At 37.7% G+C, this 115,556-nt stretch overlaps 1 protein-coding gene across 1 annotated transcript; it reads left to right on the top strand.

Annotated features, from left to right (window-relative positions):
* The first annotated feature begins 40,127 nt into the window (after positions 1 to 40,127).
* On the top strand, positions 40,128 to 115,118 carry SEPTIN14 (septin 14). The gene is made up of 10 exons (XM_069485860.1): positions 40,128 to 40,209; positions 40,892 to 40,947; positions 54,909 to 55,029; positions 56,106 to 56,301; positions 66,477 to 66,663; positions 78,427 to 78,588; positions 90,627 to 90,723; positions 96,639 to 96,807; positions 97,730 to 97,862; positions 114,939 to 115,118. The coding sequence occupies exons 2-10, from the start codon at positions 40,894 to 40,896 to the stop codon at positions 115,116 to 115,118; spliced, it is 1,299 nt and encodes a 432-aa protein (XP_069341961.1). The 5' UTR covers positions 40,128 to 40,209; positions 40,892 to 40,893.
* Positions 115,119 to 115,556: the final 438 nt, after the last annotated feature.

Genomic DNA, 115,556 nt, shown 5'->3' with positions numbered 1-115,556 from the left:
TGACAAATTCCCTTAGCATTTGCTTGTCTGGAAAAGTCTTTATTTCTCCATCATCTATGAAATTTAGTTTTCCAGGATGCAAACTTCTTGGCTGATAGGTGTTCTGTTTATGAAGACTTAAAATGGGGTCCCAATCTCTTCTGGCTTGTAATACCTCTGCTGGGAAGTCTGCTGTTAGTCTGATTAGTGTTCCTTTGCAGGTTAGTTGTTGGTTTCATCTTGCAGCTTGCAGAATTTTCTCCTTTAATTTGACTTTGGCTAGGTTGGTGACTGTCTTGGAGATGTCCCAATTGCTATGAATGTTCCTGGTGTCCGAGAACCATTTTGCATCTGGATACCTGAATGTCTGGTGATTTCAGAGAAGTTTTCCTCAAGAATTCCCTAGAATAGGTTTTCCACGCTTTTTGCTTTTATTCTTCTTCCTCAGGGATACCTATAATTCTTATATTGGCCTACTTTGCACGGTTCCATACTTCTATGAGTGATTGTTCATTCTTCTTTCTTTATTTTTTATGCATCTTTGACTGATGGGTTAGTTCAAAAGCCTTTTCTTCAGGCTCTGAAACTCTTTCTTCTGCTTGGTGTAGCCTGTTGTTGATGCTTTCTGCTGTATTTTGAAATTCCCTAAATAATTCTTTCATTTCTTTAAGCTCTGTTCTATCTTATGTTGTCTATCTCTTTAGCAAGTTTTTCATTTTTTTAATTCATGTCCTGAAACATTTTTGGCTTTGTTTTTTTGGTTTTCAACTTTCTCTTCAACCGCATTCATCTTATTTACTATCCATATTCTGAATTCCATCTCTGACATTTTTACAATTCTTTAGGTTGGGATCCATTGCTGGAGACTTATGATCATTTGCAGGTAATGAAACAACTTGTTTTTCATGTTGCCAGAGTTGTTATTCTGGTTATTTCTCATTTGAAATCTCTGCTTTCAGCTCAAGACAAATAAGCTTGCAGTGCACCCATTCTCCTTTGCTGGAAGCTCTACTACTTCATACAAAGGAGATTTCCCTGGATGGCAAACGTGTGTCTTACTCTGGAGGACTGACCTGGCATGAGAAGGGTGGATGCATTCTCAGTGTTTAATACTGATGCTGTCTTTTGCCTCCTGCTTCATTCTTCCTCTATGGTTGTCACTGGTGGTTCCCACCTTATAGAGCGAATGCCCCACCTAATTCTGCCAGCATCAGTGACTGTCAGACCAAGCCAGCTTGAGTGCAGCCCCACCCATGCCTGTGACCGTCTGCCTGCACTGGATTGGGAGTTTCCCTGATCAGATCCATGAGCAACAGTGCTGGCTGGAGCACAGCCCTGCCCATACCTATGGGCAGCAGTGATTGATATCTCTGCTTTCTTGAGAGCTGCCCCACCAAGATCCATGGGTGGTGGCATTTCTTGGCCTACATGGCTTTAGCATAGTCACACTTGCACCCTCTGGCAGCAGTTATTGATGGCCTATCCTGGACTGAGGGCTGCCCCACTTAGATCTGTGGATGGTAGCATTTGTTGTCCAGGTGCCAGCTTGAGTGTACCTCTGCCCATGCCCACAGGTGGCAATGACTGTCAGCTTATGCTGGTTTTAGAGCTGTTTGGATTATATTCAGGGGCAGCAGTTTGTCAGCTTTTACAGCTTGAGCATAGACCTGCCCATGCCTGTGGGCAGCAGTTATTAATGACCCTGGCCAGCTTGAGGGCTGTCCCACTCAGATGCACAGACAGCAGCATTTGTTGGTTGGGTGCCAGCTTGAGCTCAGCTCCACCTATGCTTGTAGGCCACAGTGATTGTCAGCTCACATAGGCTTGAGAGCTACCAGTATTAGATCCATGGGTGGTGGCATTTGTCAACCTTTGTGGCTTGAGTGTAGCCCTGCCCACACCCAGGTGGCAGTGATTGTCAGCCTATGCTGGCTCAAGAGCTGCCCCATTTGAATCCTTGGGCAGCTGTTTGTCCACTGGGTGCCAGCTTGAGTGCAGCCCCATCCATGTTGACAGGTGCCAATGACTGTCAGCCTGACCAGGTTCCCTGATGGTGGTGGGGGCACACGGCTCCTGCCTACAGGATGGCACTCACAAGAGTGCCCAGCCTCCCCACTACCTACCCCCCAGACTGACAGGGGTGATGGGGAGGCAGCAGCAATGGATCTTACCCCTGGGTAGAGGCAGTGCTCTGGGTCTAGGATTTAAAAATGGCACCAGCCACAGTACCCAGGGTTCATGAGTCAGTGGGTCACCATTGTGCCCTCTATGTTGCTGTACAGTCTCCAGATAGCTTCCTATGTCAGTTCTTCACACTTCTGCAGTGAAGGGTTCTCCTGACCCCTGCAGCTCAGATAGCAATGACCATGGAGGGAATGTGGAGCCCCAGATCCCCTCCTTTGTGCCTTCCCCACATGTGTGCTCATCTTCTCCGTGTGCCTCCAAACTGTAGAGCAGGTCACCTCTCTTCCTTCTCCTTCACTTTGGGTGCCTACTGTCACCTCCCTTTCGATTCACAATGCCCTCCCTTAGGCAATCTATCTGAAGAGGGATATCCACTCTCCACCTTCAATCCTCTCCATGAGGGTGGCATGTGCAGGCTGCTCCTGCCATCTTGGCCCTCTATCTATTTTTTTAAAAAATTTTAACTTTTTATTTTGAACCACTTCAAAAGACAAGTTTATAGCAAAGCTGCAATAGTACAGATTTCCTGTATTCACCCTGCTTGTCCCAATGTTAACATTTTACATAACCATGGCACAATGATCAAAACCAGGAAATTAACATTGGTATAATACTATTAACTGAAATTATTCATATTTCACTCTTTTCTACACTAATGTTCTTTTCTGATCTAGGATCCACACTGCATTTAGTTGTTATTTTTCCTTAGTTTTCTCCAATCTGTAACAGTTCCTTAGGCTTTCTTTCATGAACTTGACACCTTTTTTTTTTAAGATTTAAAAGCATTTTTTAATATAACATATATTTAACAGAGCAAAAGTTGAGGAGTGCAGGTCATACAACTGAGCACCAGGCCTGAGACCACCTCCCTGTTCAGGCCCAGGCTGTGAAGTTCATTCTTATCAATGCCATTTTGACTATGTAGTAAAATGAAAATTTGTCATTACAATAGTTATAGTGACAGAGAAATGCATTCTATGTATCAAATAGCAAGGTAATGAAGTAAATTATAACACAATGTGACAACCCACAAGCAAGTAATCAATAGAATAGCATTACTTTCTCTGGTTCCACTTGTATACTTACCAATGATTTAAAGAGCTTATTAAACATCTAATTTTATTATACTTTATCCTAGAATGATCTCAAACACACAATGAAATTCATTTCAGCAAAAAAAATTAAAACACTATTAGTTTTTTTATTTCTTCTCGTATACTGACATTCTTAACTATCTTCTCAGTTGCAGCTTCTCAGAAAAGCTGCATGTCATGTGTTAGTAAGTGATACAAATGCCTTGGTCTGTAGAGATAATAGGAAGCTGTATAATAGCTGCAGTGAGATCATAACACATGATCTATTTAATAAAGGTTAAACCTTTTTTTGTCACTTAGCTCAGGAATAGCCAAATGAAAAAGGTGCATAGGGCAAGGTATGGGGAGGGTGAGTGCAGAATTTCCATGCCCTCTCTGGGCACACCACTCTTCTAGCACCTCTATGTGTTCACCAACCTGGAAGGTTTCTGAACTCCTTTGCTCCGGGTTTTTATGGAGATTCCATTATGTAGTCATGATTGCTCAAACTACTGGCCACTGACGATTTTTTAAAAAAATTTCTTTTGTAGTTGACAAATAACAAATAATAATATATTCATGGAGTACAATGTGATGTATTGATATATGTTTAAATTGTGGAATGATTAAATCAAATTAATTAAGATATCTGTCACCTCACATATTTATCGTTTTTTGTGGTGAAAACACTTAAAATCTACTCTTAGCAGTCTTGAAATATACAGTGCATTATTTATTATAGTCACCATTCTGTACAATAGATCACTAAAACTTATTCATCCTGTCTCACTAAAATTTTTTACCCTTTGCTCAGGATCTAGTATCTCTCCAACCCCGTACACCCCCAGTCTCTGGTTACCACCATCCTACTCTCTACTTCTATAAGTTCAACTTTTTTAGATTCCACATTTAAATGCAATCATGCAGTATTTGTCTTTTTGTACCTGGCTTATTTCACATAACACAGTGTCCTCCAGGTTCATCCATGTTGTCACAAGTAACAGAATTTCCTTCTTTTTAAAGGCTAAATAGTATTCCATTGTGTATACATACACCACATTTTCTTTATCCATTCATCTGATAATGGACACCTAGGTTGCTTCCATATCTTGGCTATTGTGAATAATGCTGCGATAAACAACGGAGCAAGAGTATCTCTTTGGCATACTGATTTCAATTCTTTTGAATATATGCTCACAAATGGGATTGCTGGAACTTCTGGTAGTTCTATTTTCAATTTTTTGAGGACCTCCATACAGTTTTCCACAATGGCTATATTAATTTACATTCCCACCAAGAATGCAAAAGGGTTCCCTTTTCTCCACACCATCACCAGCACTTGTTCTCTTTTGTCCTTTTTGATAATAGCCATTCCAACAGGTGTGAGTGATAGCTCATTGTGGTTTTAACTTGAATTTCCCTGATGATTAGAGATGAGCATTTTTTCATTTATCCTTTGGCCATTCATATGTCTTCTTTTGAGAAATATCTATTTAGGTCCTTTGCCCATTTTAAAATTGAGTTCTTTGTTTTCTTGCTATTGAGGTTTTTCAGTTCCATATGTTTTTTGGATATTAATCCCTCATTAGATGTATAGTTTGGAAATATTTTCTCCCAATCTTCAGTTTGTCTCTTCACTCTACTGATTGTTTCCTTTGCTATGCAAAAGCTTTTTAGGTTGATGCAACCCCATTTGTCTATTTTTGCTTTTGTGGTCATATCCAAGAAAGCTTCTCCTAGACCAATGTCTTGGAGTATTTTTCCTGTTTCCTTCTACTAGTTTCACAGTGTCAAGTATTCTGTTTATGTCTTTAATCCATTTGGAGTTGATCAGCCACTGGAGATTAACTCAATCTCCAGCTCCTCTTTCCTCCTCAGAAGTGGGGAGGCGGATTATGGGGTGGGGTGGAGTTTAAAGTTCCAATCCTCTAATAATATGGTAGGTTCTCCTAGATCCCAGCCTCTAGCCTGAAGCTATCTAGGGACTTCCAGCCACCAATCATCTCATTAACATAAACTCAGGTCTGGTTGAAAGTAGCTTGTTATGTATAACAAAAGGCACTCCTATCATCCCTATCACTCAGGAAATTATAAGGATTTTAGGAGCTCTGTGCCAGGAACTGGGCACAAAGACCAAATACATATTTCTTATTAGATCATAATATCACAAGCGCAGATATGATCTTATGTCTTTCTTACTGTATATTAACAAGTTTATGATGTCAATATGTCTGATGAAAGATAATGTTAACCTTTATCACTTGCTTAAGGTGGTGTCTACCAGGTTTCTCTACTGTAAAATTACTATCTTTCCCTTTATAGTTACTAAACATCTTGGGGAAATACTTTAAGACTATTTAAATATCCTGATTTTTCTCAAACCCATTAATTTCAGCATCACTGGTGTACCTTGTTTGCAACAATTATTAATGTGGTGTTTGCCTAATGGTGACTTTCTGTTTCCCTCTTCCTTACTAATTTGATTAATTAGATTTTTTTTTCTGTAAGGAAAAGCCATTCCTTATTTCCTATTCATTTATTTATTAGATTATTTACTTATATCCACATAGACTTGTGGATATGTATTTTATTCTATGAGTTAAAAATCTAATACTTTCATTATTTATTTTATTGCATAAATTCTTTTGGCTTTGGCCATTAGGAGACTCCTGTGTTACTCCAACTAGCCTCTATCCTTTTTTAAGCACTTTTTCATTTCCTTGCACCACAAGATGTTTCAGGCTCTTGTATTTTCCCTGCCTGGCCCTGGAATCAACTGTTTCTCCAAGCAACCCTGGTTCCTTTCATAGGAGAATAGTGTTTAGAAACAAAGATCTGGGTGATAAGTGTGCTCATTGCTAGTGGAGTATCATTGCTTCTATGCCCTCTAAGCAGACAGAGCTAGGAAATATATATGTATACATATTAACCATGCCTATACATACATCTACTGTATCTATCTGTTTATATATATATTAAATACCGGGAGTTCATATTGATATTTCTGATTCCAGTCTAATACCACAGGGTTCATTTTAGTTGTCCCTCTTTCCTTATTGGTAACCTCCTTCTTCAACAGTGAAAAATTGGTGGCCCTCATTATCTACAATATATTTACTTATTTCTTCAATTGCGGTATACACATAAAGCAGTTTCAGAACTGTAAACTCACACTCCTGTAAGAAACACATTTACTAACTTGATTACAGCATTTAAGTAGAATTATTTTTGTTTTTAGCTTTACAGTGCCTAGTCAAGTTACTGTTTTCTACAGTTATTTAGGTTAGTTCTTTTCTTCCCCACCTTCTTCAATGTGGTTTTGTCATCCATTTGTAATATAGTTAGGTTCATTTGTTAGTGTTTATATTCACTCTTTTCTATTTTTATTGTGTTTATTCTCAGGTGGCTTCTCCCATTGCTGTGATTTCACTGATAATCTTTTCTGAGCTACATAAACACATACAAACCTAACCACCCTACTGGACATCCCCAGGTAGATGTCCCTCACATTTCTCAAGTCTCACATTAATCCTTTGTCTTATACTTGTTGCAAATATTCAATTCTCTCACTTATTTTTAGCCCTTTGTTCTTTTCAAATACAGAAATTCTAAATTTTGCTATTGTGAAGAAAAATAAAAAATCTCAGGACCACTCCCCCCCACCCCCAACTCCTTATGCAAAACAGAAGGTCAAGCCTAGAGGCTGAGTAGTGTAATACCCCATTCCAAATGAATAGCTGTTACTAACATTTTGAATCAGCCAGATCCTCACAGAAAAGTAAAAGGCCTCAGGCATCCACAAGGACTGCCCCCACAGATGGATCATTCCTAAAGAAACTCCTAGCTGGCCTCCCATAAGCAAGGACATGCAAATTGTAACTTTGGGTCCACAGGCTAAGTCTAGCTCCCAAAACTAAAGTCTGTTAGATTCCACACTAATAAGTTGAGTACAAGTTTATATTCCAAGGTGCAGAACAAAGATAAAACAGGATCAATCATTCCTCCACCTACCCAAGGACATTGACATAATTGATTCTTCCTTCACTCCCTTCTTCTCTTCAAACATTAATCTTATTTTATGTAAAATGTAGATTTCCTGAGCCTCACAAGAATATAACCATTTTGCCTTGCTGCCCACCCCCCTCCTCCTTTTTCCTTTCTGTGTACTCCGTCCCCTTTCAATACTGAAGTTCCCAAATCCACCTTTGGAAAAAGTCACAGATGGGTCTGTGGTTTGTGTTTTTCCCAGGCACAGCCTCAAATTTTGCCTTAATAAACCTCCATTGATTGAGATCTTTGCCTCAGCCACTGATTTGGGGTTGTCAACATAATCAAACTAATCAATTTATCCCAGAGGGTTTTGTGTCCTATTTGAGTAGGCTGGTATGGCTGGAGGATAATAAAGTTCAAGGATGTAGGCCGGGCGCGGTGGCTCACGCCTGTAATCCTAGCACTCTGGGAGGCCGAGGTGGGCGGATCGTTTGAGCTCAGGAGTTCGAGACCAGCCTGAGCAAGAGCGAGACCCCACCTCTACTAAAAATAGAAAGAAATTATATGGACAGCTAAAAATATATATAGAAAAAAAAAAAATTAGCCGGGCATAGTGGCGCATGCCTGTAGTCCCAGCTACTCGGGAGGCTGAGACAGGAGGATCGCTTGAGCTCAGGAGTTTGAGGTTGCTGTGAGCTAGGCTGACGCCACGGCACTCACTCTAGCCTGGGCAACAGAGTGAGACTCTGTCTCAAAAAAAAAAAAAAAAAAAAAAAAAAAAAAAAAAAAAAAAAAAAAAAAAGTTCAAGGATGTAAGGCAAAGGAAGATGCAATGTCAAGATCATAAAGTGCTTTGAAGGTACCACTAAATAACTAGGACATTATCCTGATGGCAAGAGGGAACTATGTACAAATATTCAGCAACAGAGTGACTTTCAACCAACATTAGTCATTTAATAACTATTCAGCACCTACAAAGTGCTACCATCAAATCTTCCTTTTAAAAAATTTTCATTTTTGTACTTTTCTGTATCTTTTATTTCTCACAAGTTAGACTAAGTAAAAACAAATAAATCATTATGTCAAGGGACATACTTAAGGGGGATTTGCATAAAAATTTAAATAAAAACAATGATATCAGTGCAGAAACTGTCAGCTCAGGGAAGGAAAACCGTCTAGATTACAGTGTACACACAGCTGCAAATTATAAGAAAAGTGTCACTGCAATTCAGTGGGAAAGTGATTCAATAGCTAATGGTAAGGCAACTGGGGAAGAAAGCAAATCCTTACTTAACACTTTAACACAAATATAATGTCCAATAAAACACAGATAAAATGTAAAAAATAAAACATTTTAAAATCTTTAAAAGTATTAGAAGAAAATAAAGGCGAATGTCTGCATAACCTTGAGATGAGGAAAAACTTTTCAAAAACTGACACCTACGGACGTCCATACAAAAATAAATCGCAGATTTTTTTTTTAACCCTCGGAGTCATTAGAAGATATTAGAGGAAAATGTGTTTTTAATATTGGAACGGGGAAGGCTTCCAAAATGCAAAAGGGACACAAGGTAGAGTGACAAGAAGGTCCCGAAGAATGCTTCAGGTGGGCCACTGGGGCCCCCGCCCATCCCCCCGCCCGGCGCCTCTCCCTCCCGCGCGCACTCACCAGCCTCACAGACAAAGGGCGCAGCGCGAGGCTCCGCCCCTTGACGCCGCCACCGCCCCGCCGCCGCCACCGCTAGTCCGGACCCAGGCGGGAGAGGGTGCTGAGGGCCCTCATGCCTGAGCCAATGACGCCGGGTGCCTGGGCTCCTGGGGGTGGACCAGCCGCCGGCGAGGCCGGCTCTGACGACAGCCTTCCCGCAATGGCGACCGTGCCGCGCTGGCTTCGGATCCCCGATACGCATGCGCCAGCGACGCCTTGGGCCGACAGCGTCCCGCATTGTCGGGTCTGGTAACTCCCACCGGCTCCCCGGGTCTGCTTTTCACAAGACCCGGGCTGCTCGGGGAGGTGCGGGCCTCGTCCCTCAGCCCCCACAGAATGTCCCGATCCTAGAGGGCCGGTCCCATAGTCCCGCCAATCAGAAATGTTGGTCTGCCCAGATCCCGCGCGGGTAACGCTGCTCCGTCTCCAAGACGACGACTCAAGCCGTCGCTCTCCTCACCCGTGGAACCGACCCTCCTACTTTCCTTCCCCCCATTATATATTCATGAAACTCAAAATATAGTGATAATGATTTAATTATGTATACGTATGTCGTGTGTGTGTGTGTGTGTGTGTGTACTACTGAGAAAAACGGGATTCTTTTTATGGGGATAACATTTTCTTAATTGGAGTTCAGAAGTAGTGTTCTTTATCACCAAAATCGTTTGCAAAGGTTCATCTGTTTATGCTAGTTATAATGAGATTTCACACATTTCATCTTTTAAAACTTTTTTCAGGTAGATAAATACTACCAAATGCTGCTATCATCCACAAGCATATGATTTAACTTGAACATATTCATTACTTGGAAGGTATTTATAGAGTTCTGTTATATTCTTCTCTTGCTATTTGCATTTTAGCATGTCATTATATAGCAGATTAATCACTTGCAGTTGAAGGTTAGGCGGGAACTTCTCAACTGCAGAGTTATAAAGATTTTGAAATATAGAGATCTCTTTGCACTTGCATAGAGGTCTACAAATGCTACCAGAACGATAGTTTGAACATGGAAAATATAGCCACTGCTAATTTTGGGTGAGGCCAGGGAATCTCACTTCCTGTTTTAACTTTTAACAGCACTGAAAATATATAAAACATATAAAGCAGCTTGACATAACTTGTGATTCAAACAATGTTAGTTGTGGAAGTTTTACTGCAGTATAAGTTGTGGATCATAAGAGCAGTTTTGTCTTGTAATTTTAGTTTGAATTCATTAAGAAACGTTATCAAGTCTGCAGCAAAAGCTAATTTCCCAAACCATTCAATGTTTGATAAGTGATTGAGGGTGGTTCTGTTACCAAAAAAACCGTGTTCTTTCCCTACTTTATATCAGCTGCAAAGAAAGCAGAGATGACCATTAGGAGCCCCCTGTGTGTCCATCCTTGACCACCTCTCCTTTCCTTCCCCCAGAGAAATAACCTATATCTTGAATGTCAATGCATGTTTGATAAAATGTAGTTTGATTCCTAAACTACACAGTTTATTTTTGCCTGCTTTTGAACTTGATATAAGTATAATTTGCATCTTTCTTTGACATTGTGTTTTTGAAATTCATCTATATTGATGAGTATGGGAGTGGCTCATTCATTTTTACTGTGCATGGTGATTTGGTGATTATATTGTATCAATATATAACATGGTATTTATTCATTATATTCTTTAAATGTTTTTTTTTTGTTTGTTTTTTGGTTTTTTTTGTTTTTTTTTTTTTTGAGACAGAGTCTTGCTTTGTTGCCCGGGCTAGAGTGAGTGCCGTGGCGTCAGCCTAGCTCACAGCAACCTCAAACTCCTGGGCTTAAGCAATCCTACTGCCTCAGCCTCCCGAGTAGCTGGGACTACAGGCATGTGCCACCATGCCCGGCTAATTTTTTCTATATATATTTTTAGCTGTCCATATAATTTCTTTCTATTTTTAGTAGAGATGGGGTCTCGCTCTTGCTCAGGCTAGTCTCGAACTCCTGAGCTCAAACGATCCGCCCACCTCGGCCTCCCAGAGTGCTAGGATTACAGGCGTGAGCCACCGCGCCCGGCCTAAATGTTTTTAAAATTTTACTAGACTTAGAGGGTACAAATTAAATTCTGAACATGTATATATTGTGTAGTGGTGGATTCTTGCCTTTTTGTGTACCCAACACCTGAGTTCATCCCTCACCCCTTCCCAACCTCCCCTTGTGAGTCTCCAATGTCCATTATACCACTCTGTATGCCCCTGTGTAGCCATCCTTTAGCTCCCACTTATAAGTGAGAGCATAAGGCATTCATTTTTTTGTTCCTGAGTTACTTCACTTAAGATGATGGCCTCTCATTCCATCCAAGTTGCTGCAAAAGACATTTCATGCTTTCTTATTGCTGAATAGTACTGCATGGTGTGTGTGTGTATATATATATATATCACATTTTCTTAATCTACTCATCAGTTGATGGGTACTTAGGTTGATTCCATATCTTTGTGATTGTGAATTGTGCTGCGATAAACACATTCATACAGGCATCTTTTTGCTATAATGATTTCTTTTCCTTTAGGTAGATACCAAGTAATGGGATTGCAGGATCAAATGGTAGATCTACTTTTAGTTCTTTGAGAAGTCTCCATACTGTTTTCCATAGAGGTTGTACTAATTTACATTTCCACCAACCGTGTATAAGTGTTCCCTTTTCACTGCATCTGTTCCAACATCTAGTTTTTTGACTTTATAATAATGGCCATTCTAATTGGAGTAAGATGGTATCTCATTGTGGTTTTAATTTGTGTTTTCCTGATAATTAGTGACATTGAGCATTTTTCATATGTTTTTTGGCCATTTGTATATCTTTTTTTTTAAATGCCTATTCATATTATTTGCCCAATTTTAAATTGGGTTGTTTGTTCTTTTTCTTGCTAAGTTTCTTGTAGATTTTGGATAATAGTCCTTTGTTGAACACATATTTTGAGAATATTTTATCCCATTCTGTAGGTTGTCTATTGACTCTTTTGGTTATTTCTTTTGCTGTGCAGAAGCTTTTTAGTTTAATTGAGTACCATTTGTCTATTTTTGTTTTATTCCCATTTGTCTATTTTTGTTTTTGTTGCATTTGCTTTTGAGGTTTTAGTCATAAATTCTTTGGCTAGGCTAATGTGCAGAAGAGTTTTCCTAGGTTTTCTTCTAGAATTTTTATTGTTTCAGGTCTTACATTCAAGTCTTTAATCCACCCTGAGTAAATTTTTGTATATGGAGAGACATAGGGATCCAGTTTCATTCTTCTACATATGGCTCTCCAATTTTCCCAGCCCCATTTATTGAAAAGAATGTCACTTCCTCAGTGTATGTTCTTGTCGATTTTGTCAAAGATCAGTTTTCTGTAAATATGAGTTTATTTCTGGGTTCACTCTTCTGTTCCATTGATCTGTGTGCCTATTTTTATATCAGTACCATGCTGTTTTGGTTACTGTAGCCTTGCAGTATAATTTGAAGCCAGGGAATATTATGCCTCCAGCTTTGTTCTTTTTCTTAGGATTGCTTTGGCTATTAGGGCTCTTTTTTGGTACATATGAATTTTAGAATTGTTTTTTTCTAATTCTGTGGAAAAATGACATTGATATTTTGACAGAAATTGTTGAATCTGTAGATTGCTTTGGGCAGTATGGTCATTTTAACAATATTGATTCTTCAAATCTTTAAGCATGGGATATTTTCCCTTTTGTTTGTGTCATCTATGATTTCTTTTATCAGTAATTTATAGTTCTCCTGGTACAGAACTTTCACCCCCTTGGTTAAATATAGTCCTAGGATTTTTCTTGCAGCTGTTATAAATGGGATTAAGTTCTTGATTTCCTTCTCAGGTTGGCCATTGTTGGTATATAGAAGTGCTATTGATTTTTGTACAATGATTTTATAACCTGAGACTTTGCTGAATTCATTTATCAAATCTAGGAGTCTTTTGGAGGAGTCCTTAAGGTTTTCTAGGTATTATATTATATAATTAGCAAACAGAGATAAGGTGACTTCCTCTTTCCCAATTGGGATGACCTATATTTCATTCTCTTGTCTGATTGTTCTGGCTAGGACTTCCAGTACTATGCTGAATACAAGTGGTCAAAGTAGACATCATGATCTTGTTCCAGTTTTCCCCATTCAGTATGATGTTGGCTGTGAGTTTGTCATATATGGCTTTTATTACTTTGTTCTATGTTCCTTCTATGCCAAGTTTTTTGAGGTTTTTTAAATTTTCATGAAGAGTGCTGGATTTTATCAAATGCTTTTTTCCTTATCTATTGAAATGATTATATGGTTTTTAAAAATTCTGTGATTGTGGTGAAATATAGTCATTGATTGTGTATGTTGAGCCATCCTTGCATTCCTGGGATGAAACCCACTTGATTGTGGTTAATTATCCTTTTGATGTGCTGCTGGATTTGATTTGCAAGTATTTTATTGAGGATTTTTATGTCTATGTTCATAAGACATATTGGTCTGAAGTTTCCTTTTTTTGTTGAATTCTGTCCTGGCTTTGGTATCTGGGTGATACTTGCTTCATAGCATGAGTTAGGGAGGATTCTATTCTTTTCTATCTTTTGGAACAGTTTTGGTAGAATTGTCACCTGTTCTTTGTACATCTGGTAGAATTTGGCTGTCAATCCATCTGGTCTGGGGTATTTTTTTGTTGTTGGAATATTTTTTATTACTGATTCAATCTTTCTACTTATTATTGGTCTACTCAGGAATTGTATTTCTTCCTGATTCAATCTTGGAAGGTTGTATGTTTTCAGGAATTCATCCATTTCTTGTAGGTTTTCTAGTTTGTGAGGGCATGGTCAGTTATAATAGTCTCTGATGATCCTTTGTATTTCTTCCTTATCCATTCTATTAATAATGTCTCCTTTTTCATTTCTGGTAATGTTTAGTTGGACCTTCTCTCTTCTTGGTTAGTCTAGCTAGTGGTTTATCAATTTTGTTTATCTTTTCAAAGAATCAACTTTTGTTATATTAATACTATGTATTTTTGTCTCTATCTCATTTAGTTCTGTGATATTTGTTATTGCTTTTCTTCTACTAACTCTGGGTTTGTTTTTTTCTTGTTTTTCTAGTTCCTTGAGGTACAATATTAGGTTGTTAATTTGTTGTGTATCTATCTATCTATCTATCTATATTTTTGGATGTAGGCCTTTAATGCTATTAACTTCCCACGTAGTACTGCTTTTTCTGTATTCCACAGGTTTTGGTATGTTGTGTTTTCATTTTCAATCATTTCAAAAAAATTTTTTATTTCCGTCTTTTGCTCTTCATTGACCCAGTGATTGTTTAGGAGTATGTTGTTTAATTTCCATGAATTAAATATTTGCGTAGTTTCAAAAGTTCCTTTTTATGTTTATTTCTAGCTTTATTCCACTGTGGTCTGAGGAGATACTTGATATTATTTTTATTTATAAAAATTTGTTAAGACTTGTTTTGTGACTGAAATTTGGTCTATAGGAAAATATTTCATGTGCTGATGAAAACATTGTATATTCTGTAGTCATTAGGTAGGATGTTCTGCAAATATCTGTTAAGTCCATTTGGTCTAACATCCAATTGAAGTCCAGTATTTCTTTGCTGGTTTTCTGTCTTGATGACCTGTCTACTGCTGTGAGTGTGGTGTTGAAGTCCCCCATGATTACTGTGTTGCTGTCTATCTCTTTCTTTAGGTGTAGTAATATTTATTTTGTGAATGTGGGTGCTCAGATATTGGGTTCATCTATGTTTAGGGTCATATACTCTCTTGCTGAATTGATCCCTTTTTCAGTGTATATAATGATGTTCTTTGTATTTTTTTACTCTTTTTGATTTAAAATCTGTGTTATCTAATATAAGTATAGCTACTCCTGCTCATTATGTTTTCCATTTGCATGGAATATCTTTTCCTCCCTCTTTACTTTTATTCTATATGTGTCTTTATGGGTAAGGTGAGTTTATTATAAGCAGCATATAGTTGGATTGTGTTTTGTTTTGTTTTGTTTTGTTTTTTTAATCCATTCTACCAATCTATATCTTTTTAAGTGAATCATTTAATCCATTTGTTTTCAAGGTTAATATTGATATGTGAGGCTGTGTTCTTGTCATATTGTTAGTTGATGTCTGCATGCTTTATAATTTCTTTGATTTCTTCTTTTCTCTGTCTTTATTTCTTTTTGGTTTGATGTACTTCTGTCATGTTGCCATTTATTTCCTTTCCCTTCCTCCCTTGTGTGATTATTTAGTGAGGTGTGTGAGTTTTACATTTTCTTGTGTTTCCGTGATGGTGAATATTGGCATTTTGTTCCCATGTTTAAGATACTTCTCAGCATTTCCTGTAGGGCTGGTCTAGTGGTGCTGAATTCTTTCGGTGCTTGCTTATCTGGGAAAGACATTTTTCTCCGTCACTTATGAAGCTTATTCTGGCAGGATATAAAATCCTTGGCTGAGAGTAGGGGTGAAGAACACAGATGGCTACACACAAGTGGATCGCTCTCCTCCAAGAACAGCATCGTGAATCTTCAGAGAAGCAGCATGGGACAAGTAGCGCTGGGGAAAAAAAAAAGAGGTGAATGGGAGAAACCATCACAAAGTCTGGAGAGTGCGAGATATACAATAGGGAATAGAGCGTGTGATGGCCGCGCCTGCCTGCCCAGCCAGGGCAGTGTGACCTAACCCACAGGAGGACGCCTGGTTCCTCCACCAATCTCCACATCCACTCAGGCAGAGAAGTGCCTGAAGTCAGTGCAAAGCTGTGGGGAAGAGACAATAGCGGGAAACATTTTGAATTCCCCAGTGCTCTGTGTTAGGACCGCACTGGGTGGGGGAGGGACTGGTCTGAGTGGACACTTCCTGGGACCATGTGAGGGAGTTTGGAGACAGGCGTCTCACCTCTGGCAGTCAACGGGACCAGAATAAAGGAGGTGAACACTGAAAGGGAGGCTCTGTCCCTGGAAACCTCCGAAGATTTGGCCAGCTCAGGGCAGGACAGAGAGAGCAGGACCCTCTACTGGACTGACATGAGACAGCAGGTCAGGGACACAATGGGGGCAGACGGAAGCTTGTTGAGTCAGCCTGCCAAACCAGCATCTCCCGACCCCCCGAGCAGTTGGCCCCAGTGCTGGCTCTCCGTGGGTGGACAGCCACCATTTTGGGGGTCCACAGCCCAGAGACGCTGTGGTGTGGTGCGGTTTCAGGCACCACCCCTTCCTCAGCCTGGCGACTTTTGTGCTGGCATGGCAGGCTCCGCCCTTGGAGGCGGGGAGAAGCAAGAAAAGCCACGTTCTCTGTGCCACTGGTGTAAATCTGCAGGACTTTGGAACTAAAAAGTAGTCCACAAACTGTTAATTCGGCTAGTTGGGCCAGCCTTGGTGGGCAAAGATTGAGTGCGTCCCCCCAATACTGGTGCTGGGGGGGGCGGGGCGGGCACCAGCTGTGGGATCCCCAGACACCGGGATGCGCAGCAGTCTTGGGCAACACCCCTCCCCCAGTCCAGAGACTTTCACGCAAGCACAGCGGGCTCCACCCTTGTAGGAGGGAAGAAATGAGAAAAGTCGCTTTTTCTGTGCAACTAGTGTGAATCAGTGGTACTTTGGTACTGAAAAGTGGTCCACAAACTGTCAATTTTACTAGTCAGGTTGGTGTTGATGGGCAAAACTTGAGCCTCTTCCCCCAACACTAGTGCTCTGGCAGGGGAGGCCACCAGCTGTGGGATCCCCAGATGCTGGGATGCGCAGTGACCACGGGCAATACCCCTCCCCCAGCCCGGCAGGCTCTAGGAGGCAGGGAGAAATGAGAAAAGGGCACAGCGGGATCACCCCTTGGAGGTGGGGGGAAATGAGAAAAGCTGCTTTTTCTGTGTGATTGGCATGAATCTGTGGGACTTTGGTACTAAAAAATAGTCCACAAACTGTTGATTTGGCTAGTTGGGCTGGTGTCAGTGGGAAAAGCTTGAGCACCGCCCCCCGCCCCAACACTGGTGTTCTTGTTGAGGGAGGCCACCAGTTGTGGGATCCCCAGACACTTGGGAGTGCAGTGGTCTTGGGCAACATTCGTTCCCCAGCCCGACAACTTCCAGTGCAGGCACAGTGGGCTCCGCCCTTGGAGGTGGGGAGAAGTGAGAAAAGCCACTTTCTCTGTGCCACTGGCGTGAATGTGTGGGGACTTGGTACTAAGCAATAGGGGGCAACCTGTTGATTTGGTCCAGTGGGCCAGCTTTGATCATCTGAAAAGAACATAATTCTAGGGCTCACTTTCTGTGTCCAGGTGGCTGCCAGCTTTGGGGTTTGTGGACTGGGAAGGAAAATCCTGGCCAGAGTCCTCAGCACTTGCACCAATTGACTCCCCTTATCAGAAGCAGCCTCCCAAGTGTGGCAAAAGAGCCCTGAATATCATATTAGCAGCTCCCCTAGCAGCAGATCAAGCAACCATAGAAGTATACACACTCGGGCTTGCAGGCACTCGTTTCCCTTACCCTACCTAAAGGGGGAACAGGGTTCAAGTAACCCTTGGGAGTGACAGAACATTTCTCAAAAGTCAGGGCATTTGTATACCCCATTCAGGGGATAAGAGGCCAACACAGAAGCATCAGATTACCTTGATAATTGGCTCCTCCATGCAAACTACAATCAACAGCAGAGAGGGTAACCCTATAGCTCAACACAGTGCCTTCCATCTCAAACTATTAGGGGGCAGCAGAATCATAAACACAAGTGTGATTCACCATCTGGGAGCTTAAGCTGGGGGACCAAACTCACTAATCTCCATTGGCAAGAGGTGAAAACAACAGGTCAGAGGTAACCCAACTGGCTAAAACACCTCTAAGGCAATACAGGACCAGTGCACCTCCTCCCAGCACTGTCAAGGAACATCCCTTTGGGGACTTGGAGATAGGGCCATAAGCCAGTTCTAGCACCCCTAGTTCTCAACAAAGTAGCCTGATGAGAAAGAATCAGTGAAAGAACGGAAGAGACATGAAAGATGAGAGAGAAAAGTCACCCCCAAAAGAAATCAGTCAATCTTCAACAATGGATACCAACTTACCCAATATGATTAAAATGACAGAGGAAGAATTCCAAATATGGATTATCAGAAAACTCAATGGAATTGAAGAGAAAGTAGAAACCCAACACAAAGAAGCCACAAGAACAATACAGGAGATGAATGAAAAATTCTGTAAAGAAGTTGAAATATTAAGAAAAAAAACCAAACAGAAATTCTGGAAATGAAAGAAGCATTTAAGGAACTACAAAACACAGTGGAAAGCCTTAAGAATAGAATGGATCACACAGAGGAAAGAATCTTAGAGGCTGAAGATAATGCCTATGTGCTAAACAAATCAAATGAAGAAAAAGAACACAGAAGCAAGAGACAAGAACAAAATATACAAGAAATGTGGGATTATGTAACGAAGCCAAATATAAGAATCACAGCCATCCCAGAGAAGAAGAAAATACAAAAGGGCTGGAAAACATATTTCATGGGATACTGGACAAAAATATGCCTGGCCTGGCCAGAAACATAGATATCCAGATACAAGAAGCACACAGAACTCCTGGGAGACTCAATGTGAAAAGGCAATCACCACATCATGTAGTTACTAGGCTGACCAAAGTAAACATGAAAGAAGCAATCCTTCAAGCAGTAAGATGAAAATAGCAGATAACCTACAAAGGAAAACCTATCAGACTAACTGGAGACTTCTGAACTGGAACTGTACAAACTAAAAGGGTCTGGGCACCTAGTCTCAATCTTCTAAAACAGAGTAATGGCCAACCTAGAATTCTATACCCAGGAAAACTAAGCTTCATCTATGAAGGAGAAATAAAGACGTTCCCAGACAACAATCACTGATGGAATTTGCAAAGACTAGACCTCCCCTACAGGAAGTGCTCAGACCTGCATTATACTGAACAGCACAATAGACATTTACCAAAGTAAAATCACTCAAGACTTAAAGTCGAGAACCTGGATTCCACAATGGCTTGAGAGGTAAAACAAAACAATAAGAATTTATCGAACAATATGAACAGAAATCTACCCCAAATATCAATTCTCTCAATAAATGTGAATGGCTTGAATTGTCCTCTGAAGAGACATAGACTGGCAGAGTGGAAAAAAATTCATAAGCCAAGTATCTGCTGTCTACAGAAAACACATTTATCCAAAAAGATACTTTCAGACTCAGGGTCAAAGGATAGAAAACAAACTTCCAGGCAATGGAACCCAAAATAAAGCGGGAGCAGCTATACTTTTTTCAGATAACATAAGCTTTAAAATAGTAAAAGGAAGGAAGGACAAAGGTGCTCACTATATAATGGTGAAAGGAAAAATCCAACAAGAAAACTTAACAATTCTTAGTATTTATGCATCCAACTCAGGAGCACACAGATACATAAATCAAACCCTGTTTGATCTAAATAGCATGATAAACAATAATGCCATAATAGCCAGGGATTTCAACACCCCACAGACTGAACAGGACAGATCTTCCAAGCAGAAAATGAGCAAAGAAATAATGGACTTAAATAGAATTCTAGAACAAAAGGGTCTAACAGACATCTACAGAACATTCCACCTAAATAAAGCCAAATATACATTCTTCTCATCAGCCCATGGAACTTTCTCCAAAATCGATCACATCCTAGGCCACAAATCAGATCTCAACAAATTAAAAAAAAATAGAAATTATACCATGTATCTTCTCAGACCACAATGGTATATAATTAGAGTTCAATTCCAACAGAAACACTCACCACTTCACAAAGTCTTGGAAATTAAACAATCCATTGCTGAATGACTATTGGGTCAAAGAGGAGATACAGAGGGAAATCAAGAGATTCTTCAAACTAATGATAATGGGGACACAAGTTATCAAAATATGTGGGATACAGCAAAAGCATTCCTGAGAGGAAAACTAATAGGATTAAATGCTCACATCCAAAAAACAGAAAGCTCAAAAATCAACAAACTAATAAACCATCTCAAGGAACTAGAAAAGGCAGAGCAAATTAATTCTAAACCCAGCAGAAGAAAAGAAAAGTAAGATCAGAGCAGAACTAAAGAAACTCGATAACAAAAGAACTATAAAGAAGATCAATAAAACCAAAAGCTGTTTTTTTAAAAAGATAAACAAAATAGCCCTCTTGATAGATTGACAAGAACTAAAAAGGACTCTAATAAATTCAATTAGAGATGAAAAAGGAAAGGTCACCATAGACATCACAGAAATCCAAAACATTATCTTTGAATACTATAAAAACCTATATGCCCCAAAACTACATAATGTGGAGGAAATGGACAAATTCTTGGAAATATATAACCTCCCTAAATTCAACCAGGAGAAAATAGAATTCCTGAACAGAAAAATATCAAGCACCAAAATTGGAGTAGCAGTTAAAAACCTTCCAACAAGGAAAAGTCCTGGACCAGATGGGTTCACGCCCAAATTTTACCAAACCTACAAAGAACAACTCATACCTATACTGCAGAAATTATTCCACAACATTGAGAAAGATGGTATCCTCCTGAACTCATTCTATGAAGCCAATATCACCTTGATACCAAAGTCAGGAAAAGACACGACAAAAAAAGAAAACTAGAGAACAATATCCCTCATGAATATAGATGCAAAAATCCTCAACAAAATCTTAGCAAATCAAATCCAACAGCACATCAAAAAAAAATAATTCATCATGATCAGATGTACTTTATCCCAGAGATGAAAGGCTGGTTCAACATACACAAATCTATAAATGCAATTCACCACATAAATAAAAGCAAGAACAAAGACCATATGATTCTCTCAATAGATGCAGAAAAAGCATTTGACAAAATGCAGCACACCTTTATGATAAAAACTCTTAACATAATAGGCATAGATGGGACATACGTTAAAATGATTAAGGCCATATACGATAAACCCACAGCCAGTATCATACTGAATGGAGAAAAACTGAAATCATTCCTGCTTAGAACTGAAACCAGACAAGGTTTCCCCCTATCTCAACTTCTATTCAACATAGTGCTGGAAGTTCTTGCCAGAGCAATTAGATAAGAGAGGGGAATTAAGGGCATCCAAATTGGGACAGAAGAGATCAAACTCTCACTCTTTGCTTATGATATGATATGATATTATATCTAGAAATCCCCAAGGATTCAACCAAAGGACTCCTGGAATTGATAGATGTAAAGTCTCAGGGTACAAAATCAATGCACACAAATCAGTGGCATTGATATACGCCAGTAACAGTCAAGCCCCAAATCAAATAAAAAAACACAGCACCTTTCACAATAGCTTCTAAGAAAATTAAATATCTACAAATATATTTAACAAAAGAGGTGAGAGACATGTATAGGGAGAACTATGAAACACTGAGAAAAGAAATTGTAGAAGATGTAAACAGATGGAAAAATCTATCATGCTCATGGATTGTCAGAATCAATATTGTTAAAATGTCCATAATACCTAAAGTGATCTACAGAACTAATGCAATCCCTATCAAAGTACCATCATCATTCTTTATAGATCTATAAAAAATAATTCTATGCTTTGTATGGAACTAGAGAAGCATATGGAACTAGAAGACAGCCAATGCAATCTTTTTTATTTATTGTTTCAGGATATTATGAGGGTACAAACATTTTGGTGACATTTTATGACTTTGCCTCACCCAAGTGAGGATTAGAGGCATGCCCTTCCCCTCTACAATGCTCACCGCATCCATTAGTTGTGGGTTTGCTCCCCCAATCCCCTAATCCCTGGAGAATATTTACTACTGTGTGAGCACCATAGTGTTGATCAGTTAGTGCCAATTTGATTAGCCAAGGCAATCTCAAGCAAAAAGAACAAACTGGGAGGTATCAGTCTAGCAGATTTCAAGCTTTACTACAAGGCTATAGTAATCAAAACAGCATGGTAGTGACACAAGACCAAAGATATAGACCTTTGGAAGAGGATTGAGAACCCAGATATGAAACTATCCACATATTGTCATCTAATCTTTGACAAAGCAGACAAAAATACACAGTGGGGAAAAGAATCCCTATTCAATAAATGGTGCTGGGAAAACTGGATAACCACATGCAGAAGATTGAAACTGGATCCCCACCTCTCACCTCTCATAAAAATTAATTCACAATGATTAACAGATTTAAACCTAAGGCATGAAACCTTAAGAATTCTAGAAGAAAATGTTGGGAAGACTCTTTTAGACCTTGGCCTAGGCAAAGAATTTATGAAGAAGACCCCAGCGTAATCACAGCAGCAATAAAAATAAATAAATGGGACCTGATCAAATTTAAAAGCTTCTGCACGGCCAAGGAAACTATCATTAGAGAAAATAGACAACCTACAGAATGGGAGAAAATATTTTCTTTCTACACATCTGATAAAGGGCTGATAATAAGAATATATATAGAACTTAAAAAAATCATCAAAAAAAATCAAGCAATGCCATCAATAAATGGGACATGAACAGAAACTCTTCAAAAGAAGACAGAATAATGGCCAGCAAACATAAAAAATGCTCAACATCTGTAATTATTGGGGAAATGCAAATCAAAACCACAATGAAATATCACTTAACCCCAGTGAGAATGGCCTTTATCAAAAAGTCCCAAAACAACAAATGCTGGCATGGATGTGGAAAGATAGGAATACTGTTACACTGCTGGTGGGACTGCAAATTAGTACAAACCCTGTGGAAAATAATTTGGAGATACCTCAAAGAGCTAAAAGTAGAAATACCATTTGATCCAGCAATCCTACTACTAGGCATCTATCCAAAGGAACAAAAGACATTCTATAATAAAGACATCTGCACTCAAATGTTTATGGCAGCACAATTCACTATTGCAAGGATGTGGAGACAACTCAAGTGCCCTTCAGTCCATGAGTGGATTAATAAAATGTAGTATATGTATACTATGGAATACTACTCAATTACAAAAAAACAATGATGATCTAGCACCTCCTATATTATCCTGGGTAGAGCTTGAGCCCCTCCTTCAAAGTGAGGTATCAGAAGAATGGAAAAATAAGCACCACTTGTACTCGCCATCAAATTGGTACTAACTGATCAACACTAAGGTGCTCACATGGTAGTAATATTCACTGGGTGCTGGTCAGGTTGGGGGATGGGGGTGGGTAAACTCACAACGAATGGATGCGATGTGCATGGTATGGGGGAAGGGCATGCCTCTAGCCCTGGCTTGGTTGAGGCAAAGTCATTACCTGTAACCAAAATATTTGTACCTCCATAATATCCTGAAATTAAAAAAAATTATCATGTAGGAGGAAGTTTAATGACTTGCCAAGATTTCATGGCATACTGTTAAAAGAATAAAACAAGTTACTAATTTAAAAAAAAAAATCCTTGACTGGCAGTTTTTTTAATACAGTACTTTGAAAGTCCCATCTCATTCTCTTCTTTCCTATAAAGTTTTTGCTGAGAGGACCACTGTTAGTACAAATGGGGTTTCTTCTATAGGTGACTAGATGCTTTTCTCTTGCTAATTTTAAAATTCTCTTTTTCGCTTTGACTTTAGTCATTCTGACTATTATATGCCATGCTGATGTTCTTTTTGCAATGTATTTTACTGTGGATCTTTGGGCCTTCTGTATCTGAATGTCTAATTCTCTTGCTAGTCCTGAGAAGTTTTCATTGATTATTTCCTTAAATAGGTTTTTGAAAGTTTCTGATCTTTCTTCTCCTTTGGGAATAATGATAAATCATAAGTTTCATTGCTTTATGTAGTCCCACACATTTCAAAGGCTTCATTTATTCTTTTTCATTCTTATTTTCTTAATTATGTCTTACTGGATTATTTTAAATGACCTATCTTTAAGTTCTGAGAGTCTTTCTTTTGCTTGGTTTGGTGTATTCTTGAAGTTTTCAAATGTGTTTTGTATTTCCTTCAATTAATTTTTCAGCTCCAGAATTTTAGTTTTTTAAATTATATCTGTCTCCTTCATAAATTTCTCATTCATATCCTGAATTGATTTTCTGATTTCTTTTTATTAGTTTTCAGGTTTTGCTTCCATCTCATTGAGCTTCTTTAGAATCAGTATTTGGAATTCTTATTCTGCCATTACAAGGAATTCTTTTTGATTGGGATTCATTGCTGAACAATTGTTGTGATCCTTTGGTGGTGTCATGTTTACCAGTTTTTTCATGTTTCCTGTGTCCTTCCATGAATATCTGCACATCTGATGTAGCAATTGCTTGTTCAAATTTTTTGAGATTGCTTTTAAAGGAGAGAATTTTTTTCCTGAAGATGTATATATGTTGTTGGTGGAGTAGGACACTTTGGTTTTTATTTTGGGTGTGTGCAGTAGTGTGATATTTTTATGATCTTAAGCAGTACACAGGGTCAGTGGTATCTGTGAGTTCCTTGGTGGATCAGGGAACAATTATTAGTTGAGGCTGTGGTGAAGTTTTGCTGGTGACCTGAATGGCAGCTGGGCCAGTCTCTGAGTCCCAGTGGTGGAAGCAGTAGGTTGAGTACGCCTCATAGCACCTTACACTGACAATGGTTTTAGTGTGTCCTTGGGGGCCAATTCTTGGGCTTTCAGGTGGCTTGCTCAGAAGCTAGTAGTTGGAACAGAGGGCTGGGCATGTGGATGGTTTCTCAGACCCCTAAGCAGCTAATGTGATGTGGATGTCAGTAGAGGTGGTGGAGCCACCCACTAGGACCCAAGTGTTCTGTGTTGGTATTACTGGTAGCTGCAGTAGATTGGGTAGACTAGTCCCTAGTCCCACAACTGACTGTAACAGGGCCGTGGGTATTGTCCTAAGTGTGCTGGGAAAGTTTGGTCTTCCTGTCCTTCCCAGCCAGGTGGCAGCTGCAGTCATGTCACCTTGAACTTGGCCTGAGAGTAGGGCATGGTTAAACTCTCTAAATTGTGCCAGGCATGGACTTGCAATGAAAAAGGGCAAGGCCTCTTTCAAGCAAGCAATGTGGGAACAAACTGTAGGGAGTGCTGTCTGCTCACATCTCCGTCTCACATGAGCCTGTAGCAGGGCAGTGGAAATTGTCATAGGTGTAGGAGGGAGAGCTTGGTCTCCTTGTCACTCCTGAATTTGGTGGCAGCTGTAGCTTCATCAGTCTGAACTCAGGGCAGGGTGCTATCTAGCTTTAAACTCTCAAACTGGTACCTTGAGCCTGTGATCATAGAGGGTAGGACCCTTTCCTGGCAAATACCATATGAAAGATGCTGGGGGAGTGCCAATCACTCACAACTTAGTCCCATGGCAGCCCACAGCAGGGTGTTAGGAATTGTCCTAGGTGTGTTTAGGAGTGCTTGGGCTTTTCTGTCCCTCCTCAGCTAGGTGGGGCTATGACGGCATCAGCCCAAATTCAGCACAAGGGTGGGGCTCTGCCCAGTTTCAAACTCCCAAAGTGGCATGCTGGGCCTTTGACTAGAGAGGGTGGGGCCCTTCTCAGCCAGGATTCACTGGCAGGTAACTGGGAAGTACAGTTTATTTGAGAATCAGTTCCATAGCAGCCAGCTGGGAGATGGTGGGCACCATCCTAGATGGATGCTGGAAAGCCTGGTTTCTCTGCCCTTTCCCAGCCAGGTGGGGGCTGCAGCCAGAGCAGCCCAAACTCAGCCCAAGGACAGGGGACAGCCTAGTGTCAAACTCTCAAAATGGTGCCTTGGACTTCTGACCAGAAAGGCTGGGGCCCCACTCAGGCAGGCAGCGTGGATGAGAAACTGTGAAAAATATGGTCCACTCATGTCTTAGTCTCAATGCTGCCTACAGCAGGGGGGTGGGCACCTTCCCAGGGGTGTGTGGGAGTGCTTGGGCTCCTCTATCTCTCCTTGGAGCTGTGCAGTGTCTGCAGGTGTGCCTCTGGTTCCCCAGTATCTAGAATCTCAGAATGGTGCCTGGCTCAAGCTGCTCTAGGCTTAGATGCCTGTGGGATTCTGCATGAGTGCCCTTTCTAGAACGATGTCTCTGTGCAATCTCCAAGCAGCTCTCTATCTTAGGACCAATACCTGTATAAGTCAGAGGGTTCTCTTCTAGCCAAGATCATAAAAGCTTCTCTTAGCAAGTGGAGCCTTGGGGGCATCTCTCTTACTGTTCCCTACATCCAAGAGCTTCTCCTAGCTGTTAGCCAGTCTCAGGCTGGGCAAGTTGTCCTGAACCCTCTCCTTACCTACTTTTGGTGCTTCGTGTTAGTACTCTGGTGAATCCTAGCATTCTCTTCTAGATGATCTGTTCAAATAGTGAGAATCTGCTTACAATTCTGGTTCCTTTCTGTGGAGTAGGCACATACTACCTGTGTCTAGCTGGCCATCTTGATTCTGTCCCCTATTGCATTCTTGATAGGCACTCGGGTTGTTTCATATCCACATGAGAGGCACCAACGTGCTTCATACATTCCACATTAACAGCTATAAAAGGCAGTTATAATATTGTGTGTTGGTGGGACTACAAGCTAGTACAACCTCTACTGAAAGTAGTATGGAAATACGTCAAAGAACTAAAAGTAGACCTACCATTTGATCCAGTAATCTCACTATTGGTTAATTCCCCAAAGGAAAAAAAAGTTGATTTTTCAAAAAGATAAACAAAATTGAAGGTAGTTATTAACACACTAAGAAAAAAGAGAGAAGATTCAAATAATAAAATTATAAATAATAAAACAGGAGACATTACAATTGATACCAAAGAAATAAAAGGACTATGAGATAATACTTTGAATATTTATATGCCAATAAATTGGATATCCTAGAAGAAATGAATCAATTCCTAGAAACATACCACCTAGTATGATTGATCATCAAGAAATAGAAAATCTGGAAAGAAAAATAGTAAGTAAGGAGAATTATTTATTGATCAGAAACTCTTCAACAATGAAAAACCCAGGTCAGGAGATGATGAGCTGGTTAGTCTCTTCCCTTGTCAACCCACAAAAACAACATAACATTAACAAACTCTGAGGATCTAATGTACAACATGATGACTGTAGTTAATAATACTGTATTGTATACTTGAAATTTGCCACGAGAGTGTATCTTAAGTGTGCTAACCATCAGAGGATATTCAGTGTTCTGGTTTATTTTCTTCGAAGTAGCATAATAGTTTTAAAGTCTTTGTGTCGTGCTGAAAATTTGGTTTTCAGATTTACCTGACAGATTTTTTAGCCCCACCTTCATTTCTTTCTCTTTGTTCATTTTGTCTTCCTAACATTTGTTTCCAATTACTAAAAACTGTGCTACGCTAAGTGCTAGCAGTTATATACACCTGTGCCTATATTGCACTTCCCTTGAGAGTGTCTTGTTCATCTCCTGTATAGTTAACTGAGGTTTTGCCTAATTATCTCTGGAACTTTTTTTTTTTTTTTTTTTTTTTTGAGACAGAGTCTCACTCTGTTGCCCAGGCTAGAGTGAGTGCCGTGGCGTTAGCCTAGCTCACAGCAACCTCAAACTCCTGAGCTCAAGCGATCCTCCTGTCTCAGCCTCCCGAGTAGCTGGGACTACAGGCATGTGCCACCATGCTCGGCTAATTTTTTCTATATATATTTTTAGCTGTCCATATAATTTCTTTCTATTTTTAGTAGAGATGGGGTCTCGCTCTTGCTCAGGCTGGTCTCGAACTCCTGAGCTCAAACGATCCGCCCACCTCGGCCTCCCAGAGTGCTAGGATTACAGGCGTGAGCCACCGCGCCCGGCCCCTGGAACTTTTTTGTAGTTAACTTCACCAGAGTATGAGTGAATTAGATAAGGGATAGCAAGCATTCGTAATACTGTGATCATTTGTTTTTTTAAAATCTTCTTACTGGAAAGCAGTATTTTTAACTTCGGTTCTCCAATTTAGAAACTAGAAGTAAGTCAGTCCATTTTATTTCTAAAATACAAGGTTCTTGTATTCATTGTCTTTGGAGCAGGCTTATGGGCAACAAAGCTATGGAACCTAGTGGCCAGATTAGCAACCTCTGAATGTCACAGAGGCTCAACAAAGCCCCACACCCGTGCTCCCCTACCCCAGCTGTGATCCGTCTTGCTCCTCCTCCCTATGGAACCTATGGACAGCCCACTGATGTCAGCTATACCCAAGCTCAGACCACTGCGACTTACGGGCAGACCGCCTATGCGACTTCTTATGGACAGCCTCCCACTGGTAAGGCCTGCCTTGCAGAGATTTCTGGGTCATGTTGGCTAGAGCATTCTGTACACCTTAAGAATGCTGATTCTGTACACCTTAAGAAAATATTTTTCTGTCAATTATACCTCAGCAAAGATGGAAAAATAAATGAATAAAGTATGAAAAGAATAACTATTTTTTAGAAAACATTAGAAGCACTTTACCTGCATCACTTCTTCCCCCAGGGCAGCATAGCTCAGCACCAAGAGGAATCCCATTGGCTATGACTTTCCCCTGATGGAGAAAAGTAGGAACCCAGCAGCCTTAACCACCAAGGACCCTAATGGACCTTGCTGCCACCATGGGCCCCTGAAGCCTTTGCTGCCAAGGAACCCCATGATCTTTGCCAATGTGGACCCCAGCTGAGAGAACTGCATGGAGCCCATGCTAATGCACCCTACTCCTAGATCCAGAGCTGATGCTGTGTTCCTTCAGAGCCACTGTTCCCATGTACATGCACACACCCTAGAAACAACATTGGCATACATGCACACACCCTCTCAGACCCAATATAGACATTATTTCTCTCTCAGGAAAGAGAAAAAAGAAAGAAAGCTTATTTTAAAAATGAGAAAACTCAAGATGGCTGACAAGTGCCACAGCTTCTGGGACCATCCTGGCAGAAGAGTTGAGGGTTGGACTGAGGAGAGGGGAGAATGATTACTGCTTGGAAGTGGACCACAGGGACAGATAGCAGAGGAGTCCGGGGACCCCACCAAGAGGAACTGTAAAGCTGAGAGAGGAGGATAGAAAAGAGAAATCAGTGGGATAAACCAAATCCAGGGAGTTATGGAGCCCAGTGAAAGAGTAAGGGGTCTTCCCCCTCCCCACCTTGATGCCTCCGGCTAGCAACAGGACACAGAACTCTCATCCTGCGGGAGAGTGCCACAAAGGACTGGCATCCCTGCGTCTGGATATCTCTCCTCTGCACCTCCTGCACTCCTGGCATCCCAGAAAATACTTTTGGCTGAAGCCAGCTTATAGCCATTGCCACAGCCTCCTCATAGCAACTGCCAAAGCGCTTTGGGCAGAGAGACTTAGCTCCCTGAAATGGGGACACATTTCCAGCTGAACCTGCGTTGGACAGTGTAGCCACAGCGGTAATGGCTTAGAGAGAAGGGCGGGATCTGGTGCCCCCTGACACGAGAGCGGTGCAAGGAGACCACAGCCCCTGCCCCCACCATAGCAGCCACTAGAGTACTGTATGCTGAGTGACCTGCTTTTAGCACCGCACCGGGGCCAATTTCCTACCTGAGCTGGTGGTATTGCCAGTTTGCAATCTTCCTGCCCACAGGTGTTTGGCCTATTCATCTACTGATGGCTTAGACAGTGGGGTGGGAAGACAAAGGGGAGAGGTCTCAGTTCCAGGCTCTGGTGGAAAGAGAGAGCCTTTATGGATCAGGAGGGTGTGGAAAAAGCACAAGACAGTAGGGGGCTGTGAGCTTGCCCTATCCCCAATACCCCCAGGGGAATTGCTATACTGAAGTAGGCTGCCCTACTGAGACTGAATTTGCATACGTCCTCGTTTCCATGGCAATTGAATGCCTCAGGCCATGCTGACTGAATTGGAGCAGCGGCTCCCCCCACCACTCAGCAAGGAGTGCAGCTCAATCCAAGAGTCTCTTGAGCCGCCACTACTCCCCTGGTGGGAGAATCCCCCTGGCAGAGACCTCTGTGGATAGAGGGGCCTACTCACCTCACCTTGAGGTCAAGTGGTGGAAGAAAGGTGCACAGGTGGAGATCCCCCTACCCACCAGCATCACAGAGAGATACACGACAGCGAGTCAGACACACGAACTGTGGGGAAGCTCAAGAGCTGGTCTTGGGTGGAGAGTGAACACACGTGGACCAATTAGAGGGGAAAGTGCTGTGGAGTTCCAGGGAACAAACAGGGAGGGCATACACCTGTCCTGCAGAGAAACTGGGCTTGTGGACAGGCACAGAAAAAGCCTGGCTAGAGGCCTCAGCAATCACCTGATTAGGCCCCTCCCATCAGGAGCAGTCTTCCAGGCTTGGAGAGAAAGCCCTGAACTCAATATCAATGTCTCCTCCTCCTCCCACCTCAGGGGGAGCAGAGTCCAAGCAACCCCTGGGAGCTATAAGGCCCCTCCCAAAGCTTGGGGCATTTGTGTACCCCACCTGGGGGACAACAGCCTACCACAGGCACAATAAATTACCCCAGCATCTACCCCAGCATCTGTCTCCTCCATGCAAACTATAATCAATGACAGCAGGTACAACCCCATAGTTAAACATAGAGCCTTCCATCTCAAGCTATTAGGGAGTGGCAGATTAGTACCCGCAAGTACAATCCATCACCTCAGAGATTAAGCTGGGGGACCAAACACACTATACTCCATTGGATTGGAAAGAGGTGAATACAACAAACAGGTCAGAGGTAACACAAGAGGTTCATCAGACTTGCTAAAACACTCCAAAGGCAATTCAGGACCAGCTATTCTCTTCCTTGTGTGGTCAGAGATTAATCTTTGGGGACTTGGAGACAGTGCCATAAGCCAGGCCTAGCACACCCAGCTCTTGACCAAGAGGCCAGATGAGAAGGAATCAGCAAATTAGCTCTGGAAACATGAAAAAACAGACCAAAAAGACATCCCAAAAAGAAATCATTAGCTCCTCACAAATGGATATCAACCTAAATGAAATGGTTAAAATGACAGATGAAGACTTTTGAATATGGATTGTTAGAAAAGCTCAATGAAATACAGGAGAAAATAGAAATCCAACAGAAAGAAGCCACAGAAACAATGGAGGAAAGGAATGAAAAATTCTCTAAATAAATCAAAGTTTTAAAGAAAAACCAGACACTATTTCTGGACATGAAAAATTCGTTCAAGAATTACAAAACACATTGGAAAGCCTAAAAAGTAGCTTGGATCACACAGAAGAAAGAATCTCAGAGCTTGGAGATAACACCTATGAGCCAAACAAATCAGTCAAAGAGATAGAACACAGAAACAAGATGAATGAACAAAGCACATAAAAAATGTGGGATTATGTAAAGATGCCAAACATAAGAATCATGGGCATTTCTGAGGGTGAAGAAAAAAATACACAAGGGTTGGATAATTTATTTGATGGAATAATGGAAGAAAATTTCCCTGGCCTAGCTAGAAATCTAGATATCCAGGTATGAGAAGCATTCAGGACTCCTGGAAGATTTATTGTGAAAATGCAATCACCACATCTCATAGGTAATTAGGCTGGCCAAAGTCAACACAAAAAAGGCACTCCCAGAAGCAGCAAAGTGAAAACAGCAGGTAACCTACAAAGGAAAGCCTATCAGCCTTAACTGTAGATTTCTCAACTGAAACCTTAGAAGCCAGAAGGAACTGGGGACCCATCCTCAGTCTTCTCATACAGAATAATGGCCAGCCTAGAATTTTGTATCCTGCAAAACTAAGCTTCTCATATGAAGTAGAAATAAAGACTTTCTGAGACCAGCAATCACTGAGGGAATTTGTGAAGACTAGACTTGTCCTTGAGGAAGTACTCAGAGTTGCATTATACACTGATCTGAAAAATACACACCCACGAGTGTAAAATCACCCAAAAGCTAAAGTCCAGAACCCAGATTCCACAATGGCTCAAGAGGTAAAACAAAACAATAAGAGTCTACCTAACAGGATGAACAGAAATTCTCCCCAACCGCCCCCCCCAAAATATCCATTCTTTCAATAAATGTGAATGGCTTGAACTGCCCACTGAAAAGATATAGGCTGGCTGAATGGATAAAAAAATACAAGCCAAGTATCTGCTGTCTCCAGGAAACACAACTAACCCACAAGGACTCATTCAGACTCAAGGTGAAGGGATGGAAAACAATATTCCATGCAAATGGAAACCAAAAGAAGCTGGTGTAGCCATTCTCATATCAGATAACATAGACATTAGATTAATAAAAGTAAAGAAAGACAAAGACAGTCACTATATAATGGTGAAGGGAAAATTCAACAAGAAGACTTAAGAATCCTAAATATTTATGTACCTAATACAGGAGCACCAAGATGCATAAAGCAAATCCTACTTGATCTAAACAAAATGATAAACAGCAATGCTATATTAGCCAGGGACTTGAACATTCTGCTGACAGAACTGGAGAGATCCTCCAAACAGAAAACAAGCAAAGAAATAATGGACTGAAACAGAACTCTAGAACAAATAGGCCTAACAGACATTTACAGAACATTCCATCCCAAAAACACTGAATATGCTTTCTTCTATCCAGCTCATGGAACTTTCTCTAAAACTGATCACATCCTAGGCCACAAAACAGATATGAACAAATTTTTAAAAAATAGAAAGTATACCATGTACCTTCTCAGACCACACTGAAATAAAGTTAGAAATCAGTTACAACAGAAACACTCACTCTACACAAAGTCATAGAAATTAAACCACCTATTTTTGAATGATTGTTGGGTAAAGGAGGAAATACAGATGGAAATCAAAAGATTCTTTGAACTAAATGATAATGGGGACACAAGTTATCAAAATCTGTGAGACACAACAAAAGCAGTCCTGAGAGGAAAACTCATAGCCTTGAATGCCCACATTCAAAAGACAGAAAGATCACAAATCAACATCTAATGAATCATCTGAAGGATCTGGAAAAGGCAGAGCAAACCAATCCTAAACCCAGCAGAAGAAAAGAAATAACCAAGATCACAGCAGAACTAAATGAAATCAAGAATAAAAGAACTATATAGAAGATTAATGAAAACAAAAGTTGGTTCTTTGAAAAGATAAACAAAATTGATAGGCCTTTTGCTAGATTGACCAGAAGCAGAAAAGAAAGGATTTCAATAAGCTCAATTATAGGCCGGGCTCAGTGGCTCACGCCTGTAATCCTAGCACTCTGGGAGGCCGAGGCAGGTGGATTGCTCGAGGTCAGGAGTTTGAGACCAGCCCGAGCAAGAGCGAGACCCCATCTCTACTAAAAATAGAAAGAAATTATCTGGCCAACTAAAAATATATATAGAAAAAAAAAATTAGCCAGGCATGGTGGCACATGCCTGTAGTCCCAGCTACTTGGGAGGCTGAGGCAGTAGGTTAGCTTGAGCCCAGGAGTTTGAGGTTGCTGTGAGCTAGGCTGACTCCACAGCACTCACTCTAGCCCAGGCAACAAAGTGAGACTCTGTTTAAAAAAAAAAAAAAGCTCAATTATAAATGAAAAAGAAGAAGTCACAACTGATATCACAAAAATACAAAACATTATGTTGAATGCTACAAAAATCCCTATGCCCATAAACTTGACAATGTAGAGGAAATGGACAAATTCTTAGAAACAAACAACCTTTCTAGGCTCAGTCAAGAAATAGAAATCCTTAAAAGACCTACATCAAGCACTGCAGTTGAAGCACCAATAAAAAATTTTCCAACAACAAAAAGTCCCAGACCAGATGGGTTCACACCCGAATTTTACTAAACCTACAAAGAGGAACTGGTACCTATACTGCAGAAATTATTTCATAACATTGAGAAAGAAGCAATCCTCCGCATCTCATTTTATGAAGCCAGTATCACCTTGATACCAAAGCCAGAAAAAGACACAACAAAAATAGAAAACTGCAGACCAATATCCCTTATAAATGTAGATACAAAAATTCTCAATAAAATCCTAGCAAACCAAATTCAGCTGCTCATGAAAAAATAAATAAATAAATGACCATGACCAAGTGGCTTCATCCCAAAGATACAAAGATGGTTCCATATATACAAATGTAATTCACTATATAAATGAGAGCAAAAACAAAGACCATATGATCCTCTCAATAGATGCAGAAAAAGCATTTGACAAAATTCAGCACCCTTTTATAATAAGAACTCTTAACAAAATAGGCATAGAGAGGACACAGCTCCAAATTATTAAGCCATGTATGACAAACCCCTAGCCAACATCATACTGAATGGGAAAAAATTGAAAGCATTCTGGCTTAGAACTGGAACCAGACAAGTTTTTCCCACTATCACCACCTCTATTCAACATAGTGCTGGATGTCCTTGCCAGAACAATCAGACAAGAGAAGGAAATCAAGCACATCAAAAAATGGGGGAAAGAAGAGGTCAAACTCTTTGCTGACAATATGATCTTATGTCTAGAAAACCCCAAAGATTCAACCTAGAGACTTCTGGAATTGATAACTGAATTCAGCAAAGTCTCTTGCTAAAAATCAATTCGCACAAATCAGTAGCTTTCATATATATCAATAACAGGCAAGCTGAGAATCAAATCAAAGATACGATACATTTTATAGTAGCATCAAAAAAACCACATAGGAATACATTTAAGTAAGGAAAGAAATTTAGAGAATGTAAAAATATGGAAAAACGTATTGTGCTCATGGATTGGCAGAATCAACATTGTTAAAATGTCTACACTACTCAAGGTGATTTACAATTCAATGCAAGCCATTAAAATACCAATGTTATTTTTTGCAGACCTCAAAAATATAGTGCCACACATCATGTGAAACCAAAAAAGACCTGAAATAGCGGACACAGTCCTATGTAATAAGAATAAATTGGGAGGCATCACTTTACCAGACTTCAAGCTATACTACAAGGCTACAGTAGTCAAAACAGCATGGTACTGGCACAAAAACAGAGACATAGATCTATGGATCAGAACAGAGAACACGGATATGAATCCATTCTCATATAGCCATCTTAACTTTGACAAAGCAGACAAAAACATATAATGGGAAAAAGAATCCCTATTCAATAAATGGTGCTGGGAAAATTGGATAGCCACATGTAGACAGCCGAAACAAGATCCGCACCTCTCACCTCTCATAAAAATTAATTCATAATTAATAACCAACGTAAACCTAAGGCATGAAACTATAAGTCTTCTAGAAGAAAATGTTGGAAGAACTTTTCTAGATATCAGCCTAGGCAAAGAATTTATGAAGAAGACTCAAATGGCAATCTTAGCAATGCCAAAAATAAATAAATGGGATCTGATCAAATTAAAAAACTTCTGCACAGCCAAGAAAACCATCAAAAGAGCAAACAGACAGACTCCAGAATGGGAGAAAATATTCGCATGCTACAAATTCAATAAAGGACTAATATCTAGAATCTATATAGAATTCAGGAAAATCAACAAGAAAAAAATCAAACAACCTCATGAAACAGTGGGCCAAAGACATGAACAGAAACTATTCAAAAGAAGACAGATTAATGGCCAACAAACATATGAAAAAATGCTCAACTTCCCTAATCATCAGGGAAATGCAAATCAAACCACAATGACATATTACTTAACTCCAGTGAGAACAGCTTTTATTAAAAAGTTCCAAAACAACAAATGTTAGTGTGGATGTGGAGAGATAGGAACACTCATACACTGCTTGTGGGACTGCAAACTAATGCAACCTCTTTGCAAAGTAATATGGGAATACCTTAAAGAGCTAAAAGTAGAACTACCATTTGATGCAGCAATCTCATTACTGAGCATCCACCCAAAGGGAAAAAAAGACATTCTATAAAAAAAAATCTGCACTTGAATGTTTATAACAGCACAATTCACAGTTGCAAAAATGTGGAAACAACCCAGTGTCCATCAACTCATGAGTGGATTAACAAAATGTTTCTATATATATATACACACACACACACATACGTACATGTACACACACGTACCATGGAGTAGTAATCGGCCATAAAAAGAATGAATTAATGTCTTTTGCAGCAATTTGGATGAAACTGGAGACCATTATCCTAAATGATATATCTCAAGAATGGAAAAAAAACCACATCACATGTAGTCTCTATTAAATTGGATCTAACTGATGGGCTCACATGTGCACAAAGGGAAGTAAAACTTATTGGAGATCAAACGGGGGAGAGGAAGAGGAAGAGTGTTGACAAAAGTCTACATAATGGGTACAATGAACACTATTTTGGTGATGAGCACACTTATAGCCCTGTCTCAAGCTATCCATGTAACAGAAACATTTGTGCCCCCTTAATATTTTGAAATAAAATTTAAAAAATAGTCTTCTCACATAATTGTGAGTATTATTCTTTGGTACTTCACCAAAAATTGACAAGAATTGTTGCAATGTGGAATCTGAAACCTTATTTATACACTTTTTGTTTTAATACATTGAAATTAGTAAGGCAAAGAGATGTCTGCACTCCCATTTTGTTGTAGCACTATTTGCAATAACCAAGTTATGGAATCAACCTATATGTCCCTCAACGTATAAGGGGATAAAGAAGACATGGTGTATACACAAGGGCCATTGAGAAAGTATCCAGCCATGTAATACATTCTTGTTATAGTAACAATGGCTGGATACTTTCCATACAGCCCTTGTACACAATGGAATACTATTCAGTTTTAAAAATAAAGAAATTCTGTCATTTGTGGTAACATGGATGGAATCAGAGAATGTTGTACCATGTAAAATAATCCAGACACAGAAAGACAAATACCACATATTCTTGCTTATATGTGGAAACTAAAACAATTGAACTCATAGAAGCAGAGAGAAAATTGTTGTTTTCAGGAACTTGGGGTGGGGGAATGAGAATGTGATAGTCTAAGGGTAGAGGCCTCAGTTAGGAAAAATGTTGGATTTGTTTTGAAATCTATTGCATAGTATGGTGAATATATCTAATAATTGTGTACCATACATTTCAAAATCACTGACAGTAAATTTCAAATGTTCTCACCACAAAAAGTTAAATATTTGAGGTTATGAATATGATAGTTATATTAATTCATTTCGTATTGTATTCAAAAATTATAACATCACTTTGTACCCATAAATATATACAGTGATAAATTATCAATGTATAATAAAAAAATTTAGGCCGGGCGCGGTGGCTCACGCCTGTAATCCTAGCACTCTGGGAGGCCGAGGTGGGCGGATCGTTTGAGCTCAGGAGTTCGAGACCAGCCTGAGCAAGAGCGAGACCCCATCTCTACTAAAAATAGAAAGAAATTATATGGACAGTTAAAAATATATATAGAAAAAATTAGCCGGGCATAGTGGTGCATGCCTGTAGTCCCAGCTACTCGGGAGGCTGAGACAGGAGGATCGCTTGAGCCCAGGAGTTTGAGGTTGCTGTGAGCTAGGCTGACGCCACGGCACTCACTCTAGCCCGGGCAACAGAGTGAGACTCTGTCTCAAAAAAAAAAATAAATAAAAAATAAAAAAATAAAAAAATTTAAAAACATGTTGGTCTGTTTTGGATCTTGAACTCATGTATAACTTTGTAATGTCATATATTGGTCATTTGGAAAACATTCTTTTACTGAATTATCTATTAATAATTCAGTTGTTCCTAGCTGGTGGGTATTTTGCTCTCCAGAAAATATTTGGCAATATCTGGAGATGTATTTAGTTGTCACACTAGGGGTTGCTACTGATATGTAGTGGGTGAAGGCCAGAGATGCTGCTAAGCATCCTACAATGCTTTGAACAGCCCTCCAGAACAAAGAATTATACAGACTAAAATGTTAATAGTGTTGAGATTGGTAAACCTTAATATATTTAATGTTGACATATTTCCTTATACAATATAAAAATTCATATTTGTTAATATCACCACCAATGTTATTAGAAAACTTTTTAGGGAAGTTAAATACTTCCTTAGAAAGTTTTTAGGAAGCTGTCAGGGTCATGATGGTGGATACAAGTTCTCTAAAAACTGTAATTTTAGCTTTTAAGCTCAAATTTTCTCATTTATAAAATACATTTTCAGTTATTTTCCTTCATATTACAAACTACACTTTATTCATTTTAAAGAAATTATGCCAGAAGTACCCAAGCCTAATAAGCAGTGTTTGTCAATTGTTCTTGCAATTAAAAATGTTCAATGAACAATGGAGTTACTAGTTCTCATAGCTCAATCACAGAACTTGTTTTCTTGAAGACAACCATCACATTATATACGGTATAAATGCTTTGTGAGTATTCACTTTTTTTTGTGGATGTGTGAAGTGAATAATACAATAACTATTATATAATAATACAATTTGGGGTCACTTCCTTGATGTAGGTAGCAGTAGTTTTACCGCCATTGCTTTTGAACTATCAGTGTCCATATAAACACAGTGGAAAAGGCAAATTTAACCCTAGTATTATTTAGAAAAAAATTGAACTAGTTGGGCCCCCTGAAAGAGTTTCAGGGGCCCAGGTACCATATTTCAAGAACTTCAGCTCTAGACTTATATGAGAGAAATAAACCCCTATTTGTTTAAGACATTGTTAATTAGGATTTTAGATACAAGATAACTCGTGTCTCTAGTTTTCAAATAGTCTTTCAAATAAGCTGACTTGCCAAAAAGTCAGCCATTATACAGAGATTGAGACTCTTGAATTTATAGTAACTTACTTCAAATTATGAGAAAGAATAAGTATAAGAAGTTAAGAAGTAATCCCTTTTCAGTGGTTTAAATGTTTGTTTTTGATGGTAATTAAAGACTGGAAATCACTACGATGTCCACCACAATCCAGTAAACGCAATGGCTCAATTATTTATCTTCTGGCCGAGTTTACCAGGTGTTTATAAAAGAACGATGTCAAGAGGTTTATTTCTCTCAAGAGCTGGCTTGACGAATTGACGGGGGTTTTATTTTCTTATTTTGTCTTTTCTTAATTTTTTTTCTTTTACAAGGACGGGGGTGAGGGGCAACATGGCTTAACCTAGAAAAAGATGGGAAGGAATTTAGAAAGAGTACAAGTCTGTCAATTTCCCTCCAGGAAACTTGATTCTTATGCAATAATCCTGCCCACAGCCAGCCAGTCCGTGAGGGTGCAGGGGGAAGACCCTGTTCCTACCTCCAAAGGGGCTACCCCTGGCTCCCGAAGGAGCGGCAGCCGGGCGAGGCGGAGGAAGTCGCTCAGCCAGGAGCCGCCGGGCCCCGCCGGCGGGGCGGGGAGAAGGCTCCTTCCAACCCTCCCCCGCCCCCGTGATCTCCGCCGGCGTGACAGTCGCTCCTGTGGCCGGAACGTCCCCAGAGCCCCAGGGAGCAGGAAGTCGGGGGGCTGTGCCTCACTCCTGCACCCCCCCGCCTAACGTGCCCTCGCCCTGCAGTCCTCCCCTCGAGTTCATTCTCACTCATTCTCCAAAGAACCAAACTTCCTTCTAGCAACCGTGTCCCTTCCGAGGCCCGCTCCTGTCATCCCGGGGAGTTAGTTGTCCCTTCAAGGCGACGCCCTGTGTCTCCTCCTAGACCCCCGCCCCACTGAAGTGTCCATTCACAACGCTCCGCAACGACCAGACGCTCCGGTCCCTGCGGCGCCCCCCGGGGTCCCCAGGCCTGGGGGCCGGCGAGACAGGCGGCCCCAGCCTTCACCCCCTTCACCTGTTTCTCCGGCTGAGGCCGACAGGCCGGGGCTGCGCTGGCGCCGGGTGCGGGCGGCGGGGCTCCCTCAGGCGGCGGGGCTCCCTCAGGCGGCCGGGCTCCCTCAGGCGGCGGGGCTCCCTCTGGCGGCGGGGCTCCCTCAGGCGCCGGGTGCGGGCGGCGGGGCTCCCTCAGGCGGCGGGGCTCCCTCAGGCGGCCGGGCTCCCTCAGGCGGCGGGGCTCCCTCAGGCGGCGGGGCTCCCTCTGGCCGACTAGAAGAGACAGCGCAGAGCGGGGCTGCTCGGCAAGGATCCGGTTGGGGCTTGTTCCCTCCGCTGAGACGTCGGAACCCCAGGTTCCCCTCCCCGTCTACCATAAAACCTTCATATACGCTAGACCAGAGTAAACCATATCACAGAACTGAACACTGTATTAGACAACCCTATTTAATATTATGGACAATGATATCAATTTATATACTACAGTGGAGTAATAGAATAGAGCAAGTGAAGAGATTATGGCGTGGAGCCATCTTTGATTCTGTTTGCTTACTTTTTGGTTTACCCATATATAATATTTCCTTTTAAAACATGATTAATATTCTTAGTATCTTTGTGTGGGTTCAAAAGTAGGGTAGCATGGCCTTCTCAGCAGTTCTGTTTAGAAATCAGCACAGCATGCTCTGTTGTACCTCTCCTCCCTTGTTCCCAACTGTTACAAACACAGTGAATATTTATTTGGTCTACATTTGCCAACAGTAGAAAGATCATCAGCTTTGGAGTGAGTTCAGACCTGTGTCTTCTGCATAGCTGCAACCCTGGGAAAGTAAGTTACTTAATCTTTCTGATTCTGAAATTTTTCACCTGGTATATGGCAATGAAAATATGTATTTATCAGATCTGCTATGAGGACTAAAGGTGGTGAAGCACATAAGCACTCAGCACAACGCTAGGTGCGTAATAGGTGTTTCATAAATGAGAATTACAATTATTTTAGTTTAGTGTCTAAGGGACTTGTTTAGATTTTAGAAACTCTGCTTTCGCAGTTCTCCTTCAATGGGTACACTTTGATGCCCAAGCCTTGCTCTGGAAAGTTAAGTACTTAAAAGGGTCTTTGTTTTCTTTTAAGCATTTTTAAGACAAAATTTTATACTTCTCTTTCTCATGACCATAGCGTCCTTTAAAAGAGAATGCTCTTTGTACCCTTGACTTCAATAGGGAGTTTAACTTTTTTAAGATGCTTTCTGCATATGTTTAAATGTATTACTGTACATTATAAGCTGAACATTATATATTATTCATTGTGTAGAAGCCTGTCTAGCAAAACAGCCACAATTTAAAACAGGTCAATAGTATGAATTAAAAGCAAAAACTTGAGAAAATATCCATCTTAGACTCTCTTACTGATCTAAATTATACAGTAAGAATATAACCTTTACAAGTAATTAAAAAATGTTTGTTTTTCATCTCTATCTTTTTCAGTTTTCTGTTTTTCATCTCTATCTCTTTCAGGCATGGCAGAAAGACCAAGGTATATGGCCCCACAAATACCTGATGATGAAGAAATAGTTAAGTATATATTTCAAATAGAACTCTGCATTTTAAACTTCAATAAGATTGTATAGCTTCAAAATATTGACTTAGTAAAGTGATACAGGACTAGATAATAAAGGCTAGTTTGTTACATTTAGACATGAATTAACTTTTATATTAATTGCAATTAAATATCAGTGAGGATTTAAATAATTGTTACGTTTCATTAGTCTGCTGACCTTGTTAGTAGTGCAAAAGACTATTTCTATTTGATACCAAAGAAAAATAATTAATTAAAACTCCAGAATCTCCTGAGAGGTGAGAAGAATAGTGCTATTTTGATGGAGCGAGACCCTGTCTCTACTAAAAATAGAAAGAAATTATACTGACAGCTAAAAATACATATAGAAAAAATTAGCCGGGCATGGTGGTGCATGCCTGTATTCCCAGCTACTCGGGAGGATGAGGCAGGAGGATCGCTTGAGCTCAGGAGTTTGAGGTTGCTATGAGCTAGGCTGACGCCACGGCACTCACTCTAGCCCAGGCAACAGAGTGAGACTCTGTCTCAAACAAAAAAAAAAGAAAAGAAATTTTAATTTTTTTGTCTCTTATTATTTTTTAATTTTAATATATTTGTGTGGTACAAATGCAGTTTTCTTACATGGATGTATTTTATGGTAGTGAGGTCTGGGCCTTTAGTGTAACCACCACTTGAATGAGGTACATTTTACCCAATAGGTAACTTTTCATCCTTCAACCCACTCCCAGCCTCCCACATTTGCAGTCTCCAATGTCTATCATTCTACTCTGTATGAACATGCATACCCATGGTTTAGCTCCCACTCATAAGTAAGAACATGTACTATTTTATTTTTCATTCCTGAATTACTTCACTAAGGATAATAACCTCATGTTCCATTCAAGTTGCTACAAAAGAAATATTCACTCTTTTTATGGCTGAATAGTATTCCATTGTGTGTGTGTATACATCACATTTTCTTTATTAACTCCTCAGTTGTAAGCACTTAGGTTCATTCTGTATCTTTATTATTGTAAATTGTGCTGTGGTAAGCATATGAGTGCAGGTATCTTTTTGATATAATATAAAAATTATGTAAAATTTTTATCTTTTTGATATAATTTCTTTTCCTCTGGGTAGATCTACAGTAGTGGTATTAATGGATCAAGTGGTAGATCTACTTTTAGTTCTTTGAGAAATCTGTACCATTTTACATAGAGGTGGTATTAATTTACATTCCTACCAACAGTGTGTAAGTGTTTCCTTTTCACTATATCTTTGCCAACATCTATTGTTTTTTGACCTTCTATTAATGGCCATTCTGACTGAGGTAAGGTGGTATCCTTTTGTGGTTTTAATTTCCATATTACAGATGATTAGTAATGTTGAGCATTTTTCATATGTTTTTTGACCATTTGTATGTCTTCTTTTGAAAAATATGTTTGTGTCTTTTGCCTCCTTTTTAATGTGGTTGTTTGTTTCTTGTTAATTTGTTTGAGTTCCTTATAGATTCTGAATATTAGCCCTTTATCAAATGCATAGTTTACAAATATTTTCTCCCATTCTGTAGGTTGTCTATTTACTCTGTTGATTATTTCTTTTGCTGTGCAGAAGATTTTAAGCTTAATTAAGTACCATTTGTTTATTTTTGCTTTTGTTGCATTTGTTTTTGGGGTCTTAGTCATAAATTCTTTGCCTAGGCAAATGTCCAGAAGATTTTTTGCTAGGTTTTCTTCTAGAATATTTAATGTTTCTGGTCTTACATTCTTTAATCCACCTTGAGTTAATTTTGTGCATGGTGAGAGATAGTAATCTAGTTTCGTTCTTCTCCACCTGGCTATCCAATTTTCCCAGCACTATTTGTTGAATAGGATGTCTTTTCCCCAGTGTATGTTTTTGTCTGCATTTTCAAAGATCAGTTGGTTGTAGGTATATAGCTTTATTTCTAGGTTGTCTATTCTGTTTCATGAATTGGATATGTCTATATCTATACCAGTATGAGGCTATTCTGTTTACTGCAGCCTAGTAGTATAATTTGCAGTCAGGTAATGTGATGCCGCCAGATTTGTTCTTTTTTATTAGGATTACCTTGGTTATTTGGGATCTTTTTTGGTTCATGAATTTTAGGATTGTTTTTTGTAATTCTGTAAAGAATGATGTTGAGATTTTGATAGGAATTGCATTGAATCTTGTAGATTGATTTGAGAAGTATGGTCATATTAACAATATTGATTTTTCTAATTTATAAGTATGAAGTGTTTTTTTCTTTGTTTGTGTTATCTAGGTTTTCTTTCATCAGTGTTTTATAGATTTCTTTGTAGAGTTCTTTCACCACCTTGGTTAAATATATTCCAAATTATTTTATTTTACTGCAGCTATTGTAAATGCAATTGAGTTCTTTATTTGGTTCCTAGCTTGATCATTATTGGTGTGTAGAAATGCTACAGGTTTGTGTACATTGATTTTCCAACCTGAGACTCTACTGATTCATTTATCATATAAAAGACATTTAGAGAAGTCTTTAGGGTTTTCTATGTATAAGATCATATCATCAGCAGACAGAGATAATTTGAGTTTCTCTTTTCCAATTTGAATGCCCTTTATTTCTTTCTCTTACCTGATTGTTCTGGCTAGGATGTCCTGTACTATGTTAAATAGAAGTGGTGACAGGGTGCATCTTGTCTTGTTCCAGCTCTTAGCAGGTATGCCTTCAACTTTTCTCCATTCAGCATGGTGTTGGCTGTGGGTTTGTCTCATATGGCTTTTATTATTTTGGGATATGTTTTCTCTATATTTTGGGGTGTACAGATGCTCATAATAGTGTTGGATGACCCTTTGTATTTCTGTGGTATCAGTTGTAATCTCTATCAGTTGTTATGCCTAATTGATTGAGGGTTTTTTTTTAAATCACAAAGGAGTGCTGGATTTTATTGAATGCTTTTCCCACATCTATTGAGATGATCGTATGGTTTTGTTTTTAATTCTGTTTATGTGCTTAATCACATTTACTGACTTCTGTTGGTTGTAAAATCTTCACGTGCCTGGAACAAGACCCACATAATCATGGTGTATTATCTTTTTGATGTGCGCTTGGATTCAGTTTGCTGCTATTTTGTTAAGATCTATGTTCATCAGGGACATGGGTCTGTAGTTTTCTCCTATTGTGTCCTTTCCTGGCTTTGGTATCAGAGTAATACTGTTTTTATAGAATGAGTTGGGGGGTTTCCCTCCTTCTACCCTTTGGAGCATTTTTGGTAGGATTTGTACCAGCTCTTATTTGCATATCTGGTAGAATTCAGCTGTGAATCCATTTTATCCTGGGGTTTTGTTTGTTGGGAGATTTTTTCTTATTACTGATTCAAACTCACTAGTCATTATTGGTTTGTTCAAGATTTCTATTTATACCTTATTCAAGTTTATGAGGTTACATGTTTCTAGGAATTTACCCATTTCCTCTAAATTTTCTAATTTTTGGTATAGAGATGTTCATAATAGTCTTGGATAATATTTTTTATTTCTGTGGTATCCATTGTAATGTCCCCTTTTTCATTTCTGATTGAACTTATTTGAATCTTTTTTTCCTTGGTTAATGTAGCTAGTGGTCTATTAATTTTGTTTATCTTTTCAAAGAACCAATGTTTCATTTCATTGATCCTTTGTATTTTTTGCTTTAATTTCATTTATTTCTTTTCTTATTTTTGTTATTTATTCTCTTCTGCTATCTTTAGGTTTGTTTTGTTCTTGTTTTTCTAGTTTCTTGAGTTATGACATTAGGTTGTTAGTTTGTGATCTTTCTGTTTTTTCGATGTAGGCATAAAACTTTCCTCTTAGCACTACTTTTTCTGTATACCACATATTTTGGTAACTCATGTCATTATTATCATGCATTTCCAAAAATTTGTATCCAGTTCTCTTGATTTCATCATTGTCCCAAAAATTGTTGAGCAACAGGCTGTTTAATTTCCATGTATTCGTATAGTTTTAAGAGTTTTGCTTTGAGGCCGGGCGCGGTGTAATCCTAGCACTCTGGGAGGCCGAGGCGGGTGGGTTGCTCAAGGTCAGGAGTTCGAGACCAGCCTGAGCAAGAGCGAGACCCCGTCTCTACTAAAAATAGAAAGACATTATATGGACAACTAAAAAAATCTATATAGAAAAAATTAGCCGGGCATAGTGGCGCATGCCTGTAGTCCCAGCTACTCGGGAGGCTGAGGCAGTAGGATCGCTTAAGCCGAGGAGTCTGAGGTTGCTGTGAGCTAAGCTGACGCCACGGCACTCACTCTAGCCTGGGCAACAAAGTGAGACTCTGTCTCAACAAAAAAAAAAAAAAAAGAGTTTTGCTTTGAAATGATTTATGGTTTTATTCTGCTGTGGTCTGAGAAGATAATGTGATTTTAATTTTTCAAAATTTTCTAAGTCTTGTTTTGTAGCCTAGCACAATATCTATCTTGGGAAATGTACCATGTACTGAGGAGAAGCATGCATATTCTGCAGTTTGGGGGTAGAATGTTCTGTGAATGTCTGAAGGTCCATTTATTCTAGAGTCCAGTTTAAGTCCAGTGTTTCTTTGTTGACTTTCTTCCTTGGTGATTTGTCTAGTGTTGTCAGTGAAGTGTTGAAGTCCTCCAATATTATTGTATTGCTGTCTATCTTTTTTATTGGGTTTAGTAGTATTTGTTTAATGAATCTGGGTGCCCTGGTTTTAGGTGCATATATATTTAGGATGGTTTTATGTTCTTGCTGAATTGATCCCTTTACCATTATATAATGGGTTTTTAAATCTTTTTTTTTACTGTGATTTATTTAAAGTCTGTTTTATCTGACATAAGTGTGGCTAGTAGGGCTCACTTTTAATTTCCATTTGTGTGGAATATCTTTTTCCATCCCTTTACCTTGAATCTATGAAAATCTTTATCAGTTAAGTGAGTCTCTTGAAGGCATCAAGCATTTGGATACTATTGCTTTTTATCCATTCCACCATTCTGTATGTTTCAAATGGAGCCTTTAGCCTGTTTATATTCAAAGTAAATATTGATAAGTGAGCTTATATTCTTATCATAATGGTAATTCTTACCTAATTACTTTATATATTCTCATTACAAAATTGTTTTTATAGAACCTGTGAGTTTCATGGTTTTGTGTGTCTTTATGATAGTGAGTATCTACCTTTCATTTCTGGTTTAGAACTCTCTTGAGCATTTCTTGTAGGGCCATTCTAGTGTTGAGAAATTCCCTCAGAGTTTGCTTGTCTAGAAAAGACTTTATTTCTCCTTCATTTACAATGCTTAGTTTAGCAGGGTACAAAATTCATGATTGAAAGTTCTTTCTTTTAAGAATTTTAAAAATAGAACCCCAATCTCTCCTGGATTGTAAGGTTTCCACTGAGAAGTCTGCTTTTAGTCTTCTGAGCTTTGTTTTATAGGTAATTAGATGTTTTTCGTTTGCTGCTTTTAAAAATTTTTCCTTCATGTTGACTTCAGGTAGTCTGATGACTATATGTCTTGGTGAAGGCCTTCTTGGAATGTATCTCTCTGGTGTTCACTGACCCTCTTCCATCTGGATGTCAAAATATCTTGCAAGACCAGAGAAGTTTTCCTGAATTATTCAAACAAATAAGTTTTCTATACATTTTACTTTTTCATCTTCTCCCTAAGGAATACCTATGAGACAAGTTTTGGACACTTTATATAGTCCCATTATGCTTGAAGTTTTCATTCATTTTTTAAAAATTATTCTTTCTGTCTTTTTGGTTTTTCAATTTTTTTATTTCAGAATATTATGGGGATACAAATGTTTTGGTTACATGGATTACTTTTGTACTGCCTGAGTCAAAATTAAAAGCATGCCTATCACCCAGATAGTATACATTATATCCATTACATATGGTTTCACCTATGCCCTCCTTCCCCTGCCACCAACTTAAGTTCTATTGAGTTTTAATTCCCTCTGTACACATGAATGTTGACCAGTACTAACTGGTCAACTAACCGATTGAATAGTGAGTATATGTAGTGTTTGTTTTTCCATGCTTATGCTACTTCACTTAGGAGGATGGTCTCTAGTTCCATCCAGATTGTTGCAAAAGGTATTAATTCATTTTTTATGGCTGAGTAGTACTCCATGGTATACATATACCACATTTTACTAGTCCACTCATGAATTGACGGGCACTTGGGTTGATTCCACATCTTTGTTATTGTGAATTGTACTTCAGTAAACATTCTAGTGCAAGTGTCTTTTTTATAAAATGTCTTTTTTTCCTTTGGGTAAATAGCTAATAATGGGATTGCTGGATCAAATGGTAGGTCTACTTTTAGCTCTTTGAGGTATCTCCATACTACTTTCCATAGAGGTTGTACTAGTTTGCAGTCCCACCAACAGTGTATAAGCATACCTTTCTCTCTGCAGCCTCACATGCATCTGTTGTTTTGGGACGTTTTGATAAAAGCCATTCTCACTGGAGTTAGGTAATGTCTCATTGTGAGTTTGATTTGCATTTCCTTAATGATTAGACATGTTGAACATTTTTACATGTTTTTGTCCATTAGTCTATCTTGTTTTGAAAAGTTTCTGTTCATGTCCTTTCTCCAGTTTTTAATAGGTCTGATTTTCTTCTTGCTGACTTGCTTGAGTTCTTTGTAGATTCTGTTTATCACGCCTTTATCAGATGTATAGCATGCAATATTTTCTCCTATTCTGTAGGTTATGTGTTTGCTCTATGAATTGCATCCTTAGCTGTGCAGAAGCTTTTTAATTTGATCAGGTCCTATTTATTTATTTTTGTTGTTGCTGTGATTGCTTTTTGGGTCTTCCTCGTAAATTCTTTCCCTAGGCCAGTATCTAAGAGTTTTTTCAACATTTTCATCTAAGATTCTTATAGTTTCATTCCTTAGGTTTAAGTCTGTTATCCATTGTGAATTAATTTTTGCAATAGGTGAGAGGTGCAGATCCTGTTTCAGCAGTCTACATGTGGCCATCCAATTTTCCCAGCACCATTAATTGAATAGAGATTCTTTTCCCCAGTGTATGTTTTCATCTGCTTTGTCAAAGATCAGATGGCAATATAAGTATGGTTACATTTGCTCTCTGTTCTGATCCATTGATCTATGTCTCTGTTTTGTGCCAGTAGCATGCTCTTTTGGTTACTATAGATTCTAGTATAGCTTGACATCTGGTAAAGTGATGCCTCCCAATTAATTCTTATTATGTAAGATTGCATTTACTATTTGGGGTCTTTTTCTGATTCCACGTGAAGTATAGAACTATTTTTTCAAGGTCTACAAAAAATAACATTAGTATTTTAATGGGAATTTCATTGAATCTGTAAATTACTTTGGGTCATACAGACATTTTAACAATGTTGATTCTGCTGATCCATGAGCATGATATGTTTTTCCATCTGTTTTCATCCTCTGCAATTTCTTTCCTCAGTGTTTTGTAGTTCTCTCTGAATAGATTGCTCCCCTCTTTCATTAAATATATTCCTAAGTATTTTATTTTCTCTGTTGCTATTGTGAAAGGTATTGCATCATTGATTTGATTCTCAGCTAGACTGTTATTGGCATATATGAAAGCCACTGGTTTGTGTGTATTAATTTTATAGCCTGAGACTTTACTCAATTCATATATCAATTCAAGGAGCCTCTTGGTTGAATCTTTGGAGTTTTCTAAACATAGGATCATATCATCAGCAAAAAGTGATAGTTTGACCTCTTCTTTCCCCATTTGGATATCCTTGATTTCCTTCTTTTATCTGATTACTCCGGCAAGGACTTCCAATACTATGTTAAGTAGAGGTGGTGATAGTAGACAACCTTGTCTGCTTCACCTTCTAACCTGGAATGCTTTCAGTTTTTCCACATTCACTATGATATTGGGTGTGGGTTTGCCATATATGAAAAACCCACAGCCAACACAGTTAATAATTCTGAGGTATGTCCCCTCTATACCTATTTTGTTAAGAGTTCTTATCATAATAGGGTGTTGAACGTTGTCAAATGCTTTTTCTGTGTCTATTGAGAAGATCATATGGTCTTTGTTTTTGCTTCTATTTATGTGGTGAATTACATTTGTAGATTTGCATGTGTTGAATCATCCTTGCATCAATGGGGTAAAGCCCACTTGGTCATGGTGAATCATTTTTTTCATGTGCAGTTGAATACAGTTTGCTAAGAGTTTATTGAGAATTTTTGATCTATATTTATAAAGGATATTGGTCTGTACTTTTCTTTTTTGTTGTGTCCTTCCCAGGCTTTGGTATCAAGGTGATATTGGCTTTATAAAATGAGTTGGGGAGGATTCCTTCCTTCTCAGTGTTATGGAATAGTTTCTGCAGTATAGGTACCAGTTCTTCATTGTGAGTTCATAAATTTGAGTGTGAACGCGTCTGGTCTAGAACTTTTTTGGGGGGGGGGGATGATTTTTTTTATTGTTTCTTCAATTTTGGTGCTTGATATTGGTCTATTCAGGATTTCTATTTTTTCCTAACGTGACCTAGGGAGGTTGTGTGTTTCTAAGAATTTGTCCATTTCCTCCACATTTTCAAGTGTATAGGCATAGAGATTTTTTTAGTATTCAAAGATGACGTTTTGTATTTCCATGGTATCAGTTGTGACTCCTCCTTTTTTACTTCTAATTGACCTTATTAAAGTCCTTTCCTTTGTGTTTCTGGTCAATCTAATAAGAGGCCTATCAATTTTCTTTATCTTTTCAAACAACCAACTTTTTGTTTATTATTCTTCTGTATAGTTCTTTTATTCTTGATTTCATTTAGTTCTGCTCTGATGTTGGTGATTTCTTTTCTTCTGCTGTGTTTAGGATTGGTTTGCGCTTCCTTTTCCAGTTCATTGAGATAATTCATTAGATTGTTGACTTGTGATCTTTCTGTCTTTTGGATGTGGGCATTGAAGGCTATGAGTTTTCCTCTCAGTAATGCTTTTGCTGTATCCCACAGATTTTGATAACCTGTGTCCCATTGCCATTTAATTCAAAGAATCTTTTGATTTCCACCTTTATTTCCTCCTTGACCCAACAATCATTCAGCAATAGGTAGTTTAATTTCCATGACTTTGTGTAGAGTGAATATTTCTATTGTAATTGATTTCTAATTTTATTCCACTGTGGTCTGAGAAGATACATGGTATAATTCTACTTTTCAAAATTTGTTGATATCTGTTTTATGACCTACAATGTGATCAATTTTAGAGAATGTTCCATGAGCTAAAGAGAAGAAAGTATATTCTGTGTTATTTGGGTGTAATGTTCTGTAGATGTCTGTTAGGCCCATTTGTTCTCAAGTTCTGTTTAAGCCAATTGTTTTTTTGCTTATTTTCTGTTTGGAGGATCTGTCCAGTTCTGTCAGTGGGGTATTGAAGTCCCTGGCTATGACAGCATTGCTGTTTATCATTTTGTTTAGATTAAGTAGTATTTGCTTTATATATCTGGGCACTCCTGAGTTAGGTACATAAATATTTAGGATTGCTAAGACTTCTTGTTGAATTGTTTCTTTCACCATTATATAGTGACTGTCTTTGTCTTTCTTTGCTTTTATTGATTTAAAGTCTATGTCATCTGATATCAGAATGGCTACAACAGCTTCTTTTGGTTTCCATTTCCAAGGAATATTGTTTTCCATCCCTTCACCTTGAGTCTGAATGAGTCCTTGTGAGTTAGATGTGTTTCCTGGAGATAGAAGATACTTGACCTATATTTTTTTATCCATTCAGCCAGCCTATGTCTCTTCAGTGGGCAGTTCAAGCCATTCACATTTATTAAGAGAATTGATATTTGTGGGGAATTTCTGTTCATTCTATTGGGTAGACCCTTATTGCTTTGTTTTACCTCTTGAGCTATCATGGTTTCTAGGTTCTGGACTTTATCTTTTGGGTGATTTTACACTGGCCGGTGTCTATTGCAATGATCAGTGTATAATGTAACTCTGAGCACTTCCTGCATGGCAGGTCTAGTCTTTGCAAATTCCCTGAGTGACTGCTGGTCTGGGAACATTTTTATTTCTCCCTCATATAAGAAGCTTAGTTTTGCAGGATACAAAATTCTAGACTGGCCATTATTCTGTTTGAGAAGAGTGAGGATGGGTCCCCAGTCCCTTCTGGCTATAACTGTTCAGTTGAGAAGTCTGCAGTTAGTTTGATAGATTTTCCTTCATAGGTTACCTGCCATTTTCACCTTACTGCTCATAGGAGTGCCTTTTTCATGTTTATTTTGACCAGCCTAATGACTATGTGGCATGGTGTTTTCTCTTCATGATGAATCTCCCAGTAGTCCTGTGTGCTTCTTGTACCTGGACATTTAGATTTCTACCTAGGCCAGGGAAATTTTCCTCAATTATTCCCTCAAATAAATTATCCAACTCTTGTGTATTTTATTTTATTTTTCATCCTCATGGGTGCCTATGATTCTTATATTTGGCTTCTTTATATCATCCCACATTTCTTATAGGCTTTGTTTGTTCCTCTTGTTTTTCTGTTCCTTCTCTTTGGCTGATTTATTTAGCTCATAGGTGTTATCTTCAGGCTCTGAGATTCTTTCTTCTGCATGATCATACTTTTTCTTAAGGCTTTCTACTGTGTTTTGTAATTCCTTGAATGTGTTTTTCATTTCTAGAATTTCTGTTTGGTTTTCCTTTAATACTTCAATTTCTTTAGAGAATTGTTCATTCATTTCCTACATTTTCTTTGGCTTCTTTGTGTTGGATTTCTATTTTTTCTTGTATTTCATTGAGCTTTCTTACAATCCATATTCAAAATTCTTCATCTGTCATTTTAACCATTTCATTTAGATTGGTATCCATTGGTGAGTAGTTATTGATTTCTTCTAGGGGTGTCTTTTTGTTCTGATTTTTCATGCTTCTGGAGTTCTTTTGTTGCTTCCTTCTCATCTGGACTCTTGGTTGAAAGCTAGGGGTGCTAGAGCTAGTTTATGGCCCTGTCTCTGAGTTCCCAAATATCGATTCCTGAAAGGGGAGAAATGCTGGTCCTGAATTGCCTTAGTGGTGTTTTAGAAGGTTTGATGAACCCCTTGGGTTACCTTTGACCTGTTGTCTTCACCTCTTCCCAATGAGTATAGTGAGTTTGTTCCCCCAGTTTAAGCTCCGAGCTGGTGGATTGTACTTGTGGGTGTATTTGCACTGCCCCTTAACAGCTTAAGATGGAAGGCACTATGTTTAGCTATGAGGTGGTTCCCGCTCTCATTGATTGTAGTTTGCGTGGGGTAGCCAGTTGTTAACATCTGTTGTGCCTATGGTAGACTTTTGTTCCCCAACTTGGGTTTATGAATGTCCCAAGCTTTGTAGCTTTGTAGCTCTTCTGGTTTGCTTGTACCCTGCTCCCCCTGAGGTGGGGGAAGGAGCAAGATAGGTCAAAGCTGGGATGCGAGCGGCCTGGGTTTAGGGCTTTGCTGAACTTCTGCGTTGCTCAGAAGTTGCCTATCTGGCCGCTAGGGGGAGCCACTGACATAGAGTTCAGAGCTCTCCAAACAGGGAGAGCAGCCCCTGATGGGAGGGGCCTAATAGTATGATTGCTGAGGCCCCTAGCCAGTCTTTTTCCTTCCCTGTCCACTAGCCTGGTTTCTCTGTGGGGTGGGGCGTGTGCCCTCCCTACTTGTTCCATGGGACCCCACAGCATTTTCTCTTCTAATTAGTCCATGTGCTTTCCCTCTCCACCCAAGACTGGCTGTTGAGCTACCCCACAGTTGGTATGTCTGACCCACTGGTTTGCATGCTGGCAGATGCACCCCTTTCCCACCACTAGACCCCAAGGTGAGGTAGGTAGGCCTCTCTATCTGCAGGGGTCTTCACCAGGGGGATGTTCCCACCAGGGGAACAGTGGCGGCTCAAGAGACTTGGATGAAGCCTCACTTCGTATAGAAGTCAGCGGTGAGAGTGGCAGGGCTCTGGTTCAGCTCGAGTGCCGGAAGCATTTGGTTGTCATGGGAACCAGGGCCTCTGCAAATTCAGTCCCAGTGCCTATGGCAATTCTCCAGCGGGGTGTGGAGGATGGGGCGCACTCACAGCCCCCTGCTCCTCTGTGCTGCTCCACACTCTCCCATTTGTTATGGTCACGAGGGCTTTCTGGCCACCTGAGCCTGGAACTGTGACCTCTCCCCCAACTCTCCACCCTGCCGTCAAGCTTTCAGTAGGTGAATGTGCCAAAGCCTGTGGGCGGAAAGATCACAAACTGTGGCTCTCCCGCTGGCTCAGGCGGAAACGTGCCCCTGGTGCGGAAAAGCAGGTCACTCAGCACCGAGTACCCTTGTGGCTGGTATGGTAGGGGGAGGAGCTGCGGTCTCCCGACACTGCTCTTGCATCAGAGCTGAGGCTGTGGCCATTATGGGGAGGGGCGGGGTGGGGGGCTTCACCTGGGAGCACGCCCCTTTTGCGGGGAGCCAAGTCTCTCAGTGCAAAGTGCTTTTATGGTTTCTGTGGGGAGAGTGGGCTTTGGCTACAGGCTGGCTTGAGCCAAAATTACTTTCTTAGATTCTAGGAGTGAACGAGGTGCGGAGGAGGAGGCAGCCAGATGCAAGGATGCTGGCTCTCTGGTCCGGCGTGGCACTCCCCCATGGGATGAGAGCCCCGTGTCCCAGTGCTGGCCTGAGGCACCCGGGTTGGGGAGGGGAGACTCCTTACCCTCCACTGGGCTCCAGAACCTCCTGAAGTTGGATCATGCTGCCAATTTCTCTCTTCTATCCTCCTCTTTCTTAGCTTTGCAGTTCCTCTTGGTGGGGTCCCCGGACTCCTCTGCTGTCTGCCTCTGTGGTCCACTTCTGAGCAGTAATCATTGTCTGCTCCCCTCAATCCAAACCTCAACTCTTTTGCCAGGATGGTCCGACAAGCTGTGTCTCCAGTTGGCCATCTTGCTTCCTCTTTTTTCACCTTTTACAAATAATCAATTGATTAATTTGTGTATAATATTGACGGATTTCTAGTTTTCTTGGGTGGTGTTATTAGCAGCAGATTTTTAAAAATAATTTGATATAACACAAGTTCTCACAGGGTGTATGACAAATTTGAAGTAAAAGTCATTTGCATTTTTTTACAAATTGCAAATTTATTTTTATTTCTTCATATTTACATATGATTTCCAACTTATAATGGTTCAACTTAAAATTTTTAACTTTATGATGGGGCTGTTTTTCACTTTCAGTAAAGTATTAAATAAATTGTATGAGATATTTAATATATTATTATAAAAGAGGCTTTATGTTAGTTGATTTTGCCCAACAGTAGGCTAATGTAAGTGTTCTCAGCATATTTGATTTAGGTGAAACTAAGCTATAGTGATCAGTGTGTTAGGTGTATTAAATTCATTTATAACTTACAATATTTTCAACTTACCATGGGTTTATTGGGACATAGCCCCATCATATGTCAAGAAGCATCCGCATTAAACATTAACATGTATTGGGTTTTCTTGACCTATCAACACACTAAAACAAAATGAAAGAATGCTAAAATCTTTTCTTTTTTCTTACGGAAGAAGTGATTTATTATTTTAGAGTAATACGCTGGTGTTTCTTTTGGTATTTCCTTAATTCCCTATTTCTTTTTAAATTAAAAAACAGCCTCTTTGAGTGTGTTGAGAGATAGATTCACTTTTTAAATTAAAATTATATCAAAGTCTATGTGTCTGGACATAGATTTCGGTTTTCACAAATTTACTTAATACATTTGCATTTTGTCTGAGATGCAGTGGCTCATGCCTGTAATCCCAGCGCTTTGGGAGGCTGAGGTGGGAGGATCACTTGAAGCCAGGAGTTTGAAATCAGCCTGGGTAGTACAGCTAGACCCCATATCTACAAAAAATTTTTTAAATTATCTTGGTGTGGTGGTACATGCTTGTAGTCCCAGCAAAAGAATCAAATGATAGTCAATACTAATTTATTTGATGTCTTGTTATCACTGTCTTTTCAAACTACTTCATTTCCTGTTCTAATTAGAAACTTTTAAATTTTCTTTTATTTAAGCAAAAAGAAGACAATATTCGTTGCTTAACGACACTTGGCCATTTTGGTTTTGAATGTTTTCCCTATCAGTTGATGAACAGATCTATCCAACAGGGATTTGCTTTTAATATTCTCTGCGTAGGTAAGTGCCAAACACTTTATTTGAATTATTACTTCATTTTTCCCAATGCTCATTTCAACTTAAGTAGTGTAATACTGGTGCTATTAATTCAAGACCATTATTCATGTTTATAATGGTTTCCATCTTCTTAATCATATTATGTAAACATTTTTAAAAATTTAAATACTTCAGTGCTCTTCAAAATCTGACATACCTTAGTGTATACTTTCTTTCTACATTATATTAATGACTGAGGGAATCAGGGCTAGCATGTATACATTCAAGACCATCCCAATCTTTAAACTATTGGAGACCCTTTATTTATTTTTTAAGTAATAATAATAATATTAGTTATTATTATTATTTTGAGACAAGCTCGCTCTCTCTTATCTGGGCTAGAGTGCAGTGGTGTCATCATAGCTCATTGCAACATCTAACTCCTGGGTTTAAGCTATCCTCCTGCTTGAGCCTCCTAAGAAGCTGAGACAACAAGCATGCACCACCACACCAAGACAATTTTAAATTTTTTTTGTAGAGAAAGGGTCTAGCTATGTTATCCAGGCTGGTCTTAAACTCCTGGCCTCAAGCAATCCTCCTACCTCAGCCTCCCAAAGTGCTGGGATTACAGGTTTGAGCTACTACACCCAGCTGAAAGTAATATTATTTTTAATAGGAAAATCATAATTGTATATATTTATGAGATACAATGTGATGTTTTGATATGTGTTTACAATGTGAAATGATTAAATCAAGCTAATTTATCCATCACTTGGCTTCTCTATCATTTTTTATGTTGAGGTATTTGAAATTTACTCTAAGTTATTTTGAAATATACAACATATTATTATTGACTATAGTCACCTTGATGTGCAATTATCTCAAAACTTATTCCTCCTATCTATTAAATATTTAAAACTTTGTACCTTTTGACCAATAAATCTCCATTTCCCTTCTCCCCTCTTCCACAGCCTCTTTTAGTCATTATTGTACTTTCTAATTCTATGAGTTCAACTTTTTTAGATTTTAAAAATCACAGTAGGAGTGTTGCTTCATCTTAGCCATTTTATGCACCTATGATGAATCTTTGTTTATTACAGGGGAAACTGGAATTGGAAAATCAACACTGATTGACACATTGTTTAATACTAACTTGAAAGATAATAAATCCTCACATTTTTACTCAAATGTTGGACTTAAAATTCAGACATATGAACTTCAGGAAAGCAACGTTCAATTGAAATTGACTGTTGTGAAAACAGTGGGGTATGGTGATCAATTAAACAAAGAAACCAGGTCAGTGTTTTATTATTTTAATTAAAGAAAAGATTTCCTTATTTTAAGAAATTTGCCTTCTTTCTCCATAAACTAAATTATATATTCTTCTAAGGTAATTAATACATTTCCTTCCATATTTTAATTCTTTTCTAATAATGTTCTTTTCTTGAAAAATAGATACTTTTGTATATAATTGATTTTCTTACAAGATTTTGAATGAACTAGTATAGCAAAAATTTGTTAATGCAGTTTCTATTAGTTCTAGGTTATTTCCTTTTTTCTTTATTTTATTTTTTATTTGTACAAATTTATTGGATACATGTGTAATTTTGATACACACATAGACTGCATAGTGGTCAAGTCCAGGCTTTGAGGGTATCCATCACCCAAATAATGTATGCTGTAATAATTAAGTAATTTCTCATCATCTACTCCTCTCCCACCCCTTCACCCTTCTGGGTCTCCATTATAAAATTCCATTCTCTATGTCCATGTGTACGTATTTATTTAGCATCAATTTATGAGTGGGAATGTGATATTTGACATTCTGTGCTTGGTTTGTTTCATTTAAGAAAATGAACTCCAGTTCCATTTATGTTACTGCAAAGGACATGATTTTATTCTTTTTTACAGCTGAATGGTATTCCATTGTGTATATATGCCACATTTTCCTTTTTTTTTTTTGGAGACAGAGTCTCGCTCTTTTGCCCTGGTTAGAGTGCCATGGCGTCAGCCTAGCTCACAGCAACCTCAAGCAATCCTTCTGCCTCAGCCTCCCGAGTTGCTGGGACCACAGGCATGCACACCAAGCCTGGCTAATTTTTTCTGTTTATTTTTAGTTGTCCAGATAATTTCTTTCTATTTTTTAGTAGAGACAGGGTATGGCTCTTGCTCAGGCTGGTCTCAAACTCCTGACCTCAAGTGATCCTCCCACCTCGGCCTCCCAGAGTGCTAAGATTACAGGCGTGAGCCACCGCGCCTGGCCTGTACCACATTTTCTTTATCTATTCATCCATTGATGGACATTTAGTTTGATTTCTTGTCTTTGCTGGTGTGAATAGTGCAGTGATAAACATACAAGTGTAAGTGTCTTTTAGATATACTCATTTCTTTTTCTTTGGGTAGACATAGTAATGGGATTCCTAGATCCCATTATTATGGTGATTCTATTTTCAGTTCTTAAAAAAATCTTCATACTACTTTTCATAGAGTTTGTGCTAATTTATATTCCCATCAACAGAGTATAAGCATTCCCTTTTCTCTGCATCCTTGTCAACATCTTATTTTCTGTTCAGTCATTCTGACTGGGGTGAGATGATATTTCCATATGGTTTTAGTTTGCACTTCTCTGATGATTAGTGATGTTGAACACTTTTTCAAATACCTGTTGGCCATTTGAAAAATGTCTAGCATATATATTGCTGACTTTTTAATGGAATTATTTGTGGGTTTTTTTTGTTCAGTTGTTTGAGTTCTTTGTATACTCTGGGTACTAGTCTCTTGTATAAATAGTTTGCAAATATTTTCTCCAATTTTGTAAGTTGTCTGTTCACCCTGTTGATTATTTCTTTGGCTGTGCAGAATGTTTTTAGTTTAATTAAGTCCCATTTGTTTATTTTTGTTTTTGTTGTTTGTGCCTTTGAAGTCTTAGTCATGAATTCTTTGCCTAGACCAATGTCTAGAAGAGTTTTCCCTAGATTTTCTTCTAGTATTTTTATAATTTTGGATCTTACATTTAAGTCTTTAATCCATCTTGCATGGATTTTTGTACATGGTGACAAATAGGATTTTCCAATTTTATTTTTCTGTATATGGCAACTCAATTTTTGTAGCACCATTTATTGAAAAGGATATTCTTTCCTCATTATGTGTTTTTGTTGACTTTGTCAAAGATCAGTTAGCTGTAGATGTGTGGCTTTATTTTTGGGTTTTCTATTTCATTCCATTGATCTCTGTGTCTATTTGTATACCAGTACCATGCTTGTTTTGTTTGCTATATAGTATTGTGTTTGAAGTCAGGTAATGTGATGCCTCCAGTTTTTTACTTTGTACTTAGGATCTCTTTGGCTCTTTTGTGTTCTTTTGGTTCCATATAAATTTTAAGATTTTTTTTTCTAACTCTGCAAAAACTAATGTTGGAATTTTGATAGGGATTTCATTGAATCTGTGGATTGCTTTGGATAGTATTGTCATTTTAATGACATTAATTCTTCCAATGCATGAACATGGGAAGTTTTTCCATTTGTTTGTGTCATCTACAATATCTTTCATAGTGTTTTGTAGAGTTCCTTGAAGAAATCTTTCACTTACTTTGCTAACTATATTCCTAGATATTTTATTTTTTATAGTTATTGTAAATGGGATTATCTTCTTGATTTGGTTCTTGCATAAACTGTGATTGGTGTATACAAAAGCTGCTAATTCTTATGCAGTGATTCTGCCTCCTGAAACTTTACTGAATTCATTTATCAAATCTAATAGTTTGTTGATGGAGTATTTAGGGGTTTTTTTCACTGTAAATTCATATCATCAGTGAACAGGAATAATTTGGCTTCCTGTTTTCCAAATTTGGATGCCCTTAAGTTTTTTTTTCTTGCGTGGTTGCTCTGAGTGGGACTTCCAATAGTATGTTGAATAGGAGTGGTGAAAGTAGGCATCCTTCTCTTGTTCTTGTCCTTAGAGGGAATGCTTTCAATTTTTCCCCATTTGGATTAATGTTTGTTGTGGGTTCATCATATATAACCTTCATTATTTTGAGTTATGTTCCTTCTATGCCAAGTTTGTTGACGGTTTTATCATGAAGTTATGCTGATATATTTTCAAATGTTTTCCTGCATCTATTGAGATGAGCATGTGGCTTTTGTCCTAAATTATGTTTATCTGATATATCACATTTATTCATTTGCATATTTGAATCATCCTTGCATCCTTGGGATAAAAAGCCAATCTCACTGGAGTTAAGTGATATCTCACTGTGGTTTTGATTTGCATTGCCCTGATAATTAGAGTTGTTGAGCACTTTTTCATATGTTTTTTGGCCATTAGACCATCTTCTTTTGAAAAGGTTCTATTCATGTCCTTTGCCCACTTTTTAATGGGGTCATTTGATTTTCTTCTTGCTGATTTGCTTGAGTTCTTTATAGATTCTAGTTATCAGCCTTTTATTGGAGGTATAGCATGCAAATATTTTCTTCCATTCTATAGGTTGTCTGTTTGCTCTAATGATGATTTCCTTGGCTGTGCAGACGTTTTTTTGTTGATTCTGTGATTGCTATTGGGGTCTTCTTCATAAATTATTTGCCTAGGCTGTTGTCTATAAGAATTTTTCCAACATTTTCTTCCAGAATTCTTATACTTTCATGACTTAGGTTTAAGTCTGTTATCCATCATGAGTTGACTTTTCTGAGTGGTGAGAGGTGTGGATCCTGTTTCAGTCTTCTCCATGTGGCTATCCAATGTTCTCAGCATCATTTATTGCATAAGCGTCCTTTTCTCCAGTGTATGTTTTTGTCTGCTTTGTCAAAGATCAGATGGCTATATGAGGATGGTTTTATATCTGGGTTCTTTGTTGTGATCCATTGGTCTATGTCTCTGTTCTTGTGCCAGTACCATTCTATTTTGGTTACTATAGCCTTGCAGTATAGCTTGAAGTCTGGTAAATTGATGCCTCCCAATTTGTTCTTTTTGCTTAAGGTTGCTTTGGCTATATGGGGTCTTCTCTTGTTCCATATGAAGCATAGAATCTTGACTTGGTTAGTCTAGCTAGCAGTTTAGGAATCTTGTTTATCTTTTCAAAGAGCCAGCTTTTCATTTTGTTGACTCTTTGTATTTTTTGGGGGGGGGGGTCTCTATTTCATTTAGTTCTGCTCTGATCTTTGTTATTCGTTTTCTTCTGCTAATTTTGGGTTTGTTTTGTTCTTACTTTTCTAGTTCCTTGAGATTAATCTTAGATTGTTAACTGTAATCATTTTACTTTTTTGATGTAGGCATTTAATGCTATAAAATTCCCTCTTAACATTGATTTTACTGTATCCCAGAGGTTTTGGTATGTTGTGTTTCCATTTACATTCATTTCAAAAATTTTTTAAATTTTCATCTTACTTCATTGACCCAAAGATCTTTCAGGAGCATGTTGTCTAATTTCCATGTATTTTTATAGTTTCTGAATTCCCTCTTACTATTCACTTGCAGTTTTATTCAATTTGTGATCTAAGAAGATACTTGATATGATTTCAATTTAAAAAATGTGTTGAGATTTATTTTGTGGCCTATCATATGGTCTATGTTGGAGAATGTTCCATGTACTGATGAGTATATATTTTGCAGTTGTTTGGTAAAATCTGTATGATTTCATTGCTTTTACATAGCCTTAGTGTGGTGGCTTTTTCCAATGCTGGTTGTAGTACCTACATACCCAGTGGGTTAGTGAGCTCACAAACTCCTGGTCAGCCACAGTGATATGGATGATGGTGGCAGCACTGGTCATGAGAAGTTTTTCTTGTTCCCATACAATGTGCTCTTGTGTTAGCAGTTGTTATAATGAGTTGTGTGGGCTGGCCAGCTGACCATTAGGTGGCACTAAAAAATAAGAGCCAGCTTCAGTGGTAGTGGTAGGATTTATGCCTGACCTTTGTTAACTGGGAGAAGTACTTGGGTATCCCAGGTGGTGGATTGGGCTGTGGAACCCTGAGGAGCATTGATCTCATGCTCCATCTCACGGGGTGCACAAAAGTAAGCAGAGCTGGTCTGGGCAAGCCTGTACTCAGGCCTCATAATGAAGGGTGCAAGTGCCAACTTTGATGGGGGTGGTGGAGAAGTCCTCAGGTCCCTGGTTAAATGCCTGGGTAACAGGCAACTGCTGCTGGGTCAAGTTCTCAGAATGGGGAGGTAGGGGCAGTCCCAATGCCACAGACTTGGCTTGTGGGAGTGGGACCTGGTTTCCATTTATGCCCCGGTTACTGTACGGCTCTCTCCCTCACCCTAACTGTGGCAGTCTATAAAGGTATTCAGTTTGTCACTACAGTTTGCTTCTAGTCTGCAACATATCTGTGGCTGTAGGAAATGCTCCCTCAGTCATTCAATACCAAGCCTTCAGGGCAGCTCTCTTTCTGCTCAGGTTTTGGTGGTTGTAGGAGCCCAGTTTGAACAGTTTTTGAACTTGAAGTCTATTTTATCTAATGTAAGTATAGCCACCCCTGCTCTCTTTTGCTTTTCATTTACATGGAATATTTTTTCTGTCCCTGACTTTCAGCTTATGTGTGTTCTTAAAGCTAAAGTGAGTTTCTTGTAGGCAGCATGTAGTTGGCTCTTGTGTTTGTTTCCATTCAGCCAGTTTATGTCTTTTTGTTGGAGAATATATTTTGTTTACATTCAATGTTATTATTGATAGGTAAGAACCTACTGTTGCCATTTTGTTATTTGTGTTCTGGTTGTTTTCAAAATTTTTTGTTCTTTTGCACCTCCTTATAATCTTTGTGATTTTATGATTTTCTGTAGTTCTATGCTTTGACTTCTCTATCTTTTGTGTATGTGTTGTAATATTTTTTTTCTTTGTGGTTACCACGAGGATTACATTAAATGTTTTATATGGGCATATCTCTGAGATATTGTGGGTTCAGTTTCTGACCACCACAATAAAGTAAATATTATTATAAGCCAAGTCTCACCATTTTTTTTGGTTTCCAATTGTATATAAAGTTATATTTACACTATACTATATCACATTTACAATAGGACTATGTCTAAAAAATGTGTGTCCCTTTATTAAGATACTTTATTGCTAAAAATGCTAATGATAATCTGTGCCTTTAGAGAGTCATAATATTCCTGCTGGTGGAGGGTCTTGCTTCAATGTTGATGGTTGCTGACTGATCTGGGTGATGGTTGCTGAAGGTTGGGGTAGTTGTAGCAATTTCTTAAAGTAAGACAATGATGGAGTTTGCCATGTTGATTGACATTTTCTTTCATAAAATATTTCTCTGTAGCATATGATGTTCTTTGATAGCATTTTACCCACAGTAGAACTTCTTTCAAAATTGGAGTCAATACTCTGAAACCTTGCCACTGCTTTATCAACTAAGTTTATGGTATATTCTAAATCCTTTGTTATAATTTCAACAATGTTCACAGCTTCTTCACCAGAAGTAGATCCTATCTCAAGATACTACTTTCTCATCCATAAGAAGCAACTCCCCATCTATTCAAGTTTGATAATGAGATGGCAGAAATTCAGTCCCATCTTCAGGCTCCAGTTCTTATTCTCATTCTCTTGTTATTTCCACTACATCTGTAGTTAATTCTTCCACAGAAGGCTTGAATCCCTCAAAGTCATCCACAAGGATTGGCTCTCTTGCTTGTACTATATTGACCCCTTTATCAAGTTTAACATCACCAGCAATAAGACATATCCACGATATATGCCTCCCGTTAAGATACACTGAGAAAGGCAAATTGACTCCATGTTATTCATGCCAAATTGCACAAGCTCAGTCTATTCATTAGAAAATATTATAAAAAACCAAATTGAAAACCGTTCTGCAAAATAACCTGTCCTATATCATTATATAATAACCTACTTTGCCTCTTGTGACAATTTTTGAATTAAAGTCTATTTTGTCTGACCTAAGTATTGCTATTCCTCTTTTCCTTTGGCTACCATTTGCAAGAATTTTTTTTCCATCTCCTTACTTCCAGCCTATGTGTGCCCGAAAGGCTAACGTATTTCTTGTAGGCTGCACATAGTTGGATCTTGTGTTTTTATCCATTTAAGCCACTGTATGTCTTTTGATTAGTAAACTTAGTCCATTTACATTTAAAATAATTATTGATAGGTAAGGACTTCCAATTGTAATTTTCTTTATTGTTTTCTGTTTTTAGTTACTTTCTTTCTCTCTTGTTGTCTTCCTAGGGGTTTGATTTTTATAGTGTTATACTTTGATTTTTATCTTTATCTTTTGTGTGTATAGTACAGAGTTTTTTTTCATGTTTTCTGTAAGGCTTACACAAAACATTTTATAATTATAACAGAGTATTTTGTGCTTATAACAACTTAACTTTGCAAATAAAAATGCTACACTTTTACTTCTCCCCCCATTTTATTAGGTTATTAAATATGAAATGTTCAATTGTGAATCAAAAGTTTAGTTTACTATATCTCAAACAAAAAGCAATACAATTAATCAAAGTATGCACCTAAACTATTGACACAGTGTTGCCATCTTAAGGGTAGCTTGTTTATGCCAGCAGCAAAGAAGCCTGGAGAGCAAGTGGTGATGAAATCACAAAAGGTGTTTTCTATAGCTGGTTGAGATTTGAATATTTTTTCTTGCAAGAAGTGGTCCAAAGCCTGGAAGAACTGGTAGTCAGTTGGTGCAAGGTCTGGTGAATGTGCTGGATGACAGAGAGTTTCCAAGTCCAGCCTCTGTAGTTTTAGCAGCATTGTTTTTTGTGACATGTGGTCTTGCACAGGATTAGCCTGTCTCTATTGACCAATCTCAGCTGCTTAATCATAAGCATCCTCATCATTGCATCCAAATGGCTGAAGTAGACATTCACTGTAATTGATTGACCAGGTTTCATGAAGCTGTAGTGGATAATACCAGCGCTGGACCACCAGATAGACACCACTAGCTTCTTTTGATGAATATTTGGTTTTGGACTGTGTTTTGGCACTTTATCTTTATCCAACCATTGTGCCGAATGCCTGTAATTGTCAAAAAGAGTCTATTTTTCATCACACATAACAATATAGTGCAGAAATGTTTTACTTTTATGTTGTGACAGTAAAGAAAGGCAAGCTTTGAGATGATTTTTCTTCTGACACTCGTTTAATTCATGTGGTACCCATCTATCCAGCTTCTTTACCTTGCTAATTTGTTTCAAATGGTCCAATATTATTGGAATAGTAACACTAAACCTTGCTGCTAATTCCTGCTAGGTTGAGATGGATTTGCTTCCACTACAGCTTTCAGCTCATCATGATCCATCTTGGTCTCAAGTCACCTATATGGCTCACTTTCAAAATTAAAATCACCAGAATGGAACTGCTCAAACCATTGATGTACTATGCATTCCTTAGCCACATCTTTCCCAAACACTTCAATGATATTTTGAGCTATCTGCATTGCATTAGTTCCATGATGGAACTCATATTTGAAAATAACATGAATTTTTGACTTATCCATGGTTTCACAAAAATTCCTCTTAAAAAACCTGAAAGGTAATCACAAGCCAAACCATGCATTTGAAAGACTGAGGATAGGATGTACCTTCACAATAGGAAAAAAAACAAGAAATGTTAAAGTGAAATGTCAGAAATATCAACTGTCAAACTTAGTACTTAAGGAAATTGGACATTTCATACTTAATGACCTAATATATTATTGATGTCAATATTTATATTCTTTTAAATATGTAGCCATTAACAAATCATTGTAGCTATAGTTATTTTTAATACTTTCTTTTAATTTTTATAGCATTAAAATCATTTACATATCAGGCCGGGCGCGGTGGCTCACGCCTATAATCCTAGCACTCTGGGAGGCCAAGGCGGGTGGATCGCTCAAGGTCAGGAGTTTGAGACCAGCCTGAGCAAGTGCGAGACCCCATCTCTACTAAAAATAGAAAGAAATTATATGGACAACTAAAAATATATATAGAAAAATTAGCCGGGCATAGTGGCGCATGCCTGTAGTCCCAGCTACTCGGGAGGCTGAGGCAGTAGGATCGCTTAAGCCGAGGAGTCTGAGGTTGCTGTGAGCTAAGCTGACGCCACGGCACTCACTCTAGCCTGGGCAACAAAGTGAGACTCTGTCTCAACTTTTTTTATTTAAAAAAATAAAATAAAAAATAAATCATTTACATATCAATATTACAACATTAGAATTTTCTGATTTCAACTGTGTACTTACCCTTACCAGTAAGTAGTATACTTTCATATGTCTTCATGTTGCTATTTAATGGTCCTTTAATTTCAACTTGAAGAACTCTCTTAGGCATTTCTTGTAAGGCAAGTCTAGTGGTGATGGACCTCCTCAGGTTTTGTTTGTTTGGTAAAGTCTCTATGTCTCCTTCAAGCCTGGTGCTTACTCTGCTCTCACTTCACCATAGGTGAACTTGTGGGTTGATGGACTCTCTTTTTGCGCTGAATTATGCCACTTTGGGGGAGGGATGACACTGGTAAAGTAAAACTGTTTTTAGCTACTTCAGTGCATTTATTCTTGATATTTTTTGCTCAAATGGGGTGCAAAAATCTCTCTACTGGGCTCCTGGAACTGGCCAGTTATTTTGTAGAATGTTTTTAAATTTGGGTTTTCCTAATATTTTCTCATGTTTATACCAAGGCTGTGAACTTTGCAAGAATACTACAGAGTTGATTTACCTTTCTCAATATATCATAACAGTAAAGACATGACGTGGATATGTCTTATTACTAGTGATGTTAAACTTGACTAAGATTAAGGTAATATCCACTATAAAGTTATAATTTTTGCTTTGTAATGAAAAAACATCTTGGTTGGTAATATTTGCTTTGAGACTATGAAAATATTCTCTTTCTCCTTAAACTTTCACCCACTTTTTAAAGCATATATTTTGGATTTTGCTTGTAACAATTATCATTCAGGTGTTTTAATGTCAAATTTGTATCTTTCTTCATCTCTTCTACGTTTACTAATTTGAATTTTTGTCTAAAGCATAGTTTATTTCTCTCCCAATGATATATTCATTCATTCAATTATTTATATACATCATTTGGACTAATGGATATTTATTTCATGAGTTATAATACAATGCTATAGAAATTGATTTTGTTGATCAAAATTTTCCAGCCTTGGTCATTGAGAAGTATTTTAGTTAGCTTTCAATTAGTTTCTAGGCCCTTCCGATACCCTCTTATTTAAAACTTTTAATTTTGAGATGATTTTAGATTCGGAGGAGTGCTAAAACAAGTGTGCAGAGAGTTTTTGTATACCCTTCACATAGTTTTTCTTTATGTTTACGTTTTACATACCCATAGAGTAAAGCATGGGCCTTATTATTGGTTTAGAATTATTTAATATTATCTTTGTATGGACATGTCATGCACATTTTTATCACTATGGCAAACTGGTATGTATATTAACTATTAAGTGGTGAAAAAGAAGACCAGATTTTATTAATAAGTTAAACTAAATGTTTAAATAATCTTTTTTTAGCTACCAACCAATAATTGACTACATAGATGCTCAACTTGAGGCATATCTTCAAGAAGAACTGAAGATTAAACGTTCATTTTTTGAGTACCATGATTCTCGAGTCCATGTGTGCCTTTACTTCATTTCACCTACAGGACATTCTCTGAAGTCCCTTGATCTATTAACAATGAAGAACATTGACAGTAGGGTATGTTTGGTAAATAAATCAACTTTTCAATATTTAATATTAATTTTGAGATAATAACATATTTTGAGGGCATTTGCATACAAGCACAGTTACGTGTAGCTTAATGACAGAAGTTTGTTCTGAGAAATGCACCCTTAGGTGACTTCATCATTGTTGAAACATCATAGAATATACTTACACAAGCCTAGAAGATATAATCCTACTACATACCTAGGCTATATAACCTTTTATGGTGTGGCCTATTGCTCTTAGGCTACAAACCTGTACAGAATGTTACTATACTGAATACTGTAGACAACTGTAACACAATGGTATCTGTGTATCTAAGCATAGAAAATGCATAGTATTATAATCTTATGGTACAACCATTATGTATGTGGTCCATCATTTACTGAAATGTCATTATGTCATGCATGGCTATATTTGTTATTTTATAATATGTGTATATATTGTAATTATTTTTCCTGTTAATATTTAAAGTATTTGCATTATTTTCCTAGAGCTGCCATAGCAAAATACCACAGACTTGGTTGTTTAAACAATAGAAATTTATTTTTTCAGAGTCTTGGAGGCTAGAAGTCCAAGATCAAGGTTTCAGCAGGCTTGCTTTCTTCTGAAGCCTCTATTCTTCTCTAGCAGATGGTTGCCCTCTCTTTGTGTTCTCATGTGGTATTTCCCCTAGTGTGTCTTTATGTGTCCAAATTTTACTTTCTTATAAGGACATCAGTCAAATTAGATTCGACTCCATTGTCACAGACTCACATTAATTTAATCACCCCTTTAAAGTCTCTATCTCAAAGTTACATTATGAGGTACTAGGAATTAGGGCTTCAATATATAAATTTTGGAGGGACACTATTCAGCATTTGATAGATTTCAACCTTGACTTACTTTCCAGAGAAATGTAATAAAAATATATCAGTTTAGAAAATAAAATGCAGGTAAAAATACTAAAATAAAACTTTCTTAATTTTTTCTCTGATTAAATGGTAATTCAGATCATGGTCATTTGCTTATTCAGTAGTTTCCCTTTATCCCCAGGGAATAAGTTCTAAGACCCCAGTGGATACCTGAAACCATGGATAGTACCGAACCCTATATACGCTATGTTTTTTTCTATATGCACATACTTTTGATAAAGTTTGATTTATAAATTAGACACATTAAGAAATTAACAATAACTCATAAAATAAAACAAAAATTATAACAATATACAGTAATAATAGTTATATGCATGTTATCTTTGTCAGTCTCTCAAAATATCTTATCATAGTGCACTCACTCTTCTTGTGATTATGCAAGAAAATACAATGCCTACATGATGAGATGAAGTGAGGTGAGTGATGGGATGATTCACATCCAGGGTGAGAGAGAGTGGGACAGTGTGAAATTTCATCACAGTATTTATAATGGCATATAATTTAAAACTTATAAATTATTTATTTCTGAAAATTTCCATTTTATACTTTTGAACTGCTGTTGATGACAAGTAACTGAAATGGTAGAAAGTGAAACAGCAGATCATGGAAGGCACTTGTTTTTTTGAAATTGATTTTACTATACGTTACTATAAAATAATACCATTAATGTTTGACTAGTACCGCTGATGGTATGAAACAAAGCTTTTGTGATCCTGGCTACAGGCCCTATCAGGGAGGATTCAGAATGCAAGAGCAGGTAGGCAGCTACTTCTTGGTATATAGAAACAGCCAAAGAAGCATGATCCTTTCTAGCAAAAGTTTGGGACACAAATAGACTTTGTTTCAACAGGGTGGTTAAGTCCCATGACTTTAGCAAAATGTTGTTAAAATTTATATAGGACCCTGTTCATTTGATTGATTTTTCTAATCATTCAGTGGTTTCTCATAGTTTAGTTTCATTGTACAGAAAATCATTCTATTCTATGTATATAAAAACCAGAACAGGCAGCTTTGTAGTCTTATCCAGACAGAAGGAATTTTAATGTGTATGTAAAAGTCACAGGATTTGCTGTCAGTAGAAGCAGCTTTTCAGTATTTGCTTTATCACTTGTTAGCATTCTATGACCCTGGGAAAAACTTTTGAGATTTCTGTGACTGAAAGCATGAGCAGTGGGTTCAAGCTGTTAGCTTTCAAAACCTGACCATACCACTTGGTGGCTATCTGGCTTTGGGAAAATCATAAAATCTCAAGTTTTTCTCTGTAGTATTTGTGGAACTCTTCTATAAGTCTAAATTATTATACATAAAAGTTAAAAATTATATCTTTTTTAAAAATAGAGGGCCAAGGTAACTATAAAAGAAACTGTCACATTATCAAATTGTTTTCTATACTCAGCCCTGGTAAAACATGCTGTCTTCAACTTTATTTAGTTGGAAAGAGAAAAAGTTCTAAAGTTGGGTTTCTTTTAACAAAGGAGTCCTAACTTTGTATTGCTCAAACTGAAAAGAAACTTGGTACTTAATCTCATATGTCATTAAGTAGTTGAAAGAAATTATATTTCTAGTAAAATTAAAATCTGCTTCAAGCTTTTCATTAGCAGTACATTCAATGGTCAGGAACAAAGAGTTTTACTTTTAATTTTATGATCACCTGTGATCATCAAGCCATTTTTCAGATATAGAAAACTCCTAGTTTTCACAAGGACCATTACATAAAGAGGTGGGCAAGAGTGTGTATGTGTCTGCTTCCTTCTCCTTCAAGTTGTTCAATTTTCCTTGAAATATAAAAAGTGCCTTTCCCCTCAAATCTGAACACCTAAAGAATTATTGACAAGAAAAGTTTGGAGTTTTTTTTTAAAAAAAAAACAATTTCAAACTATTAAGGGGGTACAGATGATTTTGTTACAAGGCTTAAGTCAGGGCCATAAATGTGCCCATCACCCAAATAGTGCTCGTTGTATCCAATAGGTGGGTTTTTGCTCTTCTGTTCCTGCCCCCTCCCCCTACTTGATTTCCAGTGACTTTTACTTCCTCTGTGCATTTGTGCGCCCATCGGTTAGTTCCAATTTATTGGAGTGTACAGGTGGTGTTAGTTTTCCCATTCTTGACATATTTCACTTAGGATTATGGTATCCAGTTCCTTCCAAATGGCTACAATTCATCCTTTTTATGGTTGAGTTGTACTCCATGATATAGATATACCACATTTTGTTGATTCATTCATGAATCGATGGGCACGTGGGTTGATGCCACATCTTGCAATTGTGAATTGTATTGTAATAAACTTTCGAGTGTTGGTGTCTTTTTGATAAAATGACTTCTTTACCTTTGGTAGATATGCAGTAGTGGGATTGCTGCATCCAATGATAGGTCTACTTTTAGTTCTTTGAGAAATCTCCATACTGTTTTCCTTATAGGCTGCACTAATTTGCAGTCCCACCAGCAGTGTATAAGAACACTGTATAAATATTCTTTCTCTCTGCATCTATGTCAGCATCTATTGTTTGGGGGGCTTTTCAATAAAAGCCATTCTGACAGGAGTAAGGTATTATCTCATTGTGGTTTTAATTTGCATTTCTCTGATGATTAGTTATGTTGAGCATTTTTTTCCTATGTTTGTTGGCCATTTGTCCACCTTGTTTTGAAAAACTTCTGTTCATGTTTTTTTGCTTACTTTTTAATGGGGTTGTTAGTTTATTTCCTACTGATTTGTTTGAGTTCTTTGTAGATTCTGGATATTAGCCCTTTATAGGATGTGTAGATTGCAGACGTTCTCTCCTGTTTTGTAGGTTGTCTGTTTGGTCTGTTGATTATTTTCTTAGCTGTGCAGAAGTTTTTAAATTTAATCAAGGTCTCATGTGTTTATTTTTGTTGTTACTATAATTGTTAATGGAGTCTTTGTCATAAATTCTTTGCCTAGGCTGTTATCTGGAAGTTTTTCTTCCATTTTATTCTAGAATTCTTATGGTTTTATGCCTTTCATTTAAGTCTTTTATCCATCTTGAATTAATATTTGTGAGTGGTGAGAGATAAGGGTCCTGTTTCATTCTTCTGCATGTGGCCATCAAATTTCCCCAGTACCATTTATGGAATAAGAATTCTTTTTCCCAGCATGTAGTGTTGTGTGCTTTGTCAAAGATCAGCTAGCTGCATGTAGATGGTTTTATATATGGGTCCTCTGTTCTGTTCCATTGGTATATGTCTCTATTTTTGTACCAACATCATGGTGGGTTTTTTAATGCAGCCTTGTAGTGTAGTTTGAACTCCGGTAATGTGAAGCCTCCAGCTTTGTTCTTTTTGGTTGGTATTCCTTTGGCTGCTTGGGCTCTTTTCTGGTTCCAAATGAAGCATAGAATTATTTTTTCTAGGTCTGTGAAATATGCCATTGGTATTTTGATGGAAATTACACTGAATCTGTAAATCACTTCAGGTAATATGGACATTTTAACAATGTTGATTCTACCAATCCATGAGCATGATATACAAGTGCTGCCTGGAAAGGATCCAGCCATGTAATATGTTCTCATTATATTAGAAATGGCTGGATACTTTTGGGACATCCCTCCTATTTCTCCATTTATTTGTGTCATCTGCAATTTTTTTCTCAGTGTTTCATAGTTATTCTTGTAGAGATCTTTCATCCTTGGCTATGTATATTCCTAGGTATTTTATTTTCTTTGTAGCTATTGTGAATGATATTGAGTCTTTGATTTTACTCTCAGCTTGACTATTATTGATATATAGAAATACTTCTGGTTTGTGTACATTGATTTTGTAATCTGAGAATATGCTGAATTTATTTATCAATTCCAGGAGTCTCTTGGTGGAGTCTTTGGGGTTTTCTAGATACGAGATTATATCATCAGTGAAAAGTGATAGTTTGACCCCCTCTTTCCTGATTTGAATACCCTTTATTTTTTTCTCTTGCTTGATTGCTCTGGCTAGGACTTCCAGTACTATATTGAATAGATGTGATAATAGTGGGCACCCTTGTCTTTTTCTAGTTCTTAGGGGGAATGTTTTCAACTTTTCCCCATTGAGCATGATGTTGGCTGTGGGTTTGCCATATATGGCTTTTATAATATTGAGATAGGTTCCTTCTATGTCTAGTTTGTTGAGGATTTTTATCATGAAAGGGTGTTGGATTTTGTCAAATGCTTTTTCTGCATCTATGAGATGATCATAGGGTCTTTGTTTTTGCTTTTGTTTATGTGGTGAATCACATCTATTGATTTACATATGTTGCACTATCTATCCTTGCATTCCTGGGATGAAGCCCACTTCTTCATGGTGGATTATTTTTTTGATGTGCTGCTGAATTCAGTTTGTTAGTATTTTTTTTTTTGAGGATTTTTTTGCATCTATATTCATAAGGGATATTGGTTTGTAGTTTTCTTTTTTTGTTGTGTTCATTCCCAGCTTTGGTATCAAGGTGATACTGCCTTTGTAGAATGAGTTGGAGTTGATTCCCTCTTTCTCAGTGTTATGGAATAATTTCTGCAGTATGGATACCAGCTCTTGTTTTTAGATCTGGTAAAATTTGGCTGTGAATTTGTCTGTTCTGGGGATTTTTGTTGCTGTTGTTGAAAGACTTTTTATTACTGCTTCAATCTCATTGCTTAATCATTGATCTGTTCATGAGTTCTATTTCTTCCTGATTGATTCCTGGAAGGTTGTATGTTTCCAGGAATTTGTCTGTTTCCTCTACATTTTGTAGTTTATGTGCATAAACATCCGTAGTATTTATGGATGGTGTTTTGTAGTTCTGCACTATCAGTTGTAATATCTCGTTTTACATTTCTAATTGAGCTTATTTGGATCCTTTCTCTTCTCTTCCTTGTTAATGTAGCAAGAGTTCTGTCAATTTTGTTTATCCTTTCAATGAACTTACTTTTTGCTTCACTTACATTTTATATGAGTTTTTGTTTTCTATTTCTGCTCTGAACTTTGTTATTTCTTTTCTTCTGCTGTCCTTGAGTTTGGATTGCTCTTCCTTTTCATTGAGTTGTAATATTAGACTGTTAATTTGTGACCATTCTGACTTTGGATGTGAGAATTTAAGGCTATAAATTTTCCCCTAAGGTATACTTTTTCTTAGTTTCATAGATTTTGATAGCTTGTGTCTCCTTTGTCATTCAGTTCAAGGAATCTTTTGATTTCCATTTTAATTTCATTTTGACCCAATAATCATTCAGTAGCAGTTTGTTTAATTTCCATGACTTTGTGTAGAATTGAGTGTTATTCTTGGAGTTGATTTCTAGTTTTAACCCATTATTGTCTGAGAAGATATAGAGCATGATTTTGATTTTTTAAAATTTGTTGAGACATTGTTTTGTGGCCTATGATATGCTCAATCTTGGGAAATGTCCCATGTGCTTATGAGAAGAATGTATATTCTGTAGTTTTGGGTTAGAATGTTTTGTAAATATCTGTTAGGTCCATTTGTTCTGGGGTCTCATTTAAGTCGAGTTTTTCTTTATTTATTTTCTGCTTTGATGATCTGTCCAGCTCTGATAGTGGGGTGTTGAAGTCCCTAGCAATTACGATGCTATTATTTAATTCCTTGCTTAGCTCTAGTAGAATTTGTTTTATCTGTCTGGGAGCTCCTATGTTAGGCGTATGTATAGTTAGGATTGTTATGTCTTCTTGTAGAATTGGACCCTTTACCATTACATAATGACCATCTCTGTATTTCTTTACCTTTGTTGGCTTAACATTTGTTTTATCTGATATGAGAATGGCTGCACCTTCTCTCTTTTGATTTCCATTTGTATGAAATATTTTTCCATCCTTTCACTTTGAGCCTTTATGCATCCTTGTGGGTTAGATGTGTGTCCTGAAGACAGCAGACACTTGTGTTCTGTTTTTTTTAATCCATTCAGCCAGTTCATGTCTTTGGAGTGCTGCATTTAACTGTTAATGATTAGAGACAGAATTGAAATCTGGGATGCTGTTCTGATCATCATAAATGTTAGTACCTTAATGCTTTGTTTTCCTTCTTGTGCTATTGTTTTATTGGAATTGTGAGCGTTAGCTATTTTCAGTGATTTTACACTGCTGGGTATCTATTGTGCTTGTTCATGTATAATGCAGTTTGGGTAGTTCCTGCTGGGCAGATCTGACCATGACAAATTCCCTCAGTGTTTGCTTGTCTGGAAAAGACTTAATTTCTCCATCAATTGTGAAACCTAGCTTTGCAGGATATAAAATTCTAGGCTGGAATTTCTATTTAAGAGGATTGAAAATGGGATCCCACTTCCTTCTGGCTTGTAAGTTTTCCACTGAGAAATCTTCTGTTAGCCTGATGAGTTTTCCCTTGTAGGTCAGTTATTACTTACATCTAGCTGCTTGTAGAAGTTTCTCTTTCACTTTAACTTTGGCCACATCGATTAGTATGTCTTGGAGGTGTCCTATTTGTTTTGAATCTTCCCAGTATTCAATGACCATCTTTATCTGGATGTTTGGATCTCTGGCAATACCAGGGAAGTTTTCCTCAATAATTCCGTTGAATAGATTTTTCATTTTTTAACTCCTTCTTCTTCTCTCTCAGGGATATCTATAATTCACATGTTAGTTCACATCACATAATTTCATATCTAAGTGATTGCTCCACCTTTTTTGTTCTCTTCTATGCCTCTTTAAATGACTGGATTAGGTCAAGAGCCTTGTCTTCAATCTCTGAGACTCTTTCTTCTCCTTGATTTAGTTTGTTGCTGAGACTTTCTGCTGTGTTTTGAAATTCCCTAAATGACTCTTTCATTTCTTTAAGTTCTATTATATCCTTTCTTATTTTGCCTAGTTCTTTAGTGACTTTTTCATTCATTTCTTGCAATATTTTTTGGCTTCTTTTTGTTGGTTTTCAGCTTTCTCTTCAATTCCTTTGATCTTATTTGCCACTCAGGTTTTGAATTCCATTTCTTTTATTTTGACAATTTCCTTGAAATTGGAGTTCACTGCTGTAGCTCCATAGCGATCCCTTGTGGGTGTCAATTTGTTTTGGTGTTTTTTTTTTTTTTTTTTTTTTTTGAGACAGAGTCTTGCTCTGTTGCCCGGGCTAGATTGAGTGCCATGGCGTCAGCCTAGCTCACAGCAACCTCAAACTCCTGGGCTCAAGCAATCCTTCTGCCTCAGCCTCCCAAGTAGCTGGGACTACAGGCATGTGCCACCATGCCCGGCTCATTTTTTCTATATATATTTTTAGTTGTCCATATAATTTCTTTCTATTTTTAGTAGAGACGGGGGTCTCGCTCTTGCTCAGGCTGGTCTCGAACTCCTGACCTTGAGCAATCCACCCGCCTCGGCCTCCCAGAGTGCTAGGATTACAGGCGTGAGCCACCACGCCCGGCCGTCAATTTGTTTTGATTTTTCATATTGCCAGGGTTCTTTTGTTGATTTCTTCTCGTCTGAAACATCTTTTCTCAGCTCAGGACTAACAGGTTTGCAGGGCACCTGTTCTTTGCTGGGAACTCTCCTGCTTAATTAGAAGAAGAGGTGGTTGCTAGATGGTGCTTTTTTTCCTGCTCTGGAATGTTGATGTGGCAGGGGAGGGGCATTTGCACTAGAATCCAGTAATGCGGCTTTTCTGGCTTGTTCTGTTCTTTTGTGATTGCCTCTGTTCAAGCCTGTGCTGGATGATTTTGTGCTGGGTGTTGGATTGTTCACCATATAGTTGTAGGATATTTGAGTTAGGAGCTGGATGAATCCCTCTTCACTGAGGCAGGTTTTGTGTGGACTGCTTCGCCCAGGGTTTTCCTATAGAGGTAAGAGTAGCAGCTGAATGATGCTATCTAAGCAGTCATCTTGTGTTCCTGGTCTGTGGGTGTTTGCCCAAACCAGGTCCTAGTGTACTGGTAGCTCAAGGCTGGAGTATCCATGTCAGTGTATTGGACTTCTGAGTAGTTCCACCTGTGATGGTGGTGGAGGCTCTGGGCTGGAGTAGCTGGTCTTGGGGCCCAGGTGCATTGCAGGAATCTTGGAGGTGGTTTCACAGGCCTGGTGGGAGCTCTAGAGGCACAGTGGCAGATCCTTGGTCTCCAGCATGGAAGCCTCAGATCTGAGACTGCAGAGGAGCCAGAAGCAGGACTTCTGAGCAGGGCCTCAGAGTTAGAAGCAAGGCCATGTGGATGGTGGGAATTATCTGACCTGGGTAGTGGGGTCAGGGCCAAGCAGGCAGGATGTAGTTGGGGCATAGGGTAGAGTCAAGGCTGAGCCAATGGTAGTCTGTTCCACAGACTCAGGGACTGCCTGGATGCCAAGTCATGCAGTCAGAGGTCAGTTCTAGCAGCCCAGGGACCATGGAATTCTCCTTGCCCCTACAAGGACCCACCAAAGCAGTCATCCAAAGTCTCCCAGGTTGGAGCCTGCAGCACCCTAGTTTACTCCTGTGCTCAAATCCCAATGCACTGTAGGGGAGCGGTGCTTGGCTTCCAGTCACAGTATGTCACTCAGGGGAGCCTCTGGATAGTCTGCTCCCTCCCCAGCCCAGGGTGAGTATGTGAAGTTCATTGCCACAAAGCTGGATCTGCTTTGACCTGGGACCATGCACTCAAGAGCTTAGGATGGCATTACCTGCTGCCCAATCCCCATCGCACCTCTTGTCTGGTGCAATGACTCCGCAGACTCCAGGAAGAACCCAGTCCATCCACATAGAGGTCTGTGGTGGCAGAGGGAGCCCTGTCACATCTCAACTACCATGCCTGTGGGGTGAGTGCAGTATCCCAGCACTCTATTCTCTTATTCTTCCCCACATATGCTTTGATCTTATCAAATATATCACCCCATTACCTTTTCTCCACACTGAGTGTCCCATGTTGCTTCTCTGTGATTTCAAAATATTCCTGCTGAGAAAGGCAATCCATATATACACAGCTGCCTGCAATTTTCACTTCTTTCCTCGAAACCTGTGTTTGCAGGCTGCTTCTAGTCTGCCATTTTTTCTTTTCTCCATTTCTTTATGTTAATGATTTACTATAACTTCATTTCATCCCATCAAATTTAGGATGTTGTGGAAGGGGAGTTCCCACAGGGACTACCCCAAAATATACTGAGATGGGACCTGTTGGGATTGCAAAAAAAGAAGTACTAAATGCCAGAGTGATCGGTTTAAAGCATTTATTAGAAGAACTTACAGAGTTTAATAGCAATCCTCAGGATGAACAGTGAGTGAAACTTGGTGTTCTACTTAGGTACGTACACCATGAGGGAGGACAGGGTATGGAGTTTTCATGAAGGTTTAAGGAATTTGGCTCAGGGCCAGGGCATTTCTTTCAGTGTTTTTGGCAACAACCTAGATAAATTTATCAGTGCCTGGGAATATTCAAGGCTCCAGTTTTGGCTGAATCCTGATGGGAAAAACCTCCATTTGGCTGGGTCACAGAGATGTCAAGGCACTGTGATTTTTGGTCATGACACAGAAAGAAAGCAGGGGGAGCTGGGGAAGCCTACATACTAGAGGATGTATTTTCTTAGCTTTCTCACCCACACAACCTCAGACATTTACTTTAGTCTTGAATCTACCTTAACAGTTGTCTGCTCTTTACTGGGGAAGGCTTAATTTTTAGATATTAAAATTAGACACAATTTTGGACATATATGCTATAATATTAAAGCCTTGGTTTTGCTCAAGGATTTTTTTAAAAATGTGCTTTGGGGAGGCTAAAGCAAAAGCAACCTAACTAAAATTTATATTTATGCATTCCTACTACATTACAGATCTTGCCATTGTGCAGCTATGATTTAATAAGATATTTTAACAGTAATAAAACATTTTAGAATTCTGCTAATTGTTATTTTCTAAAAAGTTTAATTATTTCAATGCAAATACATGGAAACATTGTAGAACTGGGAAAATGTTTATGGGTAAAAATTCAATATCAAATATGCAAATATTCACCCTCAAATATGGAAATAATTTATTTTTACAAATTACAAATGGATATATTTGTTTGCAAGGTGCTTGTTACACACACACACACAGTCTTTAAAATATCATAAGAGGCCGGGCGCGGTGGCTCACGCCTGTAATCCTAGCACTCTGGGAGGCCGAGGTGGGCGGATCGTTTGAGCTCAGGAGTTCGAGACCAGCCTGAGCAAGAGCGAGACCCCATCTCTACTAAAAATAGAAAGAAATCATATGGACAGGTAAAAATATATATATCGAAAAAATTAGCCGGGCATGGTGGTGCATGCCTGTAGTCCCAACTACTCGGGAGGCTGAGACAGGAGGATCCCTTGAGCTCAGGAGTTTGAGGTTGCTGTGAGGTAGGCTGACGCCACGGCACTCACTCTAGCCTGGGCAACAAAGTGAGACTCTGTCTCAAAAAAAAAAAAAAAAAATATATCATAAGAAAAAACTATATTCTTTTTAGGTGGTCTTTGTAAAACAAAAGCAAATCTATCAGCAAGGGTATATGAAAATAGAACATTAAGTAAAATTGATTTATGGAGGTGATGTAGAAGGTCAAATGACAAAACCACGTCTTTTACAATTTTGATGAAGCGTCCCTCATTCTGACTTTTATCACTCAGTTTAATAAGAAATCACATTGATACCAAATTAAAGTCTATTTTATCCTATTACTTATACTTTACTCTGTATGTGTAGAGATATGAGAGATTTTTAAAAGACAAAGAAGTTTGAGACTTCTAAACTTGAATTCTGATAAAAGATGAATCTCAAAAGTATTGATAATTTTAGAAAACAATTTTGTAAGAAAGGCATGACAGCCAGTGGTTATCTAGTTAAGCACAAATTTATTGTCAGAGATTGTGAGGTTTTAGCTGTAAAAACTATAGGATGAACAACAAATACTCAATGCTAAGATTTTGTTTTCTCTCTTAATAGGTGAACATTATACCACTGATTGCCAAAGCAGATACAATTTCTAAAAATGATTTACAGAAATTTAAGAGTAAGATAATGAATGAATTGATTAGCAATGGCATCCAGATATATCAATTTCCAACAGATGATGAAACTACTGCTCAAGTGAACTCATCAATGAATGTAAGCTTAAGTAAAAATATTAGTAATATATTGGAACTCGTATGTGACAGACTATAAATGAGTTGTGCTTTTTTCTAAATTCCAGTGTGACAAAATATTTTGTTTTCTTGATTTTGAAAAGTGTTGCTTACAATCAATTCTTTTTTAAAACAGCTTTATTTAGATTTAATTGAAATATCATACAATTCACCCATTGAAAGTATACAATTCTATTATTTTTGGTATAGTCACAGATATGTACAACCATCACAACAGTCAATTTTAAAACATTTTTATCACCTTGAAAAAATCCAATACCATTAGCTTTTTTCCCCACCTCTCACCTCACCCTCTGTCCCTCCCTCCCCAGTCCAAGGCAACCACTAATCTACTTTCTTTCTTTAAAATTATCCTCTATTATATTTTTATGTACTTTCTACTGTTGGTCCATAGATTATTATTGCTATATTAGAGACAGAAACAATTTCAGGAGTTTTGCAGAGCTTTGCCCTGAAGGAATATGTGAACGTGTTAGTTCGCATATCAAAAGCTGCCTCGCCTCAGGAGGGCATCTTAAAGGTCAGTGGCGGCTGCTTTCCAGGGTGACGCTGCCGTCTCAAACCGGTAATTTTCACCTGCTTTGAATGACAAAGCAGGTTTGCATGGGGCCATGGGAGGAGACCTGATCAAAGAGTGCCAGCCCGACAGACACCTGCGGCTAAAAGCATTTAGCCCAAGGGGCACCTCTTGCTTGACTCCTGATTACCTGTCTCAATCCACAATAACTAGATAAAGAAATATGGAGTCACTATATCTCTGTTTAACTTTTCTGCTAAAGTCATAGTTTTATCTTAGAACTTAAAAGTTTGTCTCAGAAAGATTTTGTAACCATTTGCTCATGTAGATAGAGTTAATTAAGGGATCCCTAGAAGCCTTTTGGGAGACTTTAACCTAAAATGAACTACCTGTTATTATGTAAATCTGTTACCCCTGGCAACTGATCACTGTACCCATAAATACCGATGTGAAACTTCACTTGTGGCCTCACAATTTACAGGAATATTGTGGGGTCTCCTGAGCCCCCCTCTTTTCATAAATCTATTCTTTATCAAACTATACTATCATCTCTGTGTATTCTTTTATTTCTATATTCTATTATTTTCTATTTTCTATTATTTCCTTATCCTTTGCGACGACTTCTGCCTGACGGACCCGATTTTTTGCTGAGAGAGTAGCTAACTCCCCATATTCTACCTTTATAAATTTCTCTGTTTTAGATATTCCATATGAATGGGATAACATGTGGTCTTTTGTATCTGGCTTCTTTCACTTACCATAATGTTTTAAAGATTTATCTATGTGATAGCATGTTGTTATCAGCTCTTCATTTCTTTTTATGGCCAACACCATTATAGGGATACCACATTTTCTTTATCCATCATTTAGATGATGGGTATTTGGGTTGCTTCCACATTTGGATTACTACAAAGAATGCTGCTATAAACATTTGCATACAATTCTTTGTGTGGACATATGCTTTCATTTCTTTTGGGTATATGCCTAGAAGTGGAATAGTTCAGTCATATAGCAACTATGTTTAATCACTTGAAGAAATCTAGACCTTTTCCAAAGTGGCTTTACCAGTCGTTCTGCTTTCTCCACTTCCTTGCTTTGATTGTTATTATACAAACTTTTTATTCTAGCCATGCTAGTGGGTGTGAAGTGGATCCTATTGTGGTTTTGATTCGCATCAGATCCTTTGCCCATTTTTAGATTGGGTTTTTATCTTTTTATTATGAATTGTAATAGTTCTTTATATATTCTAAATTCAAAGTCCCTATAAGAAATATGATATGCACATTTTATTCCATTTTGTGGGTAATCTTTTCAGTTTCTATTTGGTTTCTTTTAAAGCACAAAAGATTTTAATTTTGATGAGATTCAATTTTTCTACTTTTTTCTTTTTTGGCTCTTTTGCATCATATCTAAGAATTCTTTGCTAAATCTAAGGTTATAAAGGTTTACCTATTTTTCATAAAGTTTAAAAAATGTGGTAAAATACACACAACATTACAGGATTTACCATCTTAACTATTTTTAAGTGTATGTTTCATGGGCATTATATATTTACATTGTGCTATGACCATCACCATCCATCCACACAACTCTTTTTATCTTACAAAACTGAAACTTTGTTCCTATTAAACAATAAATACTGATTCCTCTCTTCCTCTAATCCCTGGCAACAACCATTGTACTTTTTTTGTCTATAAATTTGACTATTCTAAGTACCTCATATAAGTAGAATCAATATTTTTTCTTTTATATCTGGATTATTTAATAGCATAATGTCTTCAGTGTTCATCAGTGTTGTGGCATGTGTTAGAACCTCCATACTGTCTACTATAATGCCTAAACCAATTAACATTTCCACCGACAGTATGCAAGGATTCCCTTTTCTCCACATCCTCACCCATACTTCTTATCTTTTGTCTTTTTGGTAATAATCTTTCTGTTAGGAGTGAGGTGATATTTCTATGTTTAATTTGTCAAGGAACTACCATATTTTTTTCGTAGTGACTGAACTATTTTTCATTCTCACCAACAGTACAAACGATTCCAGTTTCTCCACATCCTTGCCAACACTTGTTATTATGAGGTGTGCATTTTTTGATTGTAGCTTATATTAGTACTAATGGGTGGAAAGTGGTATCTCATTGTAAGTTTGATTTGCATTTCCCTAATGATTAGTGATGTTGAGCGTTTTATTATTGGCCATTTGTATATCTTTAACATTGTTATGTTTCCCCAATACAAGATATTAGGGAAATGTCTGTTTAAATTTTTTGTCCATTTTTGAATTGAGTTATTTATTGTTCAGTTTAAGGAGTTCTTTGTATATTCTTGATATGCATGGAAGTTTTTAATTTTTATGTTGTCCAATGTATCTATTTTTCCTTTGTTGCCTGTGCTTTTGGTGTTATATCCAACATATCATTGCCATGTTCAATATCATCAAGTTTCTCCATGTTTTCTTTTAAGACTTTTACAGTTTTAGCTCTTACATTTATGTCTGTGATCAAATTTGAATTTATTTTTGTGTAAGGTAAGTCTTCTAGGAGTATTACAGTTTTAGCCCTTACATTTAGATCTTTGATCCATTTGATTTAATGTTTATATATGTATAAGTTAAGGGTTCATCTTCTTTTGTATGCGAATATATGGTTGTCTCAGCACCATTTGTTGAAAATACTACTATTTCACTATTGGATTGTTTTGGCACGCTTGTCAAAAAAGGTGACCATAGATAAAAAGGTTTATTTAATTATACACACCCACCCACACACATATATATGATATATATTCTTGTTTCAGTATTACACATCTTGATTACTGTTACTTTGTAGTAAGTTTTCAAAGTGGCAATTGTGATTCCTACTACCTTGTCTTTTTTGTTCAAGATTGATTTGACTATTCTGGTTCCTATAAAAGTTCCATATAAATTTTCTTGTCAGCTTGTCAATTTCTGTAAAGAAGTAAACTGGACTTTTTATAGGGAATGTATTGAATCTCTAGATTAATTTGGGGAGTATTGCCATCTCAACAATGTTAAATCTTCTGATTCTGTTAACATGGAATGTTTTTCAATTATTTAGTTCTTTTTAAATTTCTTTCAACTATATTCTGTAGTTATCAGATTATAAATTTTGCTCTTCTTCTAATTTCTAAATACTTTTACATTAATTTATTTTTAATTGAAAAATAATAATTGTGTATATTTACAGGGTACAATGTGTTTCAATTTATATATACATTATAGAAAGATCCAATCAAACTACTTAACTATCTATCACCTAAGTAACTTATCATTTTTTCTGATGAGGATGTTAAAAATCTAATTTGGAAGTATACATCACATTATTATTAACTGTGGTCACCATGCCATGAAATAGATTACTAAGACTTACTCTTCCAGTCTAACTGAAACTTTGTACCCCCTTTGATGAATATCTCCCCTTTTCTCATACCTTACCCTCCACCCCCAGCCACTGGTAACCACCTTTCTACTCTCTGTTTCTATGAGATAAACTTTTTAAAATTCCACATGTAGGTGAGATCATACAATATTTGTCTCTTTGTGCCTAGGTTATTTCACTTAGCATAATGCCCTCCAATTCCATCCTTGTTGTGAATGACAGAATTTCCTTTTTTAAAAGGATATAGAGTAGTCCATTGTGTATATATACCACATTTTCTTTATTTATCCATTGATGAACACTTAAGTGCTTCCATATCTTGGCTACTGTGAATAATACTGAAAAAAAAATAGGAGTGTAGATATGCCCTCAACATACTGATTTCAATTATTTTCGCTATATACTTGGAAGTGGGATTGCTGGATCATATAGTAATTTTACTTTTAGTTTTTTTGAGGAACTTCCAGACCATTTTCCAAAAAGACTGTACCAATTCACATTTTTACCAACGGTGCAGAAAAGTCCCTTTTGTTCACCTCCTCATGAACACTTGTTATCAATTGTCTTTATTTATTTATTTCAGAGTTGGGGTCTCACTCAGTCACCCAGGCTGGAGAGAAGTGACGTGATCATAGTTCACTGCAGCCTCAAACTCGTTGTCTCAAGCAATCCTTTTGGATTGGCCTCCAGAGTAGTTGAGATTAAAGGTGTGAGCCATCATGCCTGGCTCAATTGTCTTTTTGATAATAGCCATTCTAACAGTTGTGAAGTGATATCTTATTGTGATCTCATTTCCCTGATGATCAGAGATGTTGAACAGTTTTCATATATCTCTTGGCCATTTGTACCTCCTTTTTATAGATGTCTGTTCAGATCCTTTGCCTATTTTTAAATTGGGTTATTTGTTTTCTTGCATTTTAGTTGAGTTCCCTATATAGTTTGGGGTTAGACCCTTTCTAGATGTATAATTTATAAATATTTCCTCCCAATCTATTGTCTGTCTCTTCATTTGGTTGTTTTCTGTATTATGCAGAAGCTTCTTAGTTGAATGCAATCCCATTTATTTAATTTAGCTTTTGTTGCCTGTGCTTTTTATGGAGTTGTATTTAAGAAATCATTGCCCACACCAATGTCATGAATCTTTTTACCTATATGTTTTTCCACTAGCTTTACAATTTCAGGTCTTGAATTTAATCCTTTTATGTATTTTGAATTGATTTTTATGGATGGTTTGAGATAAGACCCTTATCTAATTCTTCTGCATTTGGATATCCAGTTTTCACAACACTATTTATTGAAGAGAATGTCTTTTCCCCGTTATGTGTTTTTGGCAACTTTGGATTTATTTGTGGGCTTTCTATCCTGTTACATTGTTAAACATGCCTGTTTTTTTGTAAAGGAATGATGCTGCTTTGATGACAGTAGCATTATATCTTGAAATCAGAGAATGTGTTGCATCCAGCTTTGTTCTTTTTTTTCTTTTTTTTTTTTTTTTACGTATATTTCCCTTACCCTCCCCCCCGAGTCAGAGCTTCAAACATGACCATCCCCTAGACGGTGAGTATCGCACTCATTATGTATGTATACACCCATCCCGTCCCCCACCCACATCTGCCTGACACCCAATCAATGTTTTTCCTAAATGTGCTCTTAGGTGATGATCAGTGAAACCAATTTGATGGTGAGTACATGTGGTGCTTATTTTTCCATTCTTGGGATACTTCACTTAGTAGAATGGGTTTCACCTCTTTCCAGGAAAATACAAGAGGTGCTATAGCACCATTGTTTCTTATAGCTGAGTAGTACTCCATGGTATACATATACCACATTTTATTAATCCAGCTTTGTTCTTTTTGCTCAAGATTCCTTTGTCTATTTGGGTTTTTTTCTGGTCCATACTAATTTTAGGGGTTTTTTTAATTTCTATGAAAAATGACATTTGAATTTTGATTGGGATTATATTACTTTGGGTAACATGAACATTTTATAATATTCTTAAAATTCATGAATATGGGATATCTTTTTATTTATTTGTTTTTCCTCAATTTGTTCATCAATGTTTTACAGTTTTTGTGTCCAAATCTTTCACCTCCTTGGTTAAATTTACTCCTAAGTATTTTATTATTTGATGCTATTATAAATAGGATTGTTTTCTTGATTTTTTCCTGATAGTTTGTTGCTAATGTATAGAAATGCTATTGGGTTTTATGTGTTGATTTTGTATCCTGCAATTTTATTAAATTTTATTAAATTTGTTTATTAGTTCTAACAGTTTTTTGGTGGGTTTTCTATATATGAGATTATGTTATCAGCAAACAGAGCCAATTATTGTATTATTTATATTCTTTTAGATTTATTGAGATTTGTTTTATGGTTTATCATATGGTCTATCCTAGAGAATTTTCCATGTGCACATGAAATTAATGTATATTATGTTGGTGATTGGAGTGTCTAAAATGTCACATAAGTCTAGTTGTTTTATAGTGTTGTCCATGTCTTCTCATTACTTCTTCTCTTTGCTTTATCCATTTCTTATAGTGGGGTATTGGAGTCTTCAACCATTATTTTCCTTTTGTCCTGTTTTTGCTTCATATGTACTAATGCTTTGCTATTAGATATGTATATGTTTATAATTGTATCTTTCTGATTGACTTTTATTTTCATAAAATATCCCTTATTATCTCTAGTAGCAATGTTTCTAAAAGTTTGTTTTATCTGAGAGTGGTATTACTACTCCAGCTTTCCTGTAGTTGCTTTTTCCATGTTTCAGTTTTTGCAATATTTTACTTTCAATATAGTTATATTTTTAAATGTAAGTTTTGTCTTCTGTATACAGTATATAGCTAAAGCATACTTTTTATCCAGTCTGCCAATTTTTATCTTTTTTTTTTTTTACAGAAAGCTTATTGAGAGAGAGACAGACAATAGATCCTACTCCAAAAACAGAATAGAGGTCCTTTTCCAAGTAGGAGGGGGACACCTAATGAGGCAATGGTAACATTTTTAAATGTTTAGAAACTCCATTATGAAACAGACACACATGGCCAGCATTGTCTTAAGGTCAGGCCATAAAGATTAGTCACAAACTGCTGTCACAGGAAGGTAAGTGCAATTTGTAAGACATCAGCTTAGTAATTTACCGACCCTGGTCCTGGGCCAGTGACTTGCTGATGACTTGTTCCGGGTGGTCAGGGTCTGGTATTGGCCAAAATGGCTGCTGCAGTCAGGCCCTCTCAATCTTCCTTTTCTGCATTAGTATAGTATATATATCATATTTTCTTTATCCATTCATCAGTGGGTGGGTACTTAGGTTGTTTTCATACTTTTGCAATTGTAAATTGTGTCTTGATAAAATATGGGTACTGGTGTTGTTTACATAAAATGACTTTTTTCCTTTGAGTAAATCTCAGGTAGTGGTATTGCTGGATTGAATAGTAGCTCTACTTTTAGTTCTTTGAGAAATGTCCATAGTGTTTTGCTTAGTGATTATACTAATTTTCAGTCCCGCCAGCAGTGGATAGGGGTTCCTTTCTCTCTGCATCCACACCAGCATCTATTGTTTTTGGACTTTATAATAAAAGCCCTTCTAGCATAGCTAATATGATGTCTCATTGTGGTTTTAATTTGAATTTCCTGATGATTAGTGACATTGAGCATTTTTTCATATGTTTTGGCCAATTCTCTATCTTCTTTTGAAAAGCTTCTGTTCGTATCTTTTACCCACTTTTTAATGGGGTTGTTTTTGTTCTTGATGATTTGCTTGAGTTCTTTGTAGAGTCTGAGTATTAACCCTTTATTGGCTGTATAGTTTATGAATATTTCCCCCATTCTGTAGGTTTTCTATTTGCCCTGTTGATATTACCTTAGCTGTGCAGAAACTTTTAAATTTAATCAAACCCCATGTATTTATTTTTGTTTGTTGCTGTAATTGCCATTGGGTCTTATTCATGAATTCTTTGCCTAGGTTGATTTCTAGAAGAGTTTTTTCTACATTTTCTTCTGGAATTGTTATGATTTCATGCCTTATATTTAATTCTTTTATCTATATGGAGTTAATGTTTGTGAGTGGTGAAAGATTCACAATGCTCAGTGGGGGGAGTGATCCACTCATGTGTAGCCATCCGAGTTCTTCACCTCCTTCTCTGAGAGCAGTGAGCCAGGAGGCTACCACTAATCTGCCATTTTTCCCCCTGATTTTTCTGATTTTGCTGAGACTTATTTTATGGCTTAATATGTGATCCATCTTGGAAGATGTCCTATGTGCTGATGAGAAGAATGTACATTCTGTAGTTTGGGGTAGAATGTTCTGTAAATGTGTTTTAGGTCTATTTGTTTTAGAGTCCTGTTTGAGTCCAATATTTCTTTCTAGATTTTGTGCCTCAATGATCTTTCCCATTCTGTCAGTGGAGTGTTAAAGTCCCCAGCTATTATGATGCCACTATTTATTTCTTATTTAGATCTACTTGAATTTATTTTATGAATCTGAGTGCTCCCGTGTTAGGTGCACAGATATTTAGGATTTTTATATCTTGTTGAATTGTTTCCTTCATCATTTTATAATGACCATCTTTTTCATTTTTAACCATTGTTGATTTACAGTGTATTTTATCTTATGTGAGGATAGCTCCTCCTGCTCACTTCCGTTTTCCATTTACATGGTATTTTTTCCCCATCCCTTTACCTTGAAGCCATGAGAGTCTTTGCAAGTTAAATGGGTTTCTTGGAGACAGCATATATTTGGGTTGTGTTTCTTCATCTATTCCACCAATCTGTATCTTTTAAAAGGAAAATTATGACTGTTCACCTTCAATATTAGTAATGATACATGAGATACTGTTCTATTCATCATGTTGAATGATATCTTGTTGTTTTGTTTTCCCTTGTGCTACTGTTTTACAGGAGCTGTGAGCTTAAACTTTTGGGTGATTTTATACAGGTAGATATTTGTTGTACTGTTCCATATATAGTGCACTTTTGAGAATTTCCTGTAGGGCAGGTCTAGTGGTGACAAATTCCCTTAGTGTTTGCTTGTCTGGGAAAGACTTTGTTTTTCAGTCATTTTTGAAACTTAGTTTTACAGGATACAAAATTCTTGCATGACAGTTATTCTATTCAATAATTACCCTGGTCATGGTGATTTTAACGGTGGAAAAAAAATTTTTTAAAAAAGAATAACACTGGTCCCTTCTGGCTTTTAGGGTCTTTGCTGAGAAGTTTTCTCTTAGTCCTACAGGTTTTCCTTTGTAAGTTAGTTGTTGCTTTCACTTTGCAGCCTGTAGAAGTTTCTCCTTCACTTTGACTTTGGCTAGACTTATGACTATGTGTCTTGGTGATGTCCTGTTTGCAATAAATCTTCCCAGTGTTTGATGACCATCTGATATCTGGATATCTAAATCTCTGGTAGTACCAGGAACTTTTCCTCAATTATTCCCTCAAATAGGTTGTCCATGCTTTTTGCCTTTTCTTCTCCCCTTCAGGGATGCCTTCAATTCTTATATTGGCTCATTTTACATAGGACTATATTTCTCTAGGTGATGGTTCATTCTTCTTCTTTTTTTTTTTTTTCCTACATTTTTGACTGGCTGGGTTAATTTGAAGGCCTTGCCTTCAAGCTCTGAAATCCTTTCTTCTGGTTGATCTAGTCTGTTGTTAAATCTTCCTGCTGTATTTTGAAATTCTGTGCAGCTCGTGATTCATGGGGCTGTGGAGGCATCATGGCAGCTGGGGCTTTCTCTCCACCCAACACTGGTTGTGGCAGCTGCTGTGGTGCTACTCAGGTTACAGTGGTGGTGCTATCTAGATGGCTGTGGTACATAGTGGGAGCTAAGAGCACCTCCCCTGCTTGGATCTCCTAGTGGTGAGAGGCACATAGTACCCAGTTATGGGCCATACAAATGTGCCTGCAGTCCCTTCTCCCTCCTCAGCCCATCAGTGGTGATGGGGAGATTGCTACATTGTGGCTGACCCCAGTGCAGGCCAGGCATTCTGAAGGCAAGAGCTCAAAATGGTGTCAGTTGAAGCAACCTGGGATTGGAGTCCAACAGGATCCTGTTGTGCCCACTCTCTGGTGCAATGCTGCTGCACAATCTCCAAGCAGCTCCCTAATCAGTCTGGAGGCATGACATAGTAGGGGGTTCCCTCACAGTTCAGGTTGCGATGTCTGTGAGAGGAGTATATAGCCCCAGTGTTCTCTTCTCTGACCTTTCCCCATGTGTAGATGCTTCCCCCAGGTACTTTGTAATCTTGTTGAACAGATCACCCTGCCTCCCTTTCCTTCACTTGGGTGTCTCCAGTTACTTCTCTCTCCAAGATGGTCCATCCATATGTGAATAGGTACTTGCAACTTTTGATCCTCTCCTTGAGAGTGGCTTGTACAGGCTGCTTCTAGTCCACCATCTTGGCCTCCCTTCTAAATTTTTAATTTGTGTAAATTTTCTTAAATATATAAAATATTAGATTATATTTTGAAAGATAACTAAATTTGAAAATATATAGACTTAGAATTCAATCCTGGATTCCCTACATAAAAACCAAAAAATTCTGCATAATTCACCCATCTTCCTTGAGACTGTTAACTTCTCTATGCTTTGGAACCAATGACACCTCTAGTGGGGCTTCTTTTAAGATGTGAGTCCAAGATCTTTGTGAAAGACCTGACACGTGATCTAGAATATAATAGATGACTGATAAATGTTAATTTTATTTTTTATTTCTCTTTTCTTATATTTATACCTTATTTGTTTTGAAATACCTAAAACTACATTTCTGAATTGAAATGCTAAGTAATATAAAACTTGTTTTTATTCTTTTGTGTCAAATTTTCTTTAGACCTTGTATTAGAGATTTTGTCTTCTCCTATTTAATTACACTTCTAGGAAATCAATTATAGGAAATAATCATAGAGCATAATTTTTCTTCAAGACCAACTAATAGAATAATGTTAATTATTAAATATTTAACAAAATGCTTGGCCGGGCGCGGTGGCTCACGCCTGTAATCCTAGCACTCTGGGAGGCTGAGGTGGGCGGATCGTTTGAGCTCAGGAGTTCGAGACCAGCCTGAGCAAGATCGAGACCCCATCTCTACTAAAAATAGAAAGAAATTATATAGACAGCTAAATATATATATAGAAAAAATTAGCCGGGCATGGTGGCACATGCCTGTAGTCCCAGCTACTCGGGAGGCTGAGACAGGAGGATTGCTTGAGCCCAGGAGTTTGAGGTTGCTGTGAGCTAGGCTGACGCCACGGCACTCACTCTAGCCCGGGCAACAGAGCGAGACTCTGTCTCAAAAAAAAAAAAAAAAAAAAAAAAAAAAAAAAAAAAAAACAAAATGCTTAATAATTTTGGCCTTAAACATTTCCTTTATATCAAAGTGCTATTCAGACAGACCAATCTGTATAATTTCTGATGGACCATGTATCTATTTTGCACATTTCTGCCTCTACATCTTCTCAAAAACCTTCACCTTACCTATGGTTGTCCTTCTTACTTTGATCATTATCCTCTCAGGTACACATTGGGTTGTACTTTATTTTTTTACACTATCCCTGACTCTACCACCCAGAGTGACCCCCTTCTACTTTAAGTTGTACTTAGAATTCACTGGGGCATATATAGTACTACTTACTAGCATATTTTATATTATGTATCCATTAACTATTATAGTTTTAGTTATTTTTAATACTTCTGTCTTTTAATTTTTATACTAGAGCAAAAGTGATTTATATACCATTGCATTAACATTGTCAGTGTGAAGATATTTCAAGGTAAAAATAGTGTGAAGAAAATAATATGTCTATTAAAAATCTTTTTTCTTTGTATTCTTCACAGCAGATGCTTTGCTTTAGGCTATTCTCAGTATATAGTTTTCAATTGTGTACCCAGCCTGAGACTAATGCTTACAGATATTAATTAGTACATAGTTACTGCCAAATTCTAAAATCTGATGCAAGGTGGATTCCTGTCAGATTAAATTTAATATAATATTTTCACCTCTGTTATTTTTATAACAGGAATAAGAGTAATATAATAAACTATAATGGTATTAGGGACTTCAATTCATGTCATTCTTATTTTCTAGAGACTGTTACCGTTTGCTGTGGTAGGGAGTATGGATGAGGTGAAAGTTGGAAAAAGAATGGTGAGAGGCCGTCACTACCCTTGGGGAGTTTTGCAAGGTAAATATAATGAAAGAGGGCAGGATTTGGAATGATTAAGTTAAGTATACCATGTGTATCACCCATAGTCTCAAAATAGCAGTTAAAATTGAGCAAATACTGGTAAATCTTGCTAATCTGTAAATTAAGTTACTAGTGAGGAACAAAGGTTCTGTTTCATTTAACTAACACTTACTTTGACTCATAGGAGTCATTTGTCGTCTGCTGCTAACAAATTTTGGGCCAAAATCCACAGTGGCTGGGCAGAATCTCCTTGTTTATCCCAACTGCATTGTGCATATTATCTCTGGCTGCATAAACAATGACATCCAGAAGGCTGGGAAGTACTTTAAACAAGATTGAAGCATAAATACTGGTGTTTAAACATGTTACATAAACTAATTACTACCTAAATTATAAAGCATTTTTAACTGGTCACTAAAAAAATGAAAAACTATTTTAAAACAAAGATGTACAATTTACCTTTGGCTAAAGTATACCTTTGATATTTATATTATTATTTGGTATCATGATGAGTTAGAATATCATAATAAGCAATAATTTAGTGTCTTTTTCATCTACTTGTAGTATTAATTATTGAAGAATGGAAGATTTCTACCTGTACTGGTTTCCAAATGTTGTTTTTAAAAATTGACACAAATTTTTAAATTCATGGAGATACATAAAACTTTACATATTTTAATATTCATTATATTAAATATATTTTATTATATATGTTATATTGATATATTTTATTATATATTATATATTATTATGTACTACATAATTACATAATAATATATGAGGGCTGCACAGAAAGTATCCAGCCATATAATATGTTCTCATTATATTAACAATGGCTGGATACTTTCCGGACAGCCCTTTTATATTTATATTATTTCTACATATACAAAAGTTGGTCACAATATTATACACAATAAACAACATATTGTGGTCAATGTTCTGGGCAAAATAAACACAGGAGACAGCCAAATGAATTGTTTTTAATTAATGAAATAATTATTTAATGTATTTTTATTTTTATTACTATTATTTTTAATTTCAGAATATTATGGGAGACAAATGCTTTAGTTACATAGATTGCCTTTGCACAGCCCGAGTCAGAGCTACAAGCATGCCCATCCCCCAGACAGCGTGCACCACACCTGTTAGGTGTGAGTTTACCAATCCCCTCCTCCTCCCACCTCCCAACACCTGATGAATGTTATTTCCATATATGCACATGAGTTTTGATCGATTAATACTGATTTAATGGTGAGTATATGTTGGTGTTTGTTTTTCCATTCTTGTGATACTCCACTTAGATGAATAGGCTCCAGCTCCATCCAGGATAATATTTCAAAACATTATGGAGGTACAAATGTTTTGGGTTACATGTGTCAATTTGGTTATGCTTGAGTAAGGGTTATCTCATCATCCAGATAGTGCTCACTGTACCCATTAGGTAGGTTTTTGCCTATCTCCTGCTTCCCCCTCCCCCCTGCTTAATTTCCACTGAGTTTCACTCTTTTGTGTGCACATATGTACTCGTCAGTTAGTTCCAATTTAATAGTGAGTACATGTGGTGTTTGTTTTTCCATTCTTTAGATACTTCACTTAGTATAATGGCCTCCAGTCCCATCCAAATTGTTGCAAAAGGCCTTAATTCATTCTTCTTCATGGTGGAATAGTATTCTATAGTACACGTATATCACAATTTGTTAATCCACTCATGAATTGATAGGCCCTTGGGTTGATTTCACATCTTTATAATTGTGAATTGTGCTGCAATAAACATTTGAGAGAAGGTGTCTTTTTGATAAAATGACTTCTTTTCCTTTGGGTAAATATCCAGTAGTGGGATTGATGGAACAAATGATAGGTCAACTTTTAGTTCTTTGAGGAATCTCCATACTGTTTTCCATAGAGGTTGTACAAATTTGCAGTCCCACCAACAGTGTATAAACATCCCTTTCTTTCCACATCCACACCAGTATCACTGTTTTTGGACTTTTTAATAAAAGTCATTCTACCTGGGGTAAGGTGATATCTCATTGTGGTTTTAATTTGCATTTCTCTGATAATTAGTGATGTTGAACTTTTTTTACATGTTTATTGGCCATTTGCCTATCTTCTTTCAAAAAGCTTCTGGTCATATCTTTTGCCCACATTAAAATGGGGTTGTTTGTTTTTTTCTTAATGATTTGCTTGAGTTCTTTGCAGATTCTGGTTTTTAGCTCTTTATTGGATGTGTAGCTGGTGAATATTTTCTCCCATTCTGTAGGTTGTCTATTTGCTCTGTTAATTATTTCTTTAGCTGCGCAGAAGCTTTTTAATTTAATCAAGTCCCATTTATTTATGTTTTGTTGTGATTATCACTGGGGTCTTCTTCATAAATTCTTTGCCTAGGCCAAATCTAGAAGAGTTTTTCCAGCATTTTCTTCTGGCATTCTTATGGTTTCATGCTGTATATTTAAGTTTTTTTTCCATCTTGAATGGTGTGTTGTGAGAGATATGGATCCTGTTTCATTCCTCTGCATGTGGCTATCTAATTTCCCCAGCACCATTTATTGAATAGGCCTTCTTTTCCCCCATGTGTGTTGTTGTGGGCTTTGTCAAAGATCAGTTGGCTGCCTGTGGATGGTTTTATATCTGGGTCCTCTGTTCTGTTCCATTGGTATATATATCCATTTTTGTGCCAGTACCATGCTGTTTTGGCTACTATAGCCTTGTAATATAGTTTGAAATCTGGTAGTGTGATGCCTCCAGATTTGTTATTTTTGCTTAAGATGGCTTTTGCTATTTGGGCTCTTTTCTGGTTCCAAAATGTAGAATTATTTTTTTCTGGATCTGTGAAATATAATGTTGGTATTATTATGGGGATTGCATTGAATCTGTAAATTACTTTGAGTAGTATGGACATTTAGAAACTGAGGTACTGCCAACTTGGGGGAGGGGGAAAGGCCTTGCAACTCAAAGTAAGACCATCCCTCTTACCCTTCTGATGTGATATTTTTGGTTCTGTGTCCCACATGGGTATGTCAGGCTTATTATCAAGTTATGGAGTTTTCACCAAGGTGTTCTTGTCTATGGATAGTTGCTAACTGAATTTTCTATGTGGGGGAGAGAAGTTTGAAATTTCTTATTTGACCATTATGCTAATGCCCAATCATTTGTGATTCTGTCATTTCAGTTGTAATGTTTTCTCTTTCATTAATGGTTTTATTGATTTGAGTATCTCTCTCTCCATATATATATAGTCTCTCTATATAAATATATTCCTCTAGTCTATCTAAAACTTTGTACCCTTTGACCAACATTTTCCATTTACCTATTCCTCTTCCATTCCACCTCCTCCTCTAGTAATCACTTTTCTATTCTCTATTTCTATGAATTTGACATTTTTAGGTTTCATATATAAGTGAGATTATTCAGTGTTTGTCTTTCTGTTCCTGATGTATTTTACTTAACATATTGTCCTTCAGTTTCATTCATGTTTTTCATATCACAAAATTTTCTTTTAAAAGCTCTATAGTATTTTATTGTGTGTGTGTTTGTATCACTTTTTAATCCACTCATTTGTTGATGGATTCTTGGGTTGCTTCCATATCTTGGCTATTGTGAATAATGCTGAAAAATAAACTACTTAGGAATTAATTTAGCCAGGGAGGTGAAATATCTGTACACCGAAAGCTATAAAACATTGATGAAACAAATTAAAGAAGACACAAATAAATGGAGAGCTATCCCATGTTCATGGATTAGAAGAATTAATGTTAAAATGTTCATACTGCCCAAAGTCATCTACAGATTCAATAAAATTTCTATCAATATTCTAATGTTATTTTTCATAGAAATAGAAAAAAAAAACTAAATTTCCTATAGAACCAGAAAGGAACCTGAATAGCCAAAACAATCTTAAGCAAAAGAACAAAGCTGGAGATATTATACTCCATGATTTCAAAATATTTTAATATTATAAAACTATTGTAATCAAAATGGCATGGTAATTACATAAAAACAGAGTCATCAATCAAAGGAACAGGATAGAAAGCTTATAAATACATTCAAGTAGTTATAGTCAATTGAGATTTGATAAAGGTGCCAAGAACATACAATGGGAAAATGACAGTCTCTTCAATAAACAGTGTTGGGAAAACTGGATATCCATATGCAGAAGAATACCACATACAAAAATCAACTCAAAATGGATAAAAGTCTTGAACTTAAGATCTGAAATTGTAAAGCACTAGAACAAAACACAGGGGAAAATCTCCATGACCTTGTTCTGGGCATTGATCTCTTGGATAGGACTTCAAAAGCACAGGCAACAAAAACCAAAATAGACAACGTATTGCATCAAACTAAGAACCTTCTGCACATCAAAGGAAACAATTAATAGAGTGAAAATATGATCCATAGATTGCCAAAAAATATTTTCAAATCACACATCTGATAAGGTGTATGCTAATATCCAAGATACGTAATATTCTTGCTATTGATGCAAAGAACTCAATAACAAGAAACTAAATAGCATAATTAAAAAATGGGCAAAGAATCTGAATAGGTATTTCCCAAAAGAAGAAACACAACTGACCAAAAGATATATGAAAATATACTCAACATCTCTAATCATTAGATAAATGTAAATTAAATCCACAGTGAGATATCACTTCATGCCTGTTAGAATGGCTAGTATCAAAAATATAAATAACAACAAGTTCTGGCAAAGCATGTGGAGAAAAGGAAAACCTTACACACTGTTGGTGGAAATGGAAGTTGGTAGAGCCATTTTGGAAAGTAGTATGAAGGTTTCTCAAAAACTAAAATTAGAATTACCATATGATCCAGCAATCCCACTTTTCAGGGTATATATTCTAATTAATTGAATTGATAAGTCAAAGACAGATCTGTACCCTCATTTTTATTTCAATCTTTTAAAATTTATTAAGACTTATTTTATGACTAACATATAATCTATCCTGGAGACTGGTGTGTATGTCCTTGAGAAAAACGTGTATTCTGTTGCTGTTGGATAGAATATTCCATATATGTCTGCCAGGTCTATTGGGTCTAAAGTGTATTTTAAGTCTGATGTATTCTTATTGATTTTCTGTCTGGGTGATCAGTTTATTTCTCAAAATGGAGTATCTAAGTCCCCTACTGTTATTGTGTTACAGTCTACCTCTCCCTTAAAATCTATTAGTATTTGCTTTATATATTCGGGTGCTCTGATGTTGGATGCATATATATTCGCAATTTTTATATTCTTTTGATGAACTGACCCCTGTATCATTATATAAGACCTTCTTTATCTTGTTTGACTTGTCTTTGACTTAAAGTCTATCTCATCTGATAGAAATATAGCTACCCCTGCTCTCTTTTGGTTAACATTTACATGGAATATTTTTCCATCTCTTTACTTTCAGTGTATGTGTATTGTTAAAACAGCCATGTCAATTTATTGATTTTGAATATTGACTAATGCAGCCTCGTAAATGTGATGCATAAAAGGAATTTGATAACTAAATTATACACAATTTAAAAACTTTTTCTCAACTGAATTTCCTTTAATAAAATTATTTACATTAGCAATGCTATATTACATATTCTGTTAGCACTCTGAAATAACTTTAAGTTAGTTTGTAACATATACAATTATTAATGAAAACCTTTAGCATATATGCGTATTTCACTAGTTCCTGCTTATTCTTTAGGTAATAAATGTAAAGCAAATTTGATGACCTACAAATAAAATCTGCCTATAATTGATATAGTACAACCATGCTTACATGGTTAAAAGAATAGCTTTTAATCAAATTGATTACTTATGAGTTATTTTAAATGTGCTTTAAATCAATGCATTCATTAACAAATACTTACTGATTGCCAGGGATTAAAAACAAGTGTTGTGGATTTATTATCTTTCTTGCTAGTGGAAAATGAAAATCACTGTGACTTTGTTAAGCTCCGGGATATGCTTCTTTGTACCAATATGGAAAACCTGAAAGAACAAACCCACACTCAGCACTATGAATGTTATAGGTGTTGCAGACTGCAGAAAATGGGCTTTACAGATGTGGGCCCAGACAACCAGCCAGTTAGGTGAGTAGAGATATTGCTAGCATAACCAAATGGATAATTTAGGAGTCTCCTATAAACATAAGGTACAATAATTTTGTAATGAGAATAATTATACTTCTATCTTGAACCATTCTGAGTTTTAGGTATTTTTATCATCTTTAGATTTAGATGGAGACAGTAGGAGCAACATAATGTAAGATCTTATTTATATGTTGAAATATGTGTATCCAATATGTGTATATGCTGAAATATGTATCCAAGAAAAAAATCTATTATTTTGTTCTAAATTTTGTATTTATATGAAAAAAAAGAACAAGGAAAGGAGATTGAAAAATATTGCAAATATTGACAAAGATTGGCAAAGGATATTGAGAAGGGTTTGATGAAGGAAACATCTGAAAAGAAGTCATGCAACGTCCTGGAATTCAAGTGAAAAAAGTTTAAGAACAGGTGTATGTATTTATATTGAAAAAGAGTAGAAATTGTGCTGCAAAAATATGGGAGAGTAGTATGTATAATCCAGATATAACATTTATGGTTCTTTGCAGACAACAAAAATTTAACTCTCTTCAATAATTAAGTTGAAAGATATAGGCATCTTTATTTTAACTATTTTGAAAATAGTCTCAAACATTAGCAGTTTCCCCAAATTTTATTGTTAAAAGATGTAAAGTATGATATAATGGTAAGTAGTGGTAACAAGAAATTAGCTATGTAAGTATTTAAAGATTCTAGTATTCTTTACATATAATCTATATGTACTCCAAAATTAAATATTGTGCCTCATTTTTATATCTTATGATATATAAATTCCTATTTTATATTGCTATACATGAGAAAATGTTGGTAAATGTCCTTATATGGGACCTAACGTATACTATATATACTTTTACATATTTACATTAGCATTTTAATGTGAGAGTAATAAAAAATTTATTTGTAGTTTTCAAGAAATCTATGAAGCCAAAAGACAAGAGTTCTATGATCAATGTCAGAGGGAGGAAGAAGAGTTGAAACAGAGATTTATGCAGCTAGTAAAAGAGAAAGAAATAACACTTAAGGAAGATGAAAAAGAGGTAAATACTGCCAGTTTGATATACTAATAATTTGTATTCATTTTTAAATGTCCTATTACTTTTATATGAAAAGTTTACTTGATATTTTTGCAGGATACTTGCTATTTTTCAAAAAGTACCTATTTACCATGTAGGGTTTTAACACAGTCTTTATGAAATTATAGTCTGTAATTTTATTTTTTTCTGTGACACATGAATAATTTTCCACTTAGATAACCCCTAAAATAATTTTATGAAATGCATCATTTACTTTCATTTTATTTACACTTTGAGTTTTCATGCATAAAGTCAAATTTATAACAAGCTCAAGCTATTTACTTCTTTGAAGAGTAAGGTACTTTCTAACACTATTACTGTGTTATAAAATTTTCTTCACTTTTATAAATAAGTAAATATTGACTAATGCAGCCTTGATTAGAGAACTTTTAGTTGGTAAATTATATAAATTTTCTGTTCCTTTTATTCCATGCTATTTCCAAGAAAATGGAAAAGGAGGCTGTTAATATATTATAGTTTTGATTATTTGCCACAAATAAGTTTTTGGTGAAGGCATATATTTGGAACCAGAATTTCTTTTCTCAAATGCAGATGGCTTCAGTTTAAGAACATTTAATTTTAGTAGGTAAATTGGAACATGAGCTTCCTTTTCCTTAGAAACAAGATAGTGATTAGGTACTATAGACCAGATGTCTCAGTCAGGGACAGTTCAATAATATGTAATAGAAATTCCATTAGTGTAGGTATAAAGGGAAAGTTTGAAAGTATATAAGGGTATCTCATGGCATTCATGAAGCCTTACACCCAAACTAGAGGTGACCAGAAACCAAAGCAACCATTTAAATTTTCTATTTGTCTTCTACCTTATTTTCCTTTATTATGATCCTTATCTCTGTACATCTGCTTCATGTTTTTCTCCCTGAAAATCAGTCCCCCTCGCCCCCATTTCTCTCTTATATCTTCTTAGGAAGAACTAACCATATCCTAAAATTGGTTGTGCAAAGTGATGAGTAGCAGAAGTTCTTAATAGGGTTTAATAATTTCTTCAGGAAGAAGCAAAGGAACTTCTGGTGGTAAAAAAATAACCAAGATTTTAAGGGCATCCACAGAGAACAAGGTTACAAGGAAACAGGCCCATATGGCTTACTTAACAAAGGAATAACTTAATTATTTTTAACATGGTAAGTAAACAGCAACTCTAACTGACAAGGAAATTGGAAGCTCACAGAGGTAAACTTTCCAAGCACATCTACCAGAAGGATAAGTCAGCCCTTTCAAAATTTTCAAATACTCAAAAATTATATTTTCATATATTCCTCATTATTAGGAAGTTTGATGTTTTCATATTCTAAGTTATTACTTGTTTTTTTTCAGAGAATTACTTCTCTGTTTATAGTATTCCTATTAGTTCGTTATTAGTTTACAATTCTGTATATGTTATAGAAGTATTCTTTTGTTTTCTAAATATTTGCAGTGTCTCTCCTAATCTGTCTCCTATCTTTTATCTTTATTTACAATGTCCATTGCTGAATAGAAATTGTATATTTTGAGGCAGTCAAATGTACTATTCTTGTCTTTTTCTTTTGGGTGTAGGCATTTTAGGGCTATGAATTTTCTTCTCAGGGCTGCTTTAGCTGTATGCCACAGATTTTGATGACTTGTTTCCCTTTATCACTTAGTTCAAAGAAGCTTTTGATTTCCATATTAATTTCCTCCTTGACCCAACTATCATTCAGCAGTAGGCTGTTTAGTTTCCATGACTTTGTGTTTAGATGAGTATTTCTGTTGGAGTTGATTTCTAATTTCATTCCACTGTGGTCTGAGAATATGGCTTAATTTCCATTTTTTTAATTCATTAAGACAAGATTTGTGGCCTAGTATGTGATCAATTTTAGAGAATCTTCCATGAGCCGATGAGAAGAAGGTATATTCAGTGGTTTTGGGGTAGAATGTTCTCTAAATCTCTCAGTCTAATTTTTTCTAACATTCTGTTTATGTCCATTGTTTCTTTATTTTCTGTTTGGAGGATCTATCCCATTCTGTCAGTGTAGGGTTGATGTCCCCAGCTCTTATAGTGCTGTTGTTTATCATTTTGTTTTGATCAAGTAGAATTTGCTTTATAAGTCTGGGTGCTCCTGTGTTAGATTGGTAAATAATTAGAATAGTTACATCTTTTTGTTGAATTATTCCCTTTACCATTATATAATGACAATCTTTGTCTTTTTTACTTTTGTTGATTGAAGTCTATGTTATCTGATATGAGAATGGCTACATCAGCTTTCTTTTGGTTTCCATTTCATGAAATATTGTTTTCTATCCCTTGACCTTGAGTCTGAATGAGTCCTTGTGTGTTAGATATGTTTTCTGGAGATAGCAGGTACTTTGGCTTGTATTTTTGTAACCATTCAGCTAGCCGATGTCTCTTGAGTGGGGTGGATTTCTGTTCATCCTTCTGAGTAGAATTTTATCACTCTGTTTTGCCTCTTGAGCCATTGTGGTATGTGGGATCTGACCTTTATCTTTTTGGTGAGTTTACACTGATGGCTGTCTCTTGTGTTGCTCCATGTATAATGCAGTTCTGATTACACTTTGCAGGGTGTGTCTGGTCTTGACAAATTCCCTCAGTGTTTGCTTGTCTGAGAATGTCTTTACTTCTCTCTCAAATAGGAAACTTAGTTTTTAGTATATTAAATTTTAGGATGGCCATTTTAAAATTTATTTAGTTTGTATTCAGGATATTATGGGAGTACAAACATTTTGGTTACACGAAATGCATTTGCCTCACTCAAGCCAGGGCTACAAGCCTGTCCTTCCCCCATACAGTGCACCCTGTCTCCATTAGCTGTGGGTTTACTCACCCCACCCACTCTAGCCCCCACACACCCACGCCCTCTACTGGACCAGCACCCAGTGGGTATTACTACCATGTGAGCACCTTAGTGTTGATCAATTTGTACCAGTTTCATGGTGAGAACATGTGGTGCATGTTTTCTTATTCTTGTGATACCTCCCTTTGAAGGATGAGCTCAATCTCATTGTTTGTTTGTTTGTTTTTGAGACAGAGTCTCGCTCTGTTGCCTGGGCTAGAGTGAGTGCCGTGGCGTCAGCCTAGCTCACAGCAACCTCAAACTCCTGGGCTCAAGCAATCCTCCTGCCTCAGCCTCCCGAGTAGCTGGGACTACAGGCATGTGCCACCATGCCTGGCTAATTTTTTCTATATATATATTTAGCTGTCTATATAATTTCTTTCTATTTTTTTAGTAGAGATGGGGTCTCGCTCTTGCTCAGGCTGGTCTCAAACTCCTGAGCTCAAACGATCCGCCCACCTCGGCCTCCCAGAGTGCTAGGATTACAGGCGTGAGCCACCACGCCCAGCCGAGCTCAATCTCTATCCAGGAAAATATAAGAGGTGCTAGATCACCTTTTTTTTTTTTTTTTTTGGTAGTTGAGTGGTATTCCATGGTATATATATACCACATTTTATTAATCCACTCACGTATTGATGGGCATTTGGGTTGTTTCCACATCTTCACAGTTGTAAATTGTGCTGCTATAAATACTCAAGTGCAGATTTCTTTATTATAGAATGTCTGTTTTTCCTTGGGATAGATGCCAATGGTGGGATTGCTGGATCAAATGGTATTTCTATTTTTAGCCCTTTGAGGTATCTCCAAATTACTTTCCACAGGGGTTGTACTAATTTGCAGTCCCACCAGCAGTGTAAGAGTGTTCCAATATCTTCATATCCATGCCAGCATTTGTTATTTTGGGACTTTTTGATAGAGGCCATTCTCACTGGAGTTGGGTAATATCTCATTGTAATTTTGATTTGCATTTCCCTAACAATTAGAGATGTTGGGCACTCTTTTATATGTTTGCTGGCCATTATTCTGTCTTCTTTTGAAAAGTTTCTATTCATGTCCTTTGCCCAATTATTGATGGGGTTGTTTGATTTTTTTCCTGTTGATTTTCTTAAGTTCTATATGGATTCTTGTTATCAGTCCTTTATCAGATGTGTGGAAAGCAAATATTTTCTCCCATTCTGTAGGTTGTCTAGTCACTCTAAGGACAGTTTCCTTGGCTGTGCAGGAGCTTTTTAATTTGATCAGGTCCCATTTGTTTATTTTTGTTGCTGCTGTGATTGCTTTGGGGGGTCTTCTTCATAAATTCTTTACCTAGGCCAATGTCTAAAAGAGTCTTCCCCACATTTTCTTCCAGAATTCTTAAGGTTTCACACCTTAGGTTTAAGTCTGTTATCCAATGTGAATTGATTTTTGTGAGAGGTGAGAGGTGGGGATCCGGTTTCAATCTTCTGCATGTGGTTATCTAGTTTTCCCAGCACCATTTATTGAATAGAGATTCTTTTCCCCAATGTATACTTTTGTCTGCTTTGTCAAAGATTAGATGACAATATGAGGATGGTTTTATATCTGGGATCTCCATCCTATTCCAAAAGTGTATATCTCTGTTCCTGTGCCAGTACCATGCTGTTTTGGTTACTATAGCCTTATAGTAAAGATTGAAGTCTGGCAGACTGATGCCTCCCAATTTTTTCTTTTGCTTAAGATTGCTTTGGCTATCTTCTGGTTCTTCTCTGGTTCCAGATGAAGCGTAGAATTATTTTTTCTAAATCTGTAAAAAATGATGGCAGAATTTTGATAGGGATTGCATTAATTCTGTAGATCAGTTTAGGTAGAATGGACATTTTAACAATATTGATTCTACCAATCCATGAGCATGGTAGGGATTTCCATCTCTGCACCTCTTCTACATCTTCTCTCAGTGATTCATAGTTCTCCCTGTAAATATTTCTCACCTCCTTCGTTAAATATATTGCTAAATATTTAAATTCCTTTGATGCTATTGTGAAAGATATTGCGTCTTTAATTTGATTTTCAGCTTGACTGTTATTGGCATATATGAATGCCACTGATTGATTTGTGTGCATTCATTTTATATCCTGAGACTTTACTGAATTTGTTTATCAATTAGGATGGCCATTTTTGTTTTAGAAGACAGTGAATGGGGGCCCTACTCCCTTCCAGCTTCTAAGGTCTCAGTTCAGAAGATTGCAGTTAGTCTGATAGGTTTTTCCATGTAAGTTGCTGGATTTTTTTGTCTTACTGCTCATATGAGTGCCTCTTTCATGTTCACTTTGGCCAGTCTGATGACTATGTGTCATGGTGACTGCCTCTTCATGATGAATATCCAAGTAGTCCCTTGGGCTTCTTGTATCTGGATATCTAGATTTCTATCAAGGCCAGGGAATTTTTCCTCAATAATTCCCTCAAGTATGTTATACAACCCTTGTGTATTTTCTTCTTTGCCCTCAGGGATGCCTATGATTCTTATGTTTGGCCTCTTTACATAATCCCACATTTCTTGTAGGCTTTGTTGGTTCCTCTCTGTTCTCTGTTCTTTCTCTTTGACTGACTTGTTTAACTCAAAGGTGTTATCTTCAAGCCCTGAGATTCTTTTTCTGCCCATTATAGCCTATTCTTAAGGCTTTCCATGGCATTTTGTAAATCCTTGAATGAATTTTTCATTTCCAGAAGTTCTGTTAGGTTTTTCTGTAATAATTTGATTTTTTTAGAGAATTTTTTATTCATTTCCTGCATTGTCTTTGTGACTTCTTTGTTCTGGGTTTCTATTTTCTCTTGTATTTCATTGAGCTTCCTTACAATCCATATTTGAAATTCTTCAGCTTTCACTTTAATCTTTTCATTTAGGTTGGTATGCATTGGTAAGGAGTTACTGTTTTCTCTGAGGATGTCCTTTTGCTTTGATTTTTCATATTTCTGGAATTCTTTTTCTGGTTCCTTCACATCTGGCCTCTCAATTGAAAGCCAGGCATGCTAGGGCTGGCTTATGGACAGAAGATGGCCAACCAGAAACATAGCTTGTCAGACTGTCCTGGCTAAAGGGTAGAGGGCTGGACTAAAGAGAGAGGAGAACAATTTTAACTGAGATGTGGACCATGGGGAGAGACATCAGAAGCGTCTGGGTACCCCACCAGGAAAGGCTGCAGAGCTGAGAAGCAGGAAGTGAAAGAAGAGAGGACAGCAGTGTGGACCAAACCCAGAGAGGCCCAGAGCCCAGTGAAAGGGTAAGAGGAGCTCCTGTCCCTCAGTAGGGTAACTCTAGTGAGAAGCTGGACACAAAACTCTCACCCCCCGCACCCCGCACACAAAGAGAGAACCATAAGAGACCAAAGAACCAGCATTCTTACACGTATATGCCTCTTCCTCTGCACCTCTGCCATTCCTGGCATCACAGAAAGTAATTTTGGCTCAGGCCAGCTTGTACTATAGCACCCCTCCATAGCAACCATGAGTGTGCTTGTGCTGAGGTGCCTGTTGCTCTTCAGCTGGGACATACTCTTGGCCAAACCTGCCACTGGGTGTGGAGCCACAGCAGTGGTGTTTTATGGGACCACCTGCTGGTGGCTTGGAAAGACAGGAAGAATAAAGTGCCCCCAGGACATAAGAACAGTACAGGGAGTCCAAGGCCCTTCCCCCAGAAACCATAAAACTGATCAGTACTGAGAAGCCTGTTTCTCTGCAACACGGGTACATTCCCAACTGAACCTGCCATGGAGAGTGGAGCTGGGGCAGCAGTGTAAGCCAAGAGTTACATCAAACCTGCTAAGCACTCCAAAGGCAACTCAGGGCCATCTCTCCTCTCCCTGGCATGGTCAAGGAGTGATCTTCTGGGATTCAGAGTCAGGTCCATAAGCCAGAACCTTTCTGTCTTTATATAACATGCTCATGGGTAGCTACAATCAACATTGTTAAAATGTCTGTATTAGCAAAAGGAATTTGAAATTCAACGCAATCCCCATCAAATTACCAAGGTCATACTTCATATGTCATAGATTTAAAAAATTCTATGCTTCATTTGGAATCAGAAAAAACACCAAATAGCCAAAGAAATCTTAAGCAAAATGAAAAAATCTGGAGGCATCACATTACCAGACATCAAACTATATTACAAGGCTATAGTAACCAAAACTACATAGTATTGGTACAAAAACAGAGACACAGACCAATGGAACAGGACAGAGGACCCTGATATAAAACCATCTACCTACAACCAACTGATCTTTGAAAAAGCAGACAACGATGTACACTGGGGCAAAGAAGCCCTTTTCGATAAATGGTGCTGGGAAAACTGGATAGCCACATGCAGAAAAATGAAACAGGACCCCTACCTCTTACCACTCACAAAAATTAATTCAACATGATAAAAGACTTAAACCAAAGGTATGAAACCATAAGAATTCTAGAGGAAAATATAGGGGAAAAATCCTCTGGATATCAGCCTAGGCAAAGTATTTATGACTAAGACCTCAATGGCAATCATGGCAACAACAAAAATTAATAAATGGGATTTGGTTAAACTAAAAACCTTCTGCACAGCTAATGAAACAATCAGCAGAGCAAACAGACAACCTATAGAATGGGATACAATATTCAGAAGCTTCATATCCATTCAAAGGCTAATATCCAGAATTTACAAAGAACTAAAACAAATCAGCAAGAAAAAGACAAACAACCCAATTTAAAAGTGGGCAAAAGACATGAACTGAAGCTTCTCAAAAGAAGAAATACAAATGGCCAACAAACATATGAAAAAGTGCTTAACATCAATAATCAGCAGGGAAATGCAAATTAAAACCACAATGAGATATCACCTTCCCCCAGTAAGTGTAGCTTTTATGTAAAAATCCAAAAGCAACAGATGTTGGCATGGATGCAGAGAGAAAGGACAGTTTATACACTGTTGGTGAGATTGCAAATTAGTACAACCTCTATGGAAAACAGTATGTAGATTCATCAAATAACCAAAAGTAGACCTACTATTTGATCCAGCAATCCCACTACATACCCAAAGGAAAAGAAGACTTTTTATCAAATAGACACATGCAATCAATAGGATTTATGAGAAAGTTGAAAACTAACATAAAGAAACAAAAAAAAAAATACAGGACATGAATGAAAAATTCACTAAAGAGATAGATAATATTACTATAAGAATAAATATAACAGAACTTCTGGAAGTGGAAGAGTCATTCAGGCAATTTCAAAATACAGTAGAAAGTTTTGACAACAAACTAGAATTTCAGAACTTGAAGGCAAGGCTTTTGAATTAACACAGTCAAAAATGAAGAGAAAAGAATCAAGAAGAACAAACACAAAAAACAATAGTGATATAGCACCTCTTGTATTATCCTGGGTAGAGCTGGAACCCAGTCTACTAAGTGAAGTATCCTAAGAATGGAAAAACTAGCACCACGTGTACTCACCATCAAATTGGTTTTAACTGATCAACACAAGTGCACATATAGTAATAACATTCATCGGGTGTTGGGCATATGGGGGGGAGGAGAGGATGGGCATATACACACCTAATGGGTGAGGTGTGCACCATCTGGGGGATGGACACACGTGAAGCTCTGACTTGGGTGGGGCAAGGGAAATATAAGTAACCTAAACATTTTTACCCCTGTAATATGATGAAATAAAAAAGAAAAAAAAAAAAGAATGAACCATCTCTCTGAGAAATATGGGACTATGTAAAGCAAATTAATATAAGAAACATAGGTATCCCTGAGGGAGAGGGAGAAAAAGCAAACAGCATGGAAAACCTATTTGAGGTATAATGGAGGAAAACTTCCTTGGTATCACTAGAGATCTAGACGTGCAAATATAAGAAGGTCATTGAACATCTGGAAGATTCAGGTAAATATGAAATCACCAAGGCACACAGGCATCAGTCAGGCCAAAGTCAAAGTGAAGAAGAAAATTCTACAAGTGCAAGATAAAAGTATCAAGTAACTTACAAAGGAAAACCTATCAGACTAATGGCAGACTTCTCAGCAGAAACCTTATGAGCCAAAAGGGATAAGGGTCTCATTTTTAGTCTTTTTAAACAAACTAACTGCTAGACACAAATTTTATATCTTGTAAAACTAAGTTTTATGAACGACGGAAAAATAAAATCTTTCCCAGACTAGCAAATACTAAGGGAATTTGTAACCACTAGACTTGCCCTACAAGAAATGCTTAAAAGTGCTCTGTACGTGGAAGACAACAATGGATACACACAAATCTAAAAACACCAAAAGTTAAAATACACAGCTCTTACAAAACAGTAACACAAGGAAGAAATCAAAGCAAATAGGTAACAAACAATACAATGAACAGAACCATATCTCACATATCAATGCTAACTTTGAATATAAATAAATGGTCTTAATGCCTGACTTAAAGGAATAGATTGGCTGTTTCCTGGAGACGGCAGATACTTGGCTTGTATTTTTTTATCCATTCAGACAGCCTATGTCTCTTCAGTGGGCAATTCAAGCCATTCACATTTATTGAGAGAATTGATATTTGGGGTAAATTTCTGTTCATACTGTTGGATAGAGTCTTGTTTTGTTTTACCTCTTGAGCCATTGTGGAATCAGGGTTCTGGACTTTATCTTTTGGGTGATTTTATACTGGTGGGTGTCTGTTGCACTGGTCAGTGTATAATGCAGGTCTGAGTATTTCCTGCAGGGCAGGTCTGGTCTTCGCAAATTCCATCAGTGATTGCTTGTCTTGGAAAGTCTATTTCTCCCTCATATAAGAAGCTTAGTTTTGCAAGATAAAGAATTCTACGTTGACCATTATTCTGTTTTAGAAGACTGAGGTTGGATCCCTAGTTCCTTCTGGCTTGTAAGATTTCAGTTGAGAAATCTGCCAATAGTCTGATAGGTTTTCCTTTCTAAGTTACCTGCTGTTTTTGCTTTACTGCCCAAAGGAGTGCCTCTTTCGTGTTTACTTTGGCCAGCCTAATAACTATGTGACGTGGTGATTGCCTTTTCACATGGAGTCTCCCAGGAGTCCTGTGTGCTTCTTGTACCTGGATATCTAGATTTCTGGCTAGGCCAGTGATGTTTTCCTCAATTATTCCTACAAATAGATTTTCCAGCCCTTGTGTATTTTCTTCCTCACACTCAGGGATGCCTATGATTCTTATGTTTGGTCTCTTTTCATAATCCCATATTTCTTGTGTGCTTTGTTCATGTCTCTTGCTTCTGTGTTCTGTTTCTTCTTCTGATTTGTTTAGCACATAGGTGTTATCTTCAAGCTATAAGATGCTTTCCTCTGCATGATCCAGCCTATTCTTAAGGCTTTCCACTGTGTTTTGTAATTCCTTGAATGCCTCTTTCATTTCCAGTATTTCTGCTTGCTTTTTCCATAATACTTCAATTTCTTTTTTTTTTAAGATTTTGCATATCTTTATTTGAATATTTTATTTTGCATATTTTTAGTTGGTTGCTTGCTTTTGAGAAGTAAATAAAACACCCTTCCAAACAGTCTAAACAGTGGCTGTCAAACACCAGGAGTCTATTAATCATAACTGTTTTCCATTTGATTTAATAAATTCCATTTAATTTGGTTTGACATTTATTGAGTTGTATTTTTTTTCATTTCTTTTTTTTTCTTTCTTTCTTTTTTTTTTTTATTTCAGCTTATTATGGGGGTACAAAAGTTCAGGTTATATATATTGCCCATGTACCGCCCATCCCCCTGAGTCAGAGCTTCAAGTGTGTCCATTCCCCAGACAGTGCATATTGCCCTCATCATGTAGTTATACCTCCCAGCCCCATCCCCCGAGTCAGAACATTCAAGCGTGACCAGTCCCCAGACGGTGTGCAACGCACTCATCATGTAGGTATACACCCATCCCCTCCCCCACCCCCCACTCCCCACCTCACTCTGATACCCAATTGGTGTCATTCCCAAATGTGCATTTAGGTGATGATCAGGGAAACCAATTTGCTGGTGAGTACATGTGGTGCTTGTTTTTCCATTCTTGGGATACTTCACTTAATAGAATGGGTTCCAACTCTCTTCAGGCGAACAAAAGGGCTTCTATATCACTGTTATTTCTTATAGCTGAGTAATACTCCATGGTATACAGATACCACAATTTACTAATCCATTCATGAATTGATGGGCATTTGGGTTGTTTCCACATCTTTGCAATTGTGAATTGTGCTGCTATAAACATTCGGGTACAGGTGTCTTTGTCATAGAATGACTTTTGTTCCTTTGGGTAGATGCCCAATAATGGGATTGCTGGATCGAATGGTAGGTCTACTTGAATCTGTTTAAGGTATTTCCATAATGCTTTCCCCAGGGGTTGCACTAGTTTGCAGTCCAACCAGCAGTGTATGAGTGTTCCTGTCCCTCTGCATCCACGCCAACATGTATTGTTTTGGGACTTTTTGATAAAGGCCATTCTCACTGGAGTTAAGTGATATCTCATTGTGGTTTTGATTTGCATTTCCCTGATGATTAGGGATGTTGAGCATTTTTTCATATGTTTGTTAGCCATTCTTATATCTTCTTTTGAAAAATTTCTATTCATGTCCTTTGCCCACTTTTTGATAGGGTTGTTTGATTTTTTTCTTGCTGATTTTCCTGAGTTCTAAATAGATTCTTGTTATTAGTCCTTTATCTGATGTGTAGTATGCGAAAATTTTTTCCCATTCTGTAGGTTGTCTGTTTATTCTCGTAACTGTTTCTTTGGCTGTGCAGAAGCTTTTTAATTTAATCAGGTCCCATTCGTTTTTGTTGTTGCTGTGATTGCCTTAGGGGTCTTCATAAATTCTTTGCCTAGGCCAATGTCTGTAAGAGTCTTTCCTACATTTTCTTCTAGAATTCTAATCGTTTCACACCTAAGGTTTAAGTCTGTTGTCCACCGTGATTTGATTTTTGTGAGAGGTGAAAGCTGTGGGTCCTGTTTCAGTCTTCTACATGTGGCTATCCAATTTTCCCAGCACCATTCTTTAGAGAATTTTTCATTCATTTCCTGCATTGTTCTTGTGGCTTCTTTGTGTTGGGTTTCAATTTTCTCTTGAATTCCATTGAGCTTTCTTACAATCCATATTCAAAATTCTTCATCTGTCATTGTAACCATTTCATTTAAGTTGGTATCCGTTGCTGAGGAGCTAATGATTTCTTTGGGGAGTGATTTTTCACTCTGATTTCTCATGTTTCTTGAGTTCTTTTGCAGATTCTTTCTCATCTGGCTTCTTGGTTGATAACTGAGCTTGGTAGAGCTGGTTTATGGCCTATCTCCAAGTCCCCAAGGGTCATTTCTTGACAGTGCTGAGGAGAGGAGTGCTGGTCCTGTATTGCCTTGGGGTGTTTTAGCAAGTTCGATGAACCTCTTGGGTTAAGTCTGACCTGATGTCTTCACCTCTTCCCAATGGAGTGTAGTGAGTTTTGTTCCCCAGCTTAAGCTCCCAGCTGGTGGATTGTGCTTGTGGGTATAAATCAACTGCTCCCTAATAGCTTGAGATGGAAGGCAATATGTTTAGCCATGGGGTTGTACCCTCTGTCATTGATTGTAGTTTGCATGGAGGAGCCAGATACCAAGGTAATCTGTTGTCCCTGTGGTAGGCTGTGGTCCCCCAGTTGGGGTATACGAATGCCCCAAACTTTGGCCTTGTAGCTCCCCGGGGTTTCTTGGACCCTATCCCTCCCTGAGTTGGGGGTAGGAACAAGATAGATTGCAGCTGGAGTGCGAAATCCCCGGTATGTGAGCTTCTATGGTTGCTTATCCTGCCACTAGGTGGAGCCACTAGTATGGATTTCAGGGCTATGTCTCCAAGCTTGGAGGGCTGCTCTTAAGGGAGGGATCAACTGGTGTGATTGCTGAGGTCTCTAGCCAGGTTTTTCCTTCCCTCTTCACAAACCCGGGCACTTTCCCCTCTGATCGGTCAGTCCACTGTGTTTCGTCTCCATCCAAAATGGGCTCTCGAACTACCCCACAGTTCATGTGTCTGGCCAACTGGTGTGTGTCTCCACGTGTCAGTGGTGGACAGGGTTATCTCCAGCTGTGCACCCCTTTTCTGCCGCTCTACCCAAGGTGAGGCAGGTGGGCCTCTCTATCCTCAGAAGTCTCCACCAGGGCCATGGTGAGCCCCATCGCACCCTCCGGCAGGGGACGGGGGGGATGGGGCTCACCCACAGAACCCTGCTCTCTTGAGCTCCTCCACACCCTCCTGATGGGCACAGGCTCTCATTTGCCACCCTACCCCAGAACTGGGTTCTCTCTCCCACACTGACCCACCCCACCATCTGCGCTGTCAGCAGGTGAATGTGCCAAATGCCTGTGGGCAGGAGGATGGGGATGAAGACATGTCCCCAGCGGTGAAAGCAGGTCACTCTGCACAGAGAAATCTACCAGCTGCTACGGTTTGGGGGAGGGGCTACGGACTTCTTGGACCACTCTTAAGCTGTAGGGGTGGCACCCATCTGCCCTCCTCTCGGAGCCCCGGTCAGGGCCGAGTGACTGGCCTCCTCTCTGCTCGGCTGCAGGGACTTTGCTGACAGGCAGGCTCAGCAGGGCGTGCGCTCTCCTTGCATCCTTGCACGTAGCCAAGTTCCTGAGCGCGAGGCGCTGTGGTGCTTGCTGTGCGCTGGGTGCGGCCACGTGGCTACGAGCAGCTTGAGCCAAAATTACTTCCCGGGATGCCAGGAGTGCAGGGGGGTGGGGGAGGATGTCCAGATGCAGGGATGCCAACTCTTTGTTCACTCGTGACACTCCCCCATGGGATGAGAGCCCGTGTCCCATAATGGTCTGAGCCACCCGGGTGAGGAGAGGAAGAAAAAACCGCTTACACTTTCCTTGGGCTCCAGAACTCCCTGGAGTTAGTTCGCGCTGGTTGCTCCCTTCTTCCCTCCTCCCTTTCCGTTGCTCAGCTCCTCCTGGTGGTGTTCCCAGACTCCCTGGTGTCCGTCCCTGAGGTCCACTTCTGAGCAGTAATCGCTCTCCGTTCTCCTCAGTCCAATCCTCAACTCTTCTGCCGGGACGGTCCCACGAGTTTTAATCGGCCATCTTGGCTCCTCTCTTGTATTTCCTAGTGTATATAAATTGAATTTCAAATTATGTACTTTTTTGCCTTCTTCTCTCACTTGGAAAAATTTTTTGGATATTTGCCCCAGGTTGTTGCAAGTATCAGTAGTTCATTTTTTACTGTTGTGTGATATTCTATTATATGTATATACAGTTGACCGTATCCATTCCCCTTTTGAACGAATAGTTGGGTTCTTCTAGGTTTTGACTCTAACAAATACTGCTTCTTTGAACATTCTTCATACAATATACAAGTCTTTGTATGGAGATATACTTTTATCTTTTGGGCGCTAATACCTAAGAGAAGAATAGCTGGATCATATGACATGTGCATGTTAAATATATTAAGAAATTGTCAAACCATTTTCCAAAAATGTTTGATACTATACTAAGATAGTATATACTAAGTATCTATACTAAGATTCTTGCTAACAGTGTATTAAAATTCCAGGACAGCATTACTTCATCGTGGTATTAATGTACGTTTCTGCAAAGACTATTATATTGAGCAACGTTTTCTTCTGCATACTTGCCATCTGTATATCTTACTTGGTGAATTGTCTTTCCAAAATTTTTGCCTACTTTTTTGACGTTGTTTTCCTAGTATTGAGTCTTAACAGTTACTTATACAGTGTGGATACAAGTCCTTTTATAGATATATGATTTTCAAATATACTCTTTTAGTCAGATTCTTGTTTTTTATTCTCTTAACAGCATTTCAAAGAGAAGTTATTTTGATGCTGTATTATTGGAGAAGTCCTTGCCTAAACCAAAGCCACAAAGATTTTATTCTATTTTTTCTTGTAGAAGTTCTATAATTTTATTTATTTATTTATTTATTTTTATTTATTTGTTTTTGAGACAGAATCTTGCTCTGTTGCCAGGCCTAGAGTGCCGTGGCGTCAGCCTAGCTCACAGGAACCTCAAACTCCTGGGCTTAAGCGATCCTCCTGCCTCAGCCACCCAAGTAGCTGGGACTACAGGCATGTGCCACCATGCCCGGCTAATTTTTCTATATATATATTTTTAGCTGTCCATATAATTTCTTTCTATTTTTAGTAGAGACGAGGTCTCACTCTTGCTCAGGCTGGTCTTGAACTCCTGACCTTGAGCGATCCTCCTGCCTCGGCCTCCCAGAGTGCTAGGATTACAGGCATGAGCCACCGCACCCGGCCTATAATTTTAGATTTTATGTTAAATATAAGATTCAATTTGAGATAATTTTTTGTTTTATGGTGCTATGTATGGATGAAAGTGTTTTCTGAGTTTGTATATACAATTGACTAGAACTCACATTTTGAAAAGATTATCTTCCCTTAACTGAAATATACTTGAATTTTTTATTGAAAAATCAGTATACTATATAAGTTTTGAGCTGTTTCTAGACTCTTTATGCTATTCCATTGGTATGTTTGTCTCCTTGATGCCCACACCACACTGTCTTGATTACAATAGCTTTGTAAGAGTTCTTAAATCAGGTGATACAAATTATACAATTTTGTTCTTTTTCAAAAATGTTTTGGTTTACAATAAAAACACAGCTACATTAGAACCATTCAAGCAAAAGGAATGGGAAGTAGCCTTGTAATACAGAGCAAGAGAAATTGGCTTGCATCTCAAATGTGTCTCATGGAGTCTTGGTTCAGGGAAACTTAGTCAAATGTTCAGGAAGTCCAGGCATGGAAAGAAAACATGAGATACAGAGATCTCCCTAACAGATGATTAAAGTCATGTACTTTTACAAAAAGGGGAAAATTCCTTATCATTGCTTTCTAATTTCAAAAAATGAATCAATAAAAAAGAATCATTGCAACATATACTAAAAATAAATTTAAGAAAGAATCACTGAGCAGCAGTACATGTCAAAAGCACTGTTGGCAGAGCTGGCATCAGAGTACCAAGTCAGTGAATATGTACCCTTGAGAGCACTGATGACTAGTTATCAACAGCCCAAAGAACCATTGCTTATTAATCTATTGAGCATTTGAAAATACATTTAAATTAAATACCTGCCACACATGTATTAGATTATTGTTATTAAAACCTGTGAAACACAAAGCTACAACCACATTACGCTGCATAATTGAGGCTTTCCTGTTTCTAATTTTCCAGAAATTTGTAATCAACTTTATGAATCACATATTACTGTACCATTTGGTAATGTTTATTATGCATAGGTTGCTCTCCATTCTATTAAACACAGCTATTTACTCAATAGAAGATGCTGCATTTCCACCCTTTCCATGTCTCAAGCAACCTTCTATTCCCTCTCAAAGTTATGTGTACACACAGGCTAATCTTTAAACACCCTGGCTCAATCTTTAAACACATAGAAACACAATTACTATGTGCGTGCTTTTAAAGCATGAACACTTTTAACCAGCAAGTATTGATGAAATAATGGATATTTTCTGAAGAGTCATTGCATGAAATAAATCTCTTAGATTTATAAGAGACTTATCAATCATCTATTTTCACTTCTCATTCAAAACTTACAGCTAATCACTCTGTCATTGAATTCTTCTCAGGTCAGGGAGCTTACTGACTCAGGCGGCCACCCATTCCATTTTTGAGTGGTTAAAGTTTGAACGGTTTATGTATTGGGATGAAGTTTAGCTCTCTCTCAGGTCTACTTTTGCCTTCCCACCTTTAAGTGAAATATTTTCTCAGTGATTTTATGCTATCAAGCCATAGGTTTTAAAAAAAACATACCTTCTGTAATGCACACAAGCAATCCTTATGTTGTTAAACAAAGTTGTGTTAAAGACTTAGGTCTGCCTCTAATGAAATTCAAGGTGACATTGCCTCCTTCATATGGCTAATTAAGTTGATTTTAAGTCCCACAAATTAAATTAGACTTTGTGAGGAAATTAAAAGTAACTGAATGAAGTCCTTGAAATTTTTTTTCTACAATTGACCTAATTTTACTTAACAAGAAAATTATTGGACTTTCTTTCAAAACGTATTTACTAGGTCTAAAGTACTGTTTCACAATCAATGCTATGTCTTAATGTACATGTTTTTAGTAATCATGGATTTATCAATCTTTATTATAAAAGACTTCGTGGAGGATATGTTTGATAACCAGAAAAAGACAAGCATTTTCTTTTGGATGTTCTGCCACACTGTGCTTTGAGTCATAATTGCACATTTGTTTCACAGCTACAGGACAAGTTTGAACACCTCAAAAGGGTCCAACAAGAGGAGATAATGAAGCTTGAAGAAGAGAGAAGACAATTGGAAGAAGAAATGATAGATTTTTATAAAATGAAGGCTTCCTCTGAAACATTGCAGACTCAGGTGTGCACCAACACAAAGAAAGACAAAGATCGCAAGAAATAGTCCTCTCTTGCCATTCTATCTGTTGTAGACCCCCATTATCCCATCTTTCTGTGAGACTGTCTTTACAGTATTTTGCTCTAATTGCAGTTCTAATTTTCAAAAATTGTTTGCTTATTGTATATTTTACTCAACTAAAACGTGAACTCCTTGAGAGCAGGTCCCTTGTCCATCCTGTTAAATGCTAGGTCTCCAGCATGTAGAACATAGACTAACACAAAGATGGCACTCTATAAATATTTGCCAAAATGGAGGAAAAAAGAAATGGGAAGCCATGAGTAGTATTTGGATGATAATATGCCTTATATATTTTGGGTATGTATTAAAGTTATCAAAGTTACAGAAAATGAAGTGATTTTTTTGTATTTTTGAAAACATCCATCTGACTTTAGATACTGAATTTCCTGCACATAAAATGTTTTTGTTAGCTCACCTATTTGA

The sequence above is a fragment of the Eulemur rufifrons genome, chromosome 14 (genome assembly GCF_041146395.1).
Source record: "Eulemur rufifrons isolate Redbay chromosome 14, OSU_ERuf_1, whole genome shotgun sequence".
NCBI lineage: Eukaryota > Metazoa > Chordata > Mammalia > Primates > Lemuridae > Eulemur > Eulemur rufifrons.
This window is presented reverse-complemented; position numbering and strand designations above follow the sequence as displayed.

Bases quoted from the DNA above. Each gene is read 5' to 3' on its own strand.
- SEPTIN14 (XM_069485860.1), top strand. From the start codon at position 40,894: ATGGCAGAAAGACCAAGGTATATGGCCCCACAAATACCTGATGATGAA. The intron at 55,030-56,105 runs GTAAGTGCCAAA...TGTTTATTACAG, and splicing joins TTTTAATATTCTCTGCGTAG to GGGAAACTGGAATTGGAAAA. The intron at 66,664-78,426 runs GTATGTTTGGTA...CTCTCTTAATAG, and splicing joins TGAAGAACATTGACAGTAGG to GTGAACATTATACCACTGAT.